This window comes from Perna viridis, chromosome 14, assembly GCF_037379345.1.
Source record: "Perna viridis isolate PV_CMFRI_1.1 ecotype Kerala chromosome 14, ASM3737934v1, whole genome shotgun sequence".
Classification (NCBI taxonomy): domain Eukaryota; kingdom Metazoa; phylum Mollusca; class Bivalvia; order Mytilida; family Mytilidae; genus Perna; species Perna viridis.
The window spans coordinates 34,235,490-34,365,491 of NC_142458.1; the positions used below are offsets into that span (position 1 = coordinate 34,235,490).

At 32.6% G+C, this 130,002-nt stretch overlaps 5 protein-coding genes across 13 annotated transcripts; 4 read left to right on the plus strand and 1 right to left on the minus strand.

Moving 5' to 3' along the window:
• Positions 1-433: 433 nt before the first annotated feature.
• LOC148599089 (phosphatidate phosphatase LPIN1-like) lies at positions 434-27,993 on the plus strand. 4 transcript variants are annotated; one of them, XM_088559911.1, is made up of 16 exons: positions 434-564; positions 5,311-5,547; positions 11,733-11,837; positions 12,080-12,226; positions 13,713-14,026; positions 14,498-14,682; positions 15,397-15,547; positions 18,447-18,752; positions 19,422-19,491; positions 20,060-20,230; positions 20,535-20,753; positions 21,208-21,356; positions 21,698-21,937; positions 22,780-22,894; positions 23,716-23,819; positions 24,188-24,492. In XM_088559911.1, the coding sequence occupies exons 2-16, from the start codon at positions 5,359-5,361 to the stop codon at positions 24,345-24,347; spliced, it is 2,625 nt and encodes an 874-aa protein (XP_088416037.1). In that variant the 5' UTR covers positions 434-564; positions 5,311-5,358; the 3' UTR covers positions 24,348-24,492. The 4 variants fall into 4 exon arrangements, with proteins under 4 accessions (XP_088416037.1, XP_088416036.1, XP_088416039.1 ...); XM_088559910.1 differs by lacking the exon at positions 434-564 and adding an exon at positions 3,244-3,322 and having other exon boundaries at positions 24,188-27,993; XM_088559913.1 differs by lacking the exon at positions 434-564 and adding an exon at positions 3,310-3,423.
• A 12,004-nt stretch (positions 27,994-39,997) lies between these two features.
• LOC148599090 (uncharacterized) lies at positions 39,998-53,375 on the plus strand. Of its 3 annotated transcripts, XM_088561802.1 has the most exons (4): positions 39,998-40,053; positions 49,308-49,467; positions 50,722-51,048; positions 51,367-53,375. In XM_088561802.1, the coding sequence occupies exons 3-4, from the start codon at positions 50,971-50,973 to the stop codon at positions 53,077-53,079; spliced, it is 1,791 nt and encodes a 596-aa protein (XP_088417928.1). In that variant the 5' UTR covers positions 39,998-40,053; positions 49,308-49,467; positions 50,722-50,970; the 3' UTR covers positions 53,080-53,375. The 3 variants fall into 3 exon arrangements, with proteins under 3 accessions (XP_088417928.1, XP_088417929.1, XP_088417927.1); XM_088561803.1 differs by having other exon boundaries at positions 39,998-49,467; XM_088561801.1 differs by lacking the exon at positions 49,308-49,467.
• Positions 53,376-53,900: 525 nt separating this feature from the next.
• Positions 53,901-63,486, minus strand: LOC148599091 (perlucin-like). The gene is made up of 6 exons (XM_088561804.1): positions 63,384-63,486; positions 62,634-62,731; positions 58,698-58,788; positions 58,195-58,303; positions 56,177-56,305; positions 53,901-54,085 (listed from the first exon to the last, which is right to left on the minus strand). Exons 1-6 carry the CDS (start codon positions 63,418-63,420, stop codon positions 54,052-54,054), a joined length of 498 nt encoding a protein of 165 aa, XP_088417930.1. The 5' UTR covers positions 63,421-63,486; the 3' UTR covers positions 53,901-54,051.
• Positions 63,487-75,348: 11,862 nt separating this feature from the next.
• LOC148599092 (uncharacterized) lies at positions 75,349-97,128 on the plus strand. Of its 4 annotated transcripts, XM_088562156.1 has the most exons (10): positions 75,349-75,947; positions 77,020-77,136; positions 77,660-77,767; positions 78,848-78,955; positions 80,204-80,311; positions 84,778-84,885; positions 85,141-85,248; positions 87,219-87,326; positions 88,114-88,222; positions 96,995-97,128. In XM_088562156.1, exons 1-9 carry the CDS (start codon positions 75,587-75,589, stop codon positions 88,185-88,187), a joined length of 1,200 nt encoding a protein of 399 aa, XP_088418282.1. In that variant the 5' UTR covers positions 75,349-75,586; the 3' UTR covers positions 88,188-88,222; positions 96,995-97,128. The 4 variants fall into 4 exon arrangements, with proteins under 4 accessions (XP_088418282.1, XP_088418284.1, XP_088418283.1 ...); XM_088562158.1 differs by lacking the exon at positions 85,141-85,248; XM_088562157.1 differs by lacking the exon at positions 77,660-77,767.
• A 4,553-nt stretch (positions 97,129-101,681) lies between these two features.
• Positions 101,682-109,914, plus strand: LOC148599093 (spermidine synthase-like). The gene is made up of 8 exons (XM_088561751.1): positions 101,682-101,805; positions 103,396-103,559; positions 104,923-105,043; positions 105,921-106,013; positions 106,570-106,723; positions 107,450-107,533; positions 108,165-108,304; positions 109,796-109,914. The coding sequence occupies exons 1-8, from the start codon at positions 101,758-101,760 to the stop codon at positions 109,823-109,825; spliced, it is 834 nt and encodes a 277-aa protein (XP_088417877.1). The 5' UTR covers positions 101,682-101,757; the 3' UTR covers positions 109,826-109,914.
• The last annotated feature ends 20,088 nt before the right edge of the window (positions 109,915-130,002 follow it).

Here is a 130,002-nt window from a genome sequence, read left to right on the forward strand (position 1 = left end):
CAATGAAAAACGTTTAATTGATTGCTCGTTACTCCGTATCAATGTATTATTTTAGCAAGTTATCAGTTTAATTAGAATCAAGGACATTTTTAATTGCAGATTTGCTATTTATCATAACAATTTGAAATTATGTGAAACTATGGCGTTAATGAAAGCAGAGACCTATAACTAATACATACCATACTTATTCCCGCTATATTTATTAAGTTTCAAAGAAATCATTTTAAAACAAAGAACAAGTTATAGTGCACATAAATTGACTGTACGATTCTATGGATATCGGTTGACAAACACAATACGTTTATGTTATGCTGTTTATTTATAAACATTAAACATGGCCTCAATTCGGGACAAACTAAAAAATATAGGTGAGTGTGTTAAGTTAGTTGGTTGTCAGGTCACGATAGTGACGCCCTCTTAATTCCAGTGTTTTGATTGGCTGAGAGTGACTTGCCCATGGAATTTTTTATCTGATTTTAAGGTCGGTACAACCGTTAGCACGTTCCGTTACATGTGGTTTTTAACCCTGTGATTGGGGTTACGTACCAGCCGGCTGATAGACAGGTAGGAAAAATTGCTTGCTTTATATATATATTTAAAACAATAAACATTTTAGCATTAAATTTATATATGTACAGTTGTAGCTTACTGCTTGTGTTGGCACTTCCGGAAAATTAAAGAAATTTAAGTTGAAAGTATTTACCCCTTCTCCAACATTTCCTATTTGCTAAACTAAATTATAACGAAGTGCCTTTAACATGTTGTTTTTTTATTGATACAGTGCTGAGCTTAATTTGAATCTTTCAAAGTCAATGTTCAGCCCGGGCCTCCTTATTTTCATCCTGAATCTATAATAGTCCCTGGATTAAATAATTTTCGTGTGCTTGTTGTAATGCAACAAACAACTCATATCAACTGTTTGAAGACAAATTAACCCCTTCCCAGAGATGACCCCAGCTTAACCAATCATGGGTCAGTTAGAAAACAAAGAATTGCAAACTACCGGTAACAGTTACTCACGTGCACTTAATTACTACATTAGTCGTTTACCGCGCAAATAATAATCGACCAATATTAGTAATTTGTTTTGTTTATAATTTGTTGTTTTTGTTTTTGTTTGTTTGTTTTCTGGGGGGGTGTCTTCTACGTTTTGAGATCGCCTACATCATCCATATATGATACAACGGTTATAAAACGTGACTCGTTCAAATTTATTGGTCACTCTACTAATTTTGATGCAGTTTAACTCCTCCTAAATGTTTTAGTGGGTCCGGTTTGACTCGTTCAAATATATTGGTCACTACTAATTTTGATGCAGTTTAACTCCTCCTAAGTGTTGTAGTGGGTCCGGTTTCGTTCGTATGATTTAATAACTGAAATTAAAAAATATATAAACCACTTCAACTCACTATCAGAAAACAACATAAGTTTGATTTTTAACTCTAACTCACTCCCAATGCTCAAGGCAACAATTGATTATATCAACAACTGTCAAGCTTTCATTCAAAGTATAATGTTATAATTTTCTGGTTGTTCACTGTCGTCCACAACATTATACATGTAAATGATAGCAATGTTTTGTTTATATAAATGTTTGTGCATTATGTTATTAAGTTATTAATGTGTCATGACCATTTAATGAAAATGTGTTTGAACAATAAATAATTTGAATTTGAATTTGTATTGGTTCTGCATGTAAACTCACTGTATTGGAATCATCTCGTAATTCACTGCCATATTTTTGGCGCAAGATTTAATTTGATCATAAAAAATATGGTTTCTAGGACATTTTGTTGGAACTTTCACGCTGTTGGATTGTTACATCAATACAAAAAAAAAAAACAAACAAACAAAACTGCATGATTCAATGTCCTTTTAGAATGGGGTCTGGTTGTAGTCACGTGGTTGTAGTAAGAAACCTTGGTTATATTTAACATGCTATTAACTAATAATTGTATAATCAACTGAATCATGTGTAGATATTATAATTCCACATGATTATATAGCCTGTCAAGGACTTCTTAAATGATGACAAACCAATATTACTTTACTTCACTTAACTATTCATTTAAAATTTTGGAGAAATATCAACATTTCATGAGAAAATCCCAATTATGGGCGGAGGCATACGTACGCCGGGTCGTCAACTTTTCATCATGTAGCTACATGTATTAAAAGGGTCATTTTGTTATGTCGAAAATGAAAAAAAAAATGCCCATTTTGTATGAAGACGAATACAATGCGAAAAGGGTGGTGTAACTTTTTTTGTGTGTAGACAATGAAAAGTGACACTTGCCATACCTTATAGCAAGGGCGGATCCAGAACACTATGAGGAGTGCGAGCCGAGGTTCCTCAGAAAAAGAGAGGTTCTTAGACATTGTTTGCATTTTTTTGTCAATTTTACGTATGAAAATTTCCAGTTTGAAGAGGATGCTTACTCCTTGAACCCACTCTGGATCCGCCACTGTAATACTTAGTATTTTTACCCCTAGGGAATGAATGTATGTGCCCGGGATTTTTTATTTAGATTAAGGGGTCAGTGTTTCTACTGTTTTCTTGGGTGTACCATCTCGCTTTAGTCCAATTTTGGAAAAAAATTCTTTCCTCTTAATGTTCAAATGATGAGGGAAAACAGAGACGTAAAGAAGATGAAGATGATATTGATGAACAATGATGATAATGATGAAACTTGTGTGACGACTGGCTCATTCGGGGAGGAAAGCGTTTTATTTAAATATGTTGCAATAAATAGATGGTATTTAAACAAGAAGAGAATATATGTAAAGAATATTTACTACAAAATTGGGGTGTTTTTCTGAATCAGCTAATAAGCGATATTTGTTCTTTTAAATACTTAATACTAAAATATTGACAAGAACTCGACAAAAAATGGTTAGATATTGATTTAAACATTTGTGTTTATATATGATAAATCTTGTTTCTTTTTTAATGATCGACGGATATACAATACCGGACGTGTGTAAAACAAAAATATTAATTATGAATCATCGTCTGAATATAGCTGAAATATTGCTGCTCGGACGTTAAACCCCAACAAACCAACAAAATTATGAATCGCAACGATTGTCAGGCCATACTAAATCACCAAATATCTATATTTAGATAATGTTTTTATTTAGATAGATCACAAGGTAATGTGTATTGCACGTATTTAAATTATGTGATTTACATATCAGGTTTTCATTTCGACCAATCATATTGTTCTTTTTTTCTATGTGACCTTTGACCTTGCCTCCACATGATCCGCCATACAATCAGACGTCAAAATTTAGGTTCACGATAAATTCGTGGAATTTAATTGTAAGTAAGGTGAATTTTCGTGAAATTTGTATGACATATTATTTAAAAAGGTGGTTACTTTCCTACTGCGGAATATATATTCCTAAAATGCAGAATGTTTAGTAAGTGAATGGTTTAAAGCTGACCGGTAAGAGGTGTTATGCGGTTTATAGGCCACAGACGGCCAATAACCCTTGGGGTATTTGTGTTGTTGTACACTGTTTTTAGCACTAATGCGTTGTTAAACGGCCCATTTAATCTTTACATAACAACACATAATCGTCCAGACCATAACAATTAGCTTTGTCTGTTCACATGATCGATTTAATCGAAACAATTTCAGTTACCTTGTTCTGTGGATCCTGCCCCAAATATACAGTTACGTATACATGTAACTGACTGGGAAAGGGACAGTTTGGGTCGATGGTAACAGCTTCACTATGTTAAGTAAGTTTTACTTCTACAGTTGGATGTTTTTGGTCTTAAGCTAAAAGCTTAGTACACTTGTGTGACACTGGAGTAAAAATTCTACTGGAGTTTATACTCTTCACCTTTTGAACTGATTTTTTAGGATTTATGTGTGTTTAATTGTGTAATATTTTTTCCACAGTGGCCAGATTTTAAAGGGGATGGTTGTGATTATGCCAAAGTATTTAAAACTTGCCACATTTTCTGCACCTGTCCCAACTCAGAAATTTCTGGCTTCTGTATATATTGTTTCATTTTCACCTGTAGATTATTTTTATGTTCCTTGAGTATGTACATTGTAGGGGCAACTCATTTGCTGTACCTTTTTATATTGATGTTTTGGAGCCAGCTGCAGCCTGCCCTGTGGACTGAGGGTTACCTCGTTCATTGAAGTCCAATTGGTGGCCTTGGGCTGACATTTTCATCCCAGTAGGATTGCTGTCGCTTTGACATATTTGCCATACCTATTCTCGTTATTATCCAAAAACGGTATAAAGTCTGAATACAATGTACATATTCTGAACCTCAAATAATGTCTGGACCCTTCAGATTTGAAATAAAGAACGACAAGGTTTATCACCATCTGTTAGCCTTCTGGGTTCTGCAATTCATTTTCAAATTACAGGAGATTAATATGTCAAAGAGACAACAACCACACCAGCATTAAAAATGTCAGGTCAGACCATGGGTCTTCAGTGAATGAAGATATAACCCTCAAGCTACTGGACAGGCTGCAGCTGGCCCCAAAACAATATTGTATATGTACACAGGAACAGCAAAATACATGTAGTTGCCTCTACATGTACCTGTATATAATGTACAGCAACGAAGTAAAATGCTATTGAAAACAAAACAAGACACATAGAGGCCAGACATTCCTGACTTGGGACAGGTGCAAAAAATGCCTTATGGTTTGTTTTTATCGCTTATTTTGTTTATTTTCAAATCCGTGAGAAGTTACATTTTCGTCAACACAGAAATATAAAAGGAAACAATTGGAGCTTAGCAGATTCCAGTTATGGGATTCTTGGAAGGAATTATAGAATTCTTTTTTTTGTTCTCTTAAATATGAACCATAAGTTCTGTCCGACTATTCTGCCTTAATGTGACCACCAATCATGAGTCATATTTTTGTCAGACCAAAATCGAAAGCTTGACTTACATTGTAAAGAAGGGCGGCATTTGAAAATGGGTGGGAAGACTTCCCTTTGAAAAGGGCCTAGCTGGAAAACTGATCACGACCATTACATTGTATGTATGCATGTAACTCTCAGTAAAACATAAGCAAGTTTTGTATCGACTAAAGCTACAGATTTCTTTTTTGAATACTGCTTAACTTATATATATGGACTTTCAAAAAATGATACCACAAAACTATTTAGACATTCTCACCCTCAATGAAGACCAATAGACTGGTTAGATGTTATCAGGGTGGTTTTCTTTGACATACTGCAGTACATGTTTCCTTCTTCTCACGTATTCATGTACTTTTCATGCCATGCACCTTCAAAAGTTTACAATCACAGATTATGTATTTTCAGATAAACTATGTAAGGGCACTAGTATGTAAGAAAGGGAGATAACTGGAGATGAGTTACTTCAGCTACGTTGGCAGATTATTTTCTAATGTTAAAGGTTTTTATAATGAGATCAATGCAGCAACACTCACTGGGGCTATTGACGTCATTATCGTAGAGCAGGAGGATGGCACATTTAAATCATCTCCATTCCACGTCAGGTTTGGGAAGCTCGGTGTATTACGAGCACGAGAGAAAGTGGTAAGTCTTAAAAAATATCAGCATTGTACAGTATGTACAAATGTATATCACAACTGTAAACTATATGCTACTGTGACTACTATAAACATGATTGAAAATTAATTTCTCCACTCTTCACTATGTACAATGTACAATGTAGGTCAAGTCAATGAAGCGGCTGAAGCCAAGGACTTCTCCACTCTCCATTGTGAAGATCAAGTGAGTTGTACCACAGTGTTCTCCCCTCTCCCCTGTGGAGAAAAAGTGAGTGCTGTTAGTTCACTTCACTCCACTGTTGAGATCAGATGAGTGGAGTCACAGTGTTCTCCACTTATCACTGTGGAGATCAAATGAGTGAAGTCACAATGTTCTCCACTTCTCACTGTGGAGATCAAATGACTTGGGTCACACTGTTCTTTACTTCTCACTGAGGTGATTTAGTGAGTTGTGCCACAGTGTTCTTCCCTCTTCACTGTGAAGATCAAGTGAGTGGAATCAGTGTTCCCCACTTCTCACTGTGGAGATCAAAGGAGTGGAGTCATTGTTCTCCACTCTCCACTGTGAGGATCAAGTTAGTGGAGCGACAGTGTTCTCTACTCCCTAATGTGGAGATCAAGTGAGTGAAGTCATACTGTTTTCCCCTTTCCACTGTGAAGATCAAGCGAGTGAGTGGAGCCACTCTCCACCATGTACAAATGTAGATCAAATGAGTAAAGACTGACAGTGTTCTCCACTCGCCTGTATCACAGTGAAATGGATGGGACCCACCAATTTATCTGGGACTCACCTTTCAAAAAGTGGTGAGTTCCAGAACTCACCATGTAAAAATCCTAGTAAGAACAGACCCATCGAAACCTGCCGGACCGTCGGACCTGTCCGGTAAAATTGTCCCGGGTCCGGTAAATACACGTTGCTTGTCGGCCCGGGTGTCCGATGTTTTTTTCTTACGTTAAAGAAGATTTTCTCAAAACTGAAGTGGTTTTTGTGAATAATAAAACTAGAACGTTTTAATAATTACGTGAATTAGTCTACAGTCTAGCGAGATAGTCAATCAATTTGATTGTAAACAATAATATGTAACTTCCGGTTCATTCGCTACACGTCATTTCGTCCTTTGATATATCGTCCCTTCCATTGTCTCGCTACTCGTTTACATGTGAAACATGCGGTCATTATATTGTCAAAATAATAATGAAAAAAATAATAAAGTATATTTCTTTTACATCGAAATTGATAAAGATTAATAATTGAACATCTGATAAAACAAATTTTCATTTGAAAATGAATAATGGTGACAAATTAACAAATTCAAGAGCCCATACCCAGTAGTTTTAAAATCAGCTTGATAATAAAATGTACTTGGAGATTCCCACCCCCCATCAAAAATGTTAGCGTGTCGATAAATTGTTCAGAGTTTTTTCGGTCAGACAAATTGTCGTTTGGTCAGACAAGTCATCACCTTGTGTCTGACCGAATGTCAGATGTGCTTAAAAAAATTTCGATGGGTCTGTAAGAACCCTGGTATGGAGATCAGGTGAGTGAAGCCACATTGTTCTCCACTCTCCGCTGAAATTCAAGTGAGTTTGTCTGTTTTTCTGTCTTCCCATGATTTCCAGATAATGACTGGATTAGCATCCAAAATGTAGTTTTTAAGTCAGGCCATTTTTAACATTGTGCCACCCCCTTTTTTCACCATTACCTGGCGGTGTATCACTTAATGTTTCATTAATGCCCTATTTTTACTTAGATGAAGAAGCAGTGGATAGTTGAGAATTCAAAATAAATATTGATGGTATTCGAATACAAGTTCTACATCAAATGCTTGCAACATTAAATGTGGGCTCTTTGTAAGCCTTTTTAGCTCACCTGGCCAAAAGGCCATCTTGGCAATTGCCATCACTATGTGTCTGTTGTCAGTCATTGTCTGTCATTGTCCTTTGCCTTTTTTAAACATCTGCTACTCTGAAACTACTCTACAGATTGTAACCAAACTTGGCAGGAATGTTCCTTAGGATATTTTTAACAATCCCTGTATGGGTATATTTTATCTGGCAAAAAACATGGCCGCAATTACTAAATAAGGGTAACAGCAAAATTACTGATCACTAATCTGATTCATAACCAAGTCAAGTCCAAAATAAATCTGGCAAAATACACCACTGGAGCAGCTGGTACCACAATGGTTCAAACGAAATAGTGGGTTAAATCTAGGTTTTACAGCACGTTAAACCTCCCTCTACCAATGCTGCATGACTGTACCAGTGATGATTAAAAGGCATTTGCATGCTATCGTCTTAATCAGTAAATCAGGGGTCAAATTGCAGTATATTGCAAATAACTCAAAAACAATTGGGTTTAGGTAAAATCTGACAGTGGGTTAAATTGTTCAACATGATTAGTTGGACCTATGCCTAAATTTTCAAAAAAACCAGTAGACAGATGAATGAATTAATGAGTCCTAAAATGGATTTTTTCCTGAATTTAACATTTCCTACTTGGAAAATCTTCGATGAGACAACTTGTAGGATGGATTGTAACCAAACATGGCATAAATGTTTAATAGATTATCCTTAGCAATTTTTTATCTGTTGAAAACATGGCTACCACAACCAAACATTGAGGATTTGTTGAAATTACTGGAAAACTAATGGATTTAGCCAAATTTTATTTGGAGAAAAAATTATTAGCATGGTGAGACGGACCTACATGTGTGCAGAAATTGTCATAAAGATCTGTTGCTCGATGTTGGGAGTTATTGCCCTTGAAGAGTCAAAAATGATTATGACAGATTTATTTTGTGATATGAAAGCAGGGTGGATAAGTGTGGCGCTCACTATTGATTAAATGATTCTTGCTACAATAGTATGGTAAGGTCACGAGTCTAACTTTAGCTTAAAAGACTATTTGACCTGGTGAGCGATTCAAGCTCTCTACAGCCTATAGATCATGAATTCATAAAATGAATGTTTCTGGTTTGTGGTTTTAAAAGTGAAGTGTGAATAAATTTGGTCACAAATACTGTTTACATGGATTAGTTACACATACATTTGTTTACCAAGGAAACAATTAATGAGCTGTCAGGATGTTACATATCAGTATTTTGTATCTTTTTTACTTCATGAAAGAAAAACCTTGTTCTGGATTAAAATGTCAATGAATTAGTCAATATTACATTTTCCAATGTAAGAAGAGTTCATTTTGATTTAGTTTGTATTGAAAAATAGATTAACACAAGTCAAGTCATATTTCATTATACAAAGTGAAAAAAAATGTAGTTCAATCATAGTCTACTGATTAAAGACAAATCTCCCTTTGACCATACAAGCAAAATGACGTCAAGATCCAAGGGCCACTTTGGAAAATCTTCCGTAAATGCCAGGCGTCCGTCTGTATGTCCGTCTTTCCTACACAAACTCACGACTACATTTTCATAACGGATTCCAAGGAAACTTAAACCAAATGTTACTAATACTTCGACGGAAAAAAAAATGATAATCAGTATTGCCCGATATTTTAGGGGGAGTTATGCCAATTTGATTACCATACATTTTAGAGAGGATCGGATGGGAGATATGGAACAATGTTCTTCTCTTGGAGAATGTGAGCTAGTTTTTTCTAATCCCGACAAGATGTTTAAATGAGGAATATTAAAGATAGTCCCTTATAATTGCAAATAAAACATACATGTAATTTGCCAGTTCATTAACTGAGGTAAAAATGTAGAAAAAATGTCATGTGGGGTATCTAATCCAGGCATGGATTCAGTTCGGTTTTTAAATTTTATTTATTAGCCCACTTGAATTATACATCTCATGCATATGATTGATTGTAGACCATTTGCAAAAAAAGCCATCTGTGCAGTATCAGAGTAGGAACACCGGAAAAATAATATAGCCTTACAATCAGAATGTATGTTTATCGACAAGGATGGCCTGCTAATTTATTTTCTTTGATTCTATTATACGTTTCTGTCCTGCCCTTTTTTATAGACAACTTTTTTTTCTGCATAGAGCACTGAAATATTTTTCTAATGTAAACGGAAAATATTAGGTAGGACAATAATAAATCCTGCCTTTTTATTTCTTGAAAATTTCAATCATGCACTTTTATTTCAAATTTTGAAACAAAGTACGCCACAAGAAGACACAAACTTGTACAAGTACATATGGTAGGGGCGCTCTCTTAATGTTTGTGTGAAAATACATGTACTTCACCAGCGGCTGTTGGGCTATATTTTCTTCCTTTTGTTTAGTAAAAATATTACTACTAACTGTTGAAACGTTCCACATACATTTGTAAATATTGAACCTTAAATCCCGATAAGTCATATCTGAAGTATTATAAATAAACATTGTGGTACATGTAACTTAATTTTAATATGAATACAAATTATAACATGTTCATGCGAAGAGACACGTTCGTGCAACCAGAATAGTTTTATATATATATCGCCTTTTGCCCAATTTTCTGTTTTCTCCAGTTGTAATTCTTTTTGTCTTCCGCTTATTTCTTCACAGTCAAGTTTTGTATTGCGGTTTTAATATTCTATTTCTTCTAAAGACGTTCTGTTGCTGAAAGAGTAATCAAGGGAACCAAGGTTATAGCGGTAATCAAAAGAATGTAATCCAGGGACGAAGACCAGACATGGAAAACAGACATACACAACAAAGAACATGAAGTAACTAAAATCATACATACAAAGTAACAAAACCAAATGAGCAACTCGGACTCCACTAAAAACTGGGAGCATAGACCAGGTGCACCGGTAGGGTAAGTGTCCTCTGCTTTTCTAGAAACATCCGCCAAGTTGCTCATAAAAAGTCAAGTCCGGGGTAGACAAACGAGGAAAGGAAAACTATGACCCGTTGAATAAATCAGTTTTCATGGTGCAGATGGATACACCATAACGATCCATGAGTTCACGATGACGACCATAAAACTTCTGTAGTGATGACTTAAATCTTGTAGCAACGTAACCAACGTATGAGTTGTGATATGAACACTCCATATGCAGGTGCCGAAGGGATGACTATGACATAACATCATCCGACATAACATTTGAAGTAGGAAACATCCAATTACCAAACAAAATTATGCAGAAATGGTACACAGATATGATTATCTTTCTTATTTAATCGGTGACCCCCCACTTTTGAAAGAGTTTACAAAACCAGCTAATGGATGCCTTTTCATACCACAAATTTGAAAAAAATCTTAATGTGAGAAGTATTTCAGATTACTGTGAATATGGTTCTAAACTTAGTTTTTTCTTTTGGCTGGAAACAATAAAAGGTTCTTTTTAGGCGGATAAAACTCCTTGTATTTTGTTTTTAATGTTTTATGAATGAAATAAAGACAATTTCCAATCTACTGGTACAATGTATATGGCATGTGTCATTTGTAAAAATATTGGCAAGGTTAGAGATGTCTGAATTGAATTTGGAAAATGACAAAAACTCCAGATTTTACAAATTTTTGAACTGCTATATCTTTGTTAAAAGCACAGTGACCTATATTTTTTAGAAGCTTATTTCAATGCCTTTATACTTGAGACAGTTCCATTAAAATTTCACGAAATTCCTAAAGTCAGAACTGGTTAGTGTGATTTGTCTTTAAATTCAATCATAGTCTGATTAGATCAAGTAAAGTTTTATAATATGAGGGAGTTATTAACTGTTAGAGGACAAATTCACAAGCCAGAGCAGCCTAATTATTAGACATTTGACACTTCACTTTTGAAATGTAGTTATTTTTAGAAGTGTTTTGTTTGTTTTCTATGTTACATGTTTCACTCATGAACTTAAACTCTGTCTCAAATACTGGCCTGACATTTTTCCAGACTTTTTTTCTAAATGCCTTGTAATATTGAACTGATACTAATGTAAGTAAGAAGGTCTACTGTAATGAGTTGAACTGTTCCTTTTTGGCTGATTTTTCATTTAGTAATGCCCCTTTAGCTTAGAAAAATTGTACTGCAGGCAGGGCTATTCGTGTTGTGCAGACACATTTAGTTTGTTATGGTTGTATTAAACACAGGAAAAGGGAGTTTTGCGTAAAGTATATCACATGCTGTAGCTACTGTGTTAAATATAAATGTAGTCACATTGTTATCATGTTTACCAAAGAATTCAGTAGGCTGAATATAAAAAGAACATTAGTATGAATGCAATAGATGTAGAAATCACAGGTGTAATGGTTTATTTCAGGTTGATATTGAGATCAATGGAGAGGCAGTTGATTTACATATGAAGTTGGGAGAATCTGGTGAAGCATTCTTTGTCACTGAAGTGGAGGAGGAAGAAAATGTTGAGGTAGTTGGGAAAACTTTGTTGAGTGATATTGAGGTTTAATAGAATCAAGTTTAAGTATTATCATGATTATTGTTAAAGAGAATTTAGTACATATATGTCATGAAAATATTAAAATGGAAATTATACTTGCAATTTTTAAAAACGATTTTTATTTTTTAATATTGCAAACTTCTACTTTTTTTTTGATCGTATTGTGAAGTAATGTCTGAACAATTACAAAATTATAAAACATTTTTCTACAGGATATTCCAGCCCACCTTGCCACTTCTCCTATGCCATCAGACATTAATCTGATGGAGAAAGGTGTTAACGACATGAAGAAGAAATACCTTGGAGATAAAAAGAAACGGATGAAAAGAAATAAGGATGGAGATGATCTGGAACTTCAGGTTTGTCACTCTAAAAGATTCAAAATACCTTTGTTTTCTGACTGTACAACTCAGCTAAATACAGGTACTGTCTTTGCTAATGCAATAAAAAAGTTATCATAGATACTGCATGAGACGGGACTTCAACCTGATACAATTCTTCAAACACCACTAAGTTTTAATATTTGGCCAATCCAGAGATAAAATTGGGACCAGGTTCCTTGGGTTTTTTATAGACAAGTGGCTTTAAAGGCTAAGGGTAAACAGTCTCTCTCTTATTGGTCATCAAAGAAAATGGAATGATAATGCTACTATCAGTATTTGAGGATCGGCCATTTTCAATGATCTTCAAAATTTCAATGGGCCATTCTTTCACATTCTTTGTAAAAACATTTGATTTTAATGGGACCTATACCGCTGGAATGTGATAAATTATGCATTGCACCCTCTAATATAAGTTATAAGAATCTAGGTGACTGATTATTTAGACTGTCAGTAGATATTGTTGGAGGGTGAGACATTAGCCATTGTCAAGGTGACTGATTATGTATACAATCAGTAGATATTTTTGGAGGGTGAGACATTAGCCATTGTCAAGGTGACTGATTATGTATACAATCAGTAGATATTATTGGAGGGTGAGACATTAGCCATTGTCTAGGTGACTGATTATTTATACAGTCAGTAGATATTGTTGGAGACATTAGCCATTGTGCACTCTGTAGAATCTAAATCATCCTAAGTTCCTAAGATATTTTATGACATGACAGCATACACAAGATTTCCTTGTCATTCATTGAAGACCAATGGATGGCTCTGGGCTGACATTTTGATCCCGAAGGGATTGTTGTCTCTGTGACATATTCACCATATCTATTCTCGTTTATGTTTAAAACACTCTAAGTTGATTAGGCATGCCAATTATTTTTGTCCATTCTATTGCATAATTCATACCACTGGGTAGGCTGCAGCTGGCCCTAAAACATCATTATGTAAAGGTACTGTTGAATACTCAAGTACAAGTAGCATAAAAATAAACTAAATGTGAAAAGAATGATTTGACAATATCATATCTATATCCCTTATGAATGAGTCTATTGCACAATTTAGTTAACTTTAAGTATTCCATGCTTTTTACACTATGAAATTTATTCAGTAATTTTGCTCTTGTACTTTCTCCCGGCAAAATGTTGCAACAAAAATAAAAATTTTTGTTGAAAATAGCAATGAATTATAGAGAAAATCTATATAGTTTATAGGATAGTAAATAGTTATCATTAATAACCAAAGTTTGATTTCCAAGAATATTAAAGATTTAACAAAGAACAAGTTCCTCATACTTGTTAAATCTGGCTGTTTCTGGGCACTCCTTATCATATTTTTGTTATTCACTCTTTTCAATTGATCATCCTGATATCACTCTTACCAATGTATGTTTTGTTTATAGCATGTTCTTGTTAAGATGCTAAACATGATTTGTAGTGAGTTTGTTCTTTAATTATTTCAGGAGAAAGCTGACAATATAACAGAACTTAATGAGCTGAGCAGGAAAGTAAGACGTAAAAGGTCAATGAAGCGTAAACAGGCAGATACACCTAAAACCCAGACCAAGGATGATCATGACATATTTCTGATTGAAGATGTGGAAAATGCTTCCTCAGATGAGGAGTTGGCCAATTTGCCCATGATTAGCATGCATAAGTCTGTTAGTCTACCTGTGGTGGAGGACAATAAGTTTCAGAGAACAGAGGAATGGGCACAAAAGTCCTATGATGGTTTTCCTCATGTCTTTAGTGACACAGAAATGTCCCCTATTAGCAGGTACTGCTGTTAATATTATCTTACCTCTCAAGTTGGATAATTGAAGTTTCAAGTGGCATGCATATACATGTACAAAATGTATATGTGTTGAAAAGTTTAAATGCACACTAATTACAGGGTTTAACCTTCTATGAACCTTGTTTTATTGGGAAATTTGATGAAAATTCTACTCATTTAAATTAAATTCTAGGTTGTCATTTAGTAAATGAATGTTGAAAAATAAATGAAATTTGGTTGTCCTCCCAGTAAGTATAATTTAACTGTATGAATAGTAGTTTCACTTGTCCCAGGCAAAAGGACAACCTTTAACAACATACCCTGAATTATAAGGATAATTAACATGTGGAAATTCTCCATTAGTACATGTACTGCTGAAATATAAAATTTCAACATATTGTCATCTCTTGCTATCACCAACTTTGATGATAAATTATTGATGTTCTAATTTCAACTCTTTTTTTCATATGCCAGTCCTGTAGGAAGTCGACCTCCTTCTCCAAAGAGTGACACAGAATTTGAATGTCAAAGGTCATCTACTGGTAACTTTTTCACAGAGGAAGACACTACACTGTGGGAATGGGGAGATTTGCCAAGACAGTCTGTAACAGATTTACCACCAGTCAGCACAGAATCAGAAAAGAGAGAATTTGATTTAGGTCAGACACTTTACATAAACTATTGCCTTTTATGATCTTGAACTTTCATCTGCTTCCAAGTTTGAATTGAACTTTCTCACATCAGGATTGTACATGTGTACCATTATGGTTTTTTGTGTTGTGTATATTTCAGACCTAATTTTCAAATTTGGAATTGACTGTTTCATTTCTTTTTATATATTATATGTTTACTTCCGATTTTAACAATTTCTGCTTTTTTTTTGGTCTGGTATTTATGTCGAATTGTGCCAATTCTGTCTCATATAGGTGATTTTCACAGCATTTGCATGGATTCTTCTAGCATTCCTCAGGGTAAATTTAAAAAGGACCCTATCTCAATGAAAATTACTTCAAAATCGTGCAGAATTTCCCAGTTAACTGAATTAAACTCCTAATTTTTGATTTAGCACAAAATCTTCCCAGAAAGGACCATTCCCAAAATACCCAGAAAAATTCCTGCCTTATTACATCATATGGAATGAGATACATTACCAGTATACATGTAGTTTTCCAACATGTTTTAAAATCACTCTCTATCAGTGATATTAAGCAGTCTGAAATGGAGGGATCATGAAGATGAATCATAGACAGAATCATCCAAAATCATATTAAAGATGAAGTTATGAATGGTATGCTGTAAAATCTGACCAGTATGACCTTTGGATTTGTTTTCAACAATGCATGTTTATTTACCTGTGTATTCTCTGATTACAGACAACAAGCAGGCATCCTCCACAGGACTGTTTCAGTTTATGAAGACAACGAGAAGTGTTCGACACAAGCCAGAGCTAGAGGGTATATACCTAGATGATCTCAACTTGGATGAAATGAGTCCTGATATCGCCAAACTTTACTTCCCGAAGCGGTAGGTATTCACAAAGAAGTGTTGGCCCATCTTCTTATGAAAATTTTGTTAGCAGGTGTGGCCTCTTCGCCAATGAAGACTGTTGGTAGGTGAAATCTTACATATTATGGATTTTCTGTGGTATCAATTACTAAACTGAAACCTCACTGCGTAGCTTTATGTTGCTTTATATAGATTTTGTTTGCATACATTATGATTGACATGCATTAAACACTTTCTTATAGCTGAGCTTTTGCTTTATTGCATTGTTGATTAAATTGTGTTACAGTGGCTTAGCTTCGACTGACCCAATAAAATTAAAGTCATTATTGCATTGTGTAAGATTCAGGATTATTTATAGATAGTAGTGATTTACCGAATATTCTCTGTGTAAAAATTGTTGATAATTCACACTGTGAAAAAAAAATTGGTAGTTTCACTCTCTGACTTTCTCCTGCCAAAAACATCACATCAATCTGCTGATCAAAAAATTAAAAATTTATGTTAAAAATAACAATGAATAATGAAAGAAATTGAGTAGAATAATCAGTAGGAAAGAATGAATAACCAAAATATGATCACATTTCCTCGTTAAACCTAGCCATTCTTCACCATGGTAATCATATTTTGGTTATTCACTGTTTCCAATTAATTATCCTATTTGTATTGTGTCCTTAATATGTTTCTGTTGCTCTGTAACAAATAGAATCTTTGTTGATGAAGGGCACATAATCGTTGTTCTGTCAACTCAGACAATCATTGTTCTGTCATCTCGTACTGCTTTTAATGTGTCTTTTATTGCTTGTCATGTTTCATGAAAAAGCTTTTCTGAGCAGTAAGTAACAATGTATTGTGTATTTCTTGTATATAACTGCAGTCATTAATTTTACCAATGAATATGTATGAACATAGTTAGACAAACATGTGCTATTCACAAAGTATTTCAAATTCATATAATGCATGTGACTTATTTGGGGGTTTGAAAGGCATCTTTTATGGTTAAGTTTGATAAAAACCTAATTTTTGATACTTAAGTTTCATGCTTATAAATCTACCATTATAACTCTATCTATACTTTCTTGTTGGACATTGTTTCAAGTTTTCCATCTATTATTCAGTTACACAAACCTAAGGTTCCAGTTTTGAGATATTTAGTAGAAAGTATGTTAAGAAGACTCATTGGTTTTTTAGAACAAATATTTAAATTTTTATGTACCTTGCATCAGATGTTCATACATACTGTGAAAGTACTATTGTTTGTGAAGTACCAATTTTCGTGGATTTAGTGGGTAGGTCAAACCACAAAATTTGGTTCCGAACAAATAGTAGATTTCCATTGATGTATATGCTGAAAACTTCAAAACCACAAATTCAAGAATCCACAAACTTGTTTTTCTTCTCTAATCCATGAAATTTGGTATCCATGAATTAAAGTACTTTCACAGTAAATGTTTCCTGCCAAAGTGTTTTTCAATCCTCTTTTTAAATAAGCCCTGCTGTATTTTTGCAATAGCTCTTATGCACATGTATGCATGTTTTCATGCTTGAATTAATTGAATGTTGCTTTTTAATTTGATAGAATGTCGTTTCTGTAAGTATGCTTGCTTGCATGAACCTGTCTATATCACCTATAACATGTAATAGTAATATGGCTAAAATGTAGTAATATACATGTAGCCAATATAATTGTAGCCATCTAAGAAGCATTATTATTTTGCCACCCCTTATTAAACTTTGAATTCAGACTGTCTCCTCTAAAAAAGATTCCTATATAATATCATGGTTCCGGAGAGTTTTCCTGTGACTTTTTAATTTCCAAATACTTATTCTTCTTCCTGTAACCATTAATGGTGTGGCACCTCCCTAAATATATAAAAGTAACGAAAATCAATGTACATTTAAATCAGTTCAAACCACATGTATGTTTAGAAGAGAACGTAAATGTAAATGTAAACATGAATACAAAATTCTATATGTACGTGATTGTACTTTTGTAGCCAGGCTTTACCATTACAAATCCCAAAAAAGTGAAAAAACTGCTTGGATGTCACCAAATTTGGAGACTATGATTCATTCACTAAAAGTAAAGCAACACGCAAACTTCTACAGGTCACCACACAGTCTTCAATACATTCAATAATGGGCAAAACCCACGCCATAAACAAAGCAGTAAATGGCCCCAAAAAATGAAACTATTTATAATAGAGAAGAATTGACCTATAGAATAAATGTTAAACCAGTTACTTAGAATATTGTCAGACCTTTAGTGATGCCAGACTAAATGAATATTAACAACACATAAACCATTGAAAACTAGGTTGTTACCAATCTTACTAAATTGTCATTGTCATGCTGTCTCTAATTTGAATCAATTAACACTCCATTTAAGGTTATGGATTGAATTTTTTCCTAACCAAAGTTATTTATGAGTGAAATGTTTTCTCTTCATTCATCAAATTAATAAATGTACATATATCAATTTAGTTATTGGAGATTCATAGTATTAATCTATAAAATTTCTATGAGGTTTTTTTCATTAAAGTTTTAGCCTTTTGTGTGGAAATTGAATACAGTGTACCAGATATGATCGTTATTAATGTATGATGGGTCCATCTGGCTTCAGAGCTACAAAACTTGATAATTTACTGAGGAAATCCTTAACTGGTTGTAATGTCATCAATATCCATGATTTTGATTGGAGTAACCGGGGAAGTATTTTTCAAGTCTTGTGGTGCTCAGGCCAGGCCAGGCTGTCTGTCTGTTTTTCTACAAATCTTATGATAATAAACAAAAATTATGAGAATACAGCTTGTCTTGAATGAAAGAAGATTCCAATTTGTTCTTGATATTTTCTTGTTCTTCTATTACATTGCTTACTTGGATACTGAAAACATTAATCATTGTTGCCTTTGTTCTACAGATTCAATGAGTCCCAGTTTCACTCAATCTGTCAGAAGGAAGACGATGTTGAATCCGGTCATGGATCTTCACTTCCTGTCTCACCCCACTCTGTGGAGGGCGCTGTCTGTGGACCTCCAGCTACATCATTTCTCCAGTCAGAGGTCAAACATTTAGGACGTTACTCCATGTCACTATGTGGGGGTTTGGCCAACCCTGAAGGTGTGACCTTAGAGAAGTTCATGCAGAAAATTGTAACATTTGAAGATCTTTGTGAAAACTTCAACATGATAACGAACCCAGACCTAGTCATTAAAATAGGAGAACAGTAAGTATGTGAAATACAGGTATATAATATGGGTCATCAGACTATCAGGAAAATACAGGAATGTAATGTGGGTCCTCAGACTATCAGTAAAATACAGGTATATATAATAAGGGTCCTCAAACTATAAGGAAATTACAGGTATGTAATGTTGGTCCTCAGACTCAGAGGAAAGTCCGTCAATGCGAAGGTTTTTACCATTATAGTTGTTGATATTTGGATCATGTGTTTATAAATAGAATAAGTGAATAATTTTACATACATAATTAGGTATTGATCCTCTGGTCAAAAATATAACATCCCAATACTATATCTGTTTATAAAGTACATCTTCATACTCAAATCTTTTAATTTTGCAGGAATAGATACTTACCTCTCAAACCGACATAGTCTGTTACTGAATACCTTTTATGTTTAGAACCAGTATCGTGTTGGCCTCGAACATATCTAGATCTTGCACTCGGTCCATGCTTCCATATTTTAGAGGAGTCCGAGTTGCTCATTTCCTTTTGTTACTTAGTATGTATTATTTTAGTTATTAATGTTCTTTGTTGCGTATGTCTGTTTTCCATGTCTGGTCTTTGTCCCTGGATTACATTTTTTGTATTTCCAATAAAATCTTAGTTCCCTTGATTACCCTTGTATTTACTAATATAAATGTATGTGTTGTAGGTATTATAACTGGCAGACAGCAGCCCCTCTTATATTAGCAGATATTGTATTTGACAAAAGTATTTCTGAGGTATGAAATATTGATGTCTTTAAACATAATTCTCAGTTGAACAAAAGTATACAAATTCAAGTAAAGAATTCAATGCATTTTCTAAAAAAAAATTCCTTAGAAACAAAGAAAGCAAGCACAAATTCTTTTCCCTGACCATATAATGGAAGAAATGTGAAAAACATCAACATTTATACTTCTATAGAGCAAAAACAAGCACAAAATTCTTCTCCCTGACCATATAGTGGAAGAAATGTGAAAAAACATCAAGATTTATACTTCTATACAGCAAAAACAAGCACAAAATTCTTCTCCCTGACCATATAGTGGAAGAAATGTGAAAAACATCAACATTTATACTTCTATACAGCAAAAACAAGCACAAAATTCTTCTTCCTGACCATATAGTGGAAGAAATGTGAAATACATCAAGATTTATACTTCTATACAGCGAAAACAAGCACAAAAATAATTCCCCATGACCATATACTTAAAGAAATGTGGATAACATCATAACAAGATTTATACTTCTATGTATAATATATATTTAGAAACAAAATGTACATTTTGCATCAATGATTTTTGATAGACTGCCCAGAAACGACTGGTAGATGAATATATGCCTAAGAAGAAAGAGAAACGATCCAGCGGGGTGTCGTCGTGGTTCTCATGGGGAAGGTCAGCTAAGGTCATAGAGGAACAAGAAGAAAAACATGTCACCCAAACTTCTATGTCTGATTCAGAAATTGGATCTAAATCAGTGAGTAAAATTTTAATTTCCATGTCTGATTCGGAGATAGAGTCTAGGTCAGTGAGTAAAATTCAAACTTCTGTGTCTGATTCAGAGATAGAGTCTAAGTCAGTGAGTAAAATTCAAACTTCTATGTCTGATTCAGAGATAGAGTCTAAGTCAGTGAGTAAAATTCAAACTTCCATGTCTGATTCAAAGATAGAGGCTAGGTCAGCGAGCTAAACTCAAACTTTAATGTCTGATTCAGCGCTTGATAACCAGGCAGAAGCTTATGAATAATGATTTATGCCATAAGAATGATTATGTTTCATAGGCTGATCAGACAACCCTGAGTCCCCCCACCAGTCTTCCTTCTAGTGTATCTGGTAGTCCACGTAAAGTTCGGAAAGATACAGACAACAGTTTGGCTGATGATGATCAGACCTCTAGTGAGGCTGAGACAGACTCAGACAAGAATGATATGGATAAAAAGAGGAGAGAGTCAACAACAGAGAAATATATTAAAACAATCAGACTGGACTCAGAATCTATAGTAAGTTTTAATGACTAGGGATCTATTGTAAGTTTTAATGACTAGGGATCTATTGTAAGTTTAATTGACTGGGAATCTGTTGTAAGTTTTAATGATTTGAATCTATCATGAGTTTTACCCTACTGGTGCACCTGGTCCATGCTCTAAGTTTTAGTGGAGTCCGAGTTGCTCATTTGCTTTTGTTACTTTGAATGTATGATTTTAGTTACTTTATGTTCTTTGTTGTGTATGTCAGTTTTCCATGTCTGGTCTTTGTCCCTGGATTACATTCTTTTGATTACTGCTATAATCTTGGTTCCCTACTTTACTCTTTAATAACTTGGAAGTTTTAATGACTGGGAATCTATCATAACTTTTAATGACAGGGTCCAGGAAGTCTTTCGTTTTTAGGACTCAGAATCTATTGCATGCATTAGTCATAATCTCATGATTAAATTCATTTCTTTTGTTATAGAAAAAACTGAATCTACAGCCTGGAGGAAATGAGGTAGTTTACTCAGTAACAACCCAGTTCCAGGGAACCAAGAGGTGTACCAGTCACATATACCTGTGGAGATATGATGATAAAATTATTGTCTCTGACATTGATGGTACCATTACTAAGTAAGTTATCTACCTGTGGATATATCATGATAAAATTATTGTCTCTGACATTGATGGTACAATTACTATCTGTGGTGATATATTGTACAGTTATTGTATAGTTGAGGGGGGGGGGTGAAACATAAATTGCTCATAATGGTCCTGTTGAAAATGACATTTGTAATTTGGAAGTGATGTCAATACTTATGTATTATATTTATATTTTTCTATAATTGGTGAGCATTAATGTCTGGTGTATAATTCAGACTATACAAATTTTTCTAACAATATGATATGTATAAGTTTTACTGATAATATCTGTTGATAAGCTTTCCTTTAAGACTGATGTTTTCTATTGACAGATCAGATGTATTGGGTCAGATTCTGCCCATTATTGGCAGGGACTGGTCACAATCAGGAGTTGCACAGCTTTATACCTCTATCCAAACTAACGGGTACAAGTTTTTATATTTATCAGCGAGAGCGATTGGACAATCTAAAGTAACCAAAGATCTACTTAAAAGTATTAAACAAGAGGTCCATGTGTTACCTGAGGGACCTCTACTTTTATCACCTACTTCTCTAGTCAGTGCCTTCCACAGGTAAATAAATATTTTAATAGAAAGTTCTTGTCTTGCCAGGTTCTTGCATTGGGTTAAAATTAGAAATTTTGAAATTTTGTTAATTTCTAAAAATTGTTTCTATAAATAGGAGTGAGATTGGAGTGAAAATGTTTTATCAGTGAAATGACTATTAGAGACTGTGTGTAGGTCTTTATGTACATACATGTACATGTATATATTAGATTTGGTCAAGTTCAAATTGATGTCGTGTAAATGTTTTCTGTAAGTCATCTTCCACTTTAACAATATGTCAATAATTTTTTTAAGCAGCTTATTTTTCCATCTGTACTTTTCTTTACAGTATGTCATTTTTGTCAGTCATCAATTATGTAAACTTAAGATTTTTACTGTTGCATTAAGTATCAGTCCATATAAAATTCTGGCTATGGTAAGGTGATTCATGGTGTATAAAAACCCACGAATCAGACAATGTTTTTTTGGGTCTATATATGTTGCGTTTTTATGAGAAAATAGTTCTTTTGTATCTAGAACTGTACTTTGTAGAAAACTACACTTCAGTCTCCCACTAGAATCAACCAAATCCAAACCAAATCAAGAACAATAACTCTTGTAAAGTGCTAATATCATGTACAATCTGTATAATTTTATCTCGAACGCACAACCCCCAAATGAAAAACTATGATTAGTTTTGTGATCTATAATGGTTTCTGAACTTAAAATAAAACTGACATTGGTGGGTTTTTGCATGAATCTCTTCTTAACTGATTTTTATAAAGACTGCTACTTAAAACAAAACAAACCCAGTTTTGACTCTATAACTGTACATTGTACAACACATTTAATATTGCTTTATTTTGCAGGGAAGTTATAGAGAAGAAACCAGAAGAGTTTAAGATAGCTTGTCTGAAGGATATTGGTTGTCTGTTTCCTACATATGTTCAGCCATTCTATGCTGGATTTGGCAATAAGATCAATGTAGGAATTTTTGTTATACAAAAAATTGGTTTATCTCCCTTTGTGGATGATCACCCCTGCTCATGGAAACAACATGTGTTTTTCATATGACCAACATGAGACATATTGTAAAAAACAACTGGTAAAGGACTGGAGAAAAAAAACACACCGAAAACATGTTTCTTTACTATATATGTTTTATTTATAGTTTAAAAAAAACAAATTTATGTTTATTTTATTTTATGTTGTTCCATAAGTTCCTTAATATTTTTCATATGTTTTAATCAAATGAAGACGTGTGTATTTACTTAAAACTGTTCTCTTTTAAAATTCTCAAAGATTTTAGAAGTAATTTAAACAAGGTATTATTCAAATTTGGAATTACTTAGGATTTAGAAAATAAGTTAAAAAATAATACAGTGTATATAAAATTTTCCCCTACTAGGGGGGTTAGCCATGCCCTCATGACAGATAGGTTTACTATATTTTCCTTGACTTTTGTTATCCAACTAACCCTACCACTTAGCCATGCCAGCATGACTAATCCCCTTAAGTAAGGGTTAATTTCACAGTTACTGTTAAGTCTGTTTCTAAACTCCAAAATAATTCCAAATACAAATAAAACAATGTTTTTATTTGTTTAGTATACATTAATTAAGCATTAAAAAAACCAGAACAAGCAGGACCAGAAAATAAATGCAGTACAGGAAGCATAATTTATACAACATGCCGCTGATACAGCTATTATAAATGAACTAAAAAAAAAAACGAAACACCCTTATAATAGTTAAAAAAATTTCATTGGTATGAATAATTATAGACCATTTACATATTATTTTCAGGATGTGTATGCCTACACTGCTATTAATATCCCTCCATACAGAATATTTACCATCAATCCACGCGGTGAATTAAAACAAGAATCACATTTCACATTCCAGTCATCGTAAGTTACTATTGTTATAGAGTTTGCAAGCCTCATTCTAGTTTTATTTTCCTTTTTGGAATTTCCGATGTAGAACGTATTGGAATGCAAAGACGGATCTGAATTTTGTTGTTCACTTAATGGATCTAGATAAACTGAATTACAATGCGAAATCTTTTATTTCATGATTTTCTTAACAGTTTTATTGTGTAGAACAAGATATTTTGTCATTTTTTTATCTGTATATTTACACGAAAAGATGTTTAGTTTTAAGTTATGACATAAAATTACTATTTTCTACAATGCTATCATACAACTAATTTTCTCCTTTGATTTTTTTAGAAATAGATTTCAACTGACCATAGTTTAATTTATATTTTTATTGCCAGGTATATTAAGCTGTCAGATATTGCTGATCATTACTTTCCCCCGGTGATTCATGAAAATGCTTTGGAATGTAGTGAGTTCAGTAATACCACGTTTTGGCGCCAACCAATCGTCACTGTCAATGAGACAGAACTGAAGGAAATCATGGGTCCTGTTAAATGACATGGGGCTCCGATAAGCAGCCAGTCAAGGAGAATCTTAGATACCAGTCTAGACAGATTTATACAGGATAGACGACGTTGCCATAGTAACAACAGTATTGATCTTTTGGACGATATTTACAACGATGAAGAGGAAGATGAATTTGATATAGGTCAAGCCATTCAGGTGTATGACAGAAACCAGAACAAGGTTGTCTATTGGTTACTTCCCTTTAATATCTATTTATAAATCAAAGGTCTAGAACTTCAAAGGGGAATTTTAACTGACTGAAAACATAGGTGGATTCTATTCCTTAATAAATGATAAGAACAATTTTTTTTTCTAAAATCAGTCCTGGTAACAGTTTTGCATGAATTCTCCCTTACAGGAATTTTCATTTGATTTTGTTTTCAGCATTTTAACAAAGCATTTTTTTAAGTAAATTTTTGTGCCATTTTTCTTGTGTGAAATATATTTATTTCACCCTCTTTAGTTTGCTTTATGTGTTGACTTTTCTCATTGTTTTTAATTTAATTCTTGGTGTATTTTTTCAAGAAAATTAATGAATTACACTAAGTTTCTGTTGTGATTATCATGTCAGGGGATTTAAGGTTGTGTTACTATAAATAGAAACACTGGTTGCTTATCGAAGTAGATATGAGGTGTTTTATATAGATATGTGAGATTCTAGTCCGATGATATTGTTTCTGCACTAAACAGTAGATTATTATTAACCAAGGTATATTTAGAATAATTAATTAAAGCAAGAAAAAATCATGAAAATTGATCACTGTAAATAAATCCCTTTATTAGGAAAAAAATGCTAGACATGATGTAAGTCATGGAAATAATTGCAGTCATTTAGAATCTAGATCCTGCAGTGGCATTGCATCTAACTCTAGATTGGTACAACCAGAATGATGCCTTGTCAGGAGGTTCTGGGACAGTCATATAATATCCTATTTTAAAAACAATTTTGACAAGAATTTTCATATTGGTATGACATTAGTTGTACATGCAGTACCAGGTGCTACACTACTGTCCAGAAATGCAAAATATATGTGTATGAAAATAGACTGGTTAACAGTATCTCATCAACATCTCAACTGTCTTTCTTGTGTTTATCATTTATTTTTTTTATCAAGTTTCCGAATGTACAATGATCTCAGAACATAGATTTTTTGTATTGAGAAACAGAAATATGGTTTAATTTATTAATAGTAATTCTGGTGCATGAAATAATTTCACGACTGGTCTCACATGGGTTTTATTTATCATATTAGCTGTCTCTTTATGAACAAAAAGTTACATATAAGAACATGTCAAAACACTGTTTTGACAATGTATTAAGGGGTCTTTATCATATTCAGAAATTAATCCCCGGTCAAAACTAATATGTCAAATTATAACTTGATGATATAAATGCACAACTAATAGTCATGCTCAATAAATAAAATTACATTTACGCATAGGTCTTGACCAGTTTTTATTGACAACACAATGGCTGAATGTGAATTAACTTTACCTTAAAAGTAACTCCTAGATAAATATGAAGGACAGTTTATATGTCTTCTGTAAGTTGTATCTCAGGTAATGTATTACATTGTAATTTCTTGTGTATTTTTAGTATATTGTCATTATGTTCAATGAACTACATACAAGTTTAAATCTATGTACATTATTTACAATTACCAACAGGATATTTTCTATTCTCAAGTTGTTTTCTATATTGCTAAGTAAGTCTAAAATCTTTGGATATTGTTTATACATACAAAATTGTTTCTTCATTAAGACCCGATTTTTTCCACCTTAAAGAAATATATATTTTTTTTAAATCTTATACTGTGAAAGTAATACTTTAATTCATAGATACCAATTTTTGTGGATAAGGGGAGAAACACAAGTTTGAGGATTCTTGAATTCGTGGTTTTTGAGGTTTTCAGTATTCAAATCATTGGGAACCAAATTTTGTGGTTTGGCCTACCCATAAAAACCATGAAAATTAGAACCCATGAACAACAGTACTTTCACAGTATTGTCTGTTACGATTCTGTTTTATAGTACCTGGACAAAACATGGATGGATTTAACTTGATTGTAGTTTATTTTATTGTAGTTATTGATTGTATGATTAAGAACTTAAGTTTTATTAAGTTTATCACTTACTTGAATCCCATGAATGACAGAAGTCAATATAATTGACTGTAGGATTATTGATTGAACGTCATTAAGGCTCTGTTTTATAAAAGAAAAAATAAACCTTTTCAAAATTTGACAATTCTAGACATGGAGTAGACAAACATTTAGTACAATGAAACCTCTCTGGACCAAACATGAAGCCTTCTCATATGACATTTGGTGCTTTTACACCTTCGTTGACCAACCTCCTGACCTAATTATACTAATCAGTCACTCTTAAGGTGTCCATGGTCACTGTAACTCTAGATAGAATGTCTGGGTCTTGAGTAATTTAAATAACTAATTCTTCTGGGAGGATCAGAACATTAACTTTTATTATGATATTTTACAGCCATGCATACACATGATACACAGAAGGGATTACAACATATGTTTTTCATATGTTTAGGTCCAACATGAAAAACTTATGTTCGGAATGTAATTAATTAATTCATGAAAATTTTGTACATGTAGGTAAAGATTGATGAAACATTAACATATTGGCATTATGGCAAGTATTATGAATTGTAAGATTTAGTGGTGCTCAGTGCTATGTAAATTTGTTTTATTCAGTCAGTGTATTGTAATTATTTACTTGTGTTATCATTTGCATGTATGAAGTCATCTAAATATTCATGACCTTGACTTACATTGTTTTCAAATAAGGTGCTAAAACAAACATACAGGGTGTTTTAATTAATTCATTTTATGGTAATTTGATTGCAAGTAATACACATCATATAATATCAAGTCATATAACACACTTGAATATTAATAGTTTTACGAATATCAAAAGTATTATACGAGGGGACCATTACGTTACCATGGAAAGTATACCTAATTCCTTAGACCACATTTACCACGTTCCTGAAGAACCATTCCCAAACTTTATTTTTGATGTTATTTTAAGAAGTATTATTGTGACCTCTGGAGATATATAACCCCTCCACGTAAACTGCTCTGTCTATGTGTGTTAAATGTTATTCTAAGAAGTATGACCTCTGGAGATATATAACCCCTCCAAGTAAACTGCTCTGTCCATGTGTGTTAAATATTATGTCAATTAATTAATGTATAATGTTGATGAATTCCCAGTCACAACCAATTTAATTAATTATCTCCCCTTTCTCCCCTCTACCTTTATGTGGGAGCATCTGCTTTTTTATCATTTCATCTTGTACGAAATTTTAAACAGAGTTAGTTCTCCTTACATAGACATTTTGTGTAAACATTTTTTCACCATAACATGAATCAATATTTTATGACATATTTGTAGAATTCATTAGGTCATTAGAGTTGAAATTTGGTGGTGACCCGTATAGCCGGTAATTTACATGGGTGCCAAATTTCACTATATTCAGAGAATGGGGTTATTACATTTTCGTGGTAGTTAGTTTCTATCTACAGATTTAATGGAATAGAAATTATAGGAAAATATATTTTGATTAAAATTTAGTAAGCTTTTATTTTTGTGATCCTCCAAACCTCAATATAGCGAAAATTAAAAACACATGAAAATTAACCACTGTGCAATTATGTGTTACTTATCTAATATTTTTGTGATTAAGATGTGCAATATTGATTTCAGTAACCATGGTGCATTGTATATTGTCTTCATGAATCAAAAGGGTATTAATGATCAATAAATAAATAAAACACATCCAGTCTGTACCTAAACGTTTTACACAGGAATTATTGTAACACGTTTTTTTTTATATATTTTCAAGACATATATTTAAGACTTAAGATCAAACTCATGAAAATTGTTTATTAAGTTCATAAGGTAAAATTTTGTTTTTCATATGATTTCATTTGTAAAATGCATTTTTATGTTTTTATATGACAAAACACTTCTAAACAAGTTCTAAACATGTGTATCCATATGATTTGAAACATGTGTTGCAATGTATTCTGTGTAGTCAGAAACCATGTTTTAAAAATTTGTCCAGAATGCTATTATGCTTTGACTAGTCTTAGTTAGTTTTGACTAATTTTAAACAAATCAGTATTGTTGCAAAGGTTACAGACTGTTTGTTACAGGAATTTTACATTGAAGGTGTGTTTTAGCCAATGTGTTAATATTTCCATAGTCAGGCCAAAAAGAAAAAAAAATATGTGAGTGTGATGTCACATGCTGACATAAAACAATGGTCTGTAATTTTGTATAGTGTAAAGACAATGTGTAAGTTTTGCGTCTTTCTATTTTGCCTTTTTCCTGGTTGCTTGGCAACCTATTTTTATAAGCATTATGCTGTTACTTTACATTTATCCATTGTTTTGTATCTTGATGAAATCTTGACAATGTGGTCAACTGAAGTGCTATTTTAATATGATCTGAAAAATAGAATTGAGAATTTATGAAGAGTTAAAAGTCTTTCATGATGAATAAACATTGTGTTGTGATAGTGAAAAGACAAGTCTTGGCAATGTAATTACATTTTTCAATGAAGAAGGCATAACAAAAATTGTAAAAATACTTGTGTTCAGCTAACATGCTTTGTAAGTTTAGGCTATTAATTTTGTGTTTTTTTTGTGCACAATGGCAATTTTTTGTTGTATAGAACTCCCTCCCCATAAAAAGATAAAAGGTTGTTAACTGAATCATGGGTGTTCTTTTATTTTTACTTTGCCTCTTTCATTGAAATAATGTAATGATATGTGTTGTTGTCATTTTATTTGTGATGTCATCAAAGAGTGATACATGTAAAAACAATGTAATAAACAGTTGATTTTATTTGTGATGTCATCAAAGAGTGATACATGTAAAGACAATGTAATAAACGTGATTTAATTTATGATGAGACGTGAAAACAATGTTGTAAACATTTGTGGTCAATAAAAAAATTACACCATTATGTAAAAACCAATGTGATGTAATGAAAGTTAATTAGAGCCTTTGAAAACACATGGAAATTGTCATTTTACTGTATACAATGAAACCTTTTGAAACAGAACACTGAATAACCTAAAAACCTGTCTAAACAGAACACCAAATATTTGGTGGATAATTATTTCATTGGCAATCATATCACATCTCTCTATTTTTTTTTCCTTTTTAATCCGGCACTTTTTAGTTTTTTTTGTCAGTTTTAAATGTTGGAAACCAAACACCTGTCTGAAGTGACCATTTTTTTTCAGTTTGGTTTCAATGTGTTGATTGTTCATGATATGTTTGAAAAAATATGATAGAATTTAAGAGCAGTATATTTGCATTTTTGTGCAGATGGCACTGATAATGTGTTTGTATTAGGTCAAAAAGCAATGTTAGTGGTAGGCAAGAAGTATTAGACAAAAAGGCAACAAATTACAACTATGTTGGAAGTTGGTAAGCAGTTTGTTTGTTAACAATAGCCAGTCATGAATAAAGTTTTCGTATAAATATATCAAGTACTTTTTTACTTTACAGATACAACAAAAGGCAAAATCTAATATACTAAACTAAAAATAATTAAACAGAATATTTACATTTATTTCTTTACTACCATTTCAGATTCTCATGTGTTCATTCTGCATCAATTAACATTTTGTAAATTTTCACTTTATTGTTGCTGTATAATGGCTTTGTTTGTTGTTATGTATGGAATGATAGTTCCCTTAGTCATGTGATGCTGTCACGTGATAAATTTGAATAGTCATGTGATATGTTCTGTCTCCATTTATTTTATTTTTTTGAGACGAACCCTTATAATTCCAGGTTTGTATTCAATTGTTCGCTATTATATATATATACACTGTAGAGTAATGTGCAGGTACAAATTTTTTATTTACTAATTCTATGGCAGGCAATCGGCTTGGCCTTCTTCAGATTAAGGTCTCTGTCAGATGATTGGTCATTTTATAGTATTTATTGCTGACAACTAGTCAATGAATGTAATGTGGTTGGTCTATATCAGTTATGTTTATTCCTAATGAACTTCCGGTAATATGCAGTTTCTGGTGCCCTGTTTAAACCCATACCTGGAATTAGAAAGGAGTTAAATGTTTTGCTTTTTATCTGATATGAATCAAATTCATTGTAATGTAATGTACCTGTCAAACAATGTACCATTTACAACACTCCATTTGTGAAACTTTGTTCTCCATTAATAGCCATCAACAAATTTTGACCCTTGAATTTGGAGACATACAATGGCCTAATGAATTAATGGATATATTTTTCCACATTTTTTCCATGTATACAGGTATGTTCAGATACAACCATACTGTTTCATTGTTTGGCAGATACATTACATAGTCAGATGGACTTCTCTCATTATTGTACTATAGAAATCATGGATCAAAGTCTTTAACTTGTTGATGTTTGTTTATTAGTTACTATTAAAGGATGTTTTACAATAGTTTGATTTCATTTTTACCTTCAAATCCGAGGGTATTCACAAACCCAGTAGTCAGACTTGTTTGACACTGAACTATATCGGAATTTATTTATCATATTAATCAAAATTTGCAGTATTACAAATTTCAAAATAAATAAGACACTAAGTGTTCATTCCTTGTATTATACATTGTGGACCCTAATGATGATGTATTTTTGGCTTTATATTGCCATAATTTCGCTTTTGAGTATTTCTTACATACAATTATTGTTTGAAACACGAGTGCAGCATATCGAAATTTATATGATATTTCTCAACACCATACACATTGCTGACCTGTATTATTAAACATTTCTGCTCGGAAAACCCCAACAAACAAACATATTAAACATTTCAAATGAAAGCTTTTCATAGACGGATGATTTACTGCAGGCAATATAAAATTTGGAATTTCCATCTTTATCCCTGTGTTCTGTACCATTTGTTGTTGCCTTTTGTATGTATTGCCCATAAATTCCCATTGGAAGCGAACTGCTTCTTTTTAGCTCATCTGGCCGAAGGCCATGTGAGTTATTACCATCACTTGCCGTCCGTCGTCATTCACAATTTTTCAAAAATCTTCTCCTCTGACACTACTTGATCAATTGGAAATAAACTTGGTATGAATGTTCCTTGGGGTATCTTGCATAATACTAAACTGGGAAATTTTGATCCATCGAAAAACATGGCCACCATTACTAAAATAGAACACATCGAAAAACATGGACACCATTACTAAAATAGAACATAAAGGTCAGACAAATGGCTTTTCGCATATATTTCCAAAACCATTAGGTTTAGCCATTTTCTGACATAGGGTAAACCTGTTCGGCATTATGAAATTTATCAAATTTACGGTTTTATCTGTTAGGCCATGTTGGAGTTATTGCCCTTTTACGACTTTTTTTGACTATTTTCAATGTTATGTTTTTCCAAATATCTTCTCTGACATTACTTGTCCAATCGGAACCGAACTTTGTATGAATGTTCCTTAAGGTATTCTGCATAGAACTGATGTGGGGATTTTTTATCCTTAGAAAAGAATGGCCGCTGTTACTAAAGATAGAACATAAGGCTCTGACAAATTGTTTTCATGTATTTCCAAAACCATTATATTGAGCCAGATTCGAACTTCGGGTTAACGCATGCGTTCAGCATGATGAGATTTATCTCTGGTCAAATTTATATTTTAATCTGTCGTCATGTTGGAGTTAATGCCCTCTACATGATTTATCCCTTTTTTTAATGTTATTTCTTTCAAAATTATTCTCTGAAACTACCAGACCAATACGAACTAAACTTACGGTATTCTGCGTAGATCTGCTGTGGGGATATTTGATCCATGGAAAACATGGCCGCTGTTACTAAAAATATGACGAAGAAATCAGGAAGAAGTTTTCTCTTATATCTCCAAAACCGTTAGGTTAAGCCAAATTCTTTCAATTGGCGAAATGATTCTTATGATAAGGCCTATAACGGTCTGCGTGTGATCAACGTTGTCAGACGTCTCCTTGTTAGAGTTATTGCTCTTGAAAGGTGAAAACTAAGGTTTTTAACAGTTTTCACTCAATATCTTGAATACTATAATAGATATGCAGAAATTTTCAATTGATGAAATGATCCTTATGAAAAGTCCTACAAAAGTCCTACCATGAGTGGAAATGTTTGACACCTTAATAGAGGAATTGTCATTGAAAGGTAAAAAAATAATCAGGTGAGCGATTGAGGATCCCGGGAGCCTCTTGTTACCATGTTCCTGACTTCATCCGTGTTTAAGTGGGGTTCTATGTGTTGTTTCTTGTTCAAAGTTGTTTTTGGCCGTGGGATTCTCGTTTGACTACGGTATTCCTTCATATTTTCCTTAGACTTGAGTTTATATCACACGATTTTAATCTGATGGCGCATTTTATATTTGTGGCGTCATTAATTTCATCAGTAGAAAGTAGAATTCTGTTTTAATACATCAAGTCAAGGAAAACGTATAACTACTTTGTTCGATTTAACAGTTGAGTGTTCTTCGAAAAAATGGGTGAACTTAATATTGTGGCGTCAAACTGTAATTTTTTTTTTTAAACAAAACTAAGTTGATTTTGTTACGACGATTCAGATTATGTAATGCAAATGTCCTAATAGTGGAAAGGCGACGAACTTATAACAGGAACCATAAACTTTTGATATTATTGTTAATTACATGTAACTGTGATGGTTATGCTGCTTTACCATCAACGTCTTCAGCCGGGACAATTCTTCACCAGGCGTTTTGACCCCTTGCCCTGTAGGATGGGAGAGGGTCCACAACAGTGATTGTTGTAGATATCTAGGCGTGCTTGGGCAGTCTGATGGACGATTATCCACTACTTCCTGTCACACAAAATGCAAGTTAATTCGCCACACACATATACTAAATGGTAGACTGTACATTCAGCCTTCAATAAATAGCTGCCACCTTTCCTGTTTACACTCCTACCTCTATCAACAATGGATCGTATTTTGTTTTTTTTTCATGGGATTCACTGCAGCTTCTTACGTAGCCATTAACTTAATGATAATGATATTCTTTGTCTCTGGTCAATCCAGCAATACATCTGACCGGAGTTGTTTTTTTATCATTTCAGGGATTGTTAGTCCCTGGTCAATGCCTACATCTAGCTTACTACTTGAGCCTGTTGCATGATTGAATATTTCTGTTGTCTGCTTATTTCACCCTTTGTTACAAAGTGGATCCATGTATTTTTTCCTCGGTGTTTTTTTTTTTTTGTGTTGGCCTCGCTTCCGTTTTCATATTGTGACACCATGTGGATCGCCTCTATAAATCTAACACCAGATTATGATATGTTTAAAGATCCATCAAGACCTGTAAACTTGGTTGTGTTTGTAGCTAGAACTTTTACAATTATAAGAACTGCGGTTACGCTGCTGCAAGATTAAAGTCACTATTTCAAAAGATCGTCATCACGAACCAGTGTATCATTGTGCTGTACCCATCTGCACCATGAGAACCGACTTGTACACCGTGTCATAGTTATCACCATGAGAACCGATTTGTATGCCGTGTCATAGTTATCATCTTTCGTCTACCCTTGAGCAACTCGATGGTTTTTTTCTTAAAAAGTATATAAAAAATTGCAGACGATAACCTTACAGCTGTACCTGGTCCATGCTCGTAGTTTTTAGTGAAGTCTGGGTTTCTAACTTATTTTTGTTTCTATATACCTATTATTTCGGTTATTTCATTGTGTTGTCGTTTTTTGTTCTTTTTTTGTTTACTGCTCGAATCATGCTTTTTTGGATAAACCTATCACATAAAAAAAACTCAGAAAAAACGTTATCATAGAAACCGAAGGAATTCGCAAACATCTGTCACGGTTATTGTCCATTGGTCGTATATTTCCCATCTTCCAAGTCCCCTCGGTTCTAATGGTGCATATTCATCTTCCATTTCCAATCGGTTCTCATGGTGCAGATCCATCTTCCAATTCCAATGACTTGGCTTGTCGGCTTTTTCGGTTCCCGAATTAGAATTTCTATTTAAATCATATTTAGTTTCTCTATTATATCTGCTTGCTTAAGGTAACTACTATTTGGACTTCCCATGACTACTGTTTTAGCTACATGTAACTACATGTTGATGTTGGAATTTATATTAGTTTTTTTTACTGCTACTGTCTTTACCTGTCTTCACTCCTTCACTGTTTTCAGACCTTGCTATCTAAAAAACAATATGTATTGATGATTACCGCTAGACCCTTGGTTCCCTTGATTACTCTCTCAAATGCACCCTTTTTCAAAGTTGACACAGCGACTTGATTGATAAGCACTATGCTAGTAATAACAATACTGATATTTACGAAGTTGAGTTGTGATAAATTCTCTTTGTACTAAAACAATTCAAAATTAAACCATCCGTTATGGCATTAAAAATTAAAAAAAAAAATCAGTAAAATTGGAGACAGAAATAGTACAATTATTCTTCTTCTTAAGATCATTGTTTTCGAATCAGAAAAAGCTATAGAAATTCAAATACAAAAAACGTTTGTGTAAATTTAAATTAGTGAGAAAGAGAGATGTGCACATTTTTGTTTTATTTGTAAATTTATCAAGAAAACCATGACAGATAAATAGTGATGATGGTCTATGTGTGTCAGATCAAAATACAATTTTAACTGAACGAACACAGCTTTACAAAAACATATAAATGTTTCCCCACAAACACATGGGCAAGTTTGAAATCATATCATTCATCTAAATGAAGAACAAACACATTCATGTGAAGGAAATCTGACGTTTGATGAGTGTGAAAAATGTTGAGCAAAATGAAAAAAGTACTGGCTCTGATGGCTCTTCGATTGATTTGTTTGAGAGATATTGAACCCTTCCTAAGGTAACTAAGGTATTTGTACAATTCAGGGACTTTTTCAAAATTTCAATACCGAAGTATTATTACATGCATACATAAGAAAGGAAAAGATTAGAGATTCGTGAAAAAATTAGAGACCAATTAGTCTGAATAACAATGATATGAAAATCAAACAAGCTGTCCTGTGTCGAAGCAAATGATTCGACATTATTATTGCATCGAACATTTTATTGCCAACACAAATAATGTTTTACATAAATTTGAGGAAATATGGGCCCCTATTAGATATATTTCAGATATTTAATAACTAGAAATGTATTTATTAGACCTTCAAATACAAAACTGTATTTCCCTTTTGTCTTATCAAATTGTTAATTGAGATGTATTTACCATGGAAGGAATGTTTCTTGGGCGTGAGAGTGATTAACCGTGAAAATTGTAAATTGTTTTACAAATGGTTTTGGTAATTTTTGGTTACCCTAATCTGATTTTGTAGATTTCCGATTTTTCTCCACTAGTTTCAAATTGTCTACAGTGCTTGCAGCATTATACTTGGTCAGAAATGAATGATTTATCAAAATTTCTGAGATTATGATCAGAATACAATAGCATGAATAGGAACAAATTGTGCTCCTCTACTCACTGACATATACCTTAATCAGGCTGACTTTAAAGCTGATCAAATCCAAAGGAAGGAATATCAATTAACCAGAGTCTTCGATTTCAGTTTCCGCTATATACTAGTAGATGACGTATTATGGTTAATCAATCCTAGTACCGGAGATTTTATGCATCGCATGTATCCCAAAAGAACTTGAAATAAAGGATACTACATTATATCAGAGCTTGTCGTAATTTAGCAAACTTTTTGTACCGTGCTTAATTTTCATAATCATGCCTCTGTAACCGGGTTATGTTGCTACATGATTGAAGTAATTACTACATATGTTTTATGGTTGTCATCATGAACAAGTGCAGCAATACGGTGTATAAATCTGCACCATGAGAACCGATTTGCTCAGCGTTTCATAACTTTCCCTTCCTCTTTCGTCTACCCCGGATTTAACTTTTTATGGGCAACAGAATCTTGGTTTCCTTAATTACTCTTTCGCTTTTATGTCAATTTTGGCCATTAATGTGGTTATTTGACTTTGACGTAATATCATCGTTCTGTTACCGTGGATTTTATAACTTTTTTGGTCGGGGCATGTCAGGGTTTACTTTAAGGTGTGTTAACAATCCATGAAGCCCTTTTTGGTGATCTCTGTAAGTATTTACTATTACGATGATGCATTTGTTGCGTTTCACCATATCTGTTCCCTTTTCTGTTCCATACAAACACAAAGCTGTTTCTGTTGTATTCATAAAGGGACTCCGATCTTACAGGTTTGAAAAGTCAGATAGAGGACATATCACAATAAAATACCCGTCAAACCATACTTGGACGAAAGAGTATATATACCTCATTTGTCAAGTGTCAAATTTCGAAAGTTGAAATAAAAGTGCGTCAATGTTAATTTATGCAACTTTTAAGTATTTTTGTATATATTATCAATGTTCCTGTAAATTTGGCGAGTCTATCTTGGCACATATACCTCCAATTCGAAAAAGTGATTTATTATTCACAAAATTATTGCATTAGTCGACAAGAACTTACTAACAAATCAAATGTATATATTTTTTGAACACATTTGTAGACTGGTAAAATTCTAAACGTTTAAGATCAAAACACAGCAGAGTGTACTTGAGTCCTTTAACTGTAATTTTGTGACTAGTTGACAATATCCGGTGGTAGTTTTCTACAAGAGATATCTCTCATTTAGTAAATAAATTCGAATAATATGAATCCCACAGATATAAAACTAAACAACATTAATAAAGATACTATATTACATGAACTCCTATATACTTTTATGATAAGGCAGACGGAAATTAAAACTGTAAGATGTTTCTATGTTTATGTCGGTTTGTGGTCAGGCAGTTTTACCGGAAGAAATACAAATATTCGACAAGGTCGGAGGTTGAATAACCAAACATGCATTCAATTAAAGATAGAAATTTATCTGTCAAAAATGCTCGTCTTTGTTCGGTGATGCGGTTGGGGTGTTTTAACCCCGCGCATACACACACACACACACACACACACACACACACACACAAAAACAAACGCGGCTTTATGTTTATACGTGTAAGTAATTCTACAATTGTAAGACACTGAATCAGCGCCCTTATTGCCAGATAAACAGGCTTTCTCTTTTCCGATATCCAGATACTATTAAGAGCTATTCTGTTTCTGGCAAAAATATTAAAGACAATGAATTTTCATCCTATAATTAATGTATCATCTTTCATCTTTTGCCTACCATTATACTAAATCACACGATGTGAACTTTGTGCTGCCTTTTTGTATTGCGATACACCGGAATAGATAACCGTAATTTAATCGGCATTTTATCGCGCTATGAAGCCTGAAGACCTACACTTTATATTGGGACATTTCTGTAGTTTTCAACGTTTTTTTCCCTTGTCATTTATTACACGAACTTTTTACTAGACCCTTTTAGCCATTCCTGTATCACTACCATTTTTTTGTATCATTAGCCTTTTCAAACAAAAACGTTCTAATCAAATATGACTTTAAGTTTTTATTTCCGGAAATTCTAGGCCATAAAGGATACAAATCTTTAGTTGTATTGCACCAACAGATTTCCTACTGTGTCATTACATATATATTTTTTGTACTTTATATTCCTATTGGAACATATAGTGTTTTGCTTAAATACAAAACAAATCATTGAAATGCATGATACAAATTCAATTACGTACGTGACTTATGAATGTAAACGTTGAATTTTTTAGGGATCGTCCTTTGTAATAAGTGTAGAATTTCAACAAATTATCGATTTCAAATATGTGTCACTCAATAAGCTGCACCTAGCGAAAAAGTGAAAAAAATATATGCGTAGTATTTCTATAGCGTTGTTTATGGCATAAATTAAAGAGCATGTGTGTATGTGTTTATAAAAAGGAGAATACGAATAAAATTTTTGAACATGAATATTTTTTTGTTTTTTAGTTCTTTAGGTATAAACATTACTACTTTCAAAAATCAGATGTATTTTCAGTACAGTAATTAACCTTTCATAGGCTTTTTGTATCGCGCTAGACTTCTTACAATTAGGGTTCTGGAACAGGGTTATATTGCTACAAGATTGAAGTCACCACTACATAAGTTTGATGGTCGTCATCTTGAACTCCTGGATCGTCACGTTGTATCAATCTGCACCGTTAAACTGATTTGTTCAACGGGTCATAGTTTTCCTGTCTTCCTTCGTCTACCCCGGACTTGACTTTTTATGAGCAACTCGGCGGATGTTTCTAGAAAAGCAAAAGAGGCTTTCCCTACCGGTGCACCTGGTTCATGCTCCCAGTATTTAGTGGAGTCGTGGTTCGGTGAGATGATGTTTTCCATGAATAAATTTCAGGAGATATGAAAGTCATATGTTTTGTCATTTATTAAGGTAATTAAGCATATCGCTTAAAATTCTGGACGACTATGTGGTAAATGGACAAAGTAACCATACTTTCTAAAGAAGGTTCTAGAAAGTGCACCTGGTCCATGCTCCTAGTATTAAGTGGAGTCCGAGTTGCATTTACTTTTGTTACTTTGTATGCATTGTTTTAGTTATCTTAAAAATTCCTAACTATTTTAGAACTGTCAAATTTGCGAAGCAAATTTTTGGTAGTCCCCTCGGGAGTCGAACTCGTACCTTTGTGACATCTATGGCAACACCGCCTGCACAAAGTCCAGCGCCCTTGACCCCTCGGCCAGCTAGGCAATAAAAAAATATAGTTTTCGCTGGCCGGGTCATTCCCCCTCGTAGGATTAATCTAGGGCTGTAACTTAATACACGATGTTTGGTAGGATGGAAAAGAGGATCCAGTATCGTAGCACCTAGGACAAATTAGAATTCTAATTTGGCCTAAGACAGATTGGGATGTCTCGATTTGCCTTGGGAGGATTCCAGGTCCTACAAAAGTTTAGTTTGATCTAGAATCATTCTAAATGTAATAGTCAGGGGTATTTCAGATATTACCGAACATTCTAAAGTAAAATATGCTTATGATTTATAAAAATGTAGAATGTTGTTTGACATATATATATTCTATGAACCATAATTTATAACATCAAACGAAAAAAAAAATGTTTAAAAAACTAAAACAATGAAATATCATAGCATTGACATCTAATTTATTTCAAAATTTTTTTCTTATGTTTTGTTTGTGATATTTTGTGGAGCAAGTGTTTTTCCTTTATAAAATACACATAATGCATGCCTATCCTAAAAAGGGTATGTTTTATTGTGCATTGGCCTTCCAGAACCTTCTTTTTTATTTTCATGTTGATTTGGTCCATCATATGACAATCATGTGTTTTTTTTTCTTATACTATGGTCATCAGACATATCGCTCAAAATTGTGAGTAACTATGTGCTAAATAGACAATAACCACATCATTTATCGTTGGTCTTCTGATACATAGATATAATGCATACCCAACCCCAAAAATAATGGACGTGACATAGCGCACATGCATTCCGGAATTTTCTTTTTTTGAAGTTGTTTATTTGTAAATATAACCTAGAATTTAAATATAACCCAAATAAACAATGTGTTTTCCATGGTGTTACTATAAATAACTTTTCTTATCCAATCATACACGATATTGTCTTGTTTACAAATAAGAGAATTGTATAAATACGAAAAAATTGTTAAAGAAATGACGTATTTTAAGGATTATGAAAAAGCCGGTGGAGGCTGATTCACATCATTATAAGGTAGGAAATTACATTAGCATGTTTGATTTAAGACTTTGTCTTTTACTGTATGCATCGTATTAACGCTTCAAAGTTATTCATAGAAACCAACTGTAGAACGTTTATTACAACAATTCAAGACGTTGTTAAATTATATAACAGACATATAATGAAACTAAGTTTTTGGTACATGTACTAAACAACAATGTCCTTAGCCTATCATATAATAATGTCCTAAGCTTATCATATAACAAGTTCCTTGGCCTATAATGTATTCAAAATTCATTTTGAATAGTCATTTGTACCATTTAATCTACGATTAAAGTCTTAACACGTTCCATATTATTTCGCTTGCAAAATTGTTTTTCCTCATTTAAGTCTCAGACGATTATGACTTCAGAAAATCCATAAAATATTCTTGTTTTGCTAACTGCAAAACTGGATTAATTTCATCCGACAAATTCACAAAAATGATATTTGATGATATTTCGATCTGATATTTTTCCTTTTGTTTTCCGTTAACTCATAACATGATTATTGGGTTCATTAAACACACACACAGTTCTTTACTTGTTGCTGGAAGTTTAATTAAAACCCGTCTAAAACAAACCCTTGTAGAATTTTTTCGATTTAAACAGTCGTTTGGTTTATTCAGGTTCAAAATTTCACTGACACGAAAAGATACAAAAAAGGATGTATGTGTAGATCGATTTTTTTCAGGGTTCGATTAAGATACTTATTATTTCGAGTAACAAATATGTTCTCAAATTGTTATGTTAGGTATGAAAACAAAACATGGGAAAAAAAATTAAGGGGAGATAATTTGCGGAAGACCTCGTTGTTGATTTTTATAGGGAATTCTAGGTTATTTTTTTCTTGCAATTTCTTGCAAAAAAAGAAATAGAAACCACCTCTTGTAACAGGTATAATACAATGTCTTAAACGTGATTTTACTGCCATGGCGGCCGAGTATGCGCAAAGCTCTTGGCTGGTATGTTTTAACCACTGATGCCAAGTTGCTCACAATTCCAGGCGGGTTCAAAATAAAGAGAATTGTCACTAATCAACAGTTTATTACGACTATACATAAAATACATGTTACAGGATGAAAAGTTATTTTGACATAAGAAAATTACGAAAACTCGCATATACGGTGCGCTCAATCAAGTTATTATCTAAAAGTTCTCAAAATCCTTAATACGGATGGGATCCATATGGTACAGGGGAGCAACAGAACAGACATCAACAATCGAGGAATTCTCGATAACTTCCTGTTAAGGCAAGTCACACTATCGTCAACACATACAGTCTACGACCTCGGACCACCGTCCGGCGCCTCGTACCATTGTCCGGACCACGATAACTTCCTGTTAAGGCAAGTTATACTAACGTCAATAATTCACAATAACCTCGAACCATTGTCCGGAACCTCGGAACATATTGTCCGGAATACAAATACTTCCTGTTAAGGCAAGCGTACGTCAAAACGTCAAACAAGCATCATCATCAACAGCAAGTTAACTTCCCGTTACGGCAAATTACAACTCTCAAAAATAATATTCCTCTTGCATCACTTGTATCGAAAAACACATCCTTTAACCGCATAAAAATAAATTCCAATCTTACATTCAGTCTGCAACCGTATATTCCTAAACATAAAATCTGCAATCCTCCTCCTCTCTCTCTCCTTCTTCTCTCCTTTTTGGCCAACTATAACATTGTATTCCACTACTAAATTTCAATCTCCAATCTTTTTTTAAAACTGAAAATCAAAGCCCTTATATACTTTTCAACACCAATTTTACACCAACTATGCACCGACTATTTCAATTATCATATCTTACAAAACTGACCTAAATTAAGCACCAATTCAACACCAACTTAGCACCAATTTCAAATAAATCAAAAACTTTGACAACTACTTAAAACAACATCCTACATGGGTAACATGATACTGTACTTCATCACCTTTCCTATAGAAAACCACTTAAAATCATAATAAAGATAAACTTCTGGATATAAGACTAACGCTACAATGACTAAATCAAAATAGGCTGATCTAGACATGCAACTAGATGTCATGAAAATATATACCTCTACATTACAACAGTAATATAAACAACATTTTATCGATCAGTTTTATTTTTTCTTTTAATCTTCATCAAATACACTATCATTGGTACACACTCATTTAAGTAAGTCGGCTATATCTGGCGGAGTACTGAACAATGTGGGAATGACAAAATTTCATTAACGACGTGATTTCCCAGTCTTTATAGATCAGTTTCCTAATAAAATACGATACTTCATGTTATTATATAGCATATTAAAGAAATTTAAAAGAAATCATTCTTAGTTAAAATTGATGCCTTCTAATTGACGTGAATTACATATTAAAGCAGAAACGTATCGAAACCAAAATTCTTTCGCTTCAAATATATGTTCGTCTACTGTGCAAAGTACATTTAAATAAAATTTAAAATTACTTTTACTGGTTTAGACAGGCATTCGGATCTTTCAGGTTCGGTTTTTAAAGGCTTTACTGTCAATGGCTGTATTTTTTTATCTGTACAACTCTGTTTTTTGTTTTGACTTGTCTTGAGATATGCGATTTTTGAATAATGTTTAAATTTATTGAAATATTTCATATATATATACCTAGCAATCACTGGATTTTGATGCATTGTTTCTTATTTTGATTTTTAAAATATCAGTAAAACTATTCCGGATAATTTCAATGGTCTACACTACAGCACAGTCCAAAACAATGGTCTACACTACCGTCCAAAACCCAAGTATCAATCAAGCTAAATATTTGTTTAAAACTAATTAAAACATATGGGGTCTGTTGTTAAACTTGTCATTAAAATTATCGTGTAATTAATTTTAATGAGTCATTAAAACTTAAATGAGTGATTAGTAAATCAAATGATTGAATTTTGTTGTTAAACTTAATTTAATCATTGCATTTGTTAATTATCTTATTAGATTTTAATTTTATGATTAAAATGCAAGTGCATCTCATAATGCACTTTAAATATAAACTTCTGGCACTTCCTGTTACTTTAATATAACCAAATATTGATAATGTCCTTCTTAAATATTACATTTTTATGTGACAAAAACAAGTTATAAAGTAAAATAAACTTGCACTTTGTTCATAGTCTTGCATTCAAGAAATATTATTTCATATTGTGGTATTTAAGTACATGTAATTGAGATTACATTCACTTCAACTTATTAAAAGTAAAATTTTTAACTTTTCAAACTTTGTTTACATTGTTTCAAGGTCAATGGGAGATAACTCTTTACCCGTGTTTGACTAAAAACAAGATTTTGCCCCTGATTCATTATCACAAACTGTGTAAATTGTGTTTTAATTATCTGATTAAAGTTTTAAGTCAGGTCCAGTAGGTGAATTAAATTTAACGACATGATAAGCAGTTTAATGATTCATTAAAATTAATGACAAGTTGAACAACAAGTTGATTACATGCTTAATTTTAATCAATTGATTAAGGTATTTTATTTGCTAATTAAGATTAACGACAAGTTGAACAACACATCCCTGAAAATTATACTCTTGAATACAACAATTTCTTTTAACATATTTTTCATTTCACTTGTTATATATTAAAATATAATTTTTTTTGCTGTACATACAAATTATTTTACGTGATTTTGGAATTTAAAAATAGCACAGTCATGGAAAATGCAAATTTCATAGTAATATATCTTTTTTGCTATCGTGTCGAGGTACCTCAAATGTACGCTTGATGAAATATTACATGAATAAAAAGTAGTTTGGTATTCCTATATATGCCCTGGACGAGGATATACTCTTTCAGCACATAAGTAAAGATTTCATTTTAATGAATTCCATGTACCAAGACGGGGATGACCAAAATAAAAACTAGTTAATTACCATACATTGTATGTGTAATATAAAATCACAATTAAACATTTTTTTTTTTAAATTTTGCAAAGTATGACAACTATCCAGAACGTTCCAAATTATTATATTAAATAATAATAAATATATTGACAATATTATATATGTATGTGTACGTCGGAGATCTTAAGTTGGGAAGGACCTTTCAGAAAGCACTTAACTTTTTTCAGTTTGATCCCCCTTTCAAATAAACTTTAGTGCAATAGTCTTACTACAAAAATGCAAAACTTGACCAGTGTAGGTGATGGTCAATACACTAAAAACCTGACCAGTGTAGGTGATGGTCAATACACTCAAAACCTGACCAGTGTAGGTAATGGTCAATACACTAAAAACCTGACCAGTGTAGGTGATGGTCAATACACTCAAAACCTGACCAGTGTAGGTAATGGTCAATACACTCAAAACCTGACCAGTGCAGGTGATGGTCAATGCGCTCAGAACCTGACCAGTGTAGGTGATGGTCAATACACTAAAAACCTGACCAGTGTAGGTGATGGTCAATACACTCAAAACCTGACCAGTGCAGGTGATGGTCAATGCGCTCAGAACCTGACCAGTGTAGGTGATGGTCAATACACTAAAAACCTGACCAGTGTAGGTGATGGTCAATACACTCGAAACCTGACCAGTGCAGGTGATGGTCAATGCGCTCAGAACCTGACCAGTGCAGGTGATGGTCAATACACTAAAAACCTGACCAGTGTAGGTGATGGTCAATACACTCAAAACCTGACCAGTGTAGGTAATGGTCAATACACTCAAAACCTGACCAGTGCAGGTGATGGTCAATGCGCTCAGAACCTGACCAGTGTAGGTGATGGTCAATACACTAAAAACCTGACCAGTGTAGGTGATGGTCAATACACTAAAAACCTGACCAGTGCAGGTGATGGTCAATGCGCTCAGAACCTGACCAGTGTAGGTGATGGTCAATACACAAAAAACCTGACCAGTGTAGGTGATGGTCAATACACTCGAAACCTGACCAGTGTAGGTAATAGTCAATACACTCGAAACCTGATCAGTGTAGGTGATGGTCAACACACTCAAAACCTGACCAGTGTAGGTGATGATTACTACACTCGAAACCTGATCAGTGTAGGTGATGATCAACACACTCAAAACCTGACCAGTGTAGGTAATGGTCAATACACTCAAAACCTGACCAGTGTAGGTGATGGTCAATACACTCAAACCCTGACCAGTGTAAGTGATTGTCAATACACTCAGAAAACATGTCCATTTTCTATTGTTTGTATAGGTAAACATTTTTTAGTACTTGCTTATTATTTCACCAAATCAAATTAAAAAAGGAATACATTGTTAAAATTTAAATGAAAATATTTAATCGAATATTCCATTCTGTCTTTACTCAATTTTGATTGTGTGCTTCTTCCGAGTTGCTTTTGTTACTTTGTATGTTTGATTTTAGTTACTTTATGTTCTTTGTTGTGTATGTCTGTTTTCCATGTTTGGTCTTTGTCCCTGGATTGCATTCTTTTGATTACCGCTGTAACCTTAGTTCCCTTTTTACTCTTTCAATCTTTATTTAATATCACAAATAAAATTTAATAAAATTAAACTATATATTTTGGGATATCATTGTAACGATAGGATGTACTGGAAGGGTATTGACTACAATAAATATCAATAGCTCCATTTTTCTTTGAAATTCAATATTTTTTACGTCTAGAGTTTTAGATATGTTTATGGAATATATAGATGATATATTGTATTAAATTCAATGACGATTTATTCTTTTTCTTATTTGTTTTTCATCATTCAAGATATCTCAGAAAAGTTTGGAAATTACAAAATTACAGTTCATCATGTGCTACAATGATTTAATCATAAATGCAGGAATACTTTCAATGATTCAGATATAATATAAATTACAATATTATTTTTGTCTTTTCTTCAATTTCAATGTGGTAAATTTATATTCAGATGCTGTATTTTTATATACAGATTATTTTGTCTCGCCTGTTTCATAAATATGTTTCCGGAATAAAAGATTTGTTCCATGTTATAAACAATTATTGTATTATAAAATCCCACATGAACAATAAGAAATACTAGATAAATCATACTGTATGAACTATTTCAGAGTAAATTTATATATAATATTTTTCATACCCTTCTATAAGTTTACGTTATCTTCCCTGTATCAATTTGATCCGATGGAGCAGTGTAGCGAATAGAGTCGTCACATTATGAGACGTTGTATATATATACTTAATTAATATTTTGGAATATGTAAATTTCTAATGGCAAAATACTTTATTCCAAGTTTAACCAGTAGAAATAAAGAACACATATACTTAAGTTGAATAAGGTAATATAGAAGGACATTAGTAAATAGGTATAAAAGAGCAATCAAAAGAACCAAGATTCCAAATTTATTTTAGATTTATTCTACCTTTTATTGAAAATATGTTATTACAACACAAACATGTAAATTTATTTCTTTAAGAAAATATGATGCTTTACCAGGGCTGTTGTCAATAAAACATGTATGCTAATTTGCCTATCTTGAAAAGATGAATATTTCTAAAGGAAGTAGTAGATGATAATTTGTTTATTTGATATAATACAAAAAATGCAAAATAGTCAAACATACTAATCATATTTTAAACAAATCGGGATCATGACCAACAATTTTAATGAGGACCCTGGTTGTCCCATTTTAGCATTTATTGATAAAGGGATAATATTTTCAATTTATATACGGGTTTTATAGCTACAATATTTTGTTAAAAAATTGGCAGGCCAATTACTGTATAAATTGAATTTTTTATAGTACTCTGGTGATAAATACAAATAATTTGATTTGTTCTGTTTTTGATAAATTAAGGAAATACTAGATTGTCTTTGATACAGGTGGCATTTATTGGTACAAATGCAGAAAAAATCTGGTATATAATGAAATCCTGATAACTATTTCCCCCAATTTAGTTTCATTCACACCTAATGGGGTTTATTTGTATGTATTGTGATCTCCATTCCACCACATATCAACTTTTGTCAATATTTATTTACAATTTACTTCATGAATTGAAAAAAAATATATATTTATCTAAATGGATATGCAAAAATAGTACCGATCAAAAGTGTTTGTAGAACAAACTGTCAATAACTAATATAGCAGTATATGGCTCTACTGTTTTAATATAAATTGAAATAAGTTTATGATGGTTGTTGCTCAGTAACAAACTTGATACATGTGAGTCTGGCTCCACTTAAATTGCAGGAAGATGTCCACGTATTGCATGTTTGTTACTTTGTACGTATTATTTTTGTTATTTTTGTTGTTGTTGTTGTGTTTGTCTGGTCTTTGTCCTTGGATTACATTCTTAGACTTCCGCAGGAATCTTGGTTCTCTTGATTACTCTTTGTCAGTTTTACTGGATTGTCTACCGTAAATCTTATTTGTCATAATCACATCGTTTTTTTTATTTCATTTTGACTTTCGCATGTGTGTCTTTTTGTGATAATGATTTTGTCACGACCTTGTTTACATTAATTGTCGATCAACTAAGTTAAATTACAAGTTTCTTGTAATCTTTCATCTGCGTCAGGATTGATTCCAAAGGACCGTTTACATTTTATCAATGCATGTGTGAAATGTTTATTATTCTGCTTTATTGACGTACTCTACTGAGCTCAAGTTTAAAAAGTATGTTTATTATTTTGTGAGTAAACAAAGGGAGGCAACGTGAGAAATGCATCCAAATGCCACGAGGTCAAAGTGTGAGTTGATTTTCTTTTTCTTCTATTCAACTTTCCCAAATTCTAAATCTGTTCCAGAAACGAACTTTGATATCATTTACATCATCAATCCACTATGGAAGAATATTACAAACTCTGGCTGCCCATTTCAAATGGTAGCAAACTCCGATCTAGACTAACTTGTAAGGTATTTCGTAAAATTGTATAAAAATAGGATATTCAGTTAATAATTCATACTTTGTTGTGTTCAGTGGATACTGGTATAATCCATTAAATATATTCTTTTTCCACTTCTTATATACCTGGCCATTTCGTATCATTAATATATCGGGCCACCAGGAAACTTATTGTTTTACTTCGCTTTACTTGAGATAATCGTAACGAGCTTTACTTTACAAGTGCTGGACATCTTCTGAAGTGAAATGCAGCTTTTTATGAGGAGTTTCCTTTAAGATCTGAGGTAACAGTCTAGCAATTTGATGATCTAATCTAAATCTGTAAAGACGAGTTTAGAGTTTTTCTATTGGGTTGTGATTTGTGTCAAATGAGACACATTTTGTAATGAAGAACATTACTCTTAAGGATGTAGTTTCCATCCATATCTTGGGCGTGAATGCTTGATTCAGATTTTTTATTTGAATTTTTCACAGCGATGAACACTTAATATTTAGAGACATACGGATATCTAATATATTATTTTGATTTGTAATCTGCTGAAAAAGTTCATTGATTGTTTTTGTTGGTATGTGGTGCCCAACATCATGTCTTCATGCTTCATGAACAATTACTGAATACCGAATTACTTGTTTGATTCCTCCATGGTTTCGTTTATTTGTTCAGGGATGTTCATATCCCACTTTGATGGTTCACTGGCATCTTGCCAAACAAATGTTGGGGCAGTATCTTCACCATTCGTTAATTCTTTGTTTAAGTGTCAAAACACATTTGATCTAACTCTAATCACATTTTTGTGTCAAACCGAAGAATAATATATTTTTCACACGAATACGTAATCACATGTACAAAGTAAGCAAAAAGCCGCATTCCCATACATTGGATGCAGCTATTTGTTTGTCTGTGGAAGTCCTTACATCAAGTTGGTCAATATGCTTAATTCATAGGTTAAACTTTTTAAATTTCAATTCATGGATCATTCTGTTGTTTACAATAGTATATTGGCGACAGTATCGCCCATGCAATTTATTCTATAGGCATTGTGTTCTGTATATTAATATGTAACCCACCAAGGCCGGTGTAAAGAAACAACCAGTCAGTAATACTCTCTATCAATATTCGAGGTGATGCCCCATCAAAAAGTGTAGCAAATTACTGTTTTCATCCATTAAATGATAGGTAGACTAAAATAAGAAATCCAATTAGTTATATCATATAGTTGTGAGAAAGGATTACTTCATATTTCAAAATACAGCCATTGCATAGTTTTTTTTGGGCGAAATAAAAGCAAAATTTTGAACAGGTAATATTTACCAAAAAAAAAAAAAAAAAAAAAAAAGAAATCAGTCAATATACTTGACTTATCAAGATTTGTTTCTTTCTAATTGAGATAATCACTTACTGACTGCTGTTTCAGCCTTCTTGAAAAAACATCGTGGGATAGACTTTTCCGTGGTTTGTTTCAAGGGAAGACTAATCCATATAGGTTTCAGAGGATTGACCAGATCATATGGGTTTCAAGGGACAGTGTAGACTATGTTGGTTTTGATGCTTACAAGATTCATGTTATTTCTCACGTACGTACGAACTAAATCAAATGTATCTTCTTCATTCTTCTTAGTTTAAATGCATACATTAATAAGACATATTTCAGTGTTAAGACCAGAGATTTACGGGACCAGATTGTTGACCCATAATTAAATTAAGCTAGGTTAAACTGACCACTATAATACTTTTAAAGTCTTCATCGTAGTTGCCTTCATGTAGTATCTGTTCGGAATTGACAAGATAAGTCTCAAACTGGTTAATTTAACAACAGACCAAATAATCGCTTCTAAATTTACTGTTTCACTACGCATGCTGAAAGGCTCTTCAAAAAGGCTGTGAAAATGGTTAAGCTCTATCAAAAAGATTGCAAGGTATCACGAACAAACAGTGATTTTCTTTCTGTTCTCCGCCGATGTTAATTCTCCGTTACTCATTCTGATGTTAAATTGTTGTTATATGTTTCTCCGTTAAATTGTTAACTCCGATAATGGACTTTAATAGCTCCAATATTTTACTTTAATGGCTCCGTTAATTTGTATTTCTTTATCTAATATTTATATGATTATTTCTTGCTGTAATTTCGCGCCACTTGTTTACCTATATAAATGCTGAATATTGTAAAATTGTTAGATGGCCTTTAGATGAGACGAAATAAATGTTGGACACTGTTTTGGTGTTATGCTGTTATTCTGCCATACATGGATATAAAACAAATCAATATTGTGATCACAAATACATTCGCAACACAAGGTCTTTATATTTATATCAGGAGCAGAGTAAACGCTCTGAAATAACAAAACTACTTTAGTGCACTAAATTGAATTTACCTTAGAAGTCTTCAAAGAAACGATTGATGTGCAAGAGAAATAAATGGAGATTCTCAACAAAAAGTTAGAGCACCTGGCCTAATTTCTAGAGTCACATTTTTGGCTATTGTATTTGTTATCGACTTTTTTTGTTTTGTTTATTTCTGACTAGGTTTCTTGCATTGGCTGAACCATTCCACTCTAATATTGTTACTTTTTAGGTTGTCACAAATTGTGCAGGTTACGACTTTATATTAATAAGTTATGAGTTTTTTTTCTCTGAAGTCTGAAATCTCTTATGTTTAGAACAATTCTAACTATCGATGAGAGTCGTTTACGGATTTAGGAGAAAAAAGTCAATAAAGACATTTCCTTCTCTGCAATACAAACATGTAAACTCTGTAATTGCTTATTACAATCGAATACATAATCCAGTATTAATTTTCGTAATTATTTATATTTAATGTTTTATTGTAGGATGATACACATAACACAAAAGAAGACACAGACGATGTATTCCGACAAGAAACTCCTGGTTCGTTCCAGACACAGCAACAGACGACAGCAGGTGAAAAGATAGATAATACCATCAATGATGAAGAATCAACAGTTTCAAATAAAACCAGTACGGGCAGAAGACCAGGAAGACCGCCCTCTAACTTCACACCACATCAGCGGCAGGAACAAAGCCGCCAAAGTGCACGTGCTTGTAGAACCAGGAAAAAGATGAGATATCAGTACTTAGAACAACTTGTAAAAGCAAAAGAGAGGTCTGTCTTTAAACTTAGAGGGGAGCTGCAAAAGGTAATTTTTGTTAGATTTCTACACATCTATCAATGGAGAGAGAAATAAAGGGCATTCAGAGGTCAGCATTACACTACAATGATGTTTAATATTCTGTGTTGTTTTAAACTTTTTCACGTTATGCAAAGATTTATAAATTGTTCAACAAATATATAGAAGATGCGTTTTGTGAAGAATAACTTTTCAAGAACAAAAACGCAAATAGAAAATAAAATGAAATACACACACACACACACACACACACACACACACACACACACACACACACACAGGAAAAAGCCTTGAACATAAAGGAGTTTTCTTATACTTTACTTTCAGCATCGTGAATGGTGTGAGTCAATTGATCGAGGGGAACTGCCTAGTGATCTTGTTGAAGATATAAGCCACACGCTTAAAGAAAGATCTGAAAAGATACTACCTAAATCGTGCAAAACTTCATTAAATGTTACTACAATGTCTCAATCAGGAAGCAGTACGAGCACTTTGCCACAAGGGAAACAAAATAGATCAAGACTCTACAGTCTTCTTACAGGGACTACAAAAATACCCAGTAGAAATACCTTATCATCACCAAACATTGAAAGCAAACAATTTACTGGTGAGTGTAGCTTACCTGCATCAAACAGAGAATTTGATATATCCTCATCACCTCAACAGGATCGAACAAACATAGCTAAACAGATCATTCCAAAGCAAGTATCACAGCTCGCGACCCAAGTAACAGGGAAGACCACCAGAGCAGTTACTAAAAGTTACTCATCGATACCAATCAATAAAAATTTCCAATCTTATCCGCATTTAGAAGGAACATCAATGCTTTCAGCCCTTCTTTCAGGAGAATTATCGGAAAGGAATCTAAGCATAGAGTCGTCAACACCATCTAGAAAGTGCTCCACTTTATATCATCTTCTTACATCTCATGATTCATCAGCAACAACATCCACAAAGGAAAGACAGACACCGTCATCTGTAGAAGAAACGCCTACTTCTATGTCAATGACGGTAGCTGTACAGCAATCTGAAGAATTATCAAACCAAACATCTAACAAACTGATTGACAATAATCAATTAGATAAACAAATGGATATATACAAATATTTAGCCCCCGAAGACTCTAGTCCGTCATCCCCCTCAGATATGGAGTTAATAAACTGGATCATGGAGAACGAGTCTGACCTTCTCTTGAATTCGTCGCCGATGGAAACATCCACCATATCAAATAATTCAACGTTGACAGAGGACATCGAGAACGAACTTTCGTCATGTCTGAACATAGATTGTTTGGACACTCAGACTAACACATTAGGGGATATCAAAGTTTCTTTTCAAGATAGTTCTATATCAAGCCAACCCTACAGTAAAGCAATACAAATATCTCATCGGTCAGATGTGCAAACCTCTTCATATCTCAGTCCTTCCACACAAGCCAATCAGTCAGAAATTCAACATTCAATTGATCTGAATACCAATGAACCAATACACCAACCCTTTGTAGATTTCAGCACACAACAGTCTGCCAATCAGCGTATACATCAACCTTCATTAGATCAGAGACAGTTTTGTCATACCATTCAGTCTCAGAACCAACAACCTATCAATTATAGCATACCGCAGAGTACCCATCAGCCTCTTAATCATCTCCAGTTTAACTTTGGACAGCCTCACCATACCATACATTATAGATCACAAAGATCTGTTAGTTTTCCGGGTGAACTTAAAAATTATCACAATCCGTTAACTTTTAGTATGTTGTCTGCACAGACAATCCAGCATGTTCACTCTGAAGGACAACTAACTCATCGTTTCATGCAAAGATCAACAAGCCACCCAGATGTTCAGATTGCTCAAGGGAATATTGGCCTTAATCCATTTACCAGATCTTCTCAGCACGAGTCAGGTATTACAGGACAGCGTGATGACATTAACCAATGTAGCCATGCCATAGTGGAAGAACAGAGTAAAACTACTGACACTCGATATGCCCGATCATCTATGCCCAGTTCTTTAAAGTACCAAGATAAAAAGCCATAAAATGAATCTGTTTAATAGCGTGATTAAGTAGTGTCATAATAATTTTTAATACGTAATATTTCTTAATGTTTACCCCGGTGATTTGTTTTAATTAAGTTTTGAAATACGGAATCCGTCGATTTTGTTTTAGCTATCATTGTTTTGTTACAATTTTTTACTTTCCTCATTATGTCAATGGCCTTTTATATTAACGATTAACCATTAAGTTTCATTGCTGGAATTTTGTGTTGTTGTATTCTTCTGTATTCATGTTGACCTCGACAGACGATAAATAAAGAAATACCAAAACGTAACAAGCCTCCCTTCTTAAAAAAATAAAAAATAACAGAAATAATAAATGAAATTTAAAAAAAACCAAGTTCTCCAATGCAGATTTGGTGTTACTTTGACACATGTTATCTATCAATTTTTGAACACCTGTATACTGTTTCAATACTTCAATACCCCCTTTTTTCGGGAAAGGGGGTTTGGGTTGACACCAAACTAAAACAAAGCATTCAAACAAAAAGACAAAACAAACGTCGACAATGAAAATTTGATTTGAATAACTTTAGTACTTTTTTAGTACTCGACGGGTGTTTCTAGCAAAGCAAAGGACGCTTATCCTACCAGTGCACCTGGTCCATGCTCTCCGTTTTTAGTGGAGTCCGAATTGCTCATTTGCTTTTGTTACTTTGTATGTATTATTTTCGTTACTTTATGTTCTTTGTTGTGTATATCTGTGTACCATGTCCGGTATTTGTCTCTGGATTATTATCTTTTGCTTACCGCTAGAATCTTGGTTCCCTTGATTACTCTTTAACAATGTACTAATCTAGTCGTTGAAAATACTGCGCTTTAATAAAAAAAAATCCCTTTTCTATGTGTTTACCTTGCATAAATGTAGAAGAACGACACCTTATATTCTAATTTTGGGTAAAGAGACTTAATAAATTCATATGTAAAAAAAGTTATCATTTGGTAGTTGCTGTCTCACCCGATGATTGTACCTCCATCTGGCTCGGCACTGAAAGTATATCAAAATTAATTGAAATCAATAACAGGTACGAATTAAAAGGAATATATACAAACATCTAATCATAAAGAAACAAACAATACAAGAACCAAAAAAAAAACAAAAAAAAAAACAGAAATTAAAACAAAACATATACAAGCAAACACAGGAATAAACCTTTACTAATCACTTGATATATGCTTAAGGTTTACTGACTAGTTCTGAAATCTGATATCTTAGAAGAGTTAAACTAATGATATCCAGGGTATACATAGCTTCCATTAAATGTTTCACACTTGGCCAAATCATGTTTTGTGCATAAGCAAATTTTTCCTCGTTTGTATTATAAAGAGAAAATTTTATTGTATTACATAATTTGTGGCTTCCGTTTTGACTTGACGGATGCAAATACCTACGAGACGCGTGGCCAGTTAACACCATTTGGGACCATCAGATTCAACACTGATGCCTTCATGTACTCTTTTCCATCATACAGATGCTGTCCCTGCAGAATCCGCCAGATGATGGCGGTTTAGAGTAAATGTTATCTCAACATTTTTGTTTGTTCCAATTTAATGTTAAATATGCAATGATGTCAGGAAGATCAGGGACTTTTCGTTGTTGAAACAGAATATGAACTCAAAGTCCCCTCAACAAATCAACTAACTTATGAAAAGATAAAAAGAGTTATTTTTCTTAATTTTAAAGTTTCCAATTCACCTGTGCGAATTATTTCATTCCTATCCTGGATTACATTCTTTTGATTACTGCTATAACCTTGATTCCCCTGATTACTCTTTTAGTAAATTACAAACCATCATAATTTTATAGAATACATCAGATCTTTTAAAGGATGAACATTGTTTAAAAACAAAATTTGGAACATGCCACCAACTGTCTTGATCTTAAATTGACACCCACCCCCTAAATAATCAACAACATTAAATATTACCATATGAGTTGTAGACTGAAATAATTGTTCACTAAATATATGAATACAATGAACAATATATTGTTCACAATTTTTGTCTGCAATTTAATCTTTCTAAACCATTACCAGATGTATATAAGAAATGTATTACACAATTAAGGCTTAGTAGCCATAGTCTGGCTGTTGAGAGTGGTCGGTTTTCTGCAGTGCCTAGACAAAACAGATTATGTAGATTTTGTAAGGATGACATCGAGGATGAGATGCACTTTGTAGTGAAATGTCCAGTATATCAGGGTTTCAGATCGTATTTTATTAAACCATATTATTGGATCAAACCATCAATGTCTAAGTTTATACACTTAATGAGTTCTTGTAATATCAAAGAGTTATTGCATTTGGGTAAATTTATATTTCGTGCTATGAAGTTACGTTCTGACATGCTATAATTTTACACAGTACCTTCTGCTTACTAGTATCAGCTAGAAATTATTAGCATTTATGTATTATAGTGTAACCTATAGTTGTATATGATTTGGTTAATAAAGATTATTAATTATTAAGAATTCATATTTGAAACATTTTTTGTATTCATAAATTGCTTTAACCTTTATTAATTTTTTTCAACATTTTTGCTTTTTAACAATTCTTATTTAATTTTTAATTCTTCTTAAATTTCATAGTTTTCCTCTTCTCTTTCGTCTACCCAGAACTTGACTTTTTATGAGCAACTCGGCGGGTGTTTCTAGAAAAGTAGAAGACGCTTACCCTACCGGTGCACCTGGTCCATGCTCCAGTTTTTAGTGGAGTTCAAGTTGCTCATTTACTTTTATTGCTCTGTGTGTATGATTTTAGTTACTTTATGTTGTATATGTCTGTTTTCTATGTCTTGTTTTTGTCCCTGGATTGCATTTCCTTGATTACCACTATAACCTTTGTTCCCTTGATTACTCTTTTCTACCTGATATTTTCTATCTTAGGCAACTGTAGTGATACTTAAATATCGGCAACGTTACGTCAAATCCTATATGACATCATCGATAAACTGAATAACGTCAGCTTTGAACGTGTCGACAGAATATTTCATCTCAAAATGTTGGTCTCACTGTGTTATGTTCTGTCTCGTATTCAAAACTACCGCTATTCTGTATTTACGTAAAGATCTTAATACTTACAGAGCTTGACAAATGAAGTTCTGTCTAACCTGACATTGGTAATCATTCCAGTGCACTCCGAATGAGTATCTGACCTCCAAACAGTGCTCAGTTGTCCCCGCATTGTCTGGCTGTCCAGGGGTCCACGCTCTGTATGTATATACACAAAGTATAAATATCTAGGCAGTGTATTTCAATGAATTTTTCAACTCCATACAATGCTTTTTTTGTCCATGCATTTTCTGAATGTCTAGGGGTCCACCCTTAGAAAACCACAACAAATATAAATATTTAGACAATGCAAAGTTGATATTGCATATAGTATCTAAGCCTGGGAACCACAAATTTGAAAGGGACATAAGCCGGAGAGTATTTTTCGTTTACATTACGTGTAAATCTGACTAATTAAAAATGATGACAAATATTGACAAACTTCATTTATGCTCGAGGTTTTTTTTCACTGAAATCAAAACTGAAATAAAATGCTGATGATAGACTGATCAGATGCCAAAATTGCAAAAGCATACTATGTCGGTGTTGCACATTTCGATTTTCTATAGCTCCATAGGGATGTTTTGTTTTCAGTTTTAAATTTCATTGTACCTTACGACGTGTTTTCATTTGTTGTCCCTTTTATATCTGTTGCACTGTTTTGTCCACTGATTTTGCCTCATTGTAAATTTGGTATTGTATTTTGTGAAACTATCCTTGATTCTCAGAAAAAGAAATATTTTATTTTTTTACCCTTTTCCACTTACCCTATTTTAATAAGTATTTGATTGAATTTCGTCAATTTTCACCGTGTCACATTTCCATTCCTCTTTCGTCTATCCCAGATATGACGTTTCATGAAAAAGCAGAGGACACTTACAATACCGGTGCACTTGGTCCATGCTTCTTGTTGTTAATGGAGTTTGGGTTCTTTATTTACTTATGTTTCTTTGTACGTGTTTGTTTGGTTTACTTCATGTTTGTTACATTTGTCTATTTTCCCAGTCTTTTCTTTATCATTTGAATATATTCGTTTAATTTCCGTTCTAATCTGGTTCCCTTGATTACAGTCAGAACATAATGCAATTATTTTATTATAATGCATCATTCATCGGACGGACGAATGTTATTGCCTATAAAAATGCTAGGTATACAGGACACAATTTACTTCCGCACAACTTTAAGGTATGCGCAGATACTTCTACGTAGATTAAATTATTGCTATTTTCAAATTTATATTGGACATTTAATTCATGATTGGATTCCAAATTAACAAAACACAACCCAATCATCTCTCATGCATATATGTATATATGAAATCAAACTTCAAACAAAAACAATTTTCTTGCAGTAATAATTTGATAATTATGTCACATTTTAAACCAGTGTCAGATTTATCAAGCATAGACAACAATTCTTGCAGGACTTTTCGGTATTTAATCACAGTTCTTACCGGTGCACCTGGTTCATACTTCTAGTTTTTAGTGGAGTCCGCGTTGCTCATTTGCTTTTGTTACTTTGTATGTATGATTTTAGTTACTTTATGTTATTTGTTGTGTATATCTGTGTTCCATGTCTGGTCTTTGTCCTTGGATTGCATTCTTTTGATTACCGCTAGAACCTTGGTTCCCATGATTACTCTTTACTTAAAGTTTTTTTGTTTAAAAAGTAGAGTAATTTACAATCAAGTTACCAGTTATAGGTTAAGAGTTCTATCTTAACGAGTACCAGGTCATAGGTTTAGAATTCTATACTTACGAGTATCGAGTGATAGGTTTAGAGTTTTAATCGTATGAGTATCCAGTGATATATTTAGGGTTCTTTACTTACGAGTATCCAGTGATAAGATTATTAGTTCTATGCATATGAGTATCAAGTGGTAGGTTCAGAGTTCTATAGTTACGAGTATGCAGTGATAAGATTAAGAGTTTCATAATTACGAGTATCCAAAGATGGGTTTAGAATTCTACACTTACGAGTATCCAATGATGGCTTTAGAGTTCTATGCTTACGAGTATCCAGTGATAAGTTTAGAATTCTGCACTTACGAGTATCCAGTGATGGGTTTAGAGTTCCCATTTTCTCTCATCCATCTCCATTCTCCCTCTACCAGTAGATCTGATCCATCAATCCAGTAATTCTCTGGATGAATTGCTCCTTTAGAAAATAGGAAAGTAATGATATAGTTCACAGGGATATAAAAAAAAATGAATGATCATGATATAAAGGTTGTATTACAATGATTCTTATAACTATTTGTATTAATTAAGATATTATTTCCTAACAAAATTGAAGTTTTTATTGATTGTCACCATGTTTTCATGACTATCGAAATACCAATTTATTTTTGTAAGTAAAACAAATTACTAAACAAAAAGAAGCGATGAAAGCAGAACGAAAAAAAGTGTCATTGTCTCCGGGACAGAAAACATCAGTATTAATCGGACTGTGTCATCATGTTTTACACGAAAAATAAAGCACATAAACAGATTAGGATTTATAGTATTTGGTAAAGATTGACATTATTAACTGTACTAACAAATGAACCAACCATGATGTCTTTTGATAATTCCTTCAATGATAGCTTCTTCCGCCGGTGATTCTATAACAGCCAGGTCAGCTCCAAGAGTATTACATAATCTCTACAAATTTCAATTTGTTATTCAGTTTGAATGATGCTGGACGTTAATCATTGATCCTCAGTGAGAATGAGCATGAGAATATCGTTGAACTATTGGACAACCTAACTTGAAAATAATTATGAAGTAAAAATAAAAACTAGAGTGACGAGGGAAAGTTGTAGTGCGGATTTCAGTTAAAATCTTTCCTTTGCAGAACAATAACATAACATAACAAATACAATTATTGATGAAGTACAATACAAGCGATTGTGCGTATTTGAAGAAAATTTCCATTTATCAACATTAGATATCATACGTGGCAGCCGGCTTTTATTATATCTGTTTTATAAGTGTAAGGTGTTGTAATGGACAGCGATATTAATGGATCATTGGAAAAATCATCACAACTGCACCACCAAGGAAGCTCAGTAATTCGTCATTATAGCAAGTTGCTAATATTTTTCGCCCATTAGGGTGTGGTGGTATTATTCGTTAGCGCATTGTTTTTCATCAAGGAGTGCAATTGTTCTGCACAATCCTATTTTATTTAGGAATCATATTTGGCGTCTTTTTTTTCATTAAGGGGGATACATTTATTCTATACCTCTGTAAGTATCAATTTTTTAAACCTGTTCAACTGATATTTTGTCTGTGGTGATTGATGTTTTCCTGGACTTTTGTCATTAGATATTGCTTTAATTTGATTGGTTTACATAGACAAAGCCAATTATGTCCTTTCGACAAGTCAACGTAGTCAAGTCTTTTGTGAAAAAAATAGATATTTTTGCTGATACAGTCCCTTAATTACCAAACTATTCCTGTTTGGATTTAAATTAAACAATGACTAGAACGTTTTGCCAATTTATGTGTAAACTTAATATGATATTCATTTTATACTATATTTTGAAAACGAAATATGATAAACAAGGGTATTATGGTGTGATGAATTATTGAAAAGGTAGACATATCTGCAAAACATGGTCTTTCATTTTCTTGTGTGTGTATGTATTAAAGAGTTATTTTCATAACGATGCTTACAATATCTATATCATGAAAATTTAGGTACTATCATTGAAAAAAAAAGATGATTCACACATATCATAAATTATGTTCCATTTTTATAGCAAAGGAATTGTAAATTTTATAAAACATTGCAAAAACATATTTGGTTCAGCACTTGTGTAATACTATGTAATATCAATTTATCAATATGGATTTAATATATAATATTCCCAACGATGTTAGAACTGTCAAATTTGCGATGCAAATTTTGGTCGTTCCCTCCGCGGGACTCGAACTCGTACTGCTGTGACATCTATGGCAACACCGCCTGCACATAGTCCAGCGCCCTAGACCACTTGGCCAGCTAGGCTATACTAAAATGTAGCTTTCGCTGGCCGGGTCATTCCTCCTCGTAGGATTAATCTAGGGCTGCAACTAAGTACACGATGTATGCTAGTACGAGACAGCTCATTTAGATGTTATTATGTAGGATAGATGATCAAATTAATGATGCATGTCACAACAAATCAATATTATACAACGTCTCAGAATGTGACGACCCTATTCGCTACACTGCTCCATCGGATCAAATTGATACACAATTTTTTCGCTCGTGCCATCAATCAACATCTTTCAATTAAGTTCACTCACGAAACATCTGCTACTAACATCTCATTCCTCGATACTTCCAGTACCTTATCGAGAGAGATCTCTCCATTGACCTATACTCAAAACTAACTGACACACATCAATATGTTACGTATAGGTCCGTGCAGAGCTCTCCCCCGATAAGGTGTTGGAGGTATCGAGGAATTAGATGTTAGTAGCAGATGTTTCGTGACTGAACTTAACTGAAAGATATTGATTGTTGGCACGAGCGATAAAATATACATTTTTTGCAGCATTTACAAATGCATAATTATATCAATAATTTACACAACGATGTTAGTTCAATAACAAAAGTTGATCTTAAATTATCTTAGCAGAGAACGGTCGTCTTTAATGCACCTGAATGTTATTTTTATTTTGTAAAGCGAAGTAATTATGTTATGAACAATGATCGTTTTTGCAACTGCGATGGCAGGTCTTAAAAGTTATGACATCATTGCGGTATTTTATAGGGAGTTACCTTGTGCGAATCTACATCATTTATTATGTTGACCTTTCACCCTTAATTCATGGACGAAAACAATTATCCATGTTTTATCTTTCTGTAGTATTTTTTATTCCTGTTAAGGAGGTAGGTCTAGGGTAAGGAACAGAACACTTACAAATCATTGGAACGTTTGTATTCAACATTGGACACCAATCTCATGTAAGCATTAAAGTAACTCGGATTGATTTCATTCTGTTTAAAATGAAAGCTTTATGGGATTTGGTGAAGTTGAGTATAATACAAACATATAACTAATTACAAGATTATGTCTCTTACCCTAGGTCTTTCGCCTTAAGGTTCTGATTCTAGGCATCAGTTTTGTATTACATATATTCCTGAGCGGGTGTACGTCAAAACACGGAGGCTAAAAATATAGTGCGCTTCCTTTTTGCCTTTTCCTGTTTTTGTTTCTTGGCAAATGGCTATCACTTTCATCAGAAGTACAGGGTAAATATCCAGCTATGACACTATAAACTTGCTTTTGAGGAAAAACAATATTTTCATGGAAAATAATGCTTCAGGAATGGGGTCTATTTTATGAACTCAAAATAAAAGTGAAAGTAGAAAAAATCTATTTTTAGTTTGACCTGTCCTGGTGTACCAAAGTTCGTGCTTTTTATTCTAAAATGGACCTACAAATTATTTTGACATTTCTTTAATTGAAAAAAACATGGTCAAAAGTTAGATTGAAACTCCTTGTCTATTTTTTTTAAAAAATCATGAAAATTTAAGGTATACTATAGAAGCCTATGGGGTATAGAATACAAGACTGAGACCTCTATTGATATAGGTATTTTCAAGTTTGTTTCATTTTGTAATAGATATTACATTGTATTTATAAGCAAGAAGTTTTCTCTAGTGCACTTTATTACAAATGCTTTTATTATCGCAGAAAGTATGTTTATATGCTGTAATATATACGATACGTCTTTTATGAAGTGTATACAGATATATTGCAGAAATATTTATTTGCACAAGACGTATAATAATATTTCATCAAGATTATTTCTTTGTGTGACTGAAAATGTATTGCTGAGGAATAATCATATTCACCATTCCAACAATTCAATCATTCAACATTCAATCATAGATGAATACATTTTGTGTTGACACCGCTCTAAATTGCACCTATTGTAAATTTCCCTTTATTGTGAGATAAAAAAAATGTTAATCTGATGTCGGTTGTTTGTAGCATTGATATAAGAACTGATTTTCATCTCTCATTTTCTTTTACCATTTTACCATAAATTATATCATTTGTTTGCTTCATGTGCGTTTTATGTTTTGTTTTGTTTTTAATTTGTGTGTGTGTGTGTGTACTTTGCCTTTATTCACAATATAAATAACAAAAGTCTTGCTGTAACTTTTGACATCTTTGATAGTCAAAATGATTTTCATATCATCGTCGTTTACAGCAAAAAAGGTTTATTTTTATTGGCCACTCCACATGCTCCACTATAATTATTATTATAACAGAATAATTCAATTTCAGTAGGGTAACACGTTTTCTGATTGGATAACAAACAAATGCTGTCAAAAAGGCTTCTATGAAAGGGATTTGCATATTTTGCCTCGTTTATAGCATCACTACAGAATATTTATTGTCGTCAATTACCCGAATTGAGGTTTATGTTTACATAGGGCGAAGATTAAGTTTTGAGATGAAAACATGACCATGATGACATATATGAAGATAAAATATATTAACCTTTGCTTCGGGCCAGGTAGCTAACAATCCAACAGCTTTGTAACATTGTGTTCCGTGTCTCTCAAACGCCTCAGGACAAAGACTACGTACGGTGGAGACTGTAAACAATAAAGACGTACCGTCAGTGCACTGTGTGCTTAAAGGATACACCATTAGAAGCCCATTAGCACACATATGTTTTTACGTAACGCAAAATTGAATGACCCTTAACAGAAAACATAGAATTAAGAAAAAAACGTACAAAGCAACACAAAGCAAATGAGCAACTCGGACTCCACTAAAACCTGGGAGCATGGACTAGGGGCACCGGTAGAGTAAGCGTCCTCATGGCATTGATCGATCAATATTTATCAAAGTAAGTCAAACGATAGCTTCTATGTAAAAAGGCATCGGAAGTTTGGTTCAAATATGTTTTCTATTCAAAGTGAAGTGCCTAGTGAATGTTCTTCACAATATACTGTAATCCATCTGAAATATTCTGACACTTCTTTTCGTTTTTCAGGACATCAATTTCACTTATATTCATTTTTGTACCTAACACCAAAAAGTGAAACGGACTCAATGGCAGCGCTTTTTTTCGATTCTTTAAAATGTTCACCTTGAGAAATAAGTTAAAAAATTGCTGGCGGAAATAACTTGGTTAACAGTATGAATATTATTTAGAAATGTCCAACTCAATGTTTTCAATTCTAACTTTTATCAACGTCATCTGTATCGATCTGCTTGAATTAAGGACAACAATGAACTTACATATGGAGAGAAGTATAACAAGTTCCAGTCTTGTCATTCCGCTTCTTATCTTAAATAGATAAAACTGTACAGTAAAACCAGTATAAACCGATAGTGATAAAAAAGTCATATATCGTAAAGGCAAACTCTAGAAACAATCTTCTTAAATATCCATTTCAGGACGAGAACAATTGACCAATTGAATATAACCTGCTTTGTACTAGTCCAATAGTCGGATCTTAGCTCATAGAATCAACAGCTCGCTGGAAGGCATGCCAACCCACTCAGCACATTATTCAGATTCCGAACGATCCCATCGTCACTCTAACCCATTGAATACCACGAGCTTGGCGGAGAAGAAGTGACTACTAATCTTTAAGTCTTTAGTGTGACTTGACCTGGGATCGGACACACGACCACCAGCTCTTGAAGCAAGCAATCAACCTTGAGACCAATATAATAAATCGGCAAGGAAAGGACAATCCATTCGAAAATTGGTTAACTTATTTATTAATATGTAAGAAATCTTAAGAAATAATTGAATATAAACAAATGCTATCAAAGAGTTCAATGGCTTACACACACAAACTACATCGACAACATTATGTTGATTATAAATTTAGGTATTCGCTTCGAAAATTCTACGGATGCAACTTGATCTGACCCTTAAACCTAAAAAAGATTTGGTATTCAACAGTTTCCCCATGTCATATTAATTTCCCTCTTTGACCAAACATTTCAATAGAATGATGCGTGGGTAGGAAGAATGAAAAAAATATTCTACGGAGTAACAGGATGAAACAGTTGTTGTTAGGTGATTTGTGTTGCTTGTATCTGTGTTATTGTGTTAATGCTTATTATGTTATTGTGTCATGAACTCGTGGATCGTTACGGTGTATCCATCTGCGCCATGAAAAATGATTTTTTCAATATTCATAGTTTTCCTTTCCTCTTTCGCCTGCCCCGGACTTGACCTTTTATGAGCAACTTGGTGGGTATTTCTAGAAAAGCAGAGGGCGCTTACCCTACCGGTGCACCTGATCCATGCTCCCAGGTTTTAGTGGAGTCCGGTTTACCCATTTGCTTCTCTTACTTTTTATGTATGATTTTAGTTACTTTATGTTCTTTGTCGTTTGTTTTCCATGTCTGGTCTTTGTCCCTGGATTACATTCTTTTGTTTGCCGCTATAACCTTGGTACCCTTGATTACTCTTTGTACTGTGTGTGTCTGTCTATTTTTGTCTGTAATTGTAAATGTTTTTTTCTAAGATTTGGACACATTCAACCAATTCAATTTCATTGAAGGAACTATGTAACGTTGACGTTGACGTTGTCAAACATTGGTTCTACCTCAGGTCATGATGATAAGCACAAACGGACAAAAAAAAAAAAAAAAACAAAACAAAACAAAACAAAACAAAAAACAAAACAAAACAAAACAAAAAGAAACAAAAAATACAAACAAACAAACAAACAAACAAAACCCATAGTCACAACTAACTTCTGTGTGTGTCCTTGATATTAACGTTAACGTATACGTTTATTTACATGTGCATGCGTGTTAAGTGTGTGATGACCTTGAATAAAGAAAATACTGGCTCTCTATAGAAATAATAATAAAACTCATAGATAGATAAATGATAGTAAAATCGGCTTTATTCCATACTTTGACCACCAGACTCTACTATATTAGACAATGTGCATATAATAAATGAATAACCTTAAATAAGTGGAGTTAATGCTATATCCGTTCTAATACGTAAGGCACCAATTATTCATGTCACTATCAATATGTCCCGATATTGGTTCAGAAATGTTTTATATCAGGAGATTAAGTTTGACTATAGAAAACAATTTGTATGTTAACACGCTTGAAGGGAGAATGTTTTTTTTATTTACAGGCAAAAATGTTGAGAAAGCGAAAAATATACCTCAGCCATGTATTAAAATGTATGGTGTTCTTTAAAACCTTCATTTACCTCCTTAAATGTTACCACAATAATGACATCTTAGGTTCTGTTTGTTTCTAACGCAATGTGAAAAATAATATATGAAGGCTTTTGAATGCATCATATGTAACATCTCAATTAATTTGCTATTTTGTTAAAGAAAACACAATTAAAAGCTATTTCCTCTTTACACTTTAATTAACAGAAACGATTTTTCAAATCAAATTTGATTTTATGGTTAAAAGGGAGCCATTTTGTACGTTGATCTAGAAAAAATATTTGAAGTGTCCTTCAAATTGTCAGAATTGTCGAGAAACAAATCTAATCAACATATAAGTCCACTCCCACATTGTTTTTATACACTCCCGAAGGGAACGTTTATGGTTGTATTATCAACTTGGTTTTGTATACTTATGGCAAGAAAAAGCATCAATATCCGCTTTGTAGCTGCATTTTATGATGTTGAGAGCCAACCCAGTCTCGGAACATATTTGCTAGTTTCGGTAATTAAATACAAATCGAATCATAGCTTTACCAAGATAGGGTTGGCGTTATAGTCTGCAGTATGGCGCCCGGAAGTTTACGAAAATTACGTAATAAATATTACCTATAACAATTGCGAAACGAAAACGAACCAAAACGAAACGAAAATAATCGATAAAAGAAAGAATCAAAACGAATCAATTCGATAACATGAATCAAATCGTTATAAAAACATAATCAAACTATACAAAATGAAACAGAATGAGGCGAAACTAAATGCAACAAAAGAAATCTTTTAAGACGTTTCGCAAATTATAAGAACCATAATGTTACCCAGTGCCGGACAATTCGACCCAAAGACATTTCGGACGATAACAACCAATAATTCCTTATGAATGCATAATGTTAACCAGTGCCGGACAATTCGACCCAAAGACATTTCGGACCATTACAACCAACAATTCCTTATGAATGGATATTTCGCCCAATAGACATATCAGACCATGACAATCAGTATAATGCTTTGGGACAAATATATATCATTACAAAATTTGCCATACTTGAAGGACATAAGTATAAAATATCAAATCAGAGCTGACAAAAAATATCGAAGTTGTTTTAATTAATGTTTCTTCGGGAGCGTTAAAAGGTTTCATTTTCATCATATTATAATTAATGTCCATTCTATCTAGTGCGTTTGCGTCGATTTTGAAAACATTTGTCAAATTTATAAATTTAGTAACAAAAACATGATCCTGTAACTCCTTACTAATAATCTAATATACTAGCAACATATGTGCTCATAAAGACAGTTCTTAAGACGCGTCAAAATTATGCTAAAACGTTTGTTTACCCCATTTTTACAATATTCACCACATTCTTGTCACAGATGTATAGTGTCTTACAACACATAGTATGTATTTGACAGCTTTTATGTACGTACTTTACAGTCCTTGAACCAATTCATGCAACTATAATTCCGATCAATCATCGGTCACCGATCGCGATCAGTTTCAAATCATCATCGATCCGTCAAACTGATCTGCTAAACCTGTTTTCGGTTCCGTTTACATCACATGACCGTTGTACGGTTAATATATTTACGGGTTCGTTTGTTTCGGTTTTCAATTTTAACATATTTTTACTGAATGAAACAAATTTATTATTTAATTCTTTTTCTTTCACGTAAGTTATTTCTAGGAAATACAAATTTTAAATGGTAGTATATTAAATTTGTTCCTATGCACATTTCGTCGAACCAATTCATCTGTCATTTACATAACAAAACCGTCATCAAATCAATCACCTTTCATAGGTTTGTTAGCGATCATTCTATCGTTGGTCATTAGTCCGCAATCGATCATCAACCATCGCTCTTTGATCCGTCCAATAGAGGATCAGTTCAGGACTACAGTCGATTTGTCATTATCCGTATCATGCAGAATATCATTATTGTTTAAAGTACTCAGCGTTTTAGATCCCTATCATATAATATATATAGATGAGCGATTACATGCGAGAGAGTACAAACATAAAACATAAAAAACCAAGAGCAAGTCAAATAAGTTATAAAACATGACATTTACAGTTGGACTGAATACTCTTCACGTCGTCTATAGCAATGTCACTTTCGTATTCAGTACCTCTGATAGCTTCAAATGTTATCTATAATGAAATAAGTATTCCATTTTAATAAAAAAAAAGTCATAAACCAAAACACTACAATACAAAATAGCCTCCTAAAATATGTAATTAATTACTATTCTTATAGGGTTGTACGATGGTGCATTTGTTGCACTTCACCATATCTGTTCCTTTTTTCTATCATATAATGAAAAGTCGTTTCGTCAATATTTTTATACTTTTATAGTTAATTTAAATTAAAATAATACAACTTAAACACTTATTGCAGAACAATATTTAAGATTGTCATACTATCAGAAGATAATAAATGTGACACCTGATGTACATTATTGTAACAGTAATATAATACTCTTGCTTTTCAAATTATTTGTTCATATATTATAAAAAAAAGGATATTGTGGGTCTCCTATATTTTCGGTGATTTTGAAAAAGAAACCAAAATTCTAATTACTTTTGTATAGATCATTTTCCCGCCAAATACCATAGAAAAAAATCTTTTTAAATTAAATGTATGTAATTTAACATGCATAGTTTTATATAAAAATTTGTTCAATGTGTCATAGTTTTCCTTTCCTCTTTCGTCTACCCCGGAATTCACTTTTTATGAGCAACTCGGCGGGTGTTTCTAATATTGACATTATACACTTAGATAAAATTTGAGCTATTCGGAATGTAAACTTTTCATGACATTCGCATCAATTAAAACTTGTCACTGTTTTGGTATATTACTTATTATACAAACTACTTTATTATGAATTCAAAACGTTTAATTCGATTTATCAGATCGGGAAGGTTTTAAAAGTTAGAAAAAATCCTACAAAACATCGCTACGTGAATAAATGATGTACTTGGGTACAGAGAATTCAGAATACAGATAATTTTCAAGTTATTTGATGCAAAATATTGTAACTTTGTGATTTAAATAAAAAAAAAATGCAATATTAATTTCTGCGACTTTGAGAAAAAAAAAGAAAAGAAAAAAACAACAACAACACATTAATTATCTTAAATATTAAATAATGCAAGTTTCACGTACTGCAATTTGTAGTCACTTTTTTCACAAGAATATAATTATGGCAATAATTTCGAAGCGTACAGTATTTAGTCCGCACCTACACAATGCTAAAAAAAAAGGATAATTTTGACATTCCAAAAATAATTCTAATAATGAGTCGCTATTCAACATCGACCCTATGGTAAGTTTTGTAGGCCTTGTCATAAGGATCATTACAATAACTGAATGTTTCGTTCTATATATAATGATAATATAATCGCTTAACGCCATCAGTTTTTTTTCTTTTTTTAGTCCTTTTAGTTTGTGTACAAAGTGGTTTAAATATAAGTCTTGAATGCTGATAAAAAGATCATCTGAATAACTGAATGTTTATCCAATGTATAAGCTAAAAACATTAAAAAATTATGTTTGAACTTCTATAAAGAACCATAACCAGTTTGTGGGCCTTGCATAAGGATCATTTCAGGAACGGCAAGTTTTTTTTTAATCTTTTCTTGGTATTAGATTATATGCTAAGCAATACAAAACCACCAAAAAATCGTCACTTTTGGTCCTTCAAGGGCTATAACTTAATCAAAGAGTCGTCAAACCAAATTATTTAGGCCTTTTGAAAAATATCATTAGTATGATTTAACTTCTTTTTAACTATTGCAGTTTGAAGATATAAGCAAGCACCACAAAAATCATTTCTTATCTTTACAGGGCGGTTACTCTTAATAAAACGTCATACAATCTCTACCAAATACTGTTCTTTTTGTACATCTTTTCAAGTCGAAAGAGAACGTTTACATTTATTTTCCAGTATCACTGATATTTTTTGTGATGTATGTTGAATTGGATTACTCGGCCTTTGGGTATAAAAAAGCAACGATGGTAATGTAACACTTGACTAGCATCATCGAAATAGTTTCAAAGAAGATACCCAAGAAATGATGACGCCTTAATTTGGTACTAATCCACTGAGTGGTTTCAGAGTAGAAAATGTTTAAAGAAAATTTAACAGTGACAGACGTCAATTGAAGCTCTACAATATCGTTTAGGCTATCCAAAAAGCGAGTAGAAAACTATAGAAATGATAACTAAAACATCTCATCTTGCATTTGGATCCAAGATATACGTATGTACAAAAGCAGACTGGTTCCAGATATACTAATAAGCATATTCAACCATTCATGCAGGTGAAATTGTAACATGGTGTTTCTAAATATACACATAACGACTTTAAATAACCACAATTCACTATAAAAATCAAAATAATCATTATGATATAGGCCATACTTAAGTTTGAAATAGATCTTGAAGTTTGCAAAAAGAAAACGAAGCAAATTAAAAAAACAAACAAACAAACAATGAACAAAAAAAAAAAAACAAACATGAAAGGTGCTTATAAAAAAAAAGAAAAAAGGAAAAAATAAAATAACTGCAAGTTACAAATATAAGGAACGAGGCAGAACAGAAACAAGATTGTCTTGATAAACAATCAATATACCGGGGACGCTTTGTACTGCGCGATTATATGATGCTATTCTGGTTCTGACTGAACTCATACATGCGTGACAAAGTTTTTTGTCCTGGTTTGTTTTGTCTGCAACAAAGATCAATACAAATCCCAAACTAAGAAAAGTTGTGACTTCGTTGGCAAAGTCCTTGCTGTGTTTTTGACGTCACGTACACTCCATTAAATCCAATCAGTGACAGTTCATAGCTTGTTACTTTACTCTTTTAGACAAAGATAAAGACTAAAAATAATTACTGAATTAACTCCTTAAGATAACCTATTGTCGTGTTTCGACTCTCATGTATAACTGATAAACTAATGTTTGTTTAAACATAAACCACTAAATCCAGAAGGATAGGTACAAAACTTCCTTCGCAAGGAGACACTGACATTGAGAAAATGAAAATCAACACAATGTCCATTTAACTATTCCCCACCCCTACATCCATTTAAAATTTATATAAGTTTAATTCCTAATATGGAGTATGCACATTGGGCAACTTTAAGTATTTACTGATTAGAGCACGCATCCGGTGTACGAGAAAATCCCTTTCTTTTATAGAACCTATGACCATATAGAGTAGACAGTATTTTCAAATGTTATATGAATATAATTGTATATGCATATAAGCAACACATATTCTAATGGACGACCAGAAGGACCATTGTATGAGATGTAACATATCTTTAATGACGCACATGAATATCATATGACGTACCGTTGTTATCGAGAAAGAAAATGATATACATTCATAATGCCTATATTTAAAGCAATCTTCTTGGTTGTCTTATGGGAGTCTATTATATTACAAGTCTTTTGCTTTGTGTTTTGTGATAGCTTCAGAATGCTTACATTGCCGGTGCACTAGACACATGCTCCCAACGTTGTGTGGAGTCTGATTTGCTCATTAACTTTAGTTTCTTTGTATGTATAATGTTGATTATGATATGTTTTATTTGTCTGTTATCCGTGTCTGGTTTTTGTCCCTTGAATTAGTTCTTTTCATTTCTGCTAGATTCTTGGTTGCCTTGATTACTTATTCAATTCAGTATATATATTTTTTTCAAATTTATCTACTTTGATTAAGTGTATGTCTCATTTTCCTGTTTTCACGTTTTTGAAATGTCATTTCGTGTCTTTGAATATTTCTTCATTTTTGATATTTCGATTTTTTTTGCTTATCAATTAATGTGAGAGGACACGAAGAACTATGGTACAATAATAGCTTATGAATACAAATTTTAAAGCAACATAGTCGAGAAAAGTTTGAAATTATTGAATGGGGGTTAACGACAAGAAACTGTCAGCTGTATTTAACTACCTTTATTTACATGGCTAACGATCACGCCAAGTCAAAATATTACAGTAGGAAAAGGGATATATACATTTTATATTGTTTTCTTTCTTTATAAAAAAATGACTGTCGTAGTATAAAATTTTATAAAGTTTAGGCGGTGATTTTCCTCGGCGTATTTCACGAAGTGTTAAATTGCAAAACTTCCCTTTCTACTATACTAAGATCGTGGACCGGATATATTTATATTGTCTTTTACCTCCCACTTGTTAAGTACTTATATTATGATTAGTTGCCTCCATTTCTTGAATCATGCAGATAATAATGTTAAAAGAAGTCTTTGCATACGCAGTATTGATGTATTGATTAAGAGTTTTAAATAATCATGATAACTTTTATCTTTATATATAATTAAATTTAAATTGATTTGTAAATAGCTTTCTGATAGGCACCTCATGGTACTGCACTGTCTTCAATCGAAAAAAAACCGGATATTATGTAATACAACAAATGAATAAAAAAACTGAAAGTGTATAAGAAAATACAAATTCAAATAAAATTAAAAATAAAAAGCATACACGATATGCACGGGAATACATTTTTCTGTTCCACACATACTGGCATAAAATAGGTACAACGAAAAAATCTAAATACAGAAGCGTCAGCTAGGATGATTCATATACGTCAAAAATATGTCCTAAACGTGAATATATAAAAAAAGATACGATCTTTAAACACAATGTAGCAAACGAAATGAAAAGATTACACATAAAACCTGAAGATAAAGGAAACAAGACAAAAAACTGAAGCACTAGAAATATGAACTCCGACAAAAAACCTGGAGTGACATCAGGTGATCCCGAAGGGTAAGCATGTTCTACTCGACCTGCGGTACCTGCCATAATGCAAGTGAGTATAATCCAATAATAAATTGGATATTGTGGAAAAATATTCGAAAAAGAAAAAAAAAATAGATTAACGTAACAAACAAAAAAACATACAACACACCATTATCAATTAATATTTGAAACCACCGGAATTTGAACTCCAACTTGATATCACAAAGTAATAAATAATGCAAAAAAAAAAAAAAAAAAAAAACAACAAAAAAACAAAAATTACAAAACCCCAAACAAACACACACAAACACACACAAAAACAGACAAAAAACAAGAACATAAGGCCATAAATGTACTTGAAGATTTCAATAGATATAAAATTTATATCTCTGTGAATAAAAACAAATCATAAAAATATAAAAAAATCAATATCAAACCAACCCACTTCCGGACCTCTCCAGACATGGGGATGTAACTTAAGAAAAAAATGCAATAATTCTACTTTTTGGTTAATTTCAACGTACTCTTAGAATATCAGTATGATTTATATTTATAATATAGAACCGTAGTGAATCTTTTGATCTAGCCACTTTGACTTGTGACAAATGATATACATTACAGCGGCTAGTAGGTGTCAAATTTCGCTTGAAAGTCAATTCGGTAAGACGTCTTGTCTCATCTGGGAGATCGAAACTTAATATCGGGCAATCAAATTGTGACATTGACCGTTAGACTTCTGTGGTGATGATATTAATAAATGCTGGTTTGCGTCTGCGTCAATTACCTTCCACAAATTCTTAAATCGTGTAAGCAAACTGGGATATCATTCGGACGTGTATTAGCAATCAAACCTCCGGAATCGTGATTGAACATCAAAATTAATATTTATTATGCTAAACACGATATACGGACTTTGGTGACCTATTTTTTTAAATGAACGCCTTACAGTAATTATTAATAATAATAAAAAACAAAAACACCAAAACATTGTATTATCACTTGCATGTCGCCTTCACAATGAGTCAGTAACCATGCACTGTGTAAGACCACGTCTAAAAACTGCGACCTTAAAAATGAATTAATTTTGCCACGTGATGTGTTCACCGAATATAGCTGAATTCTTCAGTTATCTTTGGTCACAAAAATATGGAAAAAGGACTAGAACTTTCCTTTTCATAATGGTGTTTATATTTCTCAGATGTTAATTATGCCTGCGCTAGTAGCGATTATTTTGACTTCTTAAGACGCAAGCGATGCCTTAAAGGCAGGCTTTTATCCAAAGAAAATATTTTGTAAAAAAAGTTTTTTCGATATCCATATCTTGTTGAAATGTATTCTTTTTCTGACAAACATATTATAGATGATGGATTTTTTATAATGTTCACAAATTATTTTTCTTTAGTTTTTACATGTGTAAGTAATTTTCGTATTTTCATCTTGAGCTTGACACAACCTCACCAAAAAGTCAAGACGTTTTGAAACTCGTGGCTTGGATTTAGATTTTTTAAAAATGTATCTGGTTATTTTTACTTTCACATAACTGTTGTTCATAATTGCTGCATTTAATATGTATGGGTATTTACTTGTCAAATGTCATCGCATTCGAATCACTATGTTTCTTGACTGATTTCTCAATTAAACTGATATATGAACTTCTGGTCTATATTCTCCAATCAGTGTAGGCTATCCCATTCTTTTTTCTATTTTTTATTTTGTTTTGAATTTAGTTAATCTAAGAATAAATTACGACATACCAGTTATCAGTAGTTTCAGCACATGCTCTAGGCCCCTGTTGCTGCAACTCTTCCTACTACTAAATATTAAGTAAGATGCCTGTGGTCTCCGGTCTGGAATTTAAATATAAATATAATTGTCTAATATCGTTCCATTGTATTTCGAATATATACATACTGATGATGAACCATGCAATACATGTATCATATTCATTTTTTATTGTTCATTTTCGTGAAACCCTTTAATTCACATTTATGCAACATTTATATTTTGTGTTGTTTGAAGAGTTCAAACTTTTTTTTAAAAGTCAAACTATGTAGTGCATTAAGTTCACACCGAATATGTTCAAATTGTAATGAAATGCTTTTGTTTGAGCTCTTTATTCTCTCGTGTAACATAATGGGTATTGGTAAAATGTAGTATAGAGTGATAGCTTCTGTGTAATTTTTATTTTGTTATCATCAAACAAGCAGCAAGCTATTTGTATCATTCTATTCCTTTTTATGTCTGAGCAATGTCAATTTTAACAAAGGACAATGTTGCAGTCCAAATCATGCAGATTTTTGTAAAGGTCCATTCTCCTGATTACTCTTTAAGGGTAAATATATGCATATGATTAACAATGAGCAAACTGCATTCCGTTCATTTTATTCATGTTTGGTTGAACGTTCAAAATTTCAATAGAAATTGCCATCTGGTTTCCGTTTCGTCCTTCTAGTTTACAATTAGTTATCATCATTAAATAATAATAACAATAATCATAATAATAATGATTATAATAAAACACGAGAACAACCTTTGTTTTACTTCTGATTTTAAAAACTAACATTTGCTTTAAAACCATTTCATTTTGCATAAATAGATAAAAAAAAATAAATGTCACAAAACACCTGTTTCATATTTGAATATGTTTTAAATATGTATTGGATGCAGATAAATAAGCAGTCTCGTTTTAACTGTGTACAGTCCACCTTGATAGAGGACGAAGTCCCCATAATTTATTTAATGCAAAATAATGTCATAGCTTGTAAGCACTGAGATCCTGATTTTAGTGTGATAGGCAGTCACGGTCGGCTTTCAAGTTCAGTATTTTCGTATCTTCGTCACTAAAAATCGTTTATTTGATGGTCTTTAATATTATTTATATTTAATTACTTTTTCGACATGGCTTTTTGGCTTAAAGCAGAATTATGAAATACGAACACAAAGTAACACTGGTCTCACTAACTAGAAGTATCTGTATATCAACTTCTCCTTCAAATAAGTTACGCCTCCCTCATAATATATTATAACGACTTACTGACTACTTATTTATGCGTAAATGAGAACAGCAAGTATAAATAACCCAAACAATTATGTTATTCATTGGTCACTTATCACTCCATACAGACTTCCCGTTCACCTGTAATTTATTAAATCATTATTGATTAAAATTTTGTGTTGTTCAGGTTTTTCATTTACTTACACCCAATGAAATAAAAAAATGAATCATAAACATATCACTGTTAAAGACTTAAAAGGTACAGGCAGATAGCAATATATATTGTTATGCAATTGGGTTCTAATTTATTTCGATAAAAATGCTAGCAAATATGTCTTCGTTGGAACTTTATTTAGTTGGATAGTGCACATATTTAGGAGTCGGATTAATTTTTTGCATTCATGTCCGTTACATCATTTTAGGACCATATTTATCAGAAAACAATAGTTTTGGATTAACTTTTATTATAAAGTATCTACCTAACATTGATATACACTTTTGACGAAAATGGCCAAATCCAACCCAAATGGGCAACATAGAATGAACGCGTATGTCAATTTGGAATTTGGACAGGGTCACACTCCTAAAAACGAAGTAAAAAGTGGAGATGACGGTGATTATGAATATATAACACAGGAAAGTATAATCGATCTTAAATGTGTGGTACGAAAGGAAAATCTAAATTCGAATGAAAATGTGGAATTGCAGAGGAGACAAGTTAATGACACGGATCAGACTCAGCAATCTGTTGAACAATTGCCACAAAGCGACACAAAATGGAAAGTTCTAACAGTAATCCTTTTTATTATATCTGTAGGGTTTGCATTGGGATTTTCGATTGTTTTGAAGAAAAGCATGGATAAAGATAGTAAGTTTGAGAAATGCCTTTATGTGCATAAAAGGCCCATGTAAAAATTAGATAAAACATGCATGAAAATCCTAAAAACACATAAAAAAGAAAAACAAAAGAAAAAAACCCTTACACACACAAAATAAGACGAAAGAAGACAGAACAAAACATGTCAACAAACAGAATAAAAACAAAAATCAACAAACAAACAAATAAAACGTACAAAAATATAAGTGAAATGATACGAAAAGAAAATTAAAATCCATCTGACAATACTATTTTCATATAAAATGGTATTTTACGTTTTGAGTGCACCTGTAAACACCACTGATAAACATTTCTCTGGTTTATACATAGCCATTGAAAAAACGTAGATGATACGGGACTTTTGAAATCGAAACGTGAAAATAAACTTAATGATTATGTCAGTCCAGTTGTAAACATCCCCTTTCTTGGCGAGATTTCCCCCATCAAATGGCTATACATTTCACAGTTGATCCGTTACTGTCGTGCATACGGATTGCACAAGGATGTTTTCGGTGCAGCGCGAATTTATTTATTTTTTTGTGTTCCTATATTTCTTTTTATTTATTATTTATTTCATTACATTTCTACATGGTGCATTCAAATCTGTGTCCTGAACATGGATTCGCTGTCTTTTGATGTTTGTGCCTGTTTTTCGTGCTTCGGTTTATTGATGTCAGTATATCAGTGATCTTGGAACATAATAAAAGTTCAATGGGTTATACATGTATCAAAAAGTATTAGCAATGTATAAAAATGTAATAGTAACAACGCTAGCATCGAGAAATATATAAGACTCCCCAAAATGACATTAGATGAAGAATAAACCAAAAAGCATGACGGAAAGAACTTTAAACAAATTGGAATAAATGAACTTTCATTTATCGCGTAATTAACACCGGTCTTAAAAAAAGCACACTTTCAAAAATTTAAAATAAATCTTACACAATTCTGTGGCTGCTTTTCATAACATTACAACATAATTCGGACAGTTCGGTACGGTCGTATTTTTTTCAAAATAATTTCTTTAAGTTTATTGAAAAATTATCTTTGATGCACTTTTTAGTTCCTTTTGAATCACCTTGTGCGGGATTAGGTTGTTTGAATAATGGCTCCTGTTCTATAAAGAAAGACACAAAGTATTGTACCTGTCGGAAGGGCTATACGGGCAATATTTGTGAAGGTATGAATCCATATAATGTTTTTTTTTTTTATATAAAATAACTTTCAACATCGTTTTAAGCCTTAAGCTCTAGCATCGGTTATTCTTCACTCACATTGTTTACAAGAATTCAATATCACTGCTGTGATAATGAAACTTATTTTGATATAAAATATTTTCTACAATACGTATTTAGAATTCACCTACACATACCAAAATTAGCGAAAACACAAAGAGCAAAGAAAACACAATTAAATTGATTAATAACATGCTTAACGTATTTATATTTGTCAGCCTTCTGCTGCTAGAAAGGTAAACTAACTAAAATGTACTCAACAGCCATAACACATTATTTGAAGACTTAAATAATTGTTGGTAAAGCCTGAAATTCTTAATTACGTACTTTCTTTTTTTTTTGCATTCGTGCGTTCGGACGTTAATGTTTTGAATAAGGCTGAATGTAATTTGTGTCGAATTGTAATTACACATGGCCAAACAATATCATATTACTTGAAGTGGTACCGGTATGTCGTTCTTGTTCTAGATTCGCTATGTACGAACTTTATCTGTAATCATGGGGGATCATGTTTGATAAAGGATGGAACACCGTCTTGTTTATGTAAATATGGTTACTCCGGACCACATTGTGATTGTAAGTATAAGAAGCCTGCATTGAATGCCTGACAATATTTTGTGTGGTTTCGCGGATATGTGTTAAACACATTTAAAAATATAAAAAAAATGCAGGATTTGTATGCATCAGACCAGAATAAAATACTTCTTTCACTTCATATAGCTTTTTTTTCTAATGACCGATATCTCAGGTTACCACATATATATTAAAAATCGTTAGCATATAAGCTAATAAAGTAATGAACAAAACGTTAAGACGCGGAACATGATATCCATTACTCGTGTCACAGACCATCGTCATGATTGACAACAAGAGTATATTATAGAATGAATTAACAATCATAATCATTTAACCATATAATAAAATGGTCCTTTTTATTTCGGAAGTGACAATTATTCTTGTTCTGATGGAGGTTCTTGTTTTCGCTATTTTCGGTTCCCATTGTAACGGTAACGTTAGGTACAAGCATTCACAGTGTGCTAGAACTAATTGAACGCACCGCGTTACTTTTTCTGAACATTGAGGTGAGGTAAGTCATTTTATTGATAAAGGCTTTTCTTCTCAAAAATTCATATCGGTCATGTATTTTAGCTATCTCAAGAAATAATCATTCTTTTAACCAGTACATTTCTTCCAAATATTAGGACTATAATATCTATAGATAGAGAAATCTTAGACACCTTTGGATAAGATTTCTTAGTAATATATTATATTACATTATATAACTTGAACGATAGAGAACGTTCAAATCTTACCTTGGGGTGTCTGAGATTTTGTAATTTTGACTAAGAAAAGCTAGCGTTCATTTAAAATGACCTACAATTAAAAGCTGATCATCACGTATCACTGTTTGTTGATTTAGACTAGACAAAAATAATTAGTCAACGCGGTTATTCTCGATACAATTATTCTTTTAGATTTACTTCAAAACACATTGGTAAGATATGATTGTTCACTTTCTTTTTATCTAACTGTATAAATTTGTACGGGACAGCGCAGGCGTTTTCTTTCAACCCGTTTAGTAATAAAGTCAAATGAACATAATGTGCACAAAAGCTTTAATAAAGAAATCAATGTAGTTATTTGTTTGTGATACAGTCGCTCCATGCAATGGATTCACATGTTTAAATGGAGGAACTCTCAGCTACTCGGGTGGAAGATGCTCTTGTAGGTGTAGCTCGGGATATTCGGGCTCATTTTGTCAAGGTTTGTGATATACATTAACATTTGTCAAAAATGTTTCTCTTTTGATCATTGTGTTTTCGGTAAAAAATTACTAATGTTCAAAATACATTGAATTTTTATTATGGAACTTTAAATAAATGTATGGTTTAGACAGGTTTTCGAATAATTCAGGGTTTTACAAAGATCTATATATGATTTTAGTTTTTTATTGTTATATAATTAGACCTATACTGTATCTCTGTTGATGTAGAAGTGTATACTAAGACCTATACTGTCTCTCTGTTGATGTAGAAGTGTATACTAAGACCTATACTGTCTCTCTGTTGATGTAGAAGTGTACACTAAGAACTATACTGTCTCTCTGTTGATGTAGAAGTGTACATTAATTCAGCTACAGCTTTTTAAATCAAATAAATCTGTATAGATTTTGCTGTAGGCATAGAAATACATATCAAAAGTTTTTGTAATGGTACATGATTGCCTTAAGAAAGTGCTTGACTTTTGTATACCATGATGATGGTACAATTACATATCTGGACACCGGCTCCTAAACTGTATTATTTGTTATTATTAATTTTACTTGATATTTGTCGTACACAATAAATTGTAATAATATAATATTTAAACATATGAGCAATTAATGCCTTTGACTGCCTTTCCAGTTTTTCGATACCACCAATGATACTTATCTACTAGCTGATGAGCGGCGGGGAAACAAATGCCTCTCTTTCGACATATCAAAAGAGTAATCAAGGGAACTAAGGTTATAGCGGTAATCAAAATAATATAATCCAGGGACAACGACCTGACATGGAAAACAGACATACACAACAAAGAACATAAAGTAACTAAAATCATACATACAAAGTAACAAAAGCAAATGAGCAACTCGGACTCCACTAAAAGCTGGGAGCATAGACCAGGTACACCGGTAGGGTAAGCGTCCTCTGCTTTTCTAGAAACACCCGCTGAGTTGCTCATAAAAAGTCAAGTCCGGGGTAGAAAAACGAGGAAAGGAAAACTATGACCCGTTGAATAAATAAGTTTTCATGGTGCAGATGGATATAACTCATTACATATCAGACAATGACATATTTCAATTTATCATATGATTCCAGTACACAAAGTCATGAACATCCAAATGATGTAAAAAATTAACAATGACGACAACTAAAGAACTGTTAATGTTACAATACACATTTAGTTTGATAGAACCGAAAACAATAAAACAAAATATCAAACAAAAACAAAATTTAATTATTTTCATAGATTCGCTATGCACGAACTTTACATGCAATCATGGTGGATCATGTTTGATGACGGATGGCACACCATCATGTTTATGTAAATATGGATACTCCGGACCACATTGTGACAGTAGGTATATATACTATGTAACGAATTCTAATCAATTTCGTATGGTTTCTTAACTGTGGCTAAAAAGAAAAAAATGCAAATCAGCAAAACTTGGAACTACTTACCTTCTATTCTTTGAACATTAGTTTCGCAAATTAATCTATTTGACCCCTGATTGCATCCCTGCGTAAAATTTGGAAAATTGATTTACGATTACACTATATTAATTCTTGATTTTTTAACGCTTTGCGTTTCTATTTTAAACTTAGTCCGCAGGAATAGTATTTGCATTTTTTTCTTTTGCGGATAATTTTGATAATTTCGTGCTTCTTTAATATGTTCTTATAGCTTCTAGTAACTACGAACATTCTATAGGGGGAGTTCTCATTCTATTTTTTTTTTAAATAATGAAATATAATATTGAGTTAATTGCATTGTGTGTTTATTGTTTTAAGTTAATTTCTAACCTAACATTAAACTTTGCCGCAGGATGCGGCTGCCAACAGTCACAATATTTCGATTTTGAATTTGTCTTAATATTGTTAAATAACTTCATATATAGATTTTAATAAAGTGCCATCGATGTGTGACCGTGGATGTATAACTCTTGTTATCAGGCCTATCAGAGCCTGCTTTTAGGTGTATTTACACTTATATTCAAGACCATATGGTGACCTCTGGAGGTATTTGGTTTGTGTTTTGGATTTAAGGAGGCTCTCGGGTCTTACAACTCGCGCCCACTGCGCAAGGTTATGCGTACGTTTTTCAAATTGCGTCACTATTGCCGTAGAATCATTATTTGTGCAGATTTGTTAAAAGACAATGTCCCAGTTAACATGATCTGTTAAACTAAATAATTTCACAACGTATGATGAATAAAATAACTCTTTTTTGTATATACAAATTAGATCTTGTCATTGTCGTACTTTTCTTTCGGTAATATCTGCGCCCATGCTGTAGAAATTTTCACGATAGTAAACTGCTTTTGATAGGTACCTACGGTAAATATCTGTCTTGAAATACTGCGAAATAGATCTAGATACACTTATCAGCTGTTTTACTACAAGTCATCCTTGACTGAGAGCGAATTCCGAGGAATGACAGTGTACGTTTTTTGTTACTTTTCTGTCGTTTCGAAAATTTAAGGTTGGCGAAGAAAAGAAACCAAATGTAAATATTTTCCAATACATAAAACTATCCATGTATTGAGGTCTGGTTCATGTTGATGTATTTATTAAATTGTGGTCTTAAACAACTTGGTTTCATATTCTGACCAATTGAATAAAGTATTACATGTCTATTCAATTTGAGTCCTACATGTACATGTGTAGTTTCCACAAATTCTCAACTATTTTTTTACTGAATTTACAATCACAGCCTTGCCTTGAACAGTCCCAACAGTTTAACTGAGTTTTAAGAATCTTAAAAAGTCTCAAATTGTCCAGTTTTCTTTTTGTTTTGTGTTATACTACTCCCAGAAGTGATAGACAACCAACTCACTGCATGAGGTAAGTAGTATTCTAACAAAGAAAAGGGATACCATAGTGCATTTTATCAGAATCAAAGAGGCTAATCTTCAATAAAAGTATGAGTTTGCCTGTTGTATTTTATAAACTGAGCTTTACCTTCTAAAAGCATTTTGAAAATGAAATGAAAAACCTATACAATTTGCATGTTTATATACATGTAAATATACATGTAGCCTTATACAAGTACGTATACCTATTGAAATACAAATGCCAGACATATTAAACAAAATATACAAAACTAAGGCACAATGCAACACTGAATAGATACATTTATATGTACCAACGAAGATCTTTACGTGTAATTTCAATTTTGTGGTGCTTACATTAAGTCACTCAATGGCCATGTTATCAATAAAAAATTGAAGGAATCCTAATGTAAAATCACTGTTTTAATTTTATATTAATCCAGTTATATAAAATCTTGCCACACATAATCTACAAGCAATTTCATAGAGCATATAATAACCACTCACACATTCTACATTAAATTTTATTAAGTTATCCTTCACACACAATTTACATTCAATTTTGTTAAGAATTGCTTATCTAAAATCAATTAATACACATTTTATATGGAATTTATTTTTTAATCTTCATATAAAATCACTCAATATTCATTCTACATCCAAATTTATCAAGGAATCCTTGTATAAAATCACTCACTAAACATTAAACATGCAATTTCATCATTAAATCCTTATATAAAATCACTCGTCACGCATTCTACTCAATCCTGAAATCACCAAATAAAGATTATACATTCAATGTTATCATGTTAACCTTTTATGAAATAACTCAATACACATTCTACATGCAATTTTATTGTTTTATCTTTATATAAAATCACTCCATACTTATTCTGCTTGCAATTTTATTGGATAATCCTAATATAAAAAACATTCCATACACATTGTATATGCAATTTTATTATTTTATCCTTATATAAAATCACTCAATAGACATTCTACATTCAATTTTATCATGTAGTTCTTTAAATGAATCACTCCATACACATTTTATTGTGTAATCGTATAATAGAATTACTATATACTGCTTACTGCAGGTAAAGAGTTCAACAAACATGTTCGATATTTGAATAAATGCGACAAAGTAAACCAGGGCTCCTATTGAGTCCTAAACCATATTTTGCTGACCTTTGCACTTGACCTACATCTTGAGTTTTATTGGACTCAAGATTATAAAGCAAATTATCATTAAACATACGATACAATTTATTGTTTTCATTAGTTTTGTGTCAGTCCGGGGCTAACCAAATACAATGTATACAAGTTCCTCAACTAAAGGAAAGATACAGTACATGAATACAATGCACACAAATTAAAACACATTTTCGGATCATATGGTCAAAGCAAAGGACAGAACATGGTAATCATTGTATCAAATCACTTTTTTGTAGGCTCCCCATTGATGGCAAGACCTTCCCTAATCCAGATTAGTATTATAAACCAAACTATTATTGATTTTTCAATAAAAACCTATGTTTTACCCAAACAATCTATTTTCTTCCCAATATTTTGACAATAACTACTCCAAGATAATTATAATCACAAACCAGATGCATACTATTATTAAAATTAATCCAATTATCAAGATATAAAGTAAACATGACTCAATTCTAAAAAAATGTAATTTTTAACAAAACCCTATGATTTTCCAACAAAACATCTGCCAAATAACGAATTAATTCTGGACAATGAAAGTTAGAAGCAACATGCAAAAAAATATAATAATAAATGAATAAATAAAATGTATCTATATATTGTCTTGTGTAGCATGATTACATGTACGATGTAAAAATGACTGATTTTAAATAAAAAATGTCACTTTTTGTTGCCAAAGGAACACAATATTTGCCATTTATTTTTTCTAAAAAGCAATGCTACATGTACATTTTTTTGCATTTTTCTGATCTCCACTACCAATACATTAAAATTTAACAGCTTAATGGAATTCGTTCATTTAGTTGTTATCGTTTTTACCATATTTGGTAGTAAAGGAAAGAATTTCCCTTGCATTATATGATAAGTTTGGATGAATGATGTGGAAAATGACCTATATTTAATGGGCGGATAACCAACTTAGATGATCGGTGCTCCACCCCCCCCCCCCACCCTTTGCATTTTTCTAATCCATATTGTAAAAGGTTTTGAAGTGCAAAGTTTGAGAAAAATCTATAATTTCCAATTTATACCCTCGAGCCGCCTTAAGTCAAACGCCGGTGCATTAGTTGCATTTATCATATCCGTTCTTTTTTAAACCAGTTATTAAAAAGAGAAAAAAAAAAACAAAAAAAAAAAAAAAAACAAAAAAAACAAAAAATGAAAAGAAATGAATTACTCAAAACTCAGAATTATTAAACATCATGAAAAAGATAGGAATCACTTTACAATATACTAGACTAACCCATGGCACTGCAGGTACGAGGACATAATTAATTTCATAGTGTATTTCAACATATCCATCTTGACATATAAAAAATTCCACCGCTTTAAACTCGATAAAACTTCACCAATATGGAAACATGTATAAAAGCAGATTTCTATAAGAGTGCCAGAAAAATTCACCATCATTTTTTATTTTTAGCAACTTTGCTTCGGAGACCCCGTAGACATGAAAAGTGACTACTGCCAAATGTCCTAAATTTTGACTCCTTTCATAAGACCAAATCGCAACTTCCACATAAAATTACAGAATGAAAAAAATCCCTTGTAAATATAATCCTTACCCTACATTTCTGTAGCAAATACTAAGCAATAAAGTTTATAATAGCAAAGAAAAAAAATCAGGAAGAAACACTCTAAAAAAAGGAACTATATTCGTATACAACAAAAGGTCAAGGGGAAATAATTGTGATCTCATATCTGCAGAACAACCATTGTACACATTTGAATGAATTGCATTTGTATAAATATTTACAAACATCTATGTTTGTTGCAGATTCACCATGTAAGAACTATTCTTGTTCTAATGGTGGCACATGCTATTACAGAAATTCCATAGCAACCTGTATCTGTAGATATGGGTATCATGGTTCTCATTGTCAAAGTAAGTGTAATCATGTTTATTCTACGTGCATCATACACTTTATAAGTATTTAAGTTGTCAAACAGACAAAAATGTGATCGTTGAAGTTACTTTTCAGAAGGTGTTATATTTTGAAAACAAATAAAACAAGTCAACATAGCTAACTTTTTATGTTCTTTAAACGTGTACATCATAAGTTTCAAAATATTTTTCGGTCAAAGTTTGGCTACAATTTTTTTCCAAATGGAATAAGGGGAAAAATTAATTGATTTTCAGTTTCTTCATGCCGCGGTGTTATCTGCCACCATGGAGGAACTTGCATAGTTGGCGAATATTCAGAATTTTGCGTGTGTAGATTAGGGTATTCTGGATATAATTGCGGTGGTAAATATTACTTTTACAATAATCAGCTCATATGCACTTACAAAGGTATTTTATATATTTTATGCACTAAAATTCGGATCCCAAATGGACATTCATCTCTCTTATTTTAGTAAATAATTTCATATTACATTCTGAAAAAGCAATCAAGGAAACCAAGGTTATAGCGGTAATCAAAAGAATGTAATCCAGGGACAAAGACCAGACATGGAAAACAGACATACACAACAAAGAACATAAAGTAACTAAAATCATACATACAAAGTAACAAAAGCAAATGAGCAACTCGGACTTCACTTAAAAGTGGGAGCATGGATCAGGTGCACCGGTAGGGTAAGCGTCCTTTGCTTTTCTAGAAACACCCGCTGAGTTGCTAATAAAAAGTCAAGTCCGGGGTAGAAAAACGAGGAAAGGAAAACTATGACCCGTTGAATACATCAGTTTTCATGGTGCTGATGGATACACCATCACAATCCACGAGTTCATGAAAACGACCATAAAACTTCTGTAGTGATGACTTCAATCTTGTAGCAACATGACCCTGTTCCAGAAGCCTATTTGTTAGAGTTTTAGCGCGATACAAAAAGTCTGCATAGTTTTGGCAAGCTCTGGCATAACGTATGACTTGTGATATGAACACTCCATACGCAGGAGACGAAGGGATGTTGCCACAGATGAAAGGAAAGTTGACAATTCTGAATAAAAAGCCATCACGTTTGTCGTAAAGTTTGGTCAATAGTTTCCCTTTACCATCGATTTCTAAGTGTAGGTCAAGATATGAGGCTGACTTCACAGTGTCTGTAGTATCCTTTATCTCAAGTTCTCTTGGGTAGATGTGATGTATCAAATCCCCGAAATTAGGATTGTTTAAAGATAATACGTCATCTATATAGCGGAAACTGAGATTGAAGGATCTAGCCAAACGATATTCTTTCTTTCTGATCAGATCAGCTATAGATTCAGTCTCATAAGAGTGAAGGAATAGGTCAGCAAGTAAAGGAGCACAATTTGTTCCCATTGGAATGCCGACCGTTTGTTGAAAAACACGTCCACCACACTGGACAAATATGTTGTCGATTAAAAATTCCAACATTTTGTAAACAACTTCCTTTGTATATTTGGAAGATGATTGGGAATTATTTCTTACAAAGTATGAGGAATCTCTACCAAGAACTATATATTTGTATCTAGGTGTACCATCTTTTTTGGAAAAAGAACGATGTATAATGTATTGAAGTCGGGATTTTAACTGAGAATGGGGAATAGAAGTATACAGTGTTGAAAAATCATACGTTTTAATGCTATTATATTCAGATAATTAGAATGACTGAAATAAAACTTTCAATGGTTTTTAGTTTTCACACCTATGCGCTGTGCAGTATTAGTACTATACATCCTATAATATACTTTTATAAAGTAAATATTGATATTAAACAGTTCTGAAGTGAAGTTGTTGAAAGTTTTGAGCAAATATTATGTCAATGAGTAATCAAGGGAACCAAGGTTGTAGCGGTAATCAAAAGAATGTAATTACGATAATAATGCATTATTTTTATGTATCATAGTTTATACTATATCAGAAGTACTATACAAATAGTAATCGTATTTGAAATTCTATCGGTGCTCATAACTCAACATCATACCATGCAAACTGAATTATAAACGTAAAACAATATTCAGAAGCAAATTGAAATCAAAATAAAAAGGAACCTATAGAACAAAGATTGAATTTCATTTATACTAATTAAGAACAAAAGAATGACCAAAACAGAATAATGAATAAAAGGAACATTGATATGTGCGAGTGTATATATAGCCATGTTCGTACATGGAACAGAGCACTTTATCATCTAAAATATTACAGTACCAAACTAAAGTAATAATCATTTACTTATCAGCTTTGATAATAACAGCATACTCTTTTGAAACACAAACAAACTATTGAGAAAAAAAATGGTTTTTTTGTGATACAGTCGCTCCATGCAATGGATTCACATGTTTGAATGGAGGAACTATCAGTTACTCTGGTGGAAGATGTTCCTGTAGGTGTAGCTCGGGATATTCAGGCTCATTTTGCCAGGGTATGTTTTATACGCAAGATTGTCCAATGTACATGATTATTTACTAATCGACAGGTGACGTATTAGAATACCAAATACATACATTACATAGTAAATGAAATGTTTCGCTTTAAAAATACGAAATATCCTCAGATACAATATTACTGACAAATATGGACAAACGAGTATATTTCAATGCTTTCTTACTGCACTACGAACCATAATGTCTTCATGTTTGTGTTGAATTATACATTAATTAAGCTTGGATCTCCTTACATCTTTTGGATCTGAGCAATAAATTTGCCAAAACTTTGCTTACGAAATTAACTAAAATGTCAAATGGTCTTCTGTCAAAAGATTGGTATTTTATTGGTAGAAGTAGTTTTAGTCTGTAGATAGTGCTTGACATTTTATCTAAGAGGCTGCTTGATAATAAAAATCCTGACCATCACGTCTGTACTATATGGAATTTTATTCAATTTTTTTTATCATTAATATTCGTATTCTTGTCAGACGATTGTGTATGTTGCATAACTGTACAGTATATGCTTTTGGCTACATACTACCTGTATCGTTTATTAGCTGTGATGGTATAAAAGTACAAAATTACTTATTTCTTTTGCGAGTTTAAATTTGTCGTCCACAGTAAGCTGTAATGAGATGCGATTTTAAAATATCTACCCATATGCTTATCTAGTATTCGTTTGACTTTTATTCGATGGATATCCAGGCTACGTGTACAACATTGCAAAACATGTACAGAATATTGAAATTTATATTTATTTGATAAATATTTTTGTGTTTGCAGTTACTCCATGTACCAGTTGTCCTTGTATGTACGGTAATTGTAGAGTGGACGGAAATAAATTTAAATGTTATTGATTGTCGCACTGGATTTGCTGGAAGACTATGTGACTGTAAGTGACCCTTTACTGCTAAGAGCAATTTGAAGTCTTCATTTTCTTTATAATTGAAGAAAGTTATTAGTTTACCAAATATTTAAATGGGGGTCGTGTTGGTCGTTATTGTTCGTCTTTTGTTATCTTTAATTATTTTTGTGTTACTAGTTCTATGAAGTTCGGTTTAGAACAAAATATTTCAATTTATTAAAAACTCCGACCTTAACCTTAAATGCTACCCTAACTCAGTTGTTGGGTGGCAAATTGGAATCACCTCTTCGTCCGCCTGTCTTTCCGACCGTTCAAATGCGTTCACAATAATCTGAACTTCAAATGTATTAGTGGAATTCAAATTTGGTTTGGGCTTTATTTATATAGGGCATGTGTTGTAACCAATTGTATTGACCTATCAACTTATCATCCATCATATGGAGAGATAAACAACATTTCAATCACAAAATTTCAGCTATCACTTGTTTAAAACGGGACTTATGAGGCATACATACATTGTAAGTGATTTCGGTGGCTATGCATATTAAATATCGTGTGATTGTAAATACGGCAACGATAGCAACTTTATTTTGATATTGGTATAGCTACTTGTTGATCGTAGATACTGCACACATTACTACAAAGAGAGAGTAATCTAGGGATCCAAAATTCCAGCGGGAATCAAAGGAATGTAATCCAAGGGCAAAGACAAGACATGGAAACAGACACACACAACAAAGAATATTAAATAACTAAACCGATACGTTCAACTTTCATAAAAAAACAATATTTCATAACATTATTTTCCTTTTGATTTTGTTTAAAGAGAACTATATCTTGCAAATCAAATAGGAAATGTCCCAGTTATGTTATCAGCATTCAATTATTCTTCTCAATCTATCGCAAGAGTAATCAAGGGAACCAAGGTTATACAATCAAAAGAATGTAATCCAGGGACAAAGACCAGACATGGAAAACAGACATACACAACAAAGAATATAAAGTAACTAAAATCATACATACAAAGTTAGAAAAGCAAATGAGCAACTTGGACTCCACTAAAAACTGGGAGCATGGACAAGGTGCACCGATAGTGTAAGCGTCTTCTGTTTTAATGGTGCAGATGGACCATAAAATTTCTGTAGTGATGATTTCAATATTGTAGCAACTTAAATCGGTTCTAAAAGCCTAATTGTAAGAAGTCAAGCACGGTTCAAAAAGTCCACATAGTTTCGGCAAGCTCTGTCATAACGAAACTAATTCTTCACATTCCCTTTATATATCAACCTTAAAAACCTTTTAACGAAAGAACCTGTTTACAAGTAAAAGGTACACTGTATTTGTTCTATAGGATTGTTTGTTAAAATGACATGTCGAAGTCAAAGTTGGTTATTTAACAATTAAATTGATTATTCTGAACATTTTCAAGACTTTAAAAGTCTTTTACAGTAAATTCATCCAAAAGGCGTTATCACCTTATTTTCCCATTTTTTTTTTATTTTTATTTTTTTTTTTTTGCTAATTTGAATGAATCTATTGCATGTTTAATATGTTGATACTGAAGTTAAAGATTTTTCAAGTGTGACGTAAGCTTGAAATACCGTTACCCTATCAGAAAACAAGGTAAAGAAGTATAAATTTACTGACAATCGATCAATTCTACCACAAAAATATGTCATTATATAAGTTTTTTCTTTTTTAAATTTTGATCTAGAACTTGATATTACAGTGCAATAAATGATGCAGGTAAATAAACATCGTGCCAAAGAATTATTTGAAGTTTTCAAAAGAAATGATTTGTATGTACCCAAAAGAACTTGAGATAAAGGATACTACAGACACTGTGAAGTCAGCCTCATATCTTGACCTACACTTAGAAATCGATGGTAAAGGGAAACTATTGACCAAACTTTACGACAAACGTGATGATTTTTCATTCAGAATTGTCAACTTTCCTTTCATCTGTGGCAACATCCCTTCAGCACCTGCGTATGGAGTGTTCATATCACAACTCATACGTTATGCCAGAGCTTGCCGAAACTACGCAGACTTTTTGTATCGCACTAGAACTCCAACAAATAGGCTTCTGGAGCAGGGTTATGTTGCTACAAGATTGAAGTCATCACTACAGACGTTCTATGGTCGTCATCATGAACTCGTGGATCGTTATGGTGTATCCATCTGTACCATGAAAACTGATTTATTCAACGTTTTCCTTTCCTCGTTGGTCTACCCCGGACTTTTTATGAACAACTCGGCGGGTGTTTCTAGAAAAGTAGAGGACGCTTACCCTACCGGTGCACCTGATCCATGCTCCCAGTTTTTAGTGGAGTCCGAGTTGCTCATTTACTTTTGTTACTTTGTATGTATGATTTTAGTTACTTTATGTTCTTTGTTGTGTATGTCTGTTTTCCATGTCGGGTCTTTGTCCTTGGATTACATTCTTTTGATTACCGCTATAACCTTGGTTCCCTTTATTACTCTCTCAATGTATTAACACGATAGCTAGATAATTTAAAATGAGAGATAAAATAAGTTTAATCGAAAATATTAATGATTATTTTAGACAGACCTTATTATAAATATACCTGTTCCTCGGATATAGTATTTATTTGCTGTGGTAAATTAGTAGAGGGAAACAAGATAAAGGGAATAAAAATTTTTTGGTACACCACAAATATCTGGTAAATAAAATGTTTAATAGTCAATCTCAATTTTCAGTTGCTAAAATCAATTACAATTTAAACTTTTTTTATTCCTTGCAGATATTAAATATGTCAATAAAAAAAAGTTATTGTAAAAGAAAATTAGAATTAAAAATCATGCTTTTTACTTCGTCTATATTTAGAAACGAAAGTTAGCACGTAAAATGACGTTTTAAGGCATGTAGACGAACTTCACATATAATCGAAAAATCCGGCGTGATAACCCCAACAGATCTGTACAACCAATACGTTAAAAGAAGCACATTTCCATGCAAATTCAGAAAGGTGCTATGCCTATACTTATTAATACGGTTTCATATTTAATTTTTTATCTAATTCACGGGAAAATTCGAAAAAACGGATTTCCCGGTATAAAATGCGCCCTGGAAAATTTATTTGTGGTAAATATTCGTAGGCATAGCAGTTTTCTAAAATATTAGATTTTAGAAACATAAAGTACGATAACATCAATTGGGCTTATCACGCTCGATTTTTAGCTTTTATGCATGCTTTTGGCAAAAATTCGTCCATTCACACTTTGGAGAGCGCACAGGTGATCAATTTCGAATATCGGATCTCGATTCGGTATGACTACGATATAGGACAAACGTACATATCCGGCAATATCACGATATGTTAAATAAATCTATAATTTATATTAGTTTTATTAAATACGGATATAGAATCTATATTTGTTTCAAGCAGACGTACTTTTTATTGACATTAAAAAAAAAATTCATACATAGTTTATTTCGATTTAAATATATAAAGCCTATTCATTTGATTATACGGAAAAGATCGAAAATTAAGGTAAAATAAAATAATATAAAAAAACAAAATTAAAAATGAAATAATTTAAATGATCTTAAAAATTATGAAATAAAGAAAACGTGATTAAGACTCATTTAAAAAGGATAAATTGTACGATTTATACAAAATTAATAAATGCAAGAACAAAAAAAAAAAGTATAATCATATTATTTGACATGTAGACTACATATCAAGAAGTACCAACTTATGTGTTTAAAGTTATCACAATTGACAAAGAAATGTACTTCGTCTTCAACCTCGAAGTGACAAAACGGACAGAGTATCCGATTTAACGCGATTGCTGGTGAACCAATTCTTCTTGAATGCGTATTTTTAGCTTGATTGATTTTTTTTGTCAGGGGCGTTCGTCCTTGCATATTCCCAACTCTTCAATAACTGTAAAATTTTCCTCTTCATATACCTTAAAGGAATTTTCACACTGGGTATTAGACTTAGATTTTAACCGTAAACTCGACACTTCCCTCTCCGTGACTTGAAAATTGTCTGTGTTATTGTCGCAATAGGAAGATAACCAATCTCTCCGAAAAATTGAAATCCTAGAGTAATATGGTCGATAATAAGCTTTCGAGTAATCTATCAATCCTTTGTAATATTATCATAAAAAACTAAGTGTGAAGTTTATATATAAAGGAGTGGACAGAGGGTACTTCATCCCCGCTTATCACCCTCCTGATCGCCACTTCTTCACCTTTAATGACCACAATTTTACCCTCGGTTATTGTTCCAACCACAATCCCAGCTTCCCGTATTTTTCGCTCCCCGGTCCCCGCCCAAGACCACCTTTCTCCGTCATCTCTATCTACCACTGTTCCCGACCCATTCCGACCATCTTAAACCTCGTATCTTGTCCCCCGTCCACCCTCCCATATAGTCCAAGTTTCTCTGACAACCAACGACTGATTTGCCAGGCAAGTTGAGGCAGTGGGACGTAAGAGTTAGCCCGATATCAAAACACAGGATTTTGCTAAAAGTCGAAATTCCGTAAAATCAAGGAAAGACGATTTTTTATTGTTGCAGGTACATTAGGCAACACTATTGACATGTTTACATGTTTTTCGCATTGTAAGCAATTTGCACATTGCTTATTTATACAAAATTTTATAATATTTGACCCCGTGATCTTATATTTTATAAATTCAAGATCACAGTATTTTGTTGTTTATTTCAAAATCCATTCTAAAAACACGAACTACTGCCGAAAAGCTTAAACATAATATAATCAATAGTATAAACTTTCATTTCATATCTTGTTTAAACTTTGCAAGAGCCAAGAAAATAGTAAATTCAAGTATCGAAACGCGCATTAAAGTCGGTGAGCTAAATCCCGTGTTTTTGTTATGGAAGGTATAGTCCGCAGTGGCGGACAGTTCTACATGTAGTTATGTATATATGAACGACAGAATTGTTCCGATTTGAACATAAAGTAATATATGAAATTAGGCAAGCGGTGTCATGTTTAGAGACTTAAAGAAGTATCATGATTACTAAAAATATTGCACCAAAAATGAAGTGCATGTATGACTCGAAGAAGTGAAGAAAACTAGAATATCAATTTGGCATTCCAATGGGAACAAATTGTGCTCCTTTACTTGCTGACCTATTCCTTCACTCTTACGAGGCTGACTTTATAGCTGATCTGATCTAAAAGAAAGAATATCGTTTGGCTAGATCCTTCAATCTCAGTTTCCGCTATATAGATGACGTATTATCTTTAAACAATCCTAATTTTGGGGATTTGATACATCGCATCTACCCAAAAGAACTTGAGATAAAGGATACTACAGACACTGTGAAGTCAGCCTCATATCTTGACCTACACTTAGAAATCGATGGTAAAGGGAAACTATTGACCAAACTTTACGACAAACGTGATGACTTTTCATTCAGAATTGTCAACTTTCCTTTCATCTGTGGCAACATCCCGTCAGCACCTGCGTTTGGAGTGTTCATATCACAACTCATACGTTATGCCAGAGCTTGCCGAAACTACGCAGACTTTTTGTATCGCACTAGAACTCCAACAAATAGGCTTCTGGAGCAGGGTTATGTTGCTACAAGATTGAAGTCATCACTACAGATGTTTTATGGTCGTCATCATGAACTCGTGGATCGTTATGATGAGCCCCCAACCCTACCCCTAACTAGAGACAATGGTGGGAAAATACAACAGAATAACTTACTTTGACATCAGTTGAGATAGATAGATACAGAATACAAACAGTTTAACGTATTGGACAAAAATAACAAGCTGTATCTACCTCGAACGAGTACTTGCCCTTTTTGTATTCTAGTTCAAAAGCCAAAAGCAACTGGTACATGTAGGTACATCTTGTTACCTCAAACACAAATATCAATAAAAAAGACACCCAAAAGATTTATTGAAAGGATACCATAAAATATGTTTGTTTTGCTTAACAAAGGGACCGGAGGTTGTTTAACATTTAGGTGTCATATGTACGGAGCACATATGGGGAAATTAAACATTCTGACCAATAAAAGCCGTGTTTGGTCATTGTCTGGGAACAAGGTAACAGTTGGTTTTCAGCTCGCATCACTATTCAATCTTTGAATTCCGTTACTATAAGTACTCACGCAAACTGGTACATTCAATTTATTAATGTACACATTTTTTCTTTAATTAGACAAATTGCGTTTTACAAATTAGGAACAAAAAAGAAACACATATATAAGAGAAATTTTTAATATATACCGGTGAAAAGTAATGTGAATAAAATGTTAAAATTTAATCAAACATTGTTTTATTTGCTTCATAATATTCATACAGAATTAGACATCGTATGACACCATTAATACATTTTAAAAATATTTCAATGAAAGTTGCAATATCGGCAATATCTACCTGGAAGTTTTCAATTTTCTATTTATTCAATTACCGAGAAAATCCCTGTCAACTTTCTAATTATGTCAACAATCTTGATATTCATCCAGTTAGAACATTCTTTAAGAGTAAACAATTAAGTACCAATCCATATACATAAGTTCTGCCAATGGTTAACTGATTATACCGTACACAATACTTTTTATGCAACTTAGTCCTTTCTGTATAAAGATCTCTTTATTGGCGATAATCTCCGTCAACAAAAAAGAACTATTTCACTTATAATAGTATAAAATTTATCATATTTATCCGAAAAGTGCAACATCTGAATAAAATAGGACTGATTATGTGGTCTGTTTTATGCGGTACCAACTGCTCCGGTGCTCTAATATCTATTCAGCCAGATTTATTTTGGACTTGACTTTATTATGTGTTTGGTAATTTTGCTGTTACCCTTTGTTATTTAAAAATATACGTAAATTTTGTTGCATTTTTACATTCTTGAATTATCACCTGTCTAATATCTATAAGACTGTTCCTGAAACTACTAAAACATTAATATGAATTAAAAGTGTCGTTTGTAAACAGTTTGTTTCAAATTGATGTTTTAATGTCTCTATTTCTGGAAGTCTTTTTGATGTTCCTTGCTGTGTCTTTGTTCAACAACCTTTATTCATTTGATATTTTTATTCCTTGGGAAACATATCGAATTCAAAATACAAATCACCTACGTGTCTCTTGTGGAATAAGTTTCATTGGAACAATATCCCATGTCAGCGATGATAAAATATTTCCGTCTTCTAGAAATCAGCTAAATAAATTAGCCTTTAAAATATTTTTATTCATTTTAAAGATATAAAATACCATAATTTAGCTTGAAAAATGAATTTTGTTTATTATAGATAAGTTTTGAAGGCATTCGAGGAAATATTTTCGATAGTGATATTGCGATAGATCATTTTCAACTTTGGCGAAGTCGGTGCTGATCTGTTAAGTTGACCTTTATGAAGACGAACAAAACCGATGGTTCTCCTTATTGCTTCAGACATGTGGGAATGTTTCTTGTCATATTGTCTGTCCTTGTCAGTTTATATGTCTCCGAACATGTTTTGTTCATGGGTTATCCTCTTTGATATCCCCGTTGCCGTTGTCGATGCACCGACAAAAAAGTATCTTTTAATCTCAAAACTAGCGAAAAGGTTCATGATTTTAAATATGTTGAGGGGCAATTAGCAAAACATTATAGCGCATGGACTGGTTGTCAATGGGAAAATATAACCCAGATTATTCTGATTCTTCATTATAACACATACAGACGTTACAGTGGGCAGAAATATACTGACAAATTGTATGATTGTCAGAATTAAACTCACGATGTATTGGTGTACTTTCAAAAGGATTATTCATGTTAACATTGGGAGCGAATTTTAATTGAATGATCTCAGACAAAACTTGAAGGATAGGCATTTCTGAGTTTGTTTTGTTAAATTGCGGTAAATCAATTATAGAGAAAAACTATTTGAATGTCTGTTTGATATACATTCTAATTGTTGATACTGTGCATTCCGCTTACTGAAGTAATGGATTGAAAATATATATATCAGTTGATATAAAATGAATGCCCTTTAAAACAGCTATCTGAAACTAGAATAATGACATGTTCTTTCGACCATTATATCTTTATTTGTAAGCCGAAATATGACGGAAATAATATGACCAGACAGAGAGAATGGACACATACGACAAAGAACATGAAAATCACAAATTAGCATGTACAAAGAAAATGAGCAACCCGGACTCAACTAAAACTAGGAAAATGGCCCAGGTACACCGATATGGAAAAAGTCTTCTACTTTTCTAGATACACCTGCCAAATTGCTCATAAAATATCACATCCAGGATAGTCGAATGATAACAGGAAAGTGTGACACGGTGCACAAATCAATTCACAGATGGTACAGATGAATATACTATAAAGATCCACTAGTTCATGATGACTATGCAACTTATATAGTGATGAATAATCTTGTTGTGACAAAAACCTATTCCAATAAAGCCTAATTATAGGAAGTCGCGCAAGGTACAAAAAGTCTACGTAATGTCGGCAAACTCTGGAATATCGTATGGCTTGTGATATGAAAACTCCATACGAATGTGCCGAAAAGACTTCAACACAAATGAAAGGAAAATTGACAATACGGATTGAGAAGTCATCGCGTTTTATCGTATAGTTTGGTCATTAGTTTTTTCTTTCCATCGATTACAAAGTGTAAGTCAAGATATGAGACTGACTGTGGCATCCTTTATCGTAACTGCTTTTGGGTAGATGTTATGTATATGTTTAAAGGCAATATGTCATTTATATAGCGAAAACTGATCTGTAGATATCAACATGAAATTAACATTATTTATTGTTAATTTCAGATAATAAAACAGTATAAAAATGTAAAGCTTATAGAGGAAAGCAGGACAAAAATATGTAAGCACATTTATATAAAATGTGTAAGGAAGATGTGTAAAGTTTTAACTTGGAAATCTGAAATAAATTTTGTAAAGAGTATGATGAATATGAATCTTACATATCAACCGCCTACCAGTAACATTTACACAAGACATAAAGCTATAACAAGTTATTCTGGGAACATAGATCACATATTCTGCTCGGTAATATACCATGTAGGTATGCTATTCCGTTCGCTTGTAATGCTTTTTGTATGTTTCTGTAGTATTCATCAATAAACAGGGATTCACCAGGTCCTATACAGTTTATAGAATTATTCATTTAAAAAATGTATTATATGAAACTTATTTCAATCCTGTTGCAAAATCGTTGGTTCAAATGACCATTTTTTTTTTATAAAAATAAAACACAGAAATTAATGTTTCTTTTTAACATTTCCGTGACCAGATACTATATATATACTTTGGTATACGTTTGCTAAAGAACATCTGAAAACTATCAAACCTATCACAAGAAACGTGCAGACTCTAAGAGAAGTATCAGCCTATAAGGTTGTCGTTTAGCTACAATATCAACAATAGTTGATAATGATGAGGTATCGGTATTGAAAATATGATAAAGTGAAAATGAGAGTTCACCTTATTGAATACTTTTTCTTTTCCTATTTCGTCTGCCCTGGACTTGACATTTGATAGGTAACTCGGCGGGTGTTTCTAATGAAGCAGAGGAATCTACGGTGCATCTGGTCCATTGCTTTTGGTTATTGTATGTTCTTTTGTGTGTTTGTCTGTTTTCTATGTCTGGTCTGGCCCTTGTTTACATAACTTTTGATTTCCGCTAGAATATTGGTTCCCTTAGTTAATCCATTCCTTGAGGATCAGGGTTGTCACTGATAATGATATCGAATTCATCTTGTCGTCCATTTAGATACTTAGCACCGTCGTCGATGATAAGCTGTACCCGGGGATCATCAAACACTCGTGTTTCTTCAGGAAAATATTTTTGGAGGAGATCAGCAACAACCTAACTTATCAAATACTCTTACATTATTTGCAGAACTAAATTATTACATATAAAACTATCAACTAAACACTTCTGGTGTTCATGTGAACCTTTATTATCTCTTCTATTTTAAAACTTTAAGCCAGATGAATGGTCAGGGCTGTATTAAAAATCGCTTAAATGAAAATATCAGAAACCTTTTGCGTAACATATATATATTCTGATCGATATATGAACAATCTTTAAGAAACTAACCACTTTACCACACAGACAGGCGTAAAGAAAAGTTTCTGTTGAATCATAATTCATGATTAGTTTTTAAGTTGTCTTATTAGCTTTCATTACAGCCTATATTGGTGATCCATTTCGAGCAACTCGGCGGTTGTTTCTAGAAAAGCAGAGGACGCTTACCCTACCGGTGCACCTTGTCCATACTCCAAGTTTTTAGTGGAGTCTGAGTTTCTCATTTGCTTTTGTTACTTTGTATGTATGATTTTAGTTACTTTATGTTCTTTGTTGTGTATGTCTGTTTCCATATCTGGTCTTTGTCCCTGGATTACATTCTTTTGATTACCGCAATAACCTTAGATCCCCTGATTACATTTTATTTGTTCTGTACCTCCCTACCTCTTATGTCAACGTGTTTTGGTGACCTGATATATCACCTATAGACAGATCATGATATTTTGAAATTATATTCCCACCTATCTTATCAATTTCACAAACAACAACTTGTTCAAAAGCTGGTGACTTTAAAACTTCGACAGCCGTTCCACCTGAGCACCCACCAATATTCAACACCTTATATAAAAATAGAAGTAAGAATAAAAAAAACACCAAAACATAATATAGAAATTAGTTTTAAAACATATTAAATGCAACAAACTGAGGTTCACAAATATAATTCACCTATTTATTAAATTTTCCGTCTGTATGTCATGTATGCTGTGGACAAAATTAATTGCTGATATAATGAAAGAAGACAGCAGGTAGAAAAATCAGAACAGTTAAGAATCCTGTATTTTTCCAAGTTTCATATTATCATACTGTCTTTCTTAGCCACTTATAATAGCGCATAATAGTGCTGTATTCTTTTAAGGCATCTCTCTCTCTCTCTCTCTCTCTCTCTCTCTTTAGATTGACAAGATAATACGCTTACATTTTGTCATTCTTAAACTGAATTTGCCCTTTAGTTTCCATGTACATTTGACAGTTGTTTTATACACTTAATTTGAAAAAGAAGGCATTTGCAACAGACATGACTTCATTAAAATTTCTGTATTAAATTGTACATAACAATACTATTTTTTTAAAGATCTGGCAAAGTCGATTTCAAACTACAATATCTTCATTTTTGTTTTACCATCCTGGCATTATACTACAATTTGGAATATTGTCGATTTCAAACTACAATATCTTCATTTTTGTTTTATCATCCTGGCATTATACTACAATTTGGAATATTAAAGAAATATGACACACGCGAGTAATTAAATGTATATTACTGAGAATATGTTGCTCAACTGATCACATTTTCATTTTCACAGCTACAAAGACCAGCTAACAAGACGTTATCACTACAGAAGTTTTATGGTCGTCATCATGAACACGTGGATCGTTACAGTGCATCCATCTGCACTATGAAAATTGAATTGTTCAACGTGTCATAATAGTTTTCCTTTCCTCTTCCACATACTTGACTTTTATGAGCAACTCGGCGGGTGTTTCTAAAAAAGCAGAGGAATCTTATCCTTCCAGTGCACCTGGTCCATGCTCCCATGTTTAGTGTAGTCGGAGTTGCTCATTTTCTTTTGTTTCTTTGTATGTATTACTTTAGTTACTTTATGTTCTTTGTTATTTTTGGTCTGTTTTTCATGTCTGGTCTTTCTTGGATTACATTATTTTGATTTCAAATAGAATCTTAGTTCCCTTGATTACTAATTCAAACAAACACTTGAGATTTTCTAAAGAAAATAATTCTTATACGGCTTCCATTTTCTTATTACTTTTACAGTAAAATCATAAAGTGCAATCGATTAAGCTATGCAACTATTTTTTTCTAAAAAAAAGGCTACCTAAAAAAAGAGAAACAATAAGGCGAACCTTATTTAAGATTACATCCATCTAAGCCTGAAACCTGAAATGGATCTTTTACATTACATAAAACAAACTTAAAAATTTTAAACATTTTGTCGTAATACTGATTAATAAAACATTTGAAATACTTTGTTAAAATAAGTGAATGTGTATACGTTCATTTATTACGGTATTTCAATTGATCAAACACATCTATTGAAATTAGAATTCTGTACAAATTAAAGAGAGAAGACCTTGATGAAAACAATATATCTATAACACAGGTATAAACACTTAACCATAAAAACATTAAGCTCTTAAACCATTATAAACGCTAACAAGGAAGTACAATTGAAATGAAGAACGGAAATCATAACTTAAATAAACAAACCCTTACAATTTGAAACTTATAGTTGTGATGAAAAAAAAAAAAACACGTTTTGAAAAAAGTGCAGTGTCACCCACAAAACTTTCGATTTAAAATCAATGTTACCTTGGTAATGACAAAAGCAATTTAAAACAAAAATACAATTTACGTATTGAAAAAAAAAACAAAAAAAGTACAAAAGAAAACAAAATTGAAATGGAAATTAAAAAAAATATATCACTAGCTTAGACAGGATAATGACTAGACAGGCAAAACAGACACAAAACAAAGTACATGAAATAACCAAATTATTACGTAGAAAGAAATAGAAGTAAACGTGCTACCCGGACTCAGAAACTCAGAATATGGCCCAGGTGCACTGTCAGGGTAAGCGTCTTCTGTTTATCTACAAACACCCGCCAAGTTGTCCGTAAATGTAGAAAAATTGCAAACAGACAGTCAACACTCAAAATATGCACACTTGAATAAAATTCAATTTGAAATTATGGTATACTAGAAAGATCTAAAAACTTTAGTTCTTACGGTAATACTAAGTCTCGATAGTTTTTGACTTGAGCACAAATATACAAATTATATTTGGATTTAGATTTTCCTATACATTTGAATCTAATGCTGCTGATTAGAGGTTACTCCTCGAAATACGGCTTATCGAAATTTGCAATATATATGATTGGTATTTTAGTATATATTTGTAAGTTATTTTACTAAATCGAACATCTCTCACATTTAAATTCAGTTCTAGGTAGGTTCTATTATGAACATGAAACAGGTTCCACTATTATGACTTCCTATTTATTGAGAATAATATATATCTATCACTGCTGCCTTTTTGTTAAAAATTACACAATTTTTAACGTTATTTAATTTAAACAAAAATCTTTAACAGTAATGAAAATTTGTTTAGTTATCGCTATATTTTATAATCTAATGACAAGTGGAGTATATTGTATGTATTGTACTCATGCTAATTACCTATAAGGTTTGCATTTACTGACTCATTGTTTCGGTACAACAGGTGCAGCAAAAATCATTTTTCTAAACAAGGTCGATAAAATGGATTCAAATTTTCGAATGCTGAATTATTTTTATAAAGAAAATTGGTTGCGTCTATTCAGTTCATTTTTTATATCATATAATTATACAAAATAAAATTTGCATTCATTGACTTTAATGTAACATATGCAAATATACTATGGAATTCAAAGAGAAAAAAATATACTCTTATATGGTTTATAAGATGCATTGAGAACCAAATGATTAATGACGAAAGGTTGGTCTGAATGTGATGCATATTGTGAGATTGACAAGGTAAAATATTAAGGAAAGTCGTATTTTTCAGATATACTTATAGTTGAAAGGTAAATATGTTATTGATACATATTGTCAAGAATTACCAGGTGATATTGACAAGGTTTTTCGGTCCATTTCTCAAATTTGTCCTTTTACTTCCATTTATAACTTTATTTAAGACAAGTCGTGAAGTTAAAACTACACGTGTAACTTTATTTTCAATAATACTGACATATATCCAATTGTTTTGTCTCCATAAAGTAAAATGACGTACAACATCTTTCTATGTTTCTCGACGAATTTCAGAACTATGAAAGATATTACTTGATTTTCGTATATGCAACCTGACAAACTCTGAATCAAAGTTATCAAGACAATGGTTTAAATTGTTGATAACTTCAGCACTTGCGTATGGAGTTTTCCTATCAAAACTCATACATTATTCCATAGCTTGCCGTAACTACGCAGATATCGCGTCGGACTTATTAGGCTTCAGCAACAGGGTTATGTTGCTACAAGATTGAAGTCATCACTACAGAAGTTTTATGGTCGTCACCTTTCATAATTTTCCGTTCTACTTTCCTCTATCCCGGACTGGACTTTTTAGGAGTGTGTTTCTAGAAATGCAGAGGACGTAAAACCTATTTGTGCACCTGGTTCATGCGCCCAGTTTTTAGAGTCCGAGTTCATTTACTTTTGTTACTTTGTGTGTATTATTATAGTTACCTTTTGTTCTTTGTTTTGTTTGTCTGTTTTCCATGTCTGGTCTATGTTCCTGAATTACCTTCTTTTGATTTCCGCTAGAATTATAGTTCCCGTGATTACTCTCTCAATTAAACTGCTAAAAAATCAATAAACAAGACGGACTTAGGCTAAGAACGGCTAAATTTAAAAGGTTTCTACAGATATATTCACAAATATTCATATTAATATATTAAGTAAATATATTCTTCTAAAAACCATGGTTTTGTCAAATGTTTTCGTTATATTAAGCTGATGTTGCATTAATCTGACGTATGCAGATACAGATACATAGATTGATATTATAATGTTGAAACAAGTACAAGGAGGATATCAATACAATATTTCATTTGTTGCCTATATGTGTTCTTAATTGATTGACTGGCAAGCACAAAAACATATGAATTAAGGAAACAATTTTAAAATCATCAAATGATTTCACTATAGGGGAGACATACTGAACTGTGTTGAATGCAAACTTTACACAGAAATTTAGTTATAACCGATACTTACATGACTGTCTATTTACCATAAGTAGTATTTTACCTTATCAACCTTGTCTATGGTCCAAGTTTTAGTGGCGTACCGGCTAGACATGTACTTTATTTCTTTTCAAGTGTTTTTTTTTATCATGTCCTTTCTTGTGTGTTTATTATTTAGAATATGTGTTTTTTTATGAGCACTCGAATTGTGGTTCCCTTGATTACTAATTGACATTTGTTGTTTGGGTCAAGTTATATAATATAAGCTTATAATAACTGTAATTGTTAAGTTTTGATTCCAATTATATGTTCAGCCATTTACATAAACTCTAGTTTACAAGCCATTTTGTCTTTCATTATTTACATCCATATGTTATTCATTTAGCAAAACACAGTTTGTTTCCTTAATATAATGGCAAACCATAAGATACGCGATAATTGGTTCTTCAATACGTCGGATATTCGGTCAGGTTATGGTATTGGAGTGGAGATTGAAGAAATATTATATGAGGGAAAATCTGATCTTCAGAATATTCTGATTTTTCAGAGGTAGGTGTTTGTTCTTAATAGGAAAATCAATGTATAATTACAAGATTTACAAGATTTGCCAAATTATCATTACTTTTTTTAAATAATCCGTCCTCTCAACCCGGGATACCTACAGTGCTTTGACAATCAAATGCGACGTACTTCTTGTTCAATATAAAGTGAATATGTATGGTACATTTTTCTATACGACGATGGAATCCTTCCATCACAGAACAGGATACAGTTGGTCCCAAAAAATAATATACACAGGTACAACGAAAGAGATGCCCCTATATATGGATCTGATCTGATCCAAATGAAGGAACATTGTTATGCTAGATCCTGTAGTCTCAGTTCGCGCTATATAGATTATAGATAAACACTCCTAATTGGGGGATGGGGTATGATACATCGCATTTATCCCAAAGAACTTGAGAAAAAGGCATATAGTTATCATATTGTTGTCACATTGTTAAAAACAACATTTTGTTGGTCTTAACATTGGTTAAATTAAGTTGAGGAACAAAATTTAATCAATTGATTTACTAATCACTCAATTAAGTTTTAAAGACTCCATTCCACGATATGTTTAATGACAAGTTGAACAACATACCCCGGAAAAAGATTTATGATTAAATTATTTGTATCATGAGAATTTCTTCATGTCCCCTCCTAAAATATTATGCAGTAAGACTTTTAAATAAATAAATACATTGTGAATCCGTGAATTTATATTCCCGGTAACTTATCTGTACATAGGATCTGGTGCATTCAATTTTCATGTTATTGTTGTATGGTGGTTACACAGACATTATAATAAGCCATATTCTGGCTTGATTACATATTCAAAAAACATTGACGTTATGTGTCAAATTATTAACAGAAAACCTCAGCTTTTCAAAGCGACAGACGTCTGTATACCTGAATGATTGTAGATGTTGCAAATGTTCTGTTGGATAATGAGAGTTGTAAAACACCATCGTTTTTAATAAATAGTACCGATATAGATTGATGAAAAGTAAACTGATGGAAAACAAACAACAACCAGATAATGAAATGTATACGGATTTATTATCCTTATATAGCTGAGCCTTTAAGCCATTAAATGTTGTTTTTACTTATCTTTTTGTAAACCATACAGTAAACAGATTTTGAAAAAGTTTTGCTTTCCCATAAGTGTTTTTATGTTTCTTTCAAATATTAAAAATTCTTCACATTCACATCATCCGAGTTTCCACCCTATTAATGTGCGCACAGCTATCAATTTTGCCTTCCCTTCATACCCCCGAAAAGATCTTTTAATGTTTTAGCGATCGGTATACTTAACAAAGTTATATCTGTCAAATATATTTCTATGTATATTGACAACTTCAATTGATTTCAGCAAAACATTTGGGAAGATCTTAGTTTTAGATGGAAGTTTGAATTATATAGAGCGTGATGAAGTCTGCTACAATGAAATGATCGTCAATATTCCTCTTAAGTGCCACCCACAACCCAAAAAGGTATTTTACACAACATACAACGGACGACAAAAATTGAAACTTTGCAAACATAATATCTGTTTTATTAATAAATGTTCAAATAAATGAAAGATTTATCTGCATGTTAAAAGGATTTGAGGACATCAAATGTGAAAACAAGGTTTTCGTAGGTTTGAAATATTTTTTTTACACGAAACATTATCAACAGCAGCCATAATAAGAGAAAGTTGACTTGTACATTAAACAATTTTACGCATGTGCAATCGTATTATAAAAAGTATTAGACCCTTCACATGGCGCTTAGCTTGTTTAATTTGTCGAAACCTTCAGTGGAAGTTCTTAAAATGTTATATATATTGATCATATGAAAATCTTGATGGGCGCAGTTTTAGCAATATTTAACCTTATTCAAATGTTTATTCTTTAGTAACATTATAGATAATACAACAAAAATACACACATGATATGTGAGATAAAGAAGGCAAGATAAAATAGCCAAATGTTTGCAATATCATATTCATGCATCTACTAACAATAAAAAATCTCGTTATTTTTCAATTGTTCTTTCTACAGCAGCTGATGTTTCATCGAGGACTGAGGTATTCCTTTGTTTTTTTTTCGTAATGACGCTTGGAAAAGTCACTATTTATCCTTTTTTTTGTTTTGTCATTCCGTTGTTTTTTTTTCAGTGTTACTGCGGTTTTTTATATTTTTTTTGTTCATTGATTCTCTGTTTCTACCCGCTGTATTTTTTCGTTATATCAGCCTTTAAGTGTGTTCCACAGAATACATAACATACAAACGGAAAGTGTCATAAATACATGGATTCTATCTGTGAAGTTCAGTTTGTTGCATTTGATATGTTTTAAAACTAATTTCTATATTATATTTTTGCAAGGTATTGATCATTGGTGGGTGCTCAGGTGGAACGACTGCTGAAGTTTTAAAGTCACCAGATGTTGAACAAGTTGTTGTTTGTGAGGTAGATAAGGTAGGTAGGAATTTAAACTACACGATAAAATTATCTATATATAGATGATATATTATGTCACGTTGACATGAAAGGTAGGGAGGTAGTTCACAAGAAAACCAATAAGCTAGGTTAAATGATATATCTAAAGATACAATGGATCACGAATACAGATTATCAGACATGAAAGCTGACAAGACAACTTAAAAACTATTCATAAATTATGATTCAAAAGAAACTTTCCTATGAGCCTGTCTGTGTGGTGAATTGGTTGTTTTGTTTTTTGTTTTTTTGTTTTTGTTTTTGTTTTGAAGATATTCATATATTAATGAGAATACATCTAGGTTACGAACAGGTTTCTGATATTTTCTATTCAAGTGATCTTCAACACGGCTTTGACCATTCAGCTTGCTTAATATTTAAATATTTAAAGAGATCATAAAGGTTTACATGAACACCAGATGGTACAACTAAACGTGGATCCCCTGTGTATCAGTTACTGGTGAAGAAACTAATCTTTGATTATCATAAAATTATTTGAGTTCTGCAAATAATGTAAGAGTATTTGATGGGTTAGGATGTTGCTGATCTCATACGGAAATATTTTCCTGAAGAAACACGAGTGTTTGATGATCCCCGGGCACAGCTTATCATCGAAGACGGTGCTAAGTATCTGAATGAACGACAAAATGAATTTGATATTATTATCAGTGACAACCCTGATCCACAAGGTAAGGAGTAATAAACGAAACCAAGATTCTAGCGGAAATCAAAAGAATGTAATCCAGGGACAAAGAGTAATCAAGGGAAACAAGGTTATAGCGGTAATCAAAAGAATGTAATCCAGGGACAAAGACCAGACATGAAAAACAGACATACACAACAAAGAACATAAAGTAACTAAAATCATACATACAAAGTAACAAAAGTAAATGAGCAACTCAGACCGGACATGGAAAACAGATAAACACTACAAAGAAGATAAAATAAACAAAAGCATGGACCAGGTGCACCGTAGATACCTCTGATTTACTAGAAACACCCGCCGAGTCACTTATCAAATATCAAGTCCTGGGCATTCGACAGAGGAAAAGAAAAAGTATTCAATGAAGTGAACTTTCATTTTCCCTTTATTTTATTTTCAATACCATTCCTCGTCATTATTAACTATAGTTGATATTGTAGCGATATGTTAACGACAATCTAATAGTCTTATATTTCTACATGTATTAGAGTCTTAGTTATAGTTATACAGGTTGTCTTTAGCAAACTTATACAATACCAAAATGTAAATATAGTATCTGGTCCTTTCACGAAAATGTTAAAAAAACACTTTGATTTCTGTGATTGTATTTTGATAAAAAAAAAGAATTCATTTGAACAGAAGATTTTGTAACATGATTTAAATCAGTTTCTTATCACACCTTTTTCAATGAATAATTCTTCAAATGGTATAGGTCCTGGTGAATCCTTGTTTACTGATGAATACTACAGAAACATACAAAAAGCGTTAAAAGCAAACGGAATAGCATGTTTACAAGGTATAGTACCGAGCGGAATATGTGATCTATGTTCCCAAAATAAGTTGGTATGGCTTTATGTCTTGTTTAAATGTTACTGGTAGGCGGTTGATATGTAAGATTCATATTCATCATACTCTTTACAAAATTTATTTCAGATTTCCAAGTTAAAACTTTACACATCTTTCTTACACATTATATATAAATGTGCCTACATATTGTTTGTCCAGTTTTCCTCTAAAAGCTTTACATTTTTATACTGTTGTGTTATCTAATATTAACAATAAGTAATTTCAATTTTCATGTTGTTATCTACTGTTTTCTTTTGTGGTTTTGTAGGTCCAGATATGTTCGAATCAGGTCCACAGCTGCGGAGAACAATGTCTACAATGATTGTTCTCTTTTGTGGTTTTGTAGGTCCAGATATGTTCGAATCAGGTCCACAGCTGCGGAGCACAATGTCTACACTGATTGTTCTCTTTTGTGGTTTTGTAGGTCCAGATATGTTCGAATCAGGTCCACAGCAACGGAGCACAATGTCTACAATGATTGTTCTCTTTTGTGGTTTTGTAGGTCCAGATATGTTCGAATCATGTCCACAGCAACGGAGCACAATGTCTACAATGATTGTTCTCTTTTGTGGTTTTTGTAGGTCCAGATATGTTCAAATCAGGTCCACAGCTACGGAGCACAATGTCAACACTGAAGAAGATGTTTGGTTGCGTTGATTACTGTTACACACTTCAACCGTCTTTCGACAATTACGGTTTCACATTGTGTGGTGTTAACTCGGTAAAGATGCATGTAAAACAAAAACACTTGTATATATATTTGAGCATTGGATTCGGTTTCATCTTTTTTGGTACTCACTTGCTGAAATTGTGTTAAGAATTTATATATATAGTCTACCAATGTACATAGAATAAAAAAGATATATAAAACCATTTAAGAAGCGACTAGTCATAACATGTATCAAACATGGAGAGAGATTTCAGTATTTAATGGGTTCAAACTTGGTATAATACAATGTGGTTACATGTTCCATTCTATAAGATATCAAACGGGCTAGTAAATATCATCCAGAAAGTCTGTCAACCAGTGGTAGTATTGAAATTTAAGAGAAGATACAAATTTTAATAGCATTTTGTTTTAATCGCATCATTATTTATGATTCTTGATTCATTACATTTTCTTAAAATGGATCACCATTAATCATACAACCCTTTAACTGATCTGGGTTTGAATCTACATCGAAAGTTAAAAGTGATATAGACAATTGTATGGGCAAGCAGTATAGTGTTCCGTAGTTGATACATGTATTTCAATGAAAATGACATATTAATTACAGAAAACTAATTTTCGAGAGCCATTGGAGAAATATGAGAATTATCAGATTGGTTCGAAATATAAATACTACAACACTGACCTTCACAGAGCATGTTTCATTTGTGAAACAGGTACTTCAACAAAACAGTTTAGAATTCAGAAAAAATATGTCAAATTTTTGCCGTGAGATCAAACGATTTTTTCTAGAACCTCTGAATATTTGTAGAGCTCTACCATTCTTTTAAATTTCAATGAGTTTTTAGATCGTCCTCGGAGATCGATCAATATTTAGCAATGTTTCCAAATTATTGTTCTCTCAGTAACTTCTCGACCTTGGAGAACCAAAATAGTTCGTTAACGTGGGCAAAATCTACTAATATGACCATTCACAGAATGAAGTCTTGATAATAATTATTTTAACCACTTTTGACATAATCTTGCAGTTTAAAGATAAATGCTATTGAACTCATACTGTGTCCCGTTGAGTTTATTATAATGTGGCCCTACAAATCAAAATGTGTGCTTTTCAACTATTTGTAGTTGTTCTCGGTTGAATTGATGGTTGATTTTCCAAGTAAATGTGAAATGTGTCATATTTCATTCATTTTGAAAATGGTGTGAAAATAAGGAGTATGTCAACATTCTAGTAGTTACTTTGAAACAAAATACAGAGGTTTGGGTCTATCGAATAATAAATGAATTTCTGTTTTCAAAATGTGTACAATTTACGCATGTGAACGAAAACTGCTCTGTATTGATTATATATATATTTGTACAGCAGTACGAGTTCCGCAGAGGCAACGACCAAAACTTTGGTTCGCAAATTTGACAATTTTAACATCGTTGGGAATTTTTCAGACCCTTTTATGCTCACGTTATCTTCCCTGAATCCATTTGATCCAATGGAGCAGTGTAGTGAATAGAGTCGTCATATTCTGAGATTTGTTTTCGTTTCAGGAATTGTACGACGAAAAACGCAACAGTTAAAACAAGACTAAAAGTAAAAATACACTCCTGATGTATTGTAAAACATATGATGCTAATTATTTTGTTAATAAATAATTGTTAGCATATAAGCATAAGTTATGTTTTGCATTTTACTTGCTGAACTTGAAATGTCAACATGCATACATTACCCTGCTGACTTGACGAATTGAAGTATAAGTCTAACGTTTTATTCAGCACCTCATAACATATAAATGAGTAAAAGTGAGAACAATCGAGTATTGAAATGTCTGATAAATAAACGTTGGATGCATTGTTGCATATACAGATACATGTTTGCATTCGATGTTCATAGAATTGTCAAGAAACATCTTTTGAACAATTATTCAAAGATGCATGTAAGTAACAAATAATACAAACATTCTACCATATTTAAACGCTTGACAAACTTGAATAACTGTCAATGTCTAAGAGTAATCAAGGGAACCAAGGTTTTAGCTGTAATCAAAAGAATATAATGCAGGGACAAAGACCAGACATGGAAGAGTAATTAAAGGAACCAAGGTTATAGTGGTAATAAAAATAATGCAATCCAGGGACAAAGACCAGACATGGAAAACATATATACAAAAAACAAAGAACACAAATTAACTAAAACATACACAAAAAGCAACAAAAGGAAATGAGCAACTCGAAACTCCACTTAACAGCGCCCACTGCTTTTCTAGAAACACCCGCCGAGTTGCTCATAGAAAGTCAAGTCCGTGTTAGACGAAAGAGGAAAGGAAAAATGTGACAAGTTGAACAAAAATGGCGCAGATAGATAAGCTGTAACGATCATAAAACTTTTGTATTGATGACTTCAATCTTGTTGCAATATAACACTGTTCCAGAAGCCTATTTGTTATATTCTAGCGCGATACAAAAATCTGCGTAGTTTCGGCAAACTCTGGTATAACGTATGAGTTGTGAAATGAACAGTCCATACGCTGGTGTTGAAGAGATTTTGCCACAGATGAAAGGAGAGTTTACAATTCTGTATGAAAAGTCATCACGTTTTCGTAAAGGTTTGTAAATGGTTTCTAAAAATCGTAATAAAGGAAATCAAAATTCTAACGGAAATAAACAGAGGACAGCTTAACAGAAAATGATATATATGACAAAAAACCATTATTCACCTGGTAGTACCGATGTCGGTGTTACTGATTATAATATAAATTTTAGTGTGATTGGTGCAAATTGTTGTTTTCTTCTTGTTTTATTATTTTACGTTTAATGGAAATGCGATTTAGTTACTCTTTATGCATGCTAATTTGAACGGCAAAATTATATGAAATACAACACATAAAGACTGTGTCATGTGACGCGAGTATTCGAAAAATAAACGTTCGGTGATAAGTATTGATTTTTGTCGGAAAGCAGTATTTTTTATCTCATATTTTCTACATAATTTAAAAAAATGTTTACATCGCTCGACATCTCATGTAATATATAATGGATATTATGCCTATCATCAGTAAAGGCAAAGAATGAGATCAAACACAGCTTTAATAAATATCTCAATTATAGAATATCCTCATATTTAACCCACATAAAACGCCGGCCTAATGATTAACTTCAAGGCTGAAATTTCCAAAAAAGGAAAAAGAGATTCTTGAATTACTCACCTCAACTAAAGAACTACTACAAACTAAGACCTTTGGTGTTAAAAGATGAAAAACAAAAAATCACTGAAACACTGTGACTGGTGATATAAATACATGAAGCCATAAATTTTATGTGATAGGACAGTGACTAGACATGATTGATTAAAATTGTTAGTTTTGAGGAAGGGAGGAATGTGTTAGGACACTATATGACTTCAGAGTTATAATTATTGCTAATCGTAATTACTAATTAAATTATATGTACTTAAGGGTATAAAACAACCAAAAAAGGGAATAAAAAGAATATATATATACAACAACAATAATACCCAGTGGAATTCACATGTATACAACATTATCTCAATAAAAACAAGTAATAAACAAGTCAAAGGCAAAGTATTTATACACGTACGTAGGCCAAATGAATGTCAAGAAATACTTGTGAATGGATGGATGAATTAATCATTGCGCGGGTAAACTGGACACTCACATGTATACTATGCTATGATATAATATTGTTTTACATAATAGGATAGTATATATACATGAAAATGTTGTGTATTTCTCAGATCATCGCTGCCCAAGTAGCACAAACATTTTTTGAAATATTTTATTTAGAGTTTATTTGTAGTTTGCTAAAACATTTTCAACAGAACAATTTAAAATCGTTTTTTTAAAACATTTTGATTTTTTTTTTAAATGTTTTGATAACGTTTATGAAACTTTTTACTGTTTAAGTTTGAAAAAGGTTTTCAGAACTGTTTATTGAAATGTTTTTGAAATGTTTAAATAACCTGTCACTGTAATGTTTTTGGTTTTATTTTTAAACATTATTTGTATATATTATAAAAGTGTTTCTTATATGTTACAAAAATATTTTCTGATAATGTTTTCTTTACATTCCTTTGAAACAGGTTAAAAACATTTTCAGATATGGTTTTAATACGGTTTTCTAAAATGTTCAATAAATAGTTGTAGAAATATAAGTACAAACATATTGATATATTATTTTTAAAAACATTTTAAAACGAATTTAGAAAGAGTTTCTAAACTATCTTACATCACAATATTTAAAAAACAATTTTCCCATAAATATCTTCAATAGAATAAAAAATAAATAAGCCATGAAATTAAAGTCTGATAATCTACCACTATTAGACAATGGAGGCTATATGTAAGTACATCATTATTATACACATGCATTATACATGTCATGCATGTTTGATTTACAATTAACTCATCCCAGTTTACTGTTCTTTGTCTTTTAATTAACCAACATCGATGATATATAGATGATGGCATCTCCATAGAAATAATAAGATAATAGTGTAAATGGTGTGCCACATGCTGCTAATATAAAATAAGTTAGAGCAAATCTTTATCAGTTCGCGTATTGTCCTACACACGTGTGCACGGAGCACAGACTAATTTGAAGACGATTTTAAGAACTAGTTCTGTCCAACAAGAATGCCAACAAGTAAGTACCTCATTGAAGAAAATGGATTGGAAGCTTGAGTACCTCAGGTTTATGTTGCAATTAAAAAGTGGGGATATTCACCCGCAGCCCGGCCCAGCTTCAAAAAGTCAGACGAAAAAATCCAGAATACCAAAATTCCCTTGTTCCATTTGTCAGAAGGGGGTAATTGCTACAAGTAAGGCAGTACCCTGTGTCAGATGTAAACAAAAGAGCCACTTAAAGTGTACTAAATCGATTTCTTTGAGCCAGTATGAACAACTGGTAAAAAACAACGTATCGATTAACTATGAATGCAACAAGTGCACATTATCGAACCTTCCTTTCGACGGATCAGATATCGAATTAGAAGATGATATAGTTAGTAATGAATCACACGGCATCACTAGCAGTCCTTCCGGAGAAGACAATGAATGCTATAATTCCTTTAAATCAAAAGGACTTCACTTCATTCACTGTAACACAAGATCGTTACTCCCAAATTTCTGAATTGAGAATTATTGCAGAAAAAACACGAGCTGCGACTATATCAATTACTGAGTCGTGGCTAGATAATTCCATTACGAATTCCGAAATACACATAGACGGATACAGCTTAATTCGTTCTGACAGAAATAGAACTGGCGGTGGCGTTTGCATTTACATCAGGTCAGACCTTGCCTTTTCTGGTAGAAATGACTTACATTCCGACAATATTGAGGCCATCTGGGTTGATATCCTCCTTCCACGATCTAAGCCAATTGTTATCGGCTGTGTTTATAGACCTCCAAAGCAGAATGATTTTTTGGAACAATTTGATGCAATCCTAAATAAACTTAACCCACAACATGAAATTTACATATTTGGAGATTTCAATATATGCTGGTTGCAAAATAACTCCAATGGGTACAAAAACTATAACAGCGTCCTCAGCCTACATAATATGAAACCGATTATTGATGAACCTACTAGAATAACAGACAAACATTCATCATTGTTAGATCACATTATCTGTAATATAAAAGAAAATATAAGCCAATCTGGTGTCTTACCTATTGGTTTAAGTGATCATTTATTGACATATTGTACAAGAAAGATATATAAAAAAAGTGACATTACTTTTGTGGACAACTCAATTAAATTAATTAGATCTACAAAACATTATGATAAAGATATTTTCACAGAGTTGCTGACCAAAGTAGACTGGTCAAAATTATATCTTTGTAGAAATGTTAACAAAGCTTCGGGCATTTTCAAAGATTTATTTTTATCTACATTAGATGAGGTAGCTCCGATAAGAGAAATAAAGGTTAAAAAGAAAACTGAACCTTAGATAACATCAGAAATACTTGAGTTAATATCAGAGAGAGATCAGTATTTTTCTATTTTTAAAAGATCAGGTTGTGATCAGGACTACTCAAATTACTGTAAACTGAGGAACAAAGGTGCAGAGAATGATAAACAGTGTAAAATCTTGTTATTTTGAAAATAAGATAGAAGAGAATAAAAATAACCCCAAAAAATTAAGGGAACAATTTAGAAATCTGGGTTATAGTAATAAGCAAAAAGATACTTCAAAAATTGTTTTAAATATTGAAAACAGTAGCTGTCATGATTCTCGCACAATTGCCAATCATTTTAACAACTTCTTCACTACTGTAGCTGAAAAACTAGTTGCAAAACTGCCAGCAGCTAAAGGGTTTTACAATTACAGCTCAAATATTTTCCAAAATTTGTATAGAAAGGTTTTCATGAATAATTTATGTTTAGAACTGTCTCCTGTTACGGAGGAATTTGTATTTAAAGAACTACAATCTCTGAATATTACAAAGAGTACGGGTCTGGATGGTATTCCCTCACGATTTCTTCAAGACGGAGCACACGTTTTGAATAAACCTATTACATTTATTATAAACTTATCTATTACGAGTGGCATTGTCCCTGATGACATGAAACAAGCACGTGTCTGTCCAATCTATAAGAAAAACAGCAGGTTGGATGTCGGTAATTACAGGCCTGTAAGCATACTTGTTGTGATATCAAAAATACTAGAAAAATCCATATATTCACAACTGGAGAGATATTTGGTAAAACATAACCTATTATACGACCTACAGTCAGGCATCAGATCTAACTACTCAACCGACACATGTCTAATACACCTACTAGACCATATAAAAACACAAGCAGCTCATGGTTTATACACAGGAATGATTATGCTCGACCTACAAAAAACATTCGACACAGTGGACCACAACATTCTCTGCCACAAATTTAAATCTCTTGGTGTCTCTTCCACAAAATGGTTTCAATCGTACTTATCAGATGGAAAACAAAAAGTAGTCATAAACAGAACAGAATCTGAATTTTTGAATGTAACCTGTGGCGTACCTCAGGGTAGTATATTAGGCCCTCTTTTATTTCTGTGCTATGTCAATGATATGACAACCAGTATCAGCTCACAATGCAAACTGATGTACGCTGATGACAGTGCAATCTTACACTCACATAGAGATCACGGTATTATATCATCCAGACTGGGTCAGGAACTCCAGTCTTGTAGTCGATGGCTGGTGAACAATAAACTGTCGTTGCATTTGGGTAAGACAGAATGCTTTATGTTTGGCTCCAAAAGAAAGTTAAAGAAACTTACCCGGTTTAGTGTAAAATGCAACGACCATACAATAGATTCACAGACAAGCCTAAAATATTTGGGTTTAAACATAGATCAATACTTGTCTGGGGAGTCTATAGTTAAAAATATTGTCCAAAAGTCTAGCTCAAGACTGGGGTTCCTGTACCGAAATGCTAAATGTCTATCAGAGGAGTCCAGGAAGTCACTGAGTGTGGCACTTATTCAGTGCCACTTCGACTATGCATGTTCATCTTGGTATGCTGGTCTCAATAAAAAATTAAAAAATAAACTTCAGGTTGTTCAAAACAAAGTCATTCGATTTATTAAAAACCTGGACTCTAGACATGGCATAGATTTTAATATATTTAAAGACGTTGGTATTCTTAATGTGGAAAACAGGGTACGACAAATGAGGTTAAACCATGTTTATAAAATATTTAATAGAAAATCACCATCTTATATGAAGTGTAATTTCACAAGAATTCGAGATTGTCATAACCATTTTACCAGATCTAGTGAAAATAATTTTTATGTTCCAATTATAAAGGGGCCAACTGTTCAATCTTTTTATTATAATGCAATTAAAGACTGGAACAATTTACCAGCAAATTTAAAGAGTTTAAAAAATTCAGATGCGTTCAAACTAGGAGTAAAATATTTTTTATTTGATCAATTGAAGCAAGCTCGGCAAAAATAGTTTCATTATTATATTGTAATACAGTGGATTTTACTGTACGTAAGTACTTTGAGTGTTTGAAGATGAGTACTGGATGAGGACCATTGTTATTGTTGTAGAGTGGCGCTTGCCGCCTGGACACTACCTTTGGTCAACAGCCATGAACTCTTCTTTGGACACTTAAAGTTTTTAGATTTTATTTATAATACTAATGATTTGGTTCCTTTCACGATACCCTGCCAAAGTTTTGAATTGTTATACTTTTTGTTCACCACTAAGATTTTTACTCTATGAGGACCCCATTCTAAATAAGCTATTTAGCTTTCATGGGCCATCCTTGATTAGATATCAACGTCTTGGGTTCTATATTTTTGACAGTTCAATTCTTTTATACTTTTAAAATTTTATAGACAATATATATTTGTATTTTATATTGTTTATATGTATGTTGTAAATTGTGTAACACACGTAATATGTTGATATTTAGTCGAAATAAATCATATCATATCATACCATTCTTTGTAATTAGGTAGTGAAAAACTATATGCCAAAGTACTTTGAATTAAAACTAGTCTGTGTAACCTAAATATATAAACATGGCTGGTCAATTAGTCGTTTTACAATTTCCGAGTCACTAGTCAACATCACGCTGTAAAGACAAACGCTCAAGTGATTTCTGATTTTTTTTAAATTTTGCTTTTGTAATGCACCGAAAATTATTTGTACTGTTCTGGAAAATTTACGTGTTTCTCCGTTTCCGGTTTTGTATAAAATTGATTCAGTGTATGTCCGGAATGACAAAGGTAACATGTCAAAATTTGTATCCGACAATGAGGTGTTGATCCCTCAGTAAATGAACTGATATGTTTACATTGCCGAACTTTGTATAAATATGTGCATTTTGATCGTCAGAAAGAACGTCCTATATCCAGGTGTCATCGGTCCGCGATAGCATATCAATGTTGTTTACCTGTTTGTTAAACAGTTTATCAAATAGCTAAAATTTTATATCATTAGAAGAACTAGTCTTTGTTTTTAATTTCTAAGACGATTGGCGAGATTACATGTTTACATTGTAAGAAAAACACATATTAGTTAGGTGACCTATTAATGACTTTATGGGTACTACGCCATCAGTTCTCGATAGGGACATGACTTTCAGTATGGAAGGCATGAAAGACATATTTGGAAAGTGAAAATAAAGAAAATAAATAATTCAACATATTTTTATCGATATTTCATATTTTCAGGGTCGATATATTACTTCCGGTGAATGTTGTAATTGATTACCTCTGATATGCCTAAAACCTTTAATCACATCTTATATTTTTTATGTGCTGTGATATGGTGTTCCAAGCATAGAAGCAAAAAGTAATCAAAGAAGCAAGATTATAGTGGTAATCAAAAGAATGCAATCCAGTGGATATTAAGATATTAATATATACAAGGTTATTCTCATCATTATTCGCTCAAAATTAATAGGCTTTTTATGTTATTGCTCTTCTATATCTCTTTAAGCATAGATAACGTCATAATATTTTTAACAAATAGGCTTTGGGACAGGGGTATGTTGCTACAAGATTGAAGTCATCACTACAGGAGTTTATGGTCGTTATCATGAACTCGTGGATCGTTATAGTGTATCCATCAGCACCATGAAAACTGATTTATTCAACGGGTCATAGTTTTCCTTTCCTCGTTTATCTACCCTGGACTTGACTTTTTATGAGCAACTCGACGGGTGTTTCTAGAAAAGCAGAGAACGCTTACTCTACCGGTGCGCCTGGTCCATTTTCCCAGGTTTTAGTGGAGTCCGAGTTGCTCATTTGATTTTGTTACTTTGTATGTATGATTTTAGTTACTTTATGTTCTTTGTTGTGTATGTCTGTTTTCCATGACTGGTCTTTGTCCCTGGATTACATTCTTTTGATTACCGCTATAACCTTGGTTCCCTTGATTACTCTTTCTAAATAAGTCATTACTTTATAAAACAAAGTTTTTGTCTATGAAAATGTCACATGCAATAAAACAAGGACATCATTTTTCAGATGATAAACTCATTGAACAATCGATTTGTTACATGATTATTTCCTTATTATGTCAATCTGTGTCACGTAATTTTCAGCACATTTATGAACTGTTTAGCCACATCTCCATACGTATATTTTCACACAATTTCACCTTAAGAGCATTGCAGTTATCTTAACTGTCATTCTAAAAAGAAACAAGTGCGATAGAAAATATATCATGTTTTCCAATATTTGTTTAAAGGGGAACATCATCTTTTCTGTTACTTCGTTATTATTTATTTGAGGCGCTTGAGATGCTTAAAATTAGTGAGAAGATTTGCCATAATTAAATGACAAAATTTAAGTTTGTAGATGATATTTACAAATTGTGATAAAACTTTGAAGAAGTGTAGTAAAAATCTAGTTTATGGTACATTTATAAGGAAATGGGTCTTGAAAGATTCACTTGGCAATCCAACATACTCTCTTAGTACCATACCAAAGGAAGACATAATTAACAATCACATATCTACTCTCCTTCTGTATTTCTATAGGTGATGATAACATGGCTCTCCCCAATATTAATTGGATACCGAGGCTTCATAAATGTACAAACAGAGGTACAGTATGTCTCTTATATGGTTTACGGGGTTGGGGAATAGGGGATGTGGATTTAGAATGGGGAAGATGGAGAAATTAGTTTTTCAAGTATTTGTTGAGAAGCAAAATGTTTTAAAACTTTTCAAAATTAATACAAAATGTAGTTTAAAAATAGCAAAATTTAAAAAATATAAAATTTAATTTGATTATGCTTGTAATTATCAATAAACCTGCAAAGGAAACTACATGGGGTAGGGGTTTTAATGTGGAGATTTTTAAATTCGAAATTGGGAATGGGGAATTGTATATGGTGTAAGTGGGAAGTTAATACTAATCAAGACTGTTTATTGCTTGGTCTCCCAAATCGCACGACTAAACCCTTTTCAAAACTCCTTATGACTTTACTCACGGTAGTAAAATATGGACTTAAAATGATAAGCCAAGCCCTGCTCTATGAGTGGATTGAATAAAATCTGGGTTCTCAATAAATCAAAACACTCACAAGATGCTATTCTTTAAGTAGTCTTGTTTTCGTAACAGTATAAAACCTTTTGATATATCTTGTACAATACATTGTAAAATGACACGTTAAAGTCAGTTCTGTATAATCTTATCCACAAATGATTGATCACAAAGCATGAACCTACAAAATATGCTTATCTAGTTCTAGCTACGAAAAAGCTTACTTTGTTACACTGATTTTAACAAAAAAAGTACTCCTATCCTGATGTTCATGAAATGTTGGAACTTTTGTATACAATATCTTCGTTGAATTTGAGGACATATATTCCACCAGACTTTAGGGAACGAATTGTGAACCGATCTGTTCCTACATTCCTATGAAATCAGCTTTTGGCAAGGGATCTTACATAAAGAAGGTTAAATGAGTACGCCAGTCATTCAATTTCAGTTTCCGTTATATAGATGGTCTCTGTTTCAAGGATTACCTACTTCTAATCTTTCAAATGAACTTGAAATTGAAGAGATAACTGATGCACCTTCGTCTGATCCTCACACCGAGACCTTTATTTGTGTATTGATAACACAGGACGTATAAAATCGACACTTTATGACAAACATGTTTATTTTTACATCCCAATAATACAGTACACTTCCCCTTAATGGTGACAAAATATTAACATTTCCAGCGTATGGTATATCCATCTCACAGTTGACCTGTTTCTGTAGGGCGGAGATATTGTCAAACATTCTTCTCAATCAAGGGTATGTTCATTTTTTGTTAATATCATCACAACTGAAGTTATACGGTCGACATCAATATCTGACCACTATGAAGTTTCAATCTCATGGATGAAACAAGATATAGTCGATTAGAGTCGTCGTCTCAGCGGGATACTTAAATACCGAACTTTACACCTACTATCCGCATTAAAGTTATTGTGAATTACTATTGTTCGTGGGCTACCAATTGTCGTGGTTTTGGTGGTATCAACTCTTCCCAAACTAATCATTTTGCTACGATGTATAACTTTATTAGATACAATTTTTAAAACTTAGTTAAAAGTACACGTGTAACTTTATTTTAGATTTAACTGACATATATTCAATTTATTTGTCTGCATAAGTAGAATATCATACAAAATCCTGTTTTGTGTCTCGACCAATTTCAGAATTAGGACATTGACTGATTGTCTATTGTGCAACATAAATATTCACATATGTGTAACATTTAACATGTAAATATATTCTTCTGGAGGCACAGATTAAGCCAAATGCTAACTTGTTTTCGTCATATTAAGCTGATATTGCATTAATCTGGCGCATGCCGATATATAGACTGAAATTATACTGTTGAAACACGTACACACAGCAAACTCTTGATATCAATATGAAATTGTTTTTAATGCTTCCGTGCATTCTTAATTGGCAAGCACACAACAAATAAATTAGGAAACAATTTTGTTAAGATCATCAAATGATTTCATGATAGGGGAGGCATATTCACCTGCGTTGAAAACAACTTTACACAGAAATTTAGTTATAACAGATACTTACATTATTGTATATATTTTAAGTAGTATTTTACTATATCGATGTGGTCCATTGTCCAAGTTTTAGGCAGCAACTTTACTACTTTGTTTCTTTTCAAGTGGTGTTTTTTATCAGTTCATGTTCTTCCTTAATTTTGTGTGTGTCTGTTTTCCATGCCTAGTCTTTATTATTGGAATATTCGAATTTTGATTCCTTTGATTACTAATAGACATTTCTTTGTTTGGGTCCGGTTGGGCTTATTTCATCTGTATTTTTTAAGTTTTGTTTCAAATTATATATTTAGCCATTTACATAAACTCTAGTTTACACGCCACTTTGTCTTTCATAATTCACATGTATATGTTATTCATGTAGCAAAATACAGCTTGCTTTCTTAGAAAAATGGCCACCCGGAAGATACGCGATAATTGGTTCTTCGATACATCGGATACTTGTTATGGTGTTGCAGTGGAGATTGAAGAAATATTATATGAAGGAAAATCGGACCTTCAAGATATTCTGATTTTTCAAAGGTAGGCGTCTTTTGTCTTTTTTGGAAAATCAATGTATAGTAACAAGGTTTACAATGGCATTATTATCAATATATTTTTATATTTGTTGGTCCGCTCAACCCGGAGTACCTACTTTGCTTTGACAGTCAAATGCGATGTACGTTTTGTTCAATATAACGCTCATGTGTATTGTGAATATGTCAAAGAGACAACAACTTTACCAGGATGAAAATATCAGCTCAAGGCCATACATTGGTCGTCAATGGAAACCTCACATCACAGTGCAGCTGGTCAAGCTTGTGATTACACAAATGATAAAACAGAAATATTCAAAACGTTTTTTGACTAGCAGCAGGAACATTCTATGGAAATAGCCATTAGATTTTCTTCATGCATATTACTCTTCTAGCTCTATATCCAGTTGTTCGTCAATGTTGTCTGACATGATGGCGATCATAGTCGCGAAAAATTCAAATTAAATTATTATAAATCGCAATTAATTATTTAAGACAAAGAATTTTTTAATGTAATTTAATGAACATTTAACAGATAGTAATGACAACAACGTAGTATTCTCCTTTAAATGTTTACAAGTACATCTGTATTCGAGAATAAGTTCCTTGTATCGGCTGAAAAAATTGTGATTGTTTTTAATGTGAATTTATCGAAAACCTTGATGAGTAAAATCTTGGTTATATAAAAATTTCGTTTTGAAATAGAACCAGGTGTGGTATGTAAACAGTACATAAATGTAGTAATAAAGTTATAAAAATAATCAAGGAAGCCACGATTTCTAGCGGAAATAATAAGAATGTAATCCAGGGAAAAAACAGACATGGAAAACAGACAAACACGAAATAGAACAAAGAATAACCAAAATAAGACGTGCAAAGATACAAATTTAAATAAGCAACTCGCATTCCACTAAACACTTGGAGCATGAACCGGGGGCACCGGTAGTGTAAGTGTCCTCTGCTTTTCTATAAAGGAAAGTTGACAATGCGGTATGAAAAGTCATCTTATGTGACGTATAGTTTAATCAATAGTTTATCCTTTACCAACGATCGTTAAGTGAAGGACAAGACATGAAGCTGACTTCACGGTGTATGTAGTATCCATTATTTCAGGTTCAATGGATATAAAATTCCCGAAACTAGTATGGCTGAACGATGTTCCTTCCTTTGGATCAGATAAGCTATAAAATTAGCCCCATTAGAGTGAAAGAATAGAAAAGTTCAATATAAACATTTCACTTTAACACTGTCTTTCCGTTATTGATTATTGAACCGTTGTCAATCCTACCGGTGTACCTGGTCCATGCTCCCAGTTTTATGTGGAGTCCGAGTTACTTTTGATACTTTGTATGTATTATTTTAGTTATTTTATGTTTTTTGTTGCAGTCGCTTGTTTTCCATGTCTGGTCTTTGTCACTGGACTACATTCTTTGATTTCGGCTACAATTTTGGTTACCTCGATTAATCTCCCTAACATGATGATTGTCAGCTTCATATGTCTCTCATAAAGTGACACAAAGTATCATCTATGATTACAGTATATTAAAGTGATGCAAACAATTTCATATTAAAAAAAAACAACAAATAATGAATATAAACGGATTTATTTTCCTGATAGAGTTGAACATTTAAACCCTTCTAGTTGTTTTACTTATCCTTGTGTAAAACACACAGTGAACAGATGTGATTTTGTAATGGTTTTGCTTTCCCATTGCTGTTTTAATGTCGTTTTCATGGGTTGAAAAATTGTTACATTCTAATCATCAAAGTCTCCACCCCTATTACTGTTAAATAGCAAATTAAAATTTCCAACGATGTTAGAACTGTCAAATTTGCCATGCAAATTTTTCGTCGTTTCCTCCGCGGGACTCGAACTCGTACCGATGTGACATCTATAGCAACACCGCCTGCACAAAGTCCAGCGCCCTAGACCTCTCGGCTAGCTAGCCTAGTTTTTAAATTGTCTTGTTAGCTTTCATGTCAGCCTGATAAACTGTATTGGTGATCCATTTTATGATCTATCTTTAGATATGAAACGGGCAAATTGAACCAATTGTGTTATGTACACAGTATATACATGTAGTAAGTTAAAAGAGTAATTAAGTAAACAAAGATTCTAGATGAAATCAAAAGAATGTAATCCAGGGAAAAAGACCAGACATGCAAAACAGACACACACACACAACAAACAACATAAGCAAAAAAAAAACCAAATACATGCAAAGAAATAAAAGTAAATAAGCATCTCGGACTTCATTAAAAACTGAAAACTTGTAATGGTTGGACTGGTAGGGGTAGCGTCGTCTGCTTTTTTAAGCGGACAAAAAAGAATACAGGATGAAAAGTCATCGTGTTTGTCGTATAATTTGGTCAATAGTTTTCCTTTACTGTCTATCTCTAAGTGTAGGTCAGGACATGAGACTGAATTCACAGTGTCTGTAGTAGGATTGTTTTTCGATACTATGCCTTTTATACGGTGGAAACTGAGACTAAAGCATCTAGCTAAACGATACTCATTGTTTTGGATCAGATCAGCTATAAGGGCTGAACCTGTGTGTAATGATTTTTTATGACCAGCTGCAGCTTACCCTGTATTGGAAGGATTCAATCGTCGAATGGACACTTTATATTGAACAATAAATACATCATATTTGATTTTCAAAGCACAGTGGATATTCCGGGTTGAGCGGATGGACAATTATAAAAATTTAATGATAAATATGGCGTAGTAAACCTTGTAACTGTACATTGATATTCCGAGTAGGAAAAAGATACTTACCTCTGGAAAATAAAAATATCCTCCACTCCAATGCCATAACTTGACCTAATATCCGATGTATCGAAGAATCATTTATCACGTATTTTCTGGTTTGCCATTATTCTTAGAAAACAAACTGTGTTTTACTAAAAGAATAACACATAAATATGAATAAAGAAAGACAAAGTGTTTTGTAAACTAAAGTTTATGTAAATGGCTGAACATATAATTGGAAACATAACTTAAAAAAAAAACAGATGACATAAGCCTAAGTGGACCCAAACAAACTCATTTCAATAATTAATCAAAGGATCAAGATTCGAGTGGTTATCAAAAGATATTTTCTAAAAATAAGGACTAGACACGAAAAAAGACACGCACAACAGAGAACATGAGATGATCAAAACGAGAGTAAGTAAATATACAGCCGGTACTCCACTAAACACTTAAACTATGAAACAGGTCGATATGGTAAAAAAGATATTTCCAAGAACCTTTCGTCATAAATCATCTGGTTCTAAATACATCTTAAAAATAAGAGTTGTCGTTCGATATGACTTTTATGAATGTACATTTTTTCTCTTTGAATTCCATAGTATTTTGCATATGTTATATTGAAGTCAATGAATTCAAACTTCATTTTGTATAATTATATAATATAAAGGAGAACTGAATTGACGCAGCCAACACTTCTTTATAAAAGAATAAAACATCAAAAAATGTGAATACATTTTATTGGCCATGATTAGAAAAATGATTTTTGCAGCACCTGTTGTACCGAAACAAATAAGCAGGAAAATGGTTGAACATATTCATAATAAATCCTAGCTGGAACTAAATTTAAATATTAGAGATGTTCGATTTAGTAATATAACTTACACATAAATACAAAAATACCCATTTCTATTGCTGGTATATTATACAATTCGATATGCCGTACACTTGTTTCGAGGAGTAATCTTTCAACAGCAGCATTAGATTGAAATATATCGGCATCTAAATTAAAATATAAATTGAATACAAGTGTGGTCAAATCCAAAACTACCGAAATGAGAAGCCATATCCAGCATCAAGAGTTCATACCATGTCCAATACAAAGAATTAAGCTTTAATACTTTAGGTATTTTGAAATTTGTAATACTTCATATTAAGTGGCAATCTTTGTAAGAATCATGCAAAATTTGAAAAATGTGATACATCCCAAAAAAGCTACCTTTTTTTTTATTTTTGTAGTTTAGTTGTTTTATGGGTCTATATTGTGAAATTTGTAACGAGTCAGTCTTATCTGCCTGTTTTAGGAGATAATCAACATTGAAAATCCAATAGATTTTATTGTGTTTTGAGTGTCATTTACAGAGTTATCATCCTTAATTTTGAAATCTACAGTGCATTAAATATAATTTTTTTTTATCTCCTATGAACATGGGTTACATGAAAAAACACATTTTACTTTCTGTTTAATCTGACATTTTAAACACAATATCAAAAATAAAAATGTGTAGTATTTCAAACGATGAACCACATTTTGCATGATTCTTACTTGGAGTGCTACTTAAATATAATGAATAAAGTCTGATAAAATTCGGGTCAGACTACTGGATAGGTGAAAACCCCCGGGGAAATGTTGGTCCACATGTAGTTGTAAGGACCCAAAGATAATTCAAATTTTGATATGCTGTATACGTGTTCAGGAAGTATGCCATTACATTTATAGCACATATATCAAAGAGCGGTGTGAAATGTTCGTTCTTTGTGACATGTATCTGCTATTAGGTTTCGCTTGGTTTATTTAGAAGCTTGGTTTTAGTGGAGTCCGAGTTGCTAATTTGCTTTTGTTACTTTATATGTATGATTTTATTTACTCTATGTTCTTTGTTGTGTAGGTCTTTTTTCCATGTCTGGTTTTTTGTCCCTGGATTACATTCTAATGATTACCGCTATAACCTTGGTTCCCTTGATTACTCTTTAATACTACCGTAGATAATTTAGTCATTTGAGCTTTCTATTATACCATAATTTCAAATGAATTTAATTCCGTTGTGTATATTTTGAGTGTGGACAGTCTGTTTCCAATTTTTCTTCATAAATGGGAAAATTTGGCGGGTGTTTCTAGATAAGCAGACGACGCATACCTTAACAGTATACCTGGGCCATGTTCTGAGTTTCTTGGTCCATGTAGCACTATTAATTTTGTTTCTTTCTACGATGATATGGTTATTTCATGTTCTTTGTTGTATGTGTCTGTTTGAGTTGTTTAGTTTCTACCCTTGGAATATATATTCTTTTAGATTTTGCTCGATGTTTGTATGTTTGTTGTGTCGAATATTCAAACTTGGAATGTATTCTTATGATCAACAACAACAAAAAATAAATCTTAAGACACAAATATCGATAGGATTTTGTCAGTTGTCTAGATTTTACCATATATATGAATAACATGTTATTTACATTAATTTTAACGTTAAATAGAGCAAAGGGGAAACAAAAATACAACAACAACAAAGAAAAAAGATACGTTTCTGAATTAATTAGATTCATTTTTGACTATGTCCTTTCAACTTAGCATCACAACTTGTCTATCATATAAGATTTTTCGGCGGGTAGGGATAATCTTTCCTGGTACTGTTGTAAATGTGAGACATTGGGCTAGATGATGATACATACATATGTCAGTTTTCTTTGTTTTGTAGAAAGACGAAGTTCGAAGAATCAAAAAACTTATTTAAAAAATCGATTTTTGCTTCACCGAGGTATAAATAGTAGCTAAAACAATAATAAAATGCTTCAGTTTGGTTTTTTTTTAATGGCTACAAAAGATTCGTGAATGAGAGGCATAAGGGTACCCGAAAATCATATTTTGGCTGATGAGTGGGGGAGCACGGGAGGTTATCTCAGGCACCGTACTACAGGATCAGCGGTTGTGTGAGCGTCCTTTGCTTTTCGAGAATCATTTTTTTTAGTAAAAATGTGTTGACTACCAAGGGTCAATTAATAAGTCGCAGTCACTCTATAGTGTATATTAACACGTTGTACATGCACATCCGGTGTTTTCTAACAAGTATGTAAAAGTCACTTTTCAGGATAATCCTGTCTAATTATATATAATTTACATTTCAAATTTTGTTTTGTTTGTTTGTTTTTTTTTTTTCAATAGGTAAATTAAATTTTGTTTTAAAATGTTTGTCATTAAAAAGGTAAAATTTTATGACGTAACATTGATTTTAAATCGAAAGTTGTATGGTGGAACTCTTTAAAACTCTTTAATATGTCGGTCACCATGACATTCTTGCTATGCATTTTGCTTCAAAACTTATTATCATGTTTTTATCATCATAACTATAAGTTTCAAATTGTAAGGCTTTTTTTTTCACTTAAAGTTTGAGTTCTGTTTTCATTACAATTGTATTTCCTTGTTGGCATTAAAATTGGTTTTAGAGCTTAATGTTTTCATAGTTAAGTGGTTATACCTGTTTTATAAATATCTTGTTTCCATCAAGGTCTTCTCTCTTTAATTTGAACAGAATAGATACATAGATTCGTTCGATCAAATAAAATATCTTCATGAATGAAAGAATTCACATTCAATTAATTTTAAAAAAGTATTAAAATACCGAATCGGCAAAGAAACAAAGTTTTTCAAGAAGAAGGCAATTTACAAATACGTGTAGCGTTTTCTAACAATTATCTTTCAGTTGGCTATATTTTACGAATGCATTGTCTATATATTCATTTATTTTATAAACACGTATATAACATTAACACGTATTTGTATCGAAAAAACAATGCCTTAAAAATTTAAAAAAAAAATAGATACATGATCGCTGCATTATTGTATGGCCTAAATGATAAAAAAGCTCAATGAACATATGTCATGTTTGGTAGGCGTGATATTTAATGAAGTCATTGTATTCTTACTGGAGCTGACAGTGATAGGAAAGCTGGGAAATCTTCTGAAGTATAACACAACAGGTGCCGTAGAATTGAGATACTGATTTTATGGTTTATATTACAGTGAAGTCATTCCCCATCATGAAGGGAAATGGGACAAAACAATACCGGTGAATTACGAATTACGTATAATTCTGTCCTAATCCAATCAGTTTGTTGTAGCATATACCATTCTAATTATATTCTACCCTCCACTATACGTATAGTTACATATACTCGTAACAATCTTGTTGGAAATGCATCATAATAACAGCTTTTTATAGCATCTTTCACGATGGGTCTCGGGTTTGTTTGTTGTGTTTTTTTTTTAGACACGGAGCTTATAAATGTCAGACATGAAACAAAAATGCATTCTAATGTGTAATATGCACCTGCCAAAGTAACCCCGTCCAATTCCCTTCTTTTTTGAAACCCTTGTCAAAGGCAACTGATATTTCATGGGGTATAGCAGTTTTGATCATGCAGTTTTCTAAGGAATGGTGTCAGTCTACGGTATGGTGTTATTTGTAGCATTGATAACAAACTGTATTATGATAAGTACCTGTACATGTGAAAAGGGCATCTGGAGTTCGCTAAATTGAATTTTGACTTAAAAAACTAAAGAAAGACAAACTAGTTTGTAGTTCAACTCTGCAAGATATCAGTGAGTTTTGTGTTCATTCATCTATGTGTTCCATGTAAACTGACAACGAACCTGCATATCACACAAAATGGCGCACTGCTACGGTGCCAATTGAGTTTTATTGTGCTACTTGAAAGACAAATTGATTATCGTTTGTAATCAGAATGGTTAATTTAAATAAATGAGTTTAATTTGACAATTTACAACATCAAGTTTGTGTTTAGATTAGTTTGAAAACGATTCCGATTCTTTCCTTCTATCTTCACCCCATTTTTGCAGTTTGATAATTAATTTAAACAATCGATGTAAATTGATTCAGTACAAGAGTGCTTTGATTTATTTGATAATTTGTTGTAGGGATGCCAATTTGATATCTTGTGCTTTTTCCCTCGACCACCCCACATTTTTTCCGATTACCACATTAGTTTGGTTTGTTTTCTTTTACAAGTGGTGGACCAAAAGTCGGATAAAAATTTCATGCAGTATTTTGTCAAGAATGTTCAGCAAATATTATCATGTAACCCCTCTGGAACCCACTTTTCAATATCTGTGAATCCGTCCTGGTCTCATATATCGTGTGGTTTTCTGTCTCCTATTCTCGTAGCTCCCAAACTCAATGAACGGCTTTTGGCCGTTCATGTAATGTTTGGGAGTGGAGAGATCTGTTCATATATGCTTGAACGACCAAAAATAGCTCTTTAATCCTACAACATTTTGTAAACCGCACTTATTCAGGGAGATTTCCTTTTGTATGGCTCTTTGGTAAGATATATCAGCGCTGTTTTTAATCCTTTTACCTATTTCTTTTTCTATTTGTTTGTTTGTTTTTTTTTGATATTTTTACGCGCATTTGTTGTATATTCACAAAAAAATGGAACGCACTCTTCCCATACAAATGATTTTAAATTATCGTTCGTCTAACTTGTTTTCAGATATATTTTATTCGTCGAAACATGACTGGTCATTTATTTTTAATTGGTGGACATTTCCGAATTTCTCTTTTTTTTTCATAAAAAGTGCTCCAAGACCATATTTTCGCTCAGATTTGCAATTATGCAAGAATAGAGGAGAATTATATACAGCTTTTGCACCCTTTCAGTATATCTGTCTACTACTCTTCTATCATGGCCTGTTTCCATTCCAAATTGTCGTCATTACTTTCGCGTGCATTCATTTTTTCTTTCTCGTGAACATCTTCTGGTCTTTCTTTCCCGCGAAGGTTATGTTATTTAGTATAATAAAATTTACGAACGAAATATTGACGGGAATTTAGATTGTCGAACATTTTTTAGTCCGTGGTCACAGGAAAATAACTCGCATATTAACGGCAACGACAACGTTTTTCCTGTAATCC

Excerpts from the sequence above, each read along its gene's own strand:
- LOC148599089 (XM_088559911.1), top strand. The coding sequence starts at position 5,359 with ATGAGTTACTTCAGCTACGTTGGCAGATTATTTTCTAATGTTAAAGGT. Across the intron at positions 14,027-14,497 it reads GAAATGTCCCCTATTAGCAG|TCCTGTAGGAAGTCGACCTC; the intron begins GTACTGCTGTTA and ends TTCATATGCCAG. Across the intron at positions 20,754-21,207 it reads GACTGGACTCAGAATCTATA|AAAAAACTGAATCTACAGCC; the intron begins GTAAGTTTTAAT and ends CTTTTGTTATAG.
- LOC148599090 (XM_088561801.1), top strand. The coding sequence starts at position 40,015 with ATGAAAAAGCCGGTGGAGGCTGATTCACATCATTATAAG. Across the intron at positions 40,054-50,721 it reads CTGATTCACATCATTATAAG|GATGATACACATAACACAAA; the intron begins GTAGGAAATTAC and ends GTTTTATTGTAG. Across the intron at positions 51,049-51,366 it reads TTAGAGGGGAGCTGCAAAAG|CATCGTGAATGGTGTGAGTC; the intron begins GTAATTTTTGTT and ends CTTTACTTTCAG.
- LOC148599091 (XM_088561804.1), bottom strand. The coding sequence starts at position 63,420 with ATGACAAGACTGGAACTTGTTATACTTCTCTCCATAT. Across the intron at positions 58,789-62,633 it reads CTACCTGGCCCGAAGCAAAG|AGATTATGTAATACTCTTGG; the intron begins GTTAATATATTT and ends TGAAATTTGTAG. Across the intron at positions 54,086-56,176 it reads AACTTCATTTGTCAAGCTCT|TGCCGAGCCAGATGGAGGTA; the intron begins GTAAGTATTAAG and ends ATATACTTTCAG.
- LOC148599092 (XM_088562156.1), top strand. The coding sequence starts at position 75,587 with ATGGCCAAATCCAACCCAAATGGGCAACATAGAATGAACGCGTATGTC. Across the intron at positions 75,948-77,019 it reads GAAAAGCATGGATAAAGATA|TTCCTTTTGAATCACCTTGT; the intron begins GTAAGTTTGAGA and ends TGCACTTTTTAG. Across the intron at positions 78,956-80,203 it reads TTCGGGCTCATTTTGTCAAG|ATTCGCTATGCACGAACTTT; the intron begins GTTTGTGATATA and ends TTATTTTCATAG.
- LOC148599093 (XM_088561751.1), top strand. The coding sequence starts at position 101,758 with ATGACGAAAGGTTGGTCTGAATGTGATGCATATTGTGAGATTGACAAG. Across the intron at positions 106,724-107,449 it reads TGACAACCCTGATCCACAAG|GTCCTGGTGAATCCTTGTTT; the intron begins GTAAGGAGTAAT and ends CAAATGGTATAG. Across the intron at positions 107,534-108,164 it reads CGGAATAGCATGTTTACAAG|GTCCAGATATGTTCAAATCA; the intron begins GTATAGTACCGA and ends TGGTTTTTGTAG.